Raw genomic sequence first — 144,179 nt, forward strand, 5'->3', positions numbered from 1 at the left:
GCCAGGTTTGGCTTTGTCTCTTCTAAATGTATTTCCCATAGAATGCACTGCAAGATGAATTTGTTTAATATGTTCCTAAAGCATTCCCATTTTTCCTCCGTGGTCAGTGTTCCCAGGGTTTGGTCCCAGTTTACCCTTTCCATCATTGGATCTCTAATCTCTAAATGTTCTAACTTGGAATTAAAGAACGTATTGCTTCTTTAAAGACAGCTACTATATTTTAAACCCTGTTACATTCCTTTCTGGATGTGGCAGCAAGTGTCACAAACATTTATTAAAGGTCAGACTTGCTACAACAGATGATGTGAATGGTGTGTGTTTCTGGTAATACATGTGGTAGTGACAACTGTTTGTGCGTGCAAAGGGTTAGCTGCAGAATTGACCTGCCCCAGTGACGTTCACTCTCAGTCTGCTGGTCCTAAGATTGTTGTCCCCCAAGAGTGTTTTGAAATCAATCTTTAATATATATATCTATATATATATATATACAGTAAAACCTTGGATTGCGAGCATAATTCGTTCCGGAAGCATGCTTGTAATCCAAAGCACTCTTATATCAAAGCAAATTTCCCCATAAGAAATAATGGAAACTCAGATGATTCGTTCCACAACCATAAGTCCTTCAGTTTATAGTCCATATAAAAAGATTATAGCATTGCGATAGGTTGTGTAACCATAAAATGTCCATCCACAAATAGCCGCTTCCACAAGGGGATTAGAAGCAAAATGCAGCAGGAGCTACAGAGTATCAAAGAGAAGAGAGGCGCCTCTAAATGTAGCAATATGGTTCCATTTAATGAAGGTTAAACATTTAGCAACTCACATGGTTGATCAATAAAACAGGCACATCTAAGTATGCAGGCATCCGGGGTAAAGCTATCCACATAGACTATCTTCTGCACCTCCGGCTGCCAGTCTGTAATCCTGACCGGGAAGATCACCCTGGAGTAAAGCGATCTGAAAGCGAGGGGCAGCATGGAAGGGATGACGTAGATAGCAGTGTGGAGGATGGTCTATGTGGACAGCTTTACCCCAGATGCCTGCATACTTAGATGTGCCTGTTCCAATCATCAACCATGTGAGTTGCTAAATGTTGAACCTTCCTTAAATTTAACCATATTGCTACACTTAGAGGCGCTTCTCTTCTCTTTTATACTCAGCTGTGACTTGAGGCTACTTGTATATCAAGACATCGCTTGTATATCAAGTCAAAATTTATTTGAAAATTTTGCTTGTCTTGCAAAGCGCTCTTAAACCAAGTTACTCTCAAACCAAGGTTTTACTGTATATATATATCTATATATATACATTATCTCACAAAAGTGAGTACACCCCTCACATTTTTGTAAATATTTTATTATATCTTTTCATTTGACAACATTGAAGAAATGACACTTTGCTACAATGTAAAGTAGTAAATGTACAGCTTGTATAACAGTGTAAATTTGCTGTTCCCCTCAAAATAACTCAACACACAGCCATTAATGTCTAAACCGCTCGCAACAAAAGTGAGTACACCCCTAAGTTAAAATGTCCAATATGGGCCCAAAGTGTCAATATTTTGTGTGGCCACCATTATTTTCCAGCATTGCCTTAACCCTCTTGGGCATGGAGTTCACCAAAGCTTCACAGGTTGCCACTTGAGTCCTCTTCCATGACGACATCACAGAGCTGGTGGATGTTATATACTTTGCACTCCTCCACCTTCCTTTTAAGGATGCCCCACAGAAGCACAATAGGGTTTAGGTCTGGAGACATGCTTGGCCAGTCCATCACCGTTACCCGCAGCTTCTTTAGCAAGGCAGTGGTCTTCTTGGAAGTGTGTTTGGGGTCATTATCATGTTGGAATACTCCCCTGCGGCCCAGTCTTTGAAGGGAGGGAATCATGCTCTGTTTTAGTATGTCACAGTACATGTTGGCATTCATGGTTCCCTCAATTAACTGTAGCTCCCCAGTGTCGGCAGCACTTATGCAGCCCACCACCATGCTTGACTGTAGGCAAGACACACTTGTCTTTGTACTCTTCACCTAGTTGCCACTACATATGCTTGACACCATTTGAACCAAATAAGTTTGGTCTCATCAGACCACAGGATATGGTTCCAGTAATCCATGGCCTTAGTCTGCCTGTTCTTAGCAAACTGTTTGTGGGCTTTCTTGTGCATGATCTTTAGAAGAAGCTTCTTTCTTGGATGACAGCCATGCAGACCAATGTCATGCAGTGTGTGGCGTATGGTCTGAGCACTGACAGGCTGACCCCCCACCCCTTCAACCTCTGCAGCAATGCTGGCAACACTCATACATCTATTTTCCAAAGACAACCTCTGGATATGACGCTGAGCACCTGCACTCAACTTCTTTGGTCAACCATGGCAAGGCCTATTCTGAATGAAACCTGTCCTGTTAAACCACTGTATGGTTTTGGACACCGTGCTGTAGCTCAGTTTCAGGGTCTTGGCAATCTTCTTATAGCCTAGGCCATCTTTATGTAGAGCAACATTTCTTTTTTTTTTTTCAGATCCTCAGAGAGTTCTTTGCCATGAGGTGCCATGTTGAACTTCCAGTGACCATTCTGAGAGAGTGAGAACGATAACACCAAATTTAACACACCTGCTCCGCATTCATACCGGAGACCTCCATGACACTTCCACTTCCATGCTTGACTGTAGGCAAGACACACTTGTCTTTGTGCTCCTCACCTGGTTGCCACCACATACGCTTGAGACCATTTGAACCAAATAAGTTTATCTTGGTCTCATTAGACCACAGGACATGGTTCCAGTAATCCATGTTCTTAGTCTGCTTGTCTTCAGTAAACTGTTTGCGGGCTTTCTTTGCATCATCTTTAGAAGAGGCTTCCTTCTGGGACGACAGCCAGGCAGACCAATTTGATGCAGTATGGGATGTATGATCTGAGCACTCCCAGGTTGACCCCCTCCCCTTCAACCTCTGCAGAAATGCTGGCAGCACTTATACGTCTGTTTCACAAAGACAGTCTATGGATATAACGCTGAGCACTGCAATCAACCTTTTTTGGTCGACCATGGCAAGGCCTGTTCTGAGTGGAACTTGTCCTGTTAAACCGCTGTATGGTCTTCTTGGCCACCATGCTGCAGCTAAGTTTCAGGGTCTTGGCAATCTTCTTATAGCCTAGGCCATCTTTATGTAGAGTAACAATTTTTTTCTTCAGATCCTCAGAGAGTTCTTTGCCACGAGGGGCCATGTTGAACTTCCAGTGACCAGTATGAGAGAGTGAAAGCGATAACACCAAATTTAACACACCTGCTCCCCATTCACACCTGAGACCTTGAAACACAGAGTCACATGACACCGGGGAGGAAAGAATGACTAATTGGGCCTAATTTGGACATTTTAACTTAGGGGTGTACTCACTTTTGTTGCCAGCGGTTTAGACATTAATGGCTGTATGTTGAGTTATTTTGAGGGGACAGCAAATTTATACTGTTATACAAGCTGTACATTTACTACTTTACATTGTAGCAAAGTGTCATTTCTTCAGTGTTGTCACATGAAAAGATATAATAAAATATTTATAAATGTGAGGGGTATACTCACTTTTGTGAGATACTGTATATATATATATATATATATATATATATATATATATATATATATATATATATACTCTATATTGTCAAAGTATTGGGACGCCTGCCTTTACACACACATGAACTTTAATGGGAAGGCACTGTCCACAAGGTTTAGGAGTGTGTCTATAGGAATGTTTAACCATTCTTCCAAAAGCGCATTTGTGAGGTCAAAGGAGAAGGCCTGGCTCGAAGAATCCGCTGTAATACATCCCAAAGGTGTTCTGTTGGGTTGAGGTCAGGACTCTGTGCAGGCCAGTCAAGTACCTCCACCTCAAACTCACCTCACTCATCCATGTCTTTATGGACATTGCTTTGTGGACTGGTGCGCAGTCATGTTGGAATAGGAAGGGGCCATCCCCAAACTGTTCCCACAAAGTTGGGAGCGTGAAATTGTCCAAAATGTCTAGTTCCCTTCACTGGAACTAAGGGGCCAAGGACAACCCCGGAAAAACAACCCCACACCATAATCCGCCCTCCCCCTTAGACCAGTGCAAAAAGCAAGGACCATAAAGACATGGATGAGCGAGTTTGGGGTGGAGGAACTTTACTGGCCTGCACAGAGTCCTGAACAGAAAAACAGAAAACCTTTGGGATGAATTAGAGCAGAGACTGTGAGCCGGGCCTTCTCATTCAACATGAGTGCCTGACCCCACAAATGCGCTTCTGGGAGAATGGTCAGACATTCCCATAGACACACTCCGAAACCTCGTGGACAGCCTTCACAGAAGAGTTGAAGCTGTAAGGGTGGGCCAACTCAATACTGAACCCTATAGACTAACACTGGGATACCATTAAAGTTCATGCGCATGCAAATACAGGCATCCCAATACTTTTTACTTTTGATAATATAGCATGGGTGTGTGTGGTGTGTGTGGTGTGTGTGTCTATATATATATATATATATACATATATATATATATATATATATATATATATGCATACATACACACACTGTATATATACCATACACTCCCAGAAGAGTTGAAGCTGTATATAAGGGTGGGCCAACTCAATACTGAACCCTATGGACTAACACTGGCAGTGTTGGGGTAGTTACTCAAAAAATGTAACTAGTTACTAGTTACTTCTGTAAATTGTAATGAGATTACTTTACTAGTTACTGCATTTGAAAAGTAACTTCACTACTTATTACTTTACCCTCCTCTTTCTTAATTGACCGTGTAGAAGAAGATACATGACACTCTTTCTGCATAGAGTTTATTGTATAAACACAGGCTTTGGGAAACATGAGAAGAAAACCTGAAAAAACAGAATAAAACATAAAGTGCAACAAAAAGTCATAAACTTCATCCCTCTCTATTCTTCGAAATAACGATTGTATCGCACGGCTTGGGTAACGCAGGAAAGCGCGTTCCTATAGTAAAGTAGTGTAGTTACCTCCTATAGCCTAGTAAAGTAGTGTAGTTACCAATATTAGTATTGTAACTAGTTACTTTACTTAGTTACCAAAAAAAGTAATGTAGTTACAGTAATCCGTTACTTTGTAACTAGTTACCCCCAACACTGAACACTGGGATACCATTAAAGTTCATGCGCATGCAAAGACAGGCATCCCAATACTTTTGAAAATATAGTGTGTATGTGTGTGTATATGTATACACACACATACATACATACACACACACACACACACATACTGTATACATACCATCAGTTATTAAACATCTAAAAAAAAGACCAAAAAGCATAATACAGTAGTTGTAAAAGCATTTTCCTTTATGCAAAACATTTAAAAGCACCATCCATATTTTACTAGTATTTTAGATATACAGTATGGTACAATTAATCACCATATAAATGCACTACAGTGTTTTCTAATGCCCTTCCATTTTTCTAGGACTTGAAAATAGTAATAAATAGTAAATAAAATAGTAATCATTTCCACAAAAAAAATTTCATAGTTACCATACTATACACTAGGTTAAAAAATGTTTAAAAAAAAAATCAATAGTTCTAGCAGGGATGCTTAAATCTGCTTTAGATTACTTTTGTCAGGGCTTTTATTAGTTATGTGTTGTTATTTACATTAGGTTAAGGACTCAAGCTGCAACCTTTGGCAGCCTCATACTGTGATAAAATGACATGTCTTATTCCTGGCTTGCCTTGTGCATGTATGTTATAACACAAAAACAGGTGGAATTCCAGTTAACATTTTTATTGTTACACAATTGTAATTGCCAGAATTTAAGTCTCTTCCAATCCATTTCTTTCTCATTGCTATTACTGGTTTGGGCCCATCACCTCTCTCCATCTGCAAGTACAACAAAGATGCTGTTGTGCAGGGTCCTCAGGAGGACAACCGGCATAATCTGTTTAGGCGTTGCATCTGCTGGTCCTCATGCTGTGACCATGGCCTGACATAACTATTTGGGGAGAGTAAGATTCTATTTAGAGTACGCTCATGGTTCACATGTCTTGAAGGCATCATTATATATTCTTGATTATCGTGAAGTTTGGGACAGTCACACTGGTTTGATACCCATATATATTCACGTCGTACAAGAGGAAACTTGTTTTTAAACACGTGCTTCACATGTATGTCATACCGTGTCTCCAGACCAATTTTTCTTCTCCCCAAAATCTTGCCACGGAGTACTGTACACAGGGTGAGTAGGAAATCAGTTAAAATAACCACAAATATAATGATTTTCTTTACAAAAGAATGCATTTCAACAAAGATGTTTTTTTTCCCAAAACACTGAAATTAATTAAATGCAAAATATTTGTATTTGCTATTCGTGTTGGTTGCATCAGGTATTTTCTCATGGAATTAAATATACCTGGTGATGCATCCCATTTTCCTTCTTCCTCCACTTTCCTGTCAATTGTATCCACAGGTTCAGATCCATGGGAGCATTGACAGACAGAAACTTTACCTGCAGCAATGTGAACAGCAGGCAGTCCTACGTGGAGATCCCAACATCACCAGTACTGGCGGGATACTGTGGGGAAAACCATGCCCCGTAGTCCCAGCACATTTACTCCATAGCTGTTTTGATTGCATGGCCAGTACAAAATATAGCCTACTTTAAAATGAGTTTACATATCCAGTAGGTCAGGGGAGTTTGCTGGCCAATCAAGAACAGTGACACCATATTTATTAAAACAGGTATTGGTACTTTTGGCAGCGTGGTCAGATGCCAAGTCCTGCTGGAAAATTAAATCAGCATCTCCATAAAGCTGGTCAGCAGAGGGAAGCGTGAAGTGCTGCAGAATTTCCTGGTAGAGGACAGTGTTGACTTTTGACTTTATAAAACACAGTGGACCAACACCAGTAGATGACATGGCTCTGTTTCTTTTGCATTTTATTTAGAAATCAAGGTACCAGAGTCTGGAGGAAGAGAATCCAAGTTGCATGAGGTCCAGTATGAAGTTTCCACAGTCAGTAATGATTTGGGGAGCCATGTCATATCCTGGTGTTGGTCCACTGTGTTTTATCAAGTTCAAAGTCAGCACAGCCCTCTACCTGAAAATTCTAGAGCACTTCATGCTTCCTTCTGCTGACCAGCTTCATGGAGATGCTGATTTCATTTTCCAGTCGGACTTGGCACCTGCCCACACTGCCAAAAGTACCAATACCTGGTTTAATGATCATGGTATCACTGTGCTTGGTTGGCCAGCAAACTCGCCTGACCTAAACCCCATAGAGAATCTGTGGGTTATTGTCAAGAGGAAGATGAGAGACACCAGACCCAACAATGCAGATGAGCTAAAAACCACAATCAAAGCAACCTGGGCTTCCATAACACCTCAGCAGTGTCACAGGCTGATCGCCTCCATGCCACTATGCATAGATGCAGTAATTCTTGCAAATGGAGCCATTATTAAGTATTGAGTGCATACTATACTGTCAATGGACATACTTTTTAGTAAGCCCATTTTTTTTTATTGGTCCTATTTAATATTTTAATGTTTTGAGATACTGAATGTTGGGGGTTCACTAGCTGTAAGCCATAATCATCAAAATTAAAAGAAAGAAATGCTTGAAATATATCACTCTGTGTGTAACTCGCCTATATAAAATATATGAGTTTCACTTTTTGAATTGAATTCCTACACTAAATTAACTTTTTGATGATATTCTAATTTTATAAGATGCACCTGTATTTATAATACATTTTCGGTGCTGTAACCCTCTAACCCTCTTTATCCACTTAGGCTCCATTCACACACTGAGTCTGTCGGACGGAGTCCATTTTTCTCAGCGGGGGATCGATCCGCCGATCCCCCCGCTGAGCAGGAGGATGACAGCTGTGTCTCCGTGCTGTGTGCGGAGACACAGCTGTCAGTTCCCCATGCATCTCTATGGGGGAAATCGGATGGGAACGGACCGTCGGTCCGTTTTCATCCGATCCCATCCGATCTGATCCGCTGGACGGATGGAAAATAGGGTTTCCATTCGTCCAGATTTGACGGATTGGATGTCAGCGGACATGTCTCCGCTGACATCCGATGCCCCATAGGAATGTATGGGGGGACCGTTCAGATCCGCCAAAAAAAAACGGACAGGCGGATCTGAACGGTCCGCCTGTGTGACAGGGGCCTTAAGGACCAAGCCTATTTCTGACAAATGTTGTTTACAAGTTAAAATCAGTATTTTTAGCTAGAAAATTACTTAGAACATAATATATATTTCTTCAGCAAAGACTCTGAAGAATAAAATGGCGGTTGTTGCAATATTTTTTGTTACACGGTATTTGCGCTGTGGTCTCTCAAATGCAATTTTTCTGGGGAAAAAATACACTTCACATAATTTAAAAAAAACGAAACAGTAAAGTTAGCCCAACAGTAAAGTTAGTGAAAGATGATGTCACGCTGAGTAAATAGATACCTAACATGTTACAGTTTAAAATTGCGCACACTTGTGGAATGGCGAAAAACTACGGTACTTAAAAATCTCCATAGGGGACGCTTTAAAAATGTTTAATGGTTACTAGTTTAGAGTTACAGAGGAGGTCTTTTGCTAGAATTATTGCTCTTGTTCTAACAACCGTGGCGATACCTCACATGTGTAATTTGAACACGTTTACATTTGCTGGTGTGACTTGCGTATGTATTTTCTTTGGTGCGCGAGCTCACGTTTTTCCTATTTATTTTATTTTTTCCTTTTTCACACTGTTTTTTAAAAATAAAGAAAAAATTTGATCACTTTTTTTGCTGTCACAAGGAATGTAAACCTCCCTTGTGACAGTAATAGGCAGAAAATACTTCAAACCCCTCCACTGCACTTTGAATGCTGCAATCTACATTTTTGAATACTGACAGTTTTTTTAAATCTGAGCCATTGGCAGCCAAGTAAACCGGAAGTAACGCTATGATGTCGCTTCCGGGTTACATAATTGGAGACCAGATCGAAGCCAAATCCGGCTTTGTTCGGGACTCTAACCAGTGGCGGCTGGTTGCTTGGGTCTCCTGGTGGGACGATAGTCCCGGGCAGAGCGGTGGAAGGTGGCAGGAGGGGGGGGGGGACATCCCCTCCTTCTCGCTGGGATAATGGCTGAGCAGCCGCTGAGACAAATCAGTTGTTATCACCATAAAGCCGACCCCTGGCTCACCCTAGTATGACCACTTCTTCAAGCCAATGTACAGGTACGTCAGTAGAGATGTCCCGAACTATACGCCGGCGAACATCGCTTGTTCGCGTCCGCCGCTGCGGGCGAACATATGCGATGTTCGGTCCGCCCCCTATTATTCATCATTGAGGCAAACTTTGACCCTGTACCTCACAGTCAGCAGACACATTCCAGCCAATCAGCATACCCTCCCTCCCACACCCTCCCACCTCCTATAAAAAAAGCAAGGGCAGCATCCATCTTAGATCATTCTGAAGCAGTGTGTAGTGAGAGCAGGGAGAGAGCTGCTGCTGCTGCTGCTGTTAATAGGGACAATTTTTAGATAGTGTTCTCAGTCCACTCCTGCTGTAAGGACAGCATCCTGACAGCACCCCAAAAAGCCCTTTTTAGGGCTGGTATTTCAGTCAATTTTATTTATATATATATATATATATATATATATATATATATATATATATATAAATATATATATATATATATATATTGTGCAGTTGCCTGCCCGCCGTGTGTGAGAGGCCACAGACCCACCACAGACTGTACTGTGTGCACACCACACTCATATCGGGTGGCACAGTACCTTGCAGTTTAAAAAATATTTTTTTTTTCCTCTGTCATAATTGCAGTTGCCTGCCAGCTGCCAGTGAGTGTCAGGTCCACAGAGTGTACTGTGCCCACTGCAGTGCCCACCACTCATATATACGGTGGCACAGCACCTTGCAAATTAAAAAAAATATATTTTTTATAATTGCAGTTGCCTGGCCTGCCAGTGAGTGTCAAGTCCACAGAGTGTACTGTGCCCACTGCAGTGCCCACCACTCATATATATACGGTGGCACAGCACCCAAATAATTAAAAATATATATTTTATAATTGCAGTTGCCTGGCCTGCCAGTGATTGTCAGGTCCACAGAGTGTACGGTGCCCACCGCAGTGCCCACCACTCATATATATGGTGACACAGCACCCTGCAAATTAAAAAAATATATATTTTTTATAGTTGCCTGCCAGTGAGTGTCAGGTCCACAGACTGTACTGTACCCACTGCAAATGGACTGTTTGCGGTTGTTTGCGGTGCGTTAAACGGGGAGTTTGGTCTGTCAGAGTTTGGTCTGTCACTGTGAAGCGGGCGTAACCCTTACACTACCCGATCGATACAACATCATACCTGATCGTATACACACACTGGATGTTATAAAGCACGTTATTCCAAACAATTTAGGAATGTTAGGTGATTTATGCCCTTTATGGATTAAAATCCGACTCTGCGTCAACTACGTAATTTTCCATTGGAGTTTTGCCATAGATCCCCCTCCGGCATGCCACAGTCCAGGTGTTAGTCCCCTTGAAACAACTTTTCCATCACTATTGTGGCCAGAAAGAGTCCCTGTGGGTTTTAAAATTCACCTGCCTATTGAAGTCTATGGCGGTTCGCCCAGTTCGCCCGTTCTCGAACATTCGCGAACGGCAAATTTTAGGTTTGCGACATCACTATACGTCAGTTTACGGGAAGAGGTTAAAGTTCAATATCCCAAGATGCACTAGATTACTAGTTAAAGATGTTATAGCTGCAAAGGGTGGGCCCACTCAATATTGAACTTTAACCATTTTACCACTAGAGCATTTTGCTGTCTTACGTCTGGGCCACTTTTTGCGATTCGGCGCTGTGCGAATTTAACTGACAATTGCGCGGTCATGCGACACCCTACCCAAATGAAATTTACGTCCTTTTTTTCCCACAAACAAAGCTTTCTTTTGGTGGTATTTGATCACCTGTGCGATTTTTACTTTTTGCTCTATAAACAAAAAAAGAGCGTTTATTTTGAAAAAATAACAATATTTTTAACATTTTTTTATATGAAATTCCCCCCAAAAAAGATGTAAAAACCAATTTTTTTTAAAATTTTTGGCCAATTTGTTTTCTGCTACCCATGTTTGGTAAAAAAAATCGCAATAAGCGTATTTTGATTGGTTTGCGCAAAAGTTATTGCGTTTACTAACAAAGGGAAAGATTTATGTCATTTTTGGTGTTTTTTTTTTAACGAGTAATGGCGGCGATCTGCGATTTTTTTTGCGGGACTGCGACATTGTGGCGGACAGATCGGACCCTTGACTGACATTTTTGACACTTTTGGGGGTACCAGTGACATTACTGCAGTAATCAGTGCTATAAATATGCACTGTTACTGTAAAAATGACACTGGCAGGGAAGGGGTTAACTTTATTGGAGAGGGAGGGGTTAATGTATGCCTGGTGCTTACTGACGTGTGGGGGGGAGGTGACTGTGTGAGACAGGGACAGATCGGATGTCCAGCTATGCTGAACACTCCGATCTGTCACTCCCTGTCACTGAGGAGATCCGCCCGCTCTGTTTACACAGGCGGGCGGATCTCCAAACTGGATTCCGCGACGATCGGGGCAGAGCAGCAGCAATCGCCGCTGCTCCTCCCCTGGCCCGACTCCCGCTGTGAATGAAAACAGTGGGAGCGCGCCTCCGGCGGCGCGAGCGCTGCCTACAGGGGGAGGAGTCTGGCGACGTAGGTCTACGTCGTCAGACCTACAAGAGCCACTTTGCCGCAGTAGTACTACGGTACTCAGCGGTAAAGTGGTTAAGGACTAAGACTGAGATGCCATTAAATTTCATGTGCGTGTAAAAGCAGGCATCCCATTGCTTTTAGTAATATAGTGTATATCAAACCCACAGAGTTTGATAAAGTAATGGCAGTATAATTAATAATTGTTGAATATAATTGTTGAATTTGGACTTGTTAGTGAACTTACTTCTAGAAAATGGCACCAGAATTAGTTTACACACATCTGTAAAAACGATTGCAATGTATAAATCATTTAAGATGCACAGGTCACAATATGGTGTCTGTTTATAAAGGCTGGACGAAACCAGGTAAATTTGCCTGCCTTGATTAACTAGCATTTGCCACACAATTTAAAGTGGAGTTCCACCCAAAAGTGGAACTTCCGCTCATTTGCTCCCCCCCCTCCGGTGCCACATTTGTCACCTTTCAGGGAGGAGGGGGGAACGGGTACCTGTTTTTGACAGGTACCCTTCCCCACTTCCGAGAGACACCCCCCTCCTCCTTCCCCCGCCACCGAGCCAATCCAAATGCGCAGTGCGCTTTGCGCATGCGCAGTAGGGACCCACCCCTGAAGCCGCAAGGCTTCACTGCCGGGTTCCCTTACCGGCAATGGCGGCAGCAGCACCCGACAACCGATGGAAACATCGGCTGCGGTGCTGACATCGCTGGACTCCAGGACAGGTAAGTGTCCTAATATTAATAGTCAGCAGCTACAGTATGTGTAGCTGCTGACTTTTAATGTTTGGAGGGGGAGACTGGAACACCGCTTTAAACAATTCACAAACATAGTCAATGTAAAGCTGGCCATGTTTGACAAATCTGTAATAAATGTTACATTCCTGTAGGTGAATCCTTGGCAAATCCTTAGTAAATGTCTTATGGTAGAGGGAATACAACTTTAAATATGAGTGTAATCTATAGGCTTCCCCCTCAGCTGGGATATTGGCTTGTACTTTTCCTTGTCCACAGCTCTAGGTTCTCCTATACAAGTACCACCTAGCAACCTCTTCATTAATCAGTGGCAAATTAAGGCCACCAATTACTGGTGTGGGACAACTTTCGGGCCCTGTTTAGATCGGTGCGGCTTTGAAATCTCACTACTTTTGTGCGAATTGAAAGCTGCACATAAATGCGATTTGTAGATCCGAATTCACTGTGACATGCGACTTCTTTTAACAGGAGTCAATGCAAGTCGCAGTGAAATCGGAAAAAAGTACTACAGGAACCTTTTCAAAGTTGATGCGACCTGAGTTGCGGCTATTAGAACAGTTCCATTGCCAGCAATGAGGTGCAACTTGTCATGCAAATTGGAAGTGTCAAACCGCATGACAAATCACACCAGTGTGAATGGGGGCTCAGCACTTTTTATCAGTATTTGCATATTGAATTTCTCCAGTATTCAAGGAACCCAAGGCATTCTTTTTTGTATGTGAAATATTTTGTCCAGGTACTATCTTAGTAAGATGAAAGTACCCATGCACTCTTAAAATTAAGTAAGGAACAGTTTACTTACTAAAGCATAATGTTTAACATATTTTAATTTCCATGCATCATTTACTAATTTTTACAGTTGAAAAGGGTCAATTCAGTTTATTAAAATGTTATTGCACAGACCAAACTAAATTACTGCATGTGAATATCATCGATTGCTGCTGTACTTTAAACATGGTTTCACCATGAAATTGCCCTTTAAGTTTGCAGCACTGGTGTAATTTTGGAGCTTATTTATTTTTATGTTACGTTTTTCCTTTGTTTAGGCCCCGTTCACATTGCCGCGATCCGACTTCCCGGGGCGACCTCCGAGGTTGCGGTGCGAGCAGCGTGCCGCGACCTCGGAGCGGCCGGCACGGACTTCATAACATTGAAGTCTATGACGGTCGCTCCGGGTCGCCCCAAAGAAGCTCCGGACCCTTTTTCTAAGTCGGAGCGACTTGTGTCGCTCCTATTAGAACGGGTCCGCAGCTTCCCTATGGAAGGCGACCTACGGCGACCTGTGAGGCGACCGGGTCGCCTCACAGGTCGCCCCAGTGTGAACGGGGACTTATCCCAGTATATTTGATTATGCATGCTGCAATGAAAAACAAATCCTCGAAATGAGCAAAAGGAAAGTACAACATGTTTTGGGGCTTTTTTTTTTTTTGCTCTTTTGTGTATTTTGTTTTTTGGATTTTTTTTTTTTAGAGGACAAAAAAAGTCCTCGGTTCTTGAAAAAATTAAAAAAAAACTTTATTTTTTACTTTATTTTGGTATAACTTTATAGTTATTTTAAATATTAAATAACAACAAAATACACAAAGAAAATAAAAAAGCAAAAAGTTACTAATTATTGGGAATCATTTTTGTTTTTTACCCAACGTCTAAAAAAATACATCACAAAAATGGGGATTTTTAGGTACCAATGTTTGTCGCCATTCCACGAGCGTGCGCAATTTTGAAGCATGACATGTTGGGAATCTATTTACTCGGCGTAACATGATCTTTCACATTATACAAAAAAATTGGGCTAAATTTATTTATATCAATATAATATATTTTATATCAATCTTTTAGAAATGGCAGTATAAAAAAGACTTGTGTATATATATATATATATATATATATATATATATACATACACACACACTGTATATATAATGTATATGTAAAGCGCTCCGTAAATTGACAGCGCTATATAAGAACCTGAAATAAATAAATATACAGTATAGTATATATACCACTGTAATGACATAAAAAATAAAGGCTTTTAGTGGAAAAAAGAGATCTCAAATCTGATAACGAATGAGTATTTAACATGGGGTTAAACTAGCTTATGCTGCTTAGAGCACTGACGTTATGATGATTATGATTTATGATTACATTACTCATAGAAAGGAAATGATTGTAAAACCAGTTTTTACAATGTTTGCACTTACCAAAATCACTCTGGCAATAATACTTTTTCCTTTGTGATTTTCTTTTGAATGGTGCACACTTTTCACATCCTTCTTAAATAAACAAAAAACAAACAAACAGAAAATGCTTAAATTCCCCGACATCATTAAGCTTTACCAAGGAAACATAACTATCAAACACAGGAAATAAACAACACTAGGGGCCCTGCAAACTACCAAGCATTTCAAGAATTTAAATAAACAGCACAAATATGAATTCTGAACAGATTTATTTTTTCTTTTCTAAGCAGGTCAAATTAAAATTCCCTAGTGTGCAATGGATTACAGTTCTTAGCTTGGCTGCCAGATATCATGCAATAATTAGACCAGTGCTGGCCAAATACACATATACTGTATTAGAGCTGCACAATTCATTGTTAAGTCCCGGTTCACACTTGTGCGATGCGGGAAGGCTGCGAATTCGCAGCCTGTTCCCGCATCGCAAACGCACATCTGGCAGTTCACACTGCCATATGGGATACGCTGGGGGTGTCAATGAAATGTTAACGACACCCCCAGTTTGATCGCATATCGCAGTGCGATCTGACAGTACGCACAGGATCGGATCGCACAAGTGTGAACCACTGTGTGATCCGATCCTGATGCGGCTGAAAAAAAGGGTCATGTGCAAGTTTGGTGCGGATACAGTGCGAATTCAGCCATACAAAGTGTATGGCTGAATTCACATCCGCACATCCGATCGCATGTAATGAAGGAGCAGTGCTCTCCGAATTACATTAGATCGCTGCACTCGCAATAATGTGAACCGGCCCTGAAAAATCACAATCTCGATTCACCCCCCTCACGATCTTAATTCGGCATTTCCTTAATTTTTACAGAGCAGTGCTGTTCTCTACTTACTCATAGCTGTCAAAAAAAAAAAAAAAAAGAGCCTCCGGAAATTGTTTATCAACATTGCTAAGGCTGGGAGATAACTATAAACATGTTTTACAATGTATCATTTTGTTCTTTTAGAGCCCATTCACATTAGCGCGACTTGTCAGGCGACTTGTCAGCGCTCTGTCTCGGTCCATTGATTAGCACAGGACCCGTTCTACTAGGAGCGACACAAGTCGCTCCGACTTAGAAAAAGGGTCCTGTGCTACTTTGGGGTGACCTGGAGGCGACTTGCATTGACTTCCATTATGTGAAGTCTCTGCAAGTCGCGCCAAAGTCGCGGTGCACAGCGGTGCACGCGACTTCACAGGTCGCCCCCCAAAATCGTGTCGCGCTAGTCTGAATGGGCTCTTAGATAAAAGGAATGAACTTCAGTCTGTAAATAAAGGCAGTTTACCCACTTAAAGACCAAGCCCTTTTCTAAGGCTCCTTTCACACGGTCCGCTCCGTCGGCGGACTCCGTGATGCTCAGCGGGGGATCGATACACTAATCCCCGCTGAGCAGGCAGGTGACAGCTCCCTCTCCGCACTGTGTGCGGAGAGGGAGGTGTCAGAGCTCCGCTGCTCTCTATGATGAATCAGATGAGAGCGGACCACCTCTCACTCCATAGGGCTGCATGGAGGATCCGATCAGATCCGCCTAAAAAACTGACAGGCGGATCTGATCGGACAGTTCGTGTGAAAGGTGACTAACACTTCTTGCTTACAAGTTAAAATCAGTATTTTTTGCTAGAAAATGACTTAGAACCCCCAAATATTATATATAATTTTTTAGCAAAGACCCTACAGAATAAAATGGCGGTTGTTGAAATATTTTATGTCACACTGTATTTGCGCAGCGGTCTTTCAAATGCAATTTTTGGGGAAAAAAAATACACTTTAATTAAAAAAATAAAAAAATAAATAAATAAACAGTAAAGTTAGCCCAATTTTTTGTATGATGTGAAAGATGATGTTACGCCAAGAATCGTGAGAAAATTGTGATCCTTATTTAAAGCAAAAAAAAAATGGCGATTCTCATTTTATCCAGAATCGTGAAGCTCTATACTGTGTTTTATATATATATATATATATATATATATATATATATATATACACACACACACACACACACACAAGTGGCCAAGACCATACAGTGGTTTAACAGGACAGGTTCCCCTCAGAACAGGCCCCACCATTGTCCACCAAAGAAGCTGAGTGCAAGTGCTCAGCGTCACATCCAGAGGTTGTCTTTGGGAAATAGACGTATGAGTGCTGCCAGCATTACTGCAGAGGTTGAAGGGGCGGGGTCAGCCTGTCAGTGCTCAGACCAACCCCTTCAAGCCCACAAACAGTTTGGTGAAGACAAGCAGACTAAGGACATGGATTACTGGAACCATATCCTGTGGTCTAATGAGACCAGGATAAACTTATTTGGTTCAGATGGTGTCAAGCCTGTGTGGCGGCAACCAGGTGAGGAGTACAAAGACAAGTGTATCTTGCCTACAGTCAAGCATGGTGGTGGGAGTGTCATGGTCTGGGGCTGCATAAATGCTACCGGAACTGGGGTGCTAAAGTTCATTGAGGGAACCATGGATGCCAACATGTACTGTGACATACTGAAGCAGAGCATGATCCCCTCCCTTCAGAGACTGGGCCGCAGGGCAGAATTCCAACATGATAACTACCCCAAACACCCCTCCAAGATGACCACTGTCCTGCTAAATGAGCTGAGGCTAAAGGTGATGGACTGGCCAAGCATGTCTCCAGACCTAAACTCTAGTGAGCATCTGTGGGGAATCCTCCAACGGAAGTTGGAGGAGCGCCAGGTCTCTAACATCCACCAGCTCTGTAATGTCATCATGGAGGAGTGGAAAAGGGCTTCAGTGGCAACCTGTGAAGCTCTGGTGAACTCCATGCCCAAGAGGGTTAAGGCAGTGCTGGAAAATAAGGGTGGCCACACAAAATATTGACACTTTGGGCCCAATTTGGACATTTTAACTTGCTTTTGTTGCCAGCGGTTTATACATTAATGGCTGTGTGTTGAGTTATTTTGAGGGGACAGCAAATGTACACTGTTATACAAGCTGTACACTCACTACTTTACATTGTAGCAAAGTGTAATTTCTTCAGTGTTATCACATGAAAAGATATAATAAAATATTTACAAAAATGTGAGGGGTGTACTCACTTCTGTGAGATACTGTATATACAGTATGTATATATATATATATATATATATGTATATATATATATATATTTTAGGTTTAATACTGACCACTTGCAGTTAGCAGTGTACTTACAGAAGTGTGGTCTGCTAAAGTAATTTAAGCTTCAAAGCAAATATACCAGTGCCCATTTCTGCCACAAATTCAAACTTCCAGGGTGTCAGATCCTCAAACTTTTGAGTGGCCTGCAGTGCCTTACCCCTTAGCCCCTACAAAAGTGTTCTGATGCAAGTTTAAAATTCTTGAAAGATTAGTACTGAACATTGCTGCAAAGTAAGCCTTCTGTCATTGTTTAATATGCAGAAGTATTCAGTGCCAATCTTTGAATATATCTTTGTACTTTCTGCAGAAACGGTGATGGTGTAGGGCAGGGGTCTTCAAACTTTGGCCCTCCAGTTGTTCAGGAACTACAATTCCCATCATGCCTAGTCATGTCTGTGAATGTCAGAGTTTTACAATGCCTCATGGGATGTGTAGTTCCGCAACAACTGGAGGGCTGTAGTTTGAGGATCCCTGGTGTAAGGTCTAGGGGGGAGGCATTTTAAGAGGCCCAGATTTGTGAGCATCTCACACTTCCAGAAGGGCTGATCTTCCAGCAAAATCACAGCACTGATATTTTTGCTTAAGAGTCTCAAATTGCCAGTCTGTGTTGTAGTTATCAAGGTATACGGTAGGGACAGATTCAACAATATTCTCACTCAGCATCGCAATTGATTTGGGCAGGGTTTTAGGGGTGTATGTCAGCCTGTTAGAGAGCTGGGCTGATACTTTGTGTGAAAGAGCTGCTGTCTGATTCTACATGCTGCCAACACATCTGCTGATCCTAGCTGCAGCACCTAGCAGTTAGTAAAAGAGAGCCCATATGTATTAGTGCATATGTAGCCTGATTCCATTACGGTAATAAATAGTGAGGGTTCCATTAGGCTTTAATACATCATAATATATATATTTCTAAATTCAAGCAGTGTAAGTAGCTGAATTTGCCTTGGTATCTGCCTCTTGTGGTCCACGTACAAACAGCAAAAAGGGCAATCATGTGCTGACAAGGAACATGTTGATAAAAAGCAGAGAGATGAGCTTTTCAGCGTTCTGTTTCCCCTTTAGGCTGGCCATAGATGGATTGAAATTTGTCTGGATCAGCAGGAACAGGATGAATTTTGATCCATTTATGGCCACTACTGCTTGACATTTAACAATCTACTTCTGTCAAACTAGCTTGTTGGAAAAATGTTCTCGATCACTGGCTGAAGTCAATAGGCTGCAGCTGCTGATCAGTATATTCTGACAGTGGAAAGTCTCTGCTGTCAGAATACAAAGTCTCAGTGGGAAGGATTCCTCTATCCAACTCAATTGTGTGGATGGAAGAATGCATCCATCTATGGTCAGCCTTACTTTCCAGTGCCAGGCTGGGGCCAGGGACTCAGGGAGGAGACTTACAGGAATTACTATCAGTAGAGAAAAAAATCAGATCTCTTGCCCCGCCAGACATCACTTTCTTGGTGGCAGAACAGTTTTCATTTCAGAACCGAATGAGCAGAAAGACAAGTCCTTTGGTGGGTAAAACATCTTCCTTACAGTATATAGAATTTATCCTTATATTTATCTGTTCACCTGGTGTTCAGCTTTAAAAAAAAAAAGCGCATGTTCTATAGTATTGGTATACATTCAATATCCTGTTATGTATACATTAATTATATAAAAAATATAGAGTTCTGTATAAATTAAAGTGTTATTGAAATACCTGTTTTTTCATTAGAAGGATCATCTAGTTTTTTTTCTTTCCTCACTGCGTTTCCATCACTGCCAGATGAAGGTGTGCGTACCCAGGCATCCAAAGCTGCATCCCTGGGGTGCTGTGGAACTTGTCTTTGTGAATCCCTCTGGATGATAAAGTACTTGTCCTTTGGCAGCCAGTACTCATATTCAATGCCTGGGTTCTGCACTTGAAAAAGTACCTGTAAATAGATAATAAAGAATTGTAGGTCAAAAGCTACTATGCATATTGCAACTACTATGTTATTACGGTTCGGTAGAAATAAATAGTGAAGAAGGCTTCTCACCAGAATATATAAGTCCTCATTTGTAGGTCCTGTTGCTTCTAGGAACTCATGACTGCCATTATGACCATAACGGACCTCTGTACCTGCTACCCTGTAAACTCCTGGCCTGGACATGGCCCAGTTTCCATTGATCTCATAACCCTTGCTCAGGCTCATCAGGGCTAAGGCAAATATGGAAGTGGCAGCTCAATATACAGAACTGTACAATACACGAACAATAGACAGAAAGGGTTCCTAATTTTTAAAGAACATTTAACAGACTAGGTTTGACATAAAATTTGTACAGAGAAGAAAGGTAGATGTGCTTCATTTTTGTTTTAGTGATTGCCAAGATTAAAGAAAAAACAGTTTTTTACAAATTTGCTTTTAGGTAAATATGAATTATTGAATATTAATACTGAGCATTTTCTTTTAGAGCCATTATTCCAAACTTCATGATCTTTTTCGTTTTTAACAAGCTCTCGGTGTTCTTCCATGATTAAAGAAGCCTGTTGTTTACAGAATTCAAAAGCACAAGCTAAAATGTACACACACAAATGGATAAGACATCAGGGCAGTGTCTCTTCCCTTACTGGATAGCTTAAGTGGGGTACACACTAGTTGAAAATCTGCCGAAAATTCCCGTCCGAGGTAAACTCGTACGATTTTCGGCTAGTGTGTACACAACTTTCAGCAGCCGATGCCGACATTTTCAACTAAAAAAAACGGAGAGACAAACACCAACATTTTTATCGTCCGTCCCCAGACAACCAATTTTCGCTTAATGTGTATGCAGTACGTCTGCGAAAAATCGGATACGAAAGACCACGCATTATCTGAAGTTGCTGACGACCTGGAAGTCTAGGAACAAAAGTCCCAAAAAAAAAAAAAAATTGGACGAGAAATTTCGTGACCATTATGCACTGTCAACTAAAAACGGTTATGACTGCTGAGCATGAGAGAGAAAAATCGGAAGATATTTCATCCGATTTTCGTCAAATGTGTACGGGCCTTAAGTTTCAGTCACAGTGTGCTGTGCCACAGGCAGCAACTGATAGTGACATGGTGCTCTGTGAATCCTCTGTCATGTATTAAATGGTTATTTATTAAACCAAGATTGTATACAAATAACAAAAAAAATATATAAAACAACAGCTTAAAACTTTAAAATAAAACAAGTTGAAGCGGTTTTAAACCCAAAGCCAAACAGCTTACCAATTAGTAGATGTGGTAGCTGCATCAGATTTCTTTTATTTGGCTTTTTTCCCTCTGGTTTCACCAGGTGATCTGGCCAGTAACACACCTTCTGTATTAGTAAGACCCAACTCTGGAGGAACGAGAACAGGAGGCACAGCAGACAGCAGCATTTTTATCGTGGGTGGGAGGGTAGTGGTAAATGTATTGGTAGATTTAATTACACTAACAAATTGAAGCCAAACTCCAGCTCAGACTAAATATTTAGTTACAGCACGCAGTCTTTTTCCTTTTAGGGTTAAGGTTTTGTATGAATGAATAAAAGCTGATCATTTAAATCACCCCTGCCAGTGTTAGGTGGTTTGTCTCATCCATGTAAACTGATACATTCTGTTGGAGAGCTTGAGCTTGTGAAAAACAACAGATTTGTTGACTGGATAATCAGGTGAAAATAGAAGAAAGAAAGGCTAAAAGGAAACGAATACAGCCATCACATCTAAGAATTGGTAAACTGCAATATAATACATTGACCAAAACCATAACACTTTTCCTTTAAAGACAGAATGTCAGACTAAAGCCCCGTACACACGTACCGATGGTCGGCTTACAAATGTTCCTCTTTTCTCCCCGGGATGTCGGTGTCTGCTGAAAAGTGCAAAGACAGCACAAGGACAGCACAAGAATTTTGTCCGCCGATTGCAGAAGTGATGTCATGTAATGGTTAACTTTCCCTGTGTTTTCTATTTTCTGAGCATGCCCAGCCTTGCAAATCTGCGGTCTGTCGGCCGAATTGTGTACTGACAGGCGAACAATCGTCCGTTCTGGTGTCGGCATACAAATATTTTCATGTTTGCACGAAAGACTTTTGTCCGCGGATTGTGCGCAGACATCTGTCGGAGGCACCATACTAACACGCGTACAATCGGCAGATCCTTCGTCCACCGACGTTTGTATGCCGACGATCGGTACGTGTGTACGGGCCTTAAGAATTGTGATGTTCTCTAATAATTCAGTAAGACAAAACTGAAATGAGTAGGGAAAAAGACAAAAATTGGAATTTTGTACTAACTGAAGAATAATTTTCCTTTTTTTTTTGAGGGACACAGTCTTAGAGTTATTCTGACACCTAAAAGGGTATTGGACAATGGCAAACACTAAAAAAGCTGTAGGCCATCCAAGGATAACCCCTCTCACTACTAGCAGTAAAGCACTACTGATAGCATGATTATTAACACAGAGGGGTGAAACATGCATAACGTAAACACAAAAAAAGTTCAAGCGCTAGTCCTTAATGCAGATTCCTGCTAAATGATAAACCCAGATGTTGTCATGCTATGGTAAATATTCATCAATTGCACCTAGGCTGCCCAATCCTTAACACGGGATGGTGTTCAGAAACAGTTAAAAACAAAAAAGAAGGATGGCGCTCTATTGTGCACATAAAGTTAATCACTGTATGAGTAATGGACAAAAAATTGTCTCAGGATTAACCATAAAAGTTTAATAGACATAAATTAAAATAAGTAATCTTCCAAACCAGTCCTGGAGCCTCCGGATCTCCTTGGGGTGCTGTGGGGATCCCTGATGATAAAATAGGTGAATCCAATAGCATCAGGTGTTACAAGATGAAGGAAGGTAATCCCGGATAGAGTACCCTAGCACCGCGGTGGTAAAGGCTAACTAGGTCCTGTGTGCGGCCACTGCACAGACCCAGAGCCGATACGTCCTCCGTATTGACCGGAAGTGGCGCGTGAGTGACGTCACCGGAAGTGACGACGAGGAGCTCAACAGGATGCCCGGCTAGTTAGGTCCTAGTTAGCCTTTACCACCGCGGTGCTGGGGTACTCTATCCGGGATTACCTTCCTTCATCTTGTAACACCTGATGCTATTGAATTCCCCTATTTTATCATCAGGGATCCCCACAGCACCCCAAGGAGATCCGGAGGCTCCAGGACTGGTTTGGAAGATTACTTATTTTAATTTATGTCTATTAAACTTTTATGGTTTCCCCTGAGACAATTTTTTGTCCATTACTCATACAGTGATTAACTTTATGTGCACAATAGAGGGCCATCCTTCTTTTTTGTTTTTAAATGACTAATCTAAAGGAGAGGATTTAATGGTAAACACAAAATTCTTCTTGTCCTTTGAGGGATACAAGAAATCTTTAACCCTCAGGACACCGAAAAGCATTCCAACTGAGGGGAAAGGGAGCACTACAACAAACAAACTCTAACAGGCACATGTAAAAATGACAGAAAAACTGGGGACTACTTGCAGAACCACCTGACCTTACACCTAAATCTGGAAGAGGCTTCCCACCTGCAACACAGGCCCTGGAACTATTCTGGATGTAGAATTCACTCTCCTGGGTGCAGATGCTGCATCTGAGGAATTTTGAATGCCAATTGTCCATACCTGAGGTCACTGACAGACAAGGCTGGAACTCTTCCCACAAAATAGTACTCTTTACCTCTCTTGCCACGGTAAAACTTCTGGTCATAACTGATGGTTGATGTATGCCACTGCTGTTGTGTTGTCCAACTGAATTCAGATTTGATAACCTTCTAGCAGCATGGTCCTGCAACCCATAGCTTAAGGATGATGATCAGGAGACAAGATTCCTTGAAGGACCAAGGTTCTGCACCAACATGGTGCTCAGGGTTCCTCCCAAGCCTAACAGGCTGGCTTCCATCATAAGGATCTTCCAGAAGACAGCATGAAGGGTCTTCTCTTATTCCAAAACCAGATTCCTGAACCACCAAGCCAGGTCTTTGGTGCAAAACGAATTGGTCTGTGCAGAGACTGGACTGACTTGTCCCACTATAACAGAATGTTGGGTTGTAGAGGTTTGGAGTAAAACTGGGAGCACATTAAAGGAGGCTACCATCAGACCCCATACTCTCATGCAAAAGTGGAGAGATGGAAGACTCTTGGACTAAAGAGTATGAGCCTGAACTAGTGAGTGAGGATTCACCTGAGAAACACACTGGCCTCAGGTGTGTCAAGGACTAGACAGAGATACTTCAAACAAAGAACAAAGCAAACATTTTATGGAGGTTCAGGATCTTTCTAAGCTGTTGTAATGTCTAGGCAATCATGCCCACATTGTCTGACAAAACCCGCACTGACTGTTCCCACTATTGAGATGCCACAAGAAATGTAGCAGTGCTAGTACTTGGACCAGGACGAGGTGCAGACAATAGGCCAAATAGCAGAGCCATGTGCAGAGAACCTACAGCAAAGTGCAGGAAATACTAATGCACTGGGAAGATAGGGATATGCAGGTAGACATCCTTGATATCCACAGAAGCCAGAAAGTCTCCCTGTTGAAGGAAGGCAGTGACCAACATAGTAAATTCCATCCAGAATTTTGAATCCCAAAATTAGGACGTTCAGTGCTTTGAGATCTAAGATGAAGCAGATGCCCCCTTTGAGTTTAGGAACTGTGAACAGGTTGGAGTAAATTCCCTTGAACTGTTCAGCAACAGGAAGTGGAACAGTGATACTTTAATTCAGAAGTCTCAAGAGGAATCAATGCAGATTTGATGATCTGTGCAGTGATACAGAAAGATTGGAGGTAAGAAAGCGAGGATGAAGCAGGAAGCAAAACTCTAGCTTGTAGCTCTTAGAAGCCACCTCCTATAACCAAGCATCTGAGATGCAAGCCATTCAAATCTCTGCAAAAGAAAGTGGGGGCACATCTTCAGGAAGGTTTGCCTGAGGGTTTAGCAGACTTTGAGCACCAGGAATCGGTCTTGATGTGATGGTTGTGAGAGTGGCATAACAAAGAGAACTTTTCTTTGTCACCAACACCAGGGATTAACTTTTCAAGTCTGTGCCTTAGGCTTCTTCCGCTGGGGAAGATGGTTTCTTTTGTCACCAGTAGTATCTTTGGCAATGGCATCAAGTGTTGGTCCAAAGAGACATTTGGGTTGATTTAATAAAGTCAAATATATTGTGCACTGCAAGTTAAGTTGCTCCAGAGCTTAGTAAATGAGGTAAAGCTTCACTTTCCAAACAATACCCAATCACATGCAAGGAACATTAAAAAAAACAGCATTTTTGCTTGCATATGATTGGATGATAGAAATCAGCAGAGCTTTCCACTGATTTACTAAGATCTAGAGCATCTTGAGCAACTGCAATTGCAGTGTGCAGTATATTTGCCTTTAGTAAATCAATCCTATTGCCCCTTAAGACCATGTGGCTCAAACGCTTCTGACATACAGGTTGTTAATATATTGTTTAAAGTCTGGTACTGGGTTAAACGAAAAAAAAAAAAATAAACTGTCAACCACAGTCGGAGCCGCTGTACTAATGAGCCGACGTTAGTACACCGATCTCCCCCCGCTGAGCTGTTGTGTTCTGACAGGGGGACGGCCCCCCACCAGAACACTCCGATCAGCACTCCCAGCCATTGGCTAAGAGTGCTGATTGGTAGGAGGTCAGGTGCTGGTTTTCCAGCATGCTCGTCCGACAGAATCCGGACAAACAACCAGCTTCTGTGGGACCGGCTGCCATACACAGGGGTCAGCCATTTTTTTAAACATTTTTTGAACTGGCTGATGTCGTCGATGGGCCAATGTGTGTACGGGGCTTTAGCCTTGTATAATAGTAATTAAATAAATAAAGCTGGCAACTGATGAGCAAAAGCCAATTTATAATGCAATTCTAATTTATTTAAATATTATACAATATTATACAATGTGACGAGACCCTTGCTCGCTCTGTCCACTCTCCCGACACTCCTCTGTTTCTAGTCAGTAAGCTTGCAGATCGCAACGTCTGAAGGTTCGGTCAACCAAGGATCCGGGATCCGAACTACAGCTATGTGCCGTTCGGAATCCATTAGAACAAACACCAGGCAAGGCTGTATGTAAGTTCAAACAGGAAGAACATTTATTGGAAGAACACAGCACACTTTTATACAGAATTTGGAACATCCTGCCTCCAACAACCGCTTTCCTATTGGTCAATTGTAAAGTACCTGCAGTTCCCATTCAGGTCCTCTCCAGACATGCAAATGAGGGCTCGAAAATGAGTCAGTAGTGATTTGTCAGATAGCTTGACCAGGAAATGCAAATGAGAAAAGATAAATTCGGAGTCTGTGTTTTAAACCTGGAATCTTGCCAACATCCCTGGTAAATATGGAACAATAGAGAACCCCTGAGGATTGGGACTTTCAACGGCAAGAACCGGGACTTGAGTATGAAAATATATAAATTTTATTACAAGTATTACAAAAATGGAACATACAAAAACACAAATAAAATATATGATAAAAACATGGTCATAGATACGTCTTGGAACCAAGAGGGTCTGAGGTGTCTGGATCGGACTAGACGCGTTTCGGTCCAATTGCCTTTCTCGATAGTCCAGAAAACACCAGAGCTCAGACAGATATGTAAGACCTCTGTGGAATCCAGGACGAAAGACCAAATGGATGGGCCTTGGTGGATGAAAAAAAGCCTTCCAATGTCTATGGCCGCAAGTAGTATATGCCAACTTGGCTGGGTCTGTGTGGGATAGGCCCAAAACAATTTAAACGGGCTTCCAGAGGGAATTTGAATGGTTATAAGCCAAAAAATAAACAGTGGCTTTGCAAGTAACAATGAAAGAGAGCCCCCCGATCAAAAATTCCCACGAGGATCTCCAAAGTGGGGTCAAAAACACACAGGTCATCTGTAGATTTGTAATAGAGTAGAGGTGTCTCCCGATAAATATATAGTGCTGGGACGTATCCAGCACTGGATCCCTGTACAGCCCTGTGTATTTGAATAATGGCGGCGCGGAAATGCAAATGAGGACTTGAAAATGAGTCAACAGGGATTGGTCAGATAGCTTTGACCAATGCAAGGAGACAGAAGCCCCAGGGGGCAATCAATGTACACAATAGTCAGACACAGAACAATGGTTCCCTAACGAGCCCTCAATACACATTACTCTGAGTGTCAATACCTCCCTTAGCAGACAACAGGTGCGGTCATTAGCACACCTGACAATAGGTGAATGGGGAGCCACCTTAGACAGTCCGCCTCCTCAGAACTTCCTGGGATGACCATATTAGGAGTGGACTTCCTGCTCAGAAACCTCATGGCAAAGGGAACAATTGACCTTGCTGACAAATATGAAGCAATTCAACCCCTCACCCATCTGTCCTTAAATTCCAGTGATGGTGAACACCGTCACATACAATATACTTATAATATACATAAACATGTTCTGTGTTTACCTAAAATATTGCGGCTTTGGTCTTTCACCTTAATCTGTAATGCACCAGCAGGAATCCGTGTTACATTTTTGTATTGAAAGAACCCTAAAAGTAAAATTAAAATAAAGTTAAAGTAATTTAGAAAAAGAAAAAAAGCAGCAAAAAAAAACTTTAACATAATTTATCATTTAATATGAACACAGTTTCTGGGCAAGTGTTAAAAAGCGGAAGCAGGGTTCAGTATCTGCCCAAATGTGGGTCTCTTCTGATCAGTAGCACCAAGACGTCACCTAGCCCACACACATTCCTATTGGTCCATTACTATGATAGGTCATTTTGCTCACCAATAGTAATGTGTGAAAGGCTGAATGACTATGGAAAAGTGTTAAACTTTTCCTTTCAGAATGGCCTGATATTCAGGCAAAGCAGAGGATATTAAAACATGACAGCACATAGTATCTGTCAGCAGTGTTCTTACTTATTAAAGCCTAACTACAGGGAAATGTTTAATTTATCTCTTGCTGAGGGTAATTGCTTGTTTTCCCTTTAGGGGATAGTAGAAAATCTTTTACTCACATAATACTCTGCTCCCCTGGCAGAAGGGTCTTTCCTGCGCTCCGGCATTAGACTGTCCCTTAACCGCAACATGCTGACTATGGACTATGAGCTACAGTGCCTTGAAATACCCCTTGAACATACCCCTTTAAATTTTCCACATTTTGTCATGTTACAACCAAAAACGTAAATTTATTTTATTGGGATTTTATGTGATATACCAACACAAAAGTGGCACATAATTGTGAAGTGGAAGGAAAATGATGAATGGTTTTCCAAATTTTTTACAAATAACTATCTGAAAAGTGTGGCATGCATTTGTATTCGGCCCCCTTTACTTAAGATATTCTAAATAAAATCTAGTGGAACCCATTGCCTTCAAAAGTCACCTAATTAGTAAATAGCATCCACCTGTGTGTAATTTATTTCTCAGTATAAATACAGCTGTTCTGTGAAGCCCTCAGAGTTTTTTTTAGAGAACCTTAGTAAACAAACACCATCATGAAGGTCAAGGAACACACCAGACAGGTCAGGAATAAAGTTGTGGAGAAGTTTAAAGCAAAGTTAGGTTATAAAAAAAAAAAAATATCCCAAGCTTTGAACATCTTATGGCGCACTGTTCAATCCATCATCTAAAAATGGAAGGAGTATGGCACAACTGCAAACCTACCAAGACATGGCTGTCCACTTAAACTGACCGGCCGGGCAAGGAGAGCATTAATCCGAGAAGCAGCCAAGAGGCCCATGGTAACTCTGGAGGAGCTGCAGAGATCTACTGCTCAGGTGAGAGAATCTGTCCTACAAACAAAAGAAAACAAAGAAGGGCGCACCGACCTAGCACATTATCCTCAATAGTATGGCTTTATTAATAGATCATAAAAATGGCTACTCACAAACAGAAGTTAAAAATGATCATATCAGACTCAATCGCTTGAGCGTCAGGGATAGTCCATGTCCATAGTCCTGTTGAGATGACAGCTGACGCATTTCGAGGCCCAGCCTCTTCCTCAGAGCCACCTCCACAGGACAACTATTAGTCGTGCACTCCACAAATCTGGCTGAATACAAATGCATGCCACACTTTTCATATATTTATTTGTTAAACATTTTAAAAACCATTTATCATGTTCCTTCCACTTCACAATTATGTGCCACTTTGTGTTCATCTATCACATAATTTTGGTTGTAGCTTGTCAAAATGTGGAGAAATTCAGGGGTATGAATAATTTTTCAAGGCACTGTATGTACCCTGCTTTGGTTTTGATGATGTCAGGATCCTAGACCACTAGAGTGTGGAAGAGAAGGGGCTGCGGGTACTTGTCTAGCTGTATGGAGGAGTGGAGGATCAGGTAAATAAATCTTCTTTTCTTTGTTCCCGTAGTCCTAAACAAGCAACTAAAACTTGCAGTGCAGGCGCAGCACCACTGCAAGAGATTTTTTTTTTTAGTTGCCTGGAGTTTGGCTTTAAACATTTTTTCAAGTTATCATTTCTACGTGTCTAGCTAAGGGATATTGCTGACCATACTTAAGAACATAGGTCATCCACAATGAAAAATGCCTTAAAAATTAACTGTTATCGAATTGCCAAGTTTCACATAGCAGCTGTGATTTCCTCTCTCTGTTTTTAATGGTTTCTTTTTTAAAGTCTGCAGACATTGAAAAAATTGTTCCTTGACCCAGTGAGTTATAACAATTATGTTTCAGAACAATTTAAGATTCCTTTTTATTTCTTTTTAGCGCTGTAATACTATATAGTGCATCTTAGAGTTTTGTGATGCTTATTGACAGTCATTCTCCAATTATAACCTCCCAAGTTTTGGTACATAAGTGTTAAAAAAAAATGAAAAAAAAAAAAACAGAAACACAACCACCAAGTACATTGAAGTTCTGATCCAATATGATCTGTCTAAATGATCTGATGTATTTTGCAGGAATGGGGTCTGGAGAAATAGCCCCGAGTTCACAGAAATACAACATAACCTGTAGAGGGATAGGGGTCCCGGAAAACATTCCAGATAAAAATGCAGGAGTCTTTCTTGCCACTGCAAATTCCACATGAGTCAACAGTCTCTCCAGATCCCAGAACACCATCACAACCTGCTGTCTGCAAAATAAGAGCACATGCAGAAGTGACTCAAATCCCTTTTCTTAAGTAATTTATTGTTCATATAGTGATCCTTGTTTTTACTGCCAATACGTTTAAAAAAAAGGAACAGTAAGTAACATGCAATCATGATAGCAGTGTACTGTAGGCAATAATATATTGAGACCATACGTGGTTCCTCTTGTGTTCTAAAGTAAGAGAAGTTATAATGCCTGTGAAGAAGAGGACTTTGGTATGAGGAGGCCAGGCTAAAGTGTCACTTAGCATAGTATTGTAAGCAGTGCTGTATCTTGGCCTAGGCCAACAAGGCCCAGGCCTAGGGCGGCACTTTGCAGGGGGCAGCAAAAAAAAGCTGAAACCTGCATGGAAAAAAAACCGCCTCCTCCTGGCTCCCGCACTAAAAGGGTCCCTGCTGGCTTGCGCTACACTTTTAGTATAGTGCCAGTCTTATGGGGCGAATTAGGCTGGAGGGCAGGGTCCAGAAGGCAAGTCAGCCTGGCACCCCCATAAAGCAGTCACACTGCTACCTGCCGGTATGATAATACCGGCTGGTGAGGACATTCGGACAGACCGCAGGCCTTTGACCACACTTAATACAACTGGCCCGATGGCTACCAATGCTAATAAGTGTGGCACTGCAGCCCAATGCTCCACCTACCTTCCTCTGCCCCCAGTATGGCAGGCATCATGTCAATAATATCATTTCATTTCTTTAAACATCCTTGTCTTTGAGCGAGCATACTGAATTGCATCATATACAATTAAGACTTTTAATTGTAAATGATGGCAATAATATTTTGGAGCTGCTCACCTCATATGTGCTATCTCAATATGTCATGGGATTAGTAAGATTACTCCTTTCTTTTAGGATATTTGGACTTGTGTTTGCTGCCACTGATTATTTCACTTATTTATATACTGACTCTGGACTTCCTAGTCATGATACAAATAAGTGAAATAATCCTATGGATTACAATCAGTGGCAGCAAACACAAGTCCAAATTTCTTAAAAGAAAGGAGTAATCTTACTAATCCTGTGACATGAGGCTGTACTAATGGGCACTGATAAGGCTGCACTGATGGCCACTGATGAGGTGGCACTAATTAGCTGCACTAATGGGCACCGATTTGCTGCACTGATGGGCCTTAATATGCTGCTCTCATGGCCACCGATGAGGCGGCAGTGGTGCGTAATGATAAACTGCACTGCTGGGCACTAATGAGGCAGCACCGATATGCTGCACTGATGGGCACTGATGAGGCTGCACTGATGGGCACTGATGAGGCTGCACTGATGGGCACGAGGCGGCACTGATAAGCTGCCCTGATGGGCACTGATATGCTGCCCTGATGGGCACACTGATGGCCACTGATGAGGCTGCGCTGATGGCCTCTGATGAGATGGCACTGATAAGCTGCACTGATAAGGCAGCACTGATGGGCACTGATAAATCTGTACTGATGGCCTCTGATGAGGCCACACTGATATGCTGCAGTGATGAGGCTGCACTGATGGGCGGTAATGAGGCTACACTGATGAGGCTAAACTTTTGGGCATTGATAGACTGTGGTTGTGTTCTGTTGTTTACAGATGACAGGGCGGTCAGAAACAGGAAGGGGTGTGGCCTTTACAAGAAGGGGTGGGTCATAGTTAAATTAGGGGGTGCCCAAGCTTAGTCAGGCCTAGGGCAGCACAAAACCTAAATACACCACTGATTGTAAGTCCTAAGTTTGTCCAGTAGGTAATGGTGTGTGTGGTCAACATAGAGAAAACCAACTGCAAAATAAAGGGAGACCTAGAAGTAGGTGGGGGAGAGGAGATCGTGTGATTGGAGAGTTGAAATAGGGGGCAGAAGGTGTGGGGGGAGTTGGATTATTTCAAATAACACTGAATGCTCCCTTCCAAATACAAAAAAACAATTATTAGTCCCATGGGACTTTCATGATAAATGCCAACAAACATAAAAAAAGTAAAAGTTGTATTTTTTTTGTAACGTCAGGTTACATTTAGAGGTGGATAAATGTAATTCTATGCAAATTACCATATACATTATATTAGAAAAAGTATTGGGACACATGCCTTTGCACCCACATGAACTTTAATGGCATCCTAGTCTTAGTCCGTAGGGTTCAATATTGGGTTGGCCCACCTTTTGCATCTATACCAGCCTCAACTCTTCTGGGAAGGCTGTCCACAAAGTTTAGGAGTGTGTCTATGAGAATATTTGACCATTCTTCCAGAAGTGCATTTGTGACGTTAGGCACTGATAATGGAGAGAAGGTCTGGCTCGCAGTCTGCTCTCTAATTCATCCCAAAGGTGTTCTTTTGGGTTGAGGTCAGGATATGATATCAGCCACGTAGAGATTATTAAGTTGTTTCAGCGGGGTGGCACAGACATTGTGAGAAGGAGCAGCAAAGTACAGCCATTGTGCAGCACTGCGAAGCAGTAAATAAAAGACTGTGTAGATAATAAACAAGTATGGCACCCCCATTTACTAAACGTACATCACTAAATCTATACATAAAAAAGTTTTTTTTATATATACTGTGTATTATATTGTGTATATATATATATATATATATATATATATATATATATATATATATATTATATAAACAAGATTATTGGCATCAAGCTGATCTCTTTTACACGTAGATCTATAAATGACTGAAAGGACTACATTGTTTTTTTTTTTTTAAAGACCTATTCTTTCCAAAACCTTTTTAGATTTTGGTGAACATTGATAGGTTGATTCACCCACTCTTCTCAAAACTCCTTGGGACTTTAGAGTTCCTATGAGATATAAAGTGCTTATGGACAGGGAAGGGATAGAGGGGGGTATTATTAATTTTATTATACAGGATTTATATAGCGCCAACAGTTTGCGCAGCGCTTTTTTGTGAGGGAAGACAATACAGTTACAATACAATTCAATACAGGAGGAACTAGAGGGCCCTGCTCGTTGGAGCTAGATACTTATTTTTGCTTCCATAAGCATTGGTCTCTCTGGATCTGTTAGGCCCCTTTCACACATGCTGTCCGTTTGTCCGTTTTTCATCCATCCGTTGACGGATGAAAAACGGACATCAATGTATCTCTATGTAAAAACGGATGACAACAGATGATCATCAGTTAACATCCATTTTCATCCGCTTCCGTCAATGTCCGTTTTTTTGAACGGATGAATGCCCTATTTTTCATCCGTCAAAAAAACGGATCGGATGAAAAATGGATGAAAAAACGGATGAAAAACTGATACATTTTGACGTAACTGAACTGATGAACTGAACGGACCGTATGTATGAAAGGGGCCTAAATGTTTTTTTTTCTTGTGAATAACATACAAAGGAAAGCAGTGTGAGGTGTAAGCCCAAACAAAAATTGTTTTTTAGAAAATTACCAGTAAAAAAAATTGCATAAATCATGGCATTACCAGCTGAGATCATCCACCTAGAATGTAAGGGGACTTACAAATATATTGTGTTTAATAACTATATTTTGCCTTGAAGACATATTTTTTAGAATGAACTACAGTATAGTGATTGAACTAAAAATGAATAATTTTGTATTTAAATGTCTCTATTATTAACATTTTTAAGGACCTTTAGTAAACCCAATTCACGAAAAAGTGTAGAATGTTTGGAAACCAAAAAAGGTAGCTCAGCCAGCTCCCCAACCCACATAAAAAAAGAACCCCTGTCCTCAAAGTAAAAAATAAATGCAAAGCCCCAAGAAGGTAACCATTTCTATAAAAAAAAAAAATTCTTATCTATTTATATCTACTCATAAAACAAATTTAAAGTTTATTACCAGGCAATTGCCGCTGATGCAGGTACCGGCAGAGTCTGCTCCACAGCTGGTTCCATCAAGTACTCGCCCAAAGGTATAATAAAAGTTATATCCAACAGCCAAACAGTTTAAATCACAGGCATTGGAAGCTGAAATTAATTATATATTTGACATGACTATGATAGATAATTATTCATTATTATCACACACATTATTATTAAATCGTAAGTAAATTCTAACACTGATCTTTCCATGGTTCTTAGGGACAGGGGCAGGATTAAAAAATAAATAAAATGTTTACACTTTTAAAAAAATGATACTTAATTACACCCTCAGAAAAATTATTTTTTTTTTTACTCTAGTTCTAGGTAGAGTGTAAAAAGGTTAGAACTTGTCTTTTTTTATTTATTTTTTTATTTCTTCCTGTGTTCTTACAGAGATTTTTCTTTATTTCATTTGCTAATGGCGTGATAGGTGGTGAAAAGAAAACTACCCATACTAAGGGGACAATCCCAACTTAGATCCTTTTTGCCAGGTTTGCTTTTTTGGAGATTTCCCCTCCCATTTTTTCAGGGAAAACAGGGGTGAGATCTTTTGTTGTCACCAGGACAAAAAATTAGGGTAAATCGTACAGAGAATGTAATCTTCCTCACTTTATTTAAAAAAAAAAAAAAAATACATTGATTATCTGTTGTGATGGTGTGATAAAGAGACTTTGTCCTAAAGCAAACCATTGTGTAAGGTTCTTTATGCTGTGTATTAACATGCATGGCATTAAGGCAATCCATTTATTTGATTAGGCTGCCAATACATTGGAAAATGCTCTCTGATTCTTTTTCCTGACTTAGTACACCACAATGCAGGGGCAAGTGTTACTTTGTATTGTATTGCAATGCAGATGTTTTTCTTGTGTGCATTTTGGGTGCCATTATAAATTAATGGCATTGCAACGCTCTTAGTGAGTGCATTGTGCATTGCCTGCAATGTAAGAAACCCATAGGTGTGAAGCCAGCCTAAGGGCATTTTCACTCAGTGTTTTCACTGGCTTCAGGATTGCTAAGAGACTCCTTGCCATTCTCTATGGGTTTGCTCCCTCGCTAAGAGCGCCAGTGAGATGTTGCTCCATCACTGGCACATAACTAGTGAGGGAAATTCAACAGGGTTCAGGACCAGCAAGGAAACAATTCAACAGAGGGGAGTGAAAGCAGCATGAGTCTGTCACTGGCAATGTGTTGTTAGCGGCACAGCAACTGTTTGACATTATCCCAAGATTGTTGTGATATAGGTAGCTGTTTAAGAAAAAAAAAAAAATATATATATATATATATATATATATATATATATATATATATATATATTTATATATTTATATATATATATATATATATATTTATATGTGTACTATATTGTCAAAAATATTGCGACGCCTGCCTTTACACCCAAAATAACTTTAGTGGCATCCCAGTCTTAGTCCATAGGGTTCAATATTGAGTTGGCCCACCCTTTGCAGCTATAACAGCTTCAACTCTTCTGGGAAGGCTGTCCACAAGGTTTAGGAGCGTGTGTATGGGAATATTTGACCATTCTTGCAGAAGCGCATTTGTGAGGTCAGGCACCCATGTTGGAAGAGAAGGCCTGGCTCACAGTCTCTGCTCTAATTCACCCCAAAGGTGTTCTATCAGGTTGAGGTTAGGTTTCCTCCACCCCAAACTCACTCATCCATGTCTTTATGGACCTTGCTTTTTGCACTGGTCCAAGTCATTTGGTGGAGGGGGGATTATGGTGTGGGGTTGTTTTTCAGAGGTTGAGCTTGGCCCTTTAGTTCCAGTGAGGGGAACTCTTAAGGCATCAGCATACCAAGACAATTTGGACAATTTCATGCTCCCAACTTAGAGAGGACAGTTTGGAGATGCCCCTTCCTGTTCCAACATGACTGCACACCAGTGCACAAATCAAGGTCCACAAGGCCATGGATGAGGGAGTCTGGGGTGGAGGAACTTGACTGGCCTGCACAGAGTCCTGACCTCAACCCGATAGAACACCTTTGGGATGAATTAGAGTGAAGACTTCTCTTGCAAAATCAGTGCCTGACCTCGCAAATGCACTTCTGGAGGATTGGTCAAACATTCCCATAGACACACTACTAAACCTTGTGGACAGCCTTCCCAGAAGAGTTGAAGCTGTTGTAGCTGAACCCTATGGACTAAGACTGGGATGCCACTAAAGTTCATGTGGATTTAAAGGCAGGCGTCCCAATACTTTTTACTTTTGGTAAAATAGTGTGTGTGTGTGTGTGTGTGTGTGTGTGTGTATATATATATATATATATATATATATATATATATATATTAGAGCTGCACGATTCTGGCCAAAATGAGAATCACGATTTTTTTGCTTGGAATAAAGATCACGATTCTCTCACGATTCTCTGTGTAACATCTTTTACATTATAAAAAAAATTGGGATAACTTTACGGTTTTGTTTTATTTTTTTTATTTTTTTATTCATTAAAGTGTATTAATTGCGTTTGAAAGACTGCTGCGCAAATACAGTGTGACATAAAAATTTACAACAATCACCATTTTATTCTGCAGGGTCTCTGCTAAAAAAAAAAAAATATAAATGTTTGGGGGTTCTAACTACTTTTCTAGGAAAAATAAACTGATTTAACTTGCAAGCAACAAGTGTAGGAAAAAGGTTTAGTCTTTAAGAGGTTAAACTTCCTTCCTCCGGCAGAGGGAAAGAAAAGATACAATGTAATCATTTGTGTTTACAGTTCAGTGGGAGACTAATGCTGATAGGCTTTTACGGGAGGCTCTTTTTTTTTTTTTTTTGACAGCTGCTCCCTCACAGAGATGTAAAGAATCGAGCAAGTGTCATGTTAAGATTGTCAGGGGGAGTGAATCGCGATCTCGATTCTGTTACGATTAATCGTGCAGCTCTAATATATATATATATATATATATATATATATATATATATATATATATTACTCTTCAAAAGTCTTAGGCAGGTGTGAAAATATACTGAAAATTAAGAATGCTTTCAGAAATAGAAGTGTTAATAATTTGTTTTTATCAGTTAACAAAAAAAGAGACAGAAGGATTTGAGGCAGCCTACATCCCCAGAAGATCTGTGGTTAGTTCTCCAAGATGTTTGGAACAACCTACCTGTTGAGCTCCTTCAAAAACTGTGTGCACAAGCACTGTGTGTACCTAGAAGAATTGATGCTGGTTTGAAGCTAAAGAGTGGTCATACAACATATTGATTTGATTTGGACTTCTCTTCTGTTCATTCACTTTTCATCTAGTTAATACACACACCAATTGTAGGTCATTGGCTTAGTAAGACAGATTACTTTTGTTCAGAACAAGATCAGAGAAAGATTGTGTTAAATTTTTTTTTAAATATACATCTACTATTTTTGCTTATGCCTTGCTCAAGATTTTCACGGCGCTCCAAGTTACAGAAGCAGTAAATGCGTGAAAACAGTAGAGCAGATGAAAATTGTTATGTAATGTAAGGTAATTAAAAAAGTTATTCATCTATTCAATTTAACAAAAGAACCACACTATCATAAAAAGTATGAATTCTGATCTGTACTTATCCGAGTACATTTTACAACCATGGTGTTACTGTTGTAATGAGGCATTTTAAACAATGGAAAAAGCATCAGAGATGACCTAATCAGAAACTGTTAGTAGATTGTATGCTTTATTAAAGGCAATAATGTTGTAACATTACCTTCATAAAATGGTACCCAGTTGTATGTTTGCTCAGATGAACCTGGTATTGGTCTGTTATTGTAGACAGCACATTGCACATTTCTGAAAGGCACAGAATCTGCAGGGCACTTCTGTGAAATCATACAGCAAGCAAAGAAAAAAATACACAGTTAGCAATAAGGACACACACACATGCAATACTACATTAGCTATACAGATGATAATCAATGAGTGAAAATCTCCACTCATCCCTGAAACTGGGGTCAGGTCAAGAGTTACACAAACTTTGCCCCATGAAATATTTGAGGCAAGGCTATCAGACATAATGGAAAAATACACATCAATTTGGTACCCTTGACTCTCCAATTGCCTTCCTATGGGTACTGATGGCAGCCCTTTAGGTCTTTAGACGGATGAACGGGCATAGTCCAGGCTGCCCTTGCCCTCTCCATGCCCCTTCCCCTTTCTCCCAGCTCTCCTGACTTCTCTTATCACACTACTCCCTCTGGCTGTTATCTTCCCCTCTTTTTCCTTCCAACCATGGAAGCCATGTTACAATGGGACATGTTCACTATTCTGTATAATACTCCGGAACCTTGTTTACTTGATATCCAGTTATGATACGCCAGTGCTTTAAGAGGTATTCCACGTTGTACAATATGCTTTATTACATTATCTCTCTGAATTTACCTGCATATTTGGAATGTCTATGTCACTCTGTTTCATTTTTCAATAAAAATCATTGAACTAAAAAATGTATGCAATAATTCAGCATTAACATTTGACTTTGTGGAGGGGACTCCTATAATAAAGACCAGGCACTGCTGCTCTCTTTCCTTATTCAGTTTGACTGTTCCTGTATCATTTCCCTCCTGTAGTTTTCTGCAAGCAGCCTGGAGTGGCAAGTGTGATGAACGTCAGATTCCAGCAGCTACCACCAATATGAATTAAGCGCCAGGTCACTATCCTGCAGAAATCACCAGTAAGTGACCAGTACAGGCTTTCTCTGGATTAGGTCAATCGCTATACAAAACAGGTTCCAATAATGAGGGAACAGTAATGTTTTTACCAGGTTGGGGACCTTTAGGAGAACTCAGGCTGGTAACCTTAGGTGTGGCCTATGAAAGCTATTTCAGGTCTAGACACATGTGCACTACGTCAATAAGGACCAAAACAGTATTCTTAAGTTTTGTAGCAATGTCAGGAGACTGAGACATCTAATGTACCAGAGGTGGACTCTGGAGGAGAGGAAATGGATTCATGCTTCTGGCCCCTGAGTTCTGAGTCAGATAACATGGGTGAAATTTTTCTCATAACTTCAGACCTAATAATGGAAAATTCCTCCCTGGACAAAAGAAGAGTCAATCCCAAAGGGTTTAAAGGGGACCCTGAGGAGTGCAGCGACCCAGACTAGGGACAGTTATCCAGGTGATCAGTATCAGGTCCTTTAGAAGGAACTCTGAAATCCCCCCTGAAACTATTAGTGGGTTGTAAGCTGAAAGGCCCATGGGGCAGCTGCCCTTAAGCTAATGATCAGCCATACTGATATATGTAAGTGAAGGATTCCCACAAGGGGTACTCCCATGCACACGTGGAGCAAGAAGGATTGTCACTAGAGGTAGCAGGAAGCCAAATACATGTCCTGAGGATCCTAGGGTAAAGCAAAGGAGAATGTAGGATGTGATGTCCGGAGACTATCTGAGCAGCCTACTGACCTCCAGAAAAATGGTGCATGTGTGTGTGTGCACAGTGTTTCAAATGAAAAAGAGGCTGTGCAGACTAAGTGGGGGCACACAGCCTCTTGTTATGTGTCATATTCAAAATGGCCTCCTTCTGCTGCAGGCATGCTACCAATGTGTCATGGTCAATGCACCTGAGTTAACCCCTTAGGGACTCAAAGAGCAGTTAAAGTACAACCAGGCTCCCATATAGACAAAGTCCTGGAATTTCCCACCAAGCAACTGGAGAAACTATGTAGAACCCAGGGGACAAGCCACATCCAAAAGCTTTTGCCTAGTAAGCATACTCCCTAAGGGTCTTCAGGGACAGGATTCCACAAGTGCACTGTGGCTGGCCAACCAGTAAAACACTGTACTGACTAACAAGTTGCACCGAGGTCTGGAGGAGTGCCTAATGCAGAGTCCAGTGCTTAGAAGATGCATTAGCGGCCGACCCATTTCTACCTCATAGTGGGGAATAGGTCAGCTCCCCTGGCTATGCGAAGGATCAGCTGGTCCAGAAGCTTCAAAATAATCTCTGGTGACTTTGCAGCAACTGCAGAATCTTGCTAGGAGAAAAAAAGTCTTAATAAAAAGCAAAAAAAAGTATAGACACCAGCAAAAAGGTACTGAAGTAGGATGGGTTATACTGGGTTTCTCTTTATAGCTTTTTTGCCAGTGTCCAATCTCCTGAAAGGCAGCTGCATAACCCTATGTACCTAAATACTTTCAGTGCCCCATAGAGCAGTGGTCCTCAACCCTGGCCTACAGGGCCCACTAACAGGCCAGATTTTCAAGATAATTGAATACATCACAGGTGATATAATTTGCTGCTCAGTGATTGCAGTACTCTAGTCTGCATCTCCCCAAGGTAATACTTATAATCTGGCCTGTTAGTGGGCCCTGAGGACCGGAGTTGAGGACCACTGCCTTAGAGTACAATGAAGAAATAAATGTTGATATATTAGCAGGCATTATGTGCAGGAGGGAGTGGGGACAGTAGACCAAAGTTCTTTTTACATTATTGCTTTGGGTCAATTGATGTTTATCTTTTTGCCCACAGACTCATACTTCAAGTATTACATACTAGAAAAATGTAAGGAGCCCTTGGGTGATGCCCACAAGGATTGGCAAGATTTGAACCAATGAGAATATCAGACATTCTGGGACCTAGTTGATCTCTGGGAAAAAGGATATATAGAAAACTCAGAAGATGATTTTTTGAATCTAGTATTTGGTCTTAAAAGCCAAAAGAGAACCAGGGACCTTGACTGAACAATTGACACACATCACTAGTCTAAATATGGTAAAGGTCCAACAAATGTGCCCCTTATTTGGAGTACAAGGTATGTTTAATAATAGGGTGTTTTGTTAGGTGCAGTTACACAGGAAATTAAAAAGCTCTATCCAAATTTTATTTTAAGGGATAATCTGAGTACGACTGAAAGGATAGCATTACATTACTTACAGAGGAATCCAGAGACATAAATAAAGACTGAAGACAAGGGGGGAAATACTGTGATCATGAACAAAACAAAGTATGTTACTTTGTTTATTTTTTTCATCAATTCTAAAAAACAATGCCTGGTATCGCTGGAATCCATGTGTAAACGTAGAATCAGATAAAAAAGGTTGTGTTTGGGATAAAAGATTTACAAGGAAAGTGTAATTGACAAAAAAGATAGTTGAATTCTGCAAAGTAAACCACCCAAGGGTGCCAGTGTTTTACAGGCTTCCTAAAGTGCATGAATCTGTAAGAGATCCACCTGAGAGGCCTATCATCTTGGGTTGGGGTTTCCTTACAGAGAGGACTAGTGAATATATAGATTGTACTCTCTGGACATGTGTCTTAAACCTTCCCTCTTATATGAGGGATATCTCACATTTACTTATTCTTCCATATGATATCTCCGTCCCTGAGCATACTCTTTAATTAACTTTGTACGTAGAGACTCTATATTTGTTCAATTAAACACCAACAGGGATTGCAGGTTGTAGAAAATACATTACAGGTAAGAGCCACAAAAAAAAAAAACATAGCAAATGTATTTTGGATCTTCTTGCCCACATGGAAGAAAAATATATTTAAAATATATTTGAAATTCTACAATTTTGGCCATATTCAATATATTTCTAAAAAAAAATTCCCTAATTATATTGGAAATATATTTGAAATGCTACAATTTTGGCCATATTCAATATATTTCTAAAAAAATTTCCCTAAATATATTGGAAATATATTTTTCTTCCATATGGGTGGGTTTCGTTTACCAATAACAAATTTGGTTTCAATGGACAATATTTAACTCTGACTAAGTGCGCCCCAGCATGTGCCAACTTCTGTCTTGGTGAATGGGAAAATTGGCTTTTTGATGGTGGGGTCTCTCTGGTGTACCTATCCTGGATTTTAATCTGGATCAGTTACATTGATTTTGTGGACAGGCTCCCTGCAGGAGGCTAGGGATTTTGTGGCGAGTTTGGAACCAAAGGACTACAAGTTGTGGGGTTCTGTTAAGGACACTTTTTTTCTAGATTTGATTGTTGAAGTTTTAATAGGAGGAGAAATTACCAAACTCTTTAGGAAACCTACTGCCATCCACCGTTACTTCTTTGCAGACAGTTTCCACACCCTTACTTTCATAAGGAATATTTTGATAGGACAATATTTGAATGCCTGAGCAACTGCTAGAGCTTGCAGGAAGAAGAAGCAGTAGGGATGTTGAGAACAAGATTTACAAAATGTGGGTACAAGAAAAAGTGGCTTTGTGTAGCATACTATTAAGCCAAAGAGAGTAATAGGGAAGAACGTTTATATAAACACTGGAATACTGATTTGAAAGGAACTACTAGACTCAGCCTTCAACATATAAATCTCTGTTTTAGGATTAAGGTCCCTGTGCCAAACATTGGCACTTTTTGACAATTGATGGCATGGTTAGAAAATATGTCCTTACATACCCACAATGTTTACTATTTGATACATTTTATTTAACATTTTATTTACTGTTTTAGAGTACATTTGAGTGTGCTTTTTTAGGGTATAGTTTATGTACCCTGTGACAATTTTTTGATTCTTTGTGCGCTGGGTGAGCAGAATTTTTTATTCTTCTCCTAGTATTATACCCACAATGTTTGTTTAGAATGGCACAGTCTTTGGGTGATTTACTCAGGGTAAATCTTTATGTGTACATAGACTCTGTCCCTCTTTAGAGAATGGAACAATGTATTTCTCTATACTGAAATGTAGATGATTAGTTCACTTTTGTGTGTACAGCACTTTAAAGAGACAGGTGCTATGCATGACCTATACTGCTCTTTTTTTGTATTTGTTTCCTTCAACACAATTTTTTTACGTGGCCATCTCTCGTTCCTGACCAGTGTACAGTGTTATATTTCTCTTAGGTTTTCTTCATTTTTTTTAGTTCTTTGTAAAAACTCCATAAACAGATTGTGGGGTTGTGGGCCCTAGGAACTCACCTAGATCAGCTTGTGGGTAATCTAGCTCTGACTCTTATGTCTCCAGCACAGGAAGTTGAGGGAAATATGTCCAGCTCTTTCTAAAGACTCCATAAACCGATTGTGGGGTTGTGGGCCCTAGAAACCCACCTAGATAAGCTTGTGGGTAATCCAGCTCTGACTGTTATGTCTCCAGGACAGTAAGTTGAAGGAAATATGTCCAGCTGGACACAGAGAGCAAAATGTAACCTGATAGGGATTTGAAATTCTTCCTTACTATATCTAACAATACAAAAAAAAAGTTTTGCTATACATACAATATTACCAAAAGGTAATATTTCAAATCGGGGTCAACAAGATAAAAAATATATTCTACGACACGTAAAATAAAGTATATGCTATCAGAGTGCTTGTTGGACTGAAATTCACATTTTTGGGGCTTTTCAACATTAAAGAATGGCTTATGCTTTATTTTCTATTTCTTACCCTGAAAATGTTATTTCCTCATGCAAATAGCCATGTCTCTTACTACATTTTTATAGCTATATTTTATAGAGGTTTGATATAGGTTAAAAACTTTAGCTCAGTGTGACAAACATTCAGTTGCTTCCACGATTGTGCCCATTGTCCTATTTAGCTTACTTACTATTGGAACAAGATACACTCCTAGTCAGATTTTCAACCTATATATGAATAAAGGAAGTATATAGAGATTTGACATGCTGGAAATAGACATAAACCAATAGGGGAAGACAATAAAATCAGTAATGGTGGCACAACCTAAGCAGAACCTAATGTTTTAGTATGTCGTATGACACCACATATTAGCTTCTATGTATGTTGGAGATTTTATTGTTCATTGACATAGTTCTTCCACCCTAGACCTGCAGACTCACCTGGGACTGACAGGATTTGAACTGTCGTGGCTCTCCGATACACGTATCCTTTGCAGAAATCCTTTGAAAGGCAAAATCAGCATGATATATATGTTATGATATCTGATAAAATGTTTATTACAATGTATTCGGCCATAATGTGACAACTAGTTTATACAAACTGTATTTGAATAAATTTTACATCATATTCTTTGTATTTCCATAACATATGCAAATGTAACCAAATTAACTCTCACACAAGGCTTTCTTTTGATAATATAATGTATATAAGAAATAGAACAAACCTGCGTTTTGACACAATCTAATATATTGAAAAGCTGCTAACACAATTTGCTGGCTGCAAACATATAGAGCATGGGTGTCCAACCTTTTGGCTTCTCTGGGCCACATTGAGTGTAGAGAAATTTTCTCGGGCCGCATATAAAATATATACTATAGTTAAGGGATATAAGTAATAAAATGCTGCTGCACCCTTCCCGCGCCACCACGCCCCCCACACTAATTTAACACAACTAGAGGTTGATAAAATGAAATGGAAGCAGTATACAGAGGGTTACTTCTTCTGGGCGATAATAAAGGAACACTCTAACCACCATGACCACTTCAGTGATTTAAAGTGGTCATGGTGGTAGGAGTCAGAAACACTGCTCATTCTCCCCTCCCCCCCCCTCCCCTCTGAGGCAGCCTCTGCCTACCGTTAGTTGGCAGCTGCTGTGGCCGTTCCCCCGACCTGACTTCCTTCCTCCCCAGCAAAAAAAAAAAATGTCAGGGGGCAGTGGGCCACATTGCCTGAGGTTCCGGGCCACATGCGGCCCTCGGGCCGCAGGTTGGACATGCCTGATATAGAGAAATAAACAGAGAAGTGTAGCATTCCTTGATAAAATGACACCAAAGTAAATATAAAGTCCATTCTTTGTCCATAAGTGATAATTGTTAAGGCAAATAAAGATGGGACCCAGAGAGAAATTTGCCACCTCCTAAAAGAAGCACACACAGCCTCTTAACAGATGGAGTTGACCACCTAATTACAAGTGGTCAAAGCACGCAGGTATGCTCCAGGAATGGTTCACAGAGGATCCGACCCACCAGCTAACAGACTCGGCTTCAAAACCCCTCCATACTGAGATGGTTTGAAGGCACAAAGCAGTGAATCCCCAAAGGATATATCTCAAAGGAAGAAATAGAGCCCTCCCATATTAAACTCCTAATCTTTTTTATTAAAGATTAAAATAACACTCACATGGATCCAGGTATAAAAAAGCGTAATGTCGGGGGCATGGTTTGCACGAGCTCAGAGATGGCCGCTTAATCCTGAGCTCTGAGCCAAGGACCGGGGTAACGGAGCAACATACTGGGACATCACCGCCAACAGATCCCCTGATCACCTCCGGAGCTGCCGTACTACGACACCATGCACTCCTGGAAGCGCAAAGAAGAATATCAGCCGAAAAAGCTGACAGCTTTCTTCCTCCGGCCTCCCAAGATGGCGCAGATGAGAGAGGTAATGGCCTGCCTTCTGCTCCATACACTGACCTCCCAGACTCAGACCCGCAAGTAAATGAGAGAGGGACACCCCCACCGACCCGTGTGAATTCCCCATCCACTTCCCAGAACAGCGGCAGCCCAGCCAAAGCCAGGATGAGAATGGATTCTCCCCTCCATGAGTGAGTGGTGACATCAGGCCCCTGCACACTGACTCCCAGATTCAGTCACCGATCGCAGCTTTCCCCACATCAGGGCAACCTGTCCTGGATTCAATCCTAAAAGAAATGCTGTTATGCCTGCAATCCTCCCTTATGGTAAATCTCTCCTCCCTTGTCCACAAGTGCACTCAGGATATTCAACGTATTGGGGGCCTGACCGGAAGGGGACCGAGGCGGAAGTGTGTAACCAGAGCTCCGCCGGTCCCACAACTTAATCCGTATCAATCCTCAGATTTGGCTGCTTTTTTGGGGACATCGCTAGCTACTGAGTATCCCCAACTACTAAAGAACATACCTGGCCAAAAATTTTGAGTATCGGACCTCCTGGAGCGGATCGGCGACTGCGGCCTAGTCGGGACCAGAAGCCGCGGACTCGCCTAAAGCGGCATCCGGCTGCGGACTTCCATGGAGCGGCCGATCGGAATGTGTCTTGCGGACCATCACTGCTCTCCTAGCATCCCCAGGCCCTATAGGTCCTAACTTGCCATATATAGTACAAAACAGTCCACCAGGAACAGATCGATAATAGCGGCCTAGTCAGGCCCAGAAGAAGGCCTCCATCTAGGGTGACCACATGTCCCGGATCGCCCGGGACAGTCCCGCATTTGGAGAGTCTGTCCCGGGTCCCGGTCACCCTCATTCCGGGACAATGCAGTGTCCCGGAATGATCTGAGCCCGTGAGCCGCCGTCCGCTGACCGCTGCTGTGCTGTGACAGATAGTCACTTCCTTATACTATGCAATCGCCGAATCAGATCGGCATCGCATAGTACTGTCCAGTGTGTGTGGCTCCTCCCCTGCCTTGCTGCACGCAGTGCGCGGCCGAGTCACGTGACGACGGTGAGGTCAGCCGGAGCCGAGATCTCTACTGTGCGGCTCCTCAGCCTGCTGTAACTGACTGTCTGTAATCCAACGGCCGTTATTATCAGCATTTAAGAGGACAAAATGTAAGTTTAACTTTTTAATGGATGTCTGCCTATTCTTTCCTTTGTGTTCAGGGAAGCAAATATTTATTGCTTAGAAACGTAGAAAGTTGGACTTGTAAAACGTGTAGTAAGTTAGTTACTACATGGAATTAGAGGCAGGAAATGGAAATGTAAGATAAAAAAAAAAGATAAATGGAGAGAGGCTCAGGCAACATATAAGCAATGTATATGTAGATGTTAGGGCAAGTCTGGAATATTGTTTTTGGCATTAGGAAAAAATAAATAAAGGTGCTTTGAACTGGACTTCTCCAGTGAAAATTTGTTTATCTAATGATTAAAATAAAATGTAGAAATTAATAACACTTTCACAAACTGCCCAGATTTTCTGATGATAAGAGGCATTTGGGTTCAGTCAGTGCACCTCCAGGGCCAGATTTTAGGCTTGAATGAATCATAATAGAGTTCTCTACATAAAAATACCACAGATTGGACATTTGCCACACTGCCGCCCCACTAGTATTTGTCAGATAATAATTCATTGATAACTGTGATTTTCCACTCCCTAGAGCAGGTAAGCTCATTGAGCAAGGCCCTCCATTTGTCTGGTTACAATTACATGTCTGTTAGTCGACCCATTGTACAGCGCTACGGAATTTGCTTGTGCTATATAAATAATAAAATAATAATAATTTTGCTGGCAGGGTACATGGATGTAGTGTGTGTGTGTGGCTACAGTTTTTGGGGACAGTTCCTTGGTTCCAAAATCAGGACACCAGGGAACAAGTTCGGGATGGAAGGACACAGGTACCTAAAATCTGGACTGGAGGCATGATGTTAGAGAGCCGGAAGTTCCTAAAGTATCTTTTCTGTTGTCTTTGTCTTCTGATCAGAACCAACTGCTACGTGAATCACGCAATTGGTGCTAAACCATTCCAATATGGGTAGCAGCAGTGATGAACAGGGGCCTTCGACTTCTTCAGAAGCAGCAAAATCAAAAAAGATAAAGCGAATGTGCCGATTCCGAGACTCATGGAAAACAACTTACACTTGCATAACCGTAGTGACTGGTAACAATCATAGAGCATATTATACTCTGTGTAGGCGAGAGTTTGGAATCGGTCATGGTGGTGAAGGTGACATCAAAATTCACATGTCTAGTGAGAGTCACAAAAATGCTGATCGGCTGCAAAACAAAGTGACATGCTTTTCAAATTTATGATTCCCTCTAAGGATATGGCACCGCAAGAGGAAATAATAGCGGCTGAAATATCAATGGTTTACCATTCCGTGCGCCACAGTCACTCGTATAGATCTTTGGACTGCACCATGAAACTTCTCCCTGTTCTCTTTAAGGATTCTGCAAAAGCCACAAAGATGTCATGTGGTCGTACTAAAGCTAAAGCCATTGTAAAAAATGTGCTGGCTCCTTACAGTGTAGAAATGATAGTTAATGACTTGAAAAACAGCTATGCTTATTTTAGTGTTGGATCAGATGCATCTAACCATGGGAACACCAAACTTTTCCCCTTAGTTCTGCGTTACTTTAAGCCCTCCAAAGGTGTGGTAACAAGTTTGTTGGATTTTTATGAAGGTGATGAAAGTGCTGCTGCAATTTCAGAGCAAATTTTACATGTGATAAGATCAAATGGCCTATCTGTGGATATGATGTCTGCATATTCTGCTGACAATGCGAGTGTGAACTTTGGTAAGCATAATGGTGTGTACCAGAAGCTTCATGCTATCAATGGTCTGATATTGCCAGCTGGCTGTCCAGCTCATATACTTCACAATACAGCTAAAAAGGCTTCAGATCATGTCTTAAACTGTGATGTGGAAAGTCTAATTTTGAAGTTATATAATTACTTCTCAATATCAGCCAAGAGAGTTGCCACACTTAAAGAAATGTTTGACTTTGTTGACCTCGAATGGTCAGAACTTCTTCGACATGTACCAACAAGATGGTTGTCTCTTTATCAAGCAATCGAGAGAGTTTTAAAAAATTGGCCAGCTGTAAAAGCTTACTTTCAAAGCATTGGTAAGTACGAAACACCAAAGGTGATATGGCAATTTATTGTGGACGAAGATGGCGAGACCACAGAACTGGACCTGCCATCAGTACCTGAGGTATATCTTCAGTTTTTACACAACTGCTTGCCTATTTTTCAGACAGCCATACTAAAACTGGAGAAAAATAATCTGATTGCAGTTGATGTCTATGAGATCATGACGTCAGTAAGAGGCAAACTAATCCAAAGACAGACAGACCATTTCTTTGGATACCTTGTTGGGAAAGCTTTGAAGAAACTACCTCGTCTGCAAGCAATGCAAATTGAATCCGAATTCCTAGCATTTTATGAAAAAGCTGTTCATTATTTAGAACAGTGGTTTGATTTTTCAGACAAAAACTATTTGTCGAAAATTCAGTGTTTAAATTTAAAGGAGAACCTTACGTTTGATAACCTGGTGGCAGCAGTTAAAAGTCTGAATTTAGAAGACTCTTTTTCAATGGATGACCTTTATGAAGAATATACTTGTGTTTGTCCACACCTTCAAACAAATTCCACCGGTTCTGAAGCAGATGATGACCTCAATACCGATGTTATATGGTCAACAATATTCATGAAAGCTGGACCTGAAAAACTGCCAAACCTCTTGAAAGTGGTTGCTTTTGTCATCAGCATTCCATGCTCAAATGCAGCAGTTGAAAGAGTCTTCAGCATGATGGGATCATGCTGGTCTGATACAAGGAACAGATGCAGCATAGAGCTAATAAAATCTGAACTCCAGGTGAAAATCAATTTTGACATGGACTGTCACTCTTTTTACAGCTTTGTAAAACAAAATAAAAAACTCTTGCAATGTGCAAGAAGTGACAAGAAATACACATTTAGGCATTAGTGTTAAAACAAAAGATACTGAGCTTGTGCCATATAGTCTAAAATGGAAAAGTTTGATATTTTCAGATAATTTACTGTATTGTTAGTATTATATTTATTTTCAAGAATACATTGTAGAGTAATATATTGGTTATTTATACATTAAAAAATATGTGGAATTGTTTTGCAGTCTGTTATTTATGGTTGGTAAAGTATTCATATTTTGTAAAAGTTCCTGCTCATTAAGAAAAAAAAATAAATAAAAAAACTGTTCTTTAAGCGCCGGTTCACACTGCAGCGACGCTACTTCGCACCGCGACCTCCGAGGTCGCGCAGCAAACAGAGGGCGCCGCGACCTCGGAGCGGCCGCCACGGACTTCATAACATTGAAGTCTATGGCGATCGCCTCCGGGTCGCCCCAAAGAAGCTCCGGACCCTTTTTTTAGGTCGGAGCGACTTGTGTCGCTCCTATTAGAACGGGTCCGCAGCTTCCCTATGGGAGGCGACCTGCGGCGACCTGTGAGGCGACCAGGTCGCCTCACAGGTCGCCCTAGTGTGAACCGGCACTAATGCAACTTGTTTTGTTTTCTATTTCTTCAGAGATATCTAAGTAGCCAGTTAAAGTGTGCAGAAATACTGAAAAATGCACAGACAGATATGTTTTTGCCAGTCTCACGTATAAGTTTGACGAAATGCACTTGGGAAAGTAAGTGTCCCTGAATGGCAGTTAGGAAATGTGGTCACCCTACCTCCATCTTCACTCTCTCCCTCAACCTGAGGTAAAATCATTCCCTCTGACAGAAATCTCTCCCTCACCTGAGGTAACATCACTCCCTCTGACAGGAATCTCTCCCTCACCTGAGGTAACATCACTCCCTCTGACAGGAATCTCTCCCTCACCTGAGGTAACATCACTCCCTCTGACAGGAATCTCTCCCTCACCTGAGGTAACATAACCCCCTCTGACAGGAATCTCTCCCTCACCTGAGGTAACATCAATCCCTCTGACAGGAATCTCTCCCTCACCTGAGGTAACATCACTCCCTTTGACAGGAATCTCTCCCTCACCTGAGGTAACATAACTCCCTTTGACAGGAATCTCTCCCTCACCTGAGGTAACATCACTCCCTCTGACAGGAATACCTTTTTGCAGCACCCGATCTCCCTCCTTCCTATCACAAACCTTCCGCTCGGCCCAAGCACAAATATTAAACCTGATATAATAAACAAATGACTGCCTAACCTAATTACACTATGTGGTCAATGTGAACTGGGACCCATCCATCCATCCCTGCAGCACTGATAAAACACTTCTGATTCATAACTATCACACGTAATTCAGTGGTAATGACCCGCAAACGTAAAGAGTTACCAAAATTAATTAAAATTGATCACATCCACAACTCTCATCCAGCTATGCTACAACAAAAAGAACACTGCAGCAATAGTGGAGACCTCCAAATTAACATGCAAGCAGCAAGCGGACATAACAAAAAAGGCAAATCGCAATCATTATACCAAGTGGGTAATCCTGACAGCGAATATTCATGGGGTTCATCCTCCCCTGAGTCCCCCTCCTTAAGGAGCCCGGCCAAAAATAAACCCCCTATCACATCCCCAGCCAAACAAGTGCAGGGGTACATTCAGGGGATGGATGTGCCCCAAAGTTATGCCTCAGGCTCTATACCACGCCAACAGGATCAGTTCACTTCTTTACCCACAGAAGGTCGCCTTATCACTGATATTATGTTGAAAGAAATGCTACATTCCTTTAGGTCAACGCTTCAAGCAGACATAATGGGTTGGATGCAGCAATATAGACGAGAAGTTCATGACTTGGGAGATAGGGTGGATACGGTTGAATCCTCTCTTAACAAACAGACCTTGTCCTTTAACACGATGGTTGAAGCCCATAATTAGCATTCCGAAGAAATATTGTGGCTTAGGGACAAGGTTGCAGATCTAGAAGATAGATCAAGAAGGAACAACCTAAAGCTGAGAGGAATTCCGGAATCTGTGCAGTCGCAACAATTGGAACAGTATGCTAACCTGCTATTTTCCACTCTTGTTCCTACACTATCTGAAACTGACCGGATAATAGACAGAATTCATAGGCTGCCTAAACCGGCCTTCTTGGCGCCAGAAGTCCCGAGAGACGTACTCCTGCGAGTACATTTTTTCCATTCCAAGGAGAAAATCATGTCCTCGTTTCGCCAATCCTCTGAGATACCAGCAGAATTCTCAATGATCCAAATATTGCCTGACTTATCTAGGCACACCCTTCAGAGAAGGAGAAACTTGGCGACGATCACAAAGGCGCTGAGAAATCACAAAATCCTACATAAATGGAAACATCCGGCAACCCTCACAATCACTCACAATGGTACTACTACCTCTATCTCAACCTTGGAAGAAGGGATATCACTGCTGCAGAGATGGGGCATTGTTCCTCCGACAGATGACTCCCAGTACAGAGCTCCTGCCCCTCTACCTACTAACGCAGATTGGAACGTAGTTATTAGAAAGAAATCTCAAAAAAAGAAAGATAAGCTGCATGCCGTTTCCTCATGGCCCCTTATCCGTACAGGATATCGACTACCTTTGTCGATCTCAGACCATTTTTATGGTCCTTTTTTTACCATGTTCTTTTTTTGTATTTTTTCTTTTTCCTCTTCAGTTTTGTATTACTTTTTTTGCAACAAGGAATCTCCATCATCTTTAAAACGATCCTCTCGAGACCGAAAATATGGATACAGTTCAGTTCCATTGACTGTTGACTCCATTCCGAAGTTCGATCAGCAAGCTCCTTTTACATCCATGAATGCCATTTAAAATCATCTCAATAAATGCAAATGGATTAAATCATCCAGCCAAGAGATACGCTCTTTGGAAAGAAGCTAAATATTCCAATGCGGACATCATTTCGGTACAAGAAACACATTTCCAGACATCCAATCATCCCAAATGCTCTAACAAAGATTTTCCCAACATCTATTTAGCTACATCTCCATCGAAGAAAAAAGGAATTCTCCTAGCAATTAAACACACAATTAACTGGCAACAAAAGGACTTGGTGACTGACCCGGATGGCCGCTATATTATCCTCACAGGATCATTTAACGGATTACCCATGACCCTAGCATCAATCTATGCTCCTAACACGCATCAACTTCGATTCCTCAAGAGAACACTAAAAGTCATCTCCAAGGTCAAATATGGCAATCTTATAATCTGTGGGGACTTCAACCTGACATCTAATCCAGAGATGGACACTTCATCCTCTTCAATCAACAGGAGAACCTCTTTACAGGGTTTATTACATAAGGAAAACTTGTACGATGTTTGGAGGTGTCTCCACGTATCAGAGAGAGATTACACTTTTTACTCCTCCAGACATCGTACATACTTAAGGTTGGATATGTTTGTGTCTGATAGGCAACTTCTGGGGATGATCTCATCCTCGGTCATTAAGGATATCACATGGTCTGACCATGCTGTGGTGGAGGTGACCGTGGATGAGGGAATCCCCAGGGGGGCTAATTCTGTATGGAGTTGCAACATTAGAAATCTGCAGTCCGATATGGGGTAAAAAACATATCTCCCAACATCTTACTGAATTTTTCCAACTAAACGTAATTTCGGTATCAGATCCCTGGAGCCTCTGGGAAGCACATAAGGCCTACATGAGGGGAATCTGCATACAGCAGAGCTCTAAACTTAAGAAGAAATATAATCAAAAGCTCTCACGAGTCCTATCTCAAATTCATGACCTAGAATCCAAGAACAAAATTCTCCCAGACACCAAAACCACGAAAACCTTGGCTGACCTAAGGATAGAACTTCGTTCTATTCTATTGGAAAAAAGCGATATCCAATTCAGAAAACTTAAATTAACATGTTACGCACAGTCCAATAAAATTAGTAAAACATTAGCAAATAGGCTTAAATCCAGACAAACTAAATCTAGGATCTCTTACCTCATTCAATCTAAGACAAATCACAAATTAACCCATCCTCAAGACATAGCAGACGAATTTGCTGACTATTACTACTCACTTTATAATTTGGAATCAGATCCCGTAATCCACAAACCTGTAAGTAAAGATATTTCAACGTTTCTAGAGAACCTAAATTTACCTCGTCTCTCTGAAACACAACTCCAAACGCTTAACGCACCCATAACTATTGACGAAGTAAGAAAAACAATATTATCCCTACCTCAAGGCAAATCGCCAAGCCCAGACGGCTTCCCGAGTGAGTACTACAAGCTATTTCAACACACCCTCACACCGTTTTTACTTGATGTATTCCAAAAAGCGGTTGACACGTCATCATTCCCAAAAGATATGCTAGGAGCCTATGTAACCACGATCCCTAAACAGGGGAAAGACCTCTCTAAACCCGAAAACTATAGGCCGATCTCTTTATTAAATACTGACCTCAAAATATTTGCTAAATTATTAGCAAAACGCCTACAGGGAGTGGTGCCTTTTCTGATCCAAAAAGACCAATTGGGATTCATCCCCGGGCGTCAAACATCAGATGGGACTAGAAGAATTGTTAATATCCTTGATGTAGCAGAAAAACGTCTGACGCCTTCTCTGCTGCTCACATTGGACGCAGAAAAGGCGTTTGACAGAATCAATTGGATGTATATGTCATCCGCCCTACGTGAATTTGACCTGGAGGGTAACATCTATTCAGCAATTATGGCTCTCTACTCCCAACCTACAGCCAAAGTCTTCACGTCCGGAACGCTTTCCAAACCCTTTAAAATTTAGAATGGTACAAGACAAGGATGCCCCCTTTCCCCAACAATTTTCAATTTATCCATTGAACCCCTAGCCGAAGCTATAAGAAATTCTCTCGAAATACGAGGTTTCACTATTGGCGATACAGTACACAAAATAACTTTGTTCGCAGATGACATTATCTTGATGTTGTCATCTCAAGAAACATCCCTACCTGCAGCCCACATTATCCTTACCAATTTCAGTAAAATCTCTTACTATAAAGTAAATAATTCCAAATCGCTTGTCCTAAATCTGAATGTTAGTCCTGATACAAAAAACCGTCTGATGGGAAACTGCCCCTTCACATTGACAGATGAGAAAATATCCTATTTAGGTATTACCATTACACCTCAAATCTCTGGCCTTATTCACTTGAATTTTAAATCCCTAAAACAAAAAATCTGTGAGGACTTTAATAACTCTCTAAAATTGACTTAACATGGGGAGCGAGAATGGCGGTAATAAAAATGACCATCCTTCCTCAAATCTTATACTTGTTTAGAGCACTGCCTATCCCCATACCAAAAGCACAGTTGAATGCCCTTACAAGTATTATTAGGAAATTTATTTGGTCAGGAAAAAAAGCCTGCATAGCTTTCAATATACTAACTGCACACAAATCCATGGGGGGAGCTGGGCTACCGAACTTACAAGCCTATTGTTGGGCCTCAAGGCTAGACCAAATAAAACATTGGTAGCCAGTAGTGAAACCCCGCTACGGGCATTAATTCAAACCGACTTGGTGCCAACTAAAAACCTAACACTCATGCTTCAGTGTGATTTATGGATACCCTGGAATTGGCACAACATTCCTATAACAGTCAAGGCTTCTCTCCAAGCTTGGAGAGCTATTTCCAAACTAACTCCTGCAGTAAACCTTTTCCACGCATGTGATATCCCTATCAAGATAGTAGAATTTAAATTTAAAAAACTTAATGTTTCTAGACTAGAGGATTACGGCCTGTCATTAAACAACTATACATTAACTATAAGCTTAAAGACAAAGAAGAAATTATGCAGGAGTTCTCCCTCCCTCATGACCTGTCCTTTACCATTTCCAAGTTAATTTTCACTCTAGCCAAACATCCACTATCAGAACTACTAACTAATTCCCAAACATGGAATTTCATCTCCACAGTTCCACCCCTAACTAAAGGAATATCTCTCTTTTACTCCTGCCTTACATCTGATTCCCTCAAAACCAAATTACAACACATGCTGAAGTGGGAGAAAACGCTTAACCAATCTTTCACTCTAAAACAATGGCAAATAGCAATCAATTCTACCCACAAATTATCACATTGCACAAATCATTGGGAAATGATAACTAAGATTGTGAATAGGTGGTATTTCACTCCCTATAGGTTATCCAAAATGAATGCTTCCCTCTCTCCACTATGCTGGAGAGAATGTGGTAAAATTGGTACCCTATAACACATCCTCTGGGAGTGCCCCTCCCTTACAAGTTTTTGGAAAGCAATTTTCCAATGTATGGCATCCATCACTGGAATCTTAACGCCTCCCAAACCTGAATTAGCTTTACTTAATCTAAACATTGAATTATATCCACTCACATATAGACAAATGATTGTACATCTCCTTTCAGCAGCTAGGACTTTAATATTACGAAAATGGAAAACCACCGACACTCCGAATCTCTCTGAGGCAATCACCTTGGTCAATGAGAACTATAAACTGGAAAAAGCCTTATCCTTCAATACTTTAACGCATCACAAATTTCAAAAAGCTTGGTCGGAGTGGCCCTATTTGGCACCTGAAACTAGAAGTTTATAATCTAACCCTTTACTTAGCTTAGTTCCACTTGTTTTGAGCTCATCTTTATTTGTGTTGATCTTGGGGAGGTCGGGAGGTGGGGACGATCCATGACTTGGTGACATTGTTCCCCTAGGGGTTCTGAGTCAGGGTGGTTCAACGCCTCTCATCTTCTCTCTGCATCAATGCAAACTGTATTGACATTTATATGCATAATGTATATGCACTTGTACGAAGTTTATATTGATTCTTGAACACTGTACCATCTACTTTTGGATAATATTCTACCTTGTTGTAGTCATTTTCTTTACTTATTTCACATTCTATTAATGTGTTTTTTTTTTGTTTCTCATCTATATTTGAATCTTAATAAAAACTATTGATTGGAAAAAAGGATATTCATTGTATTAACAAAAGAGTATACTATGTGGAAGAGAAGATGGAGGAATGCACTAGTACAGTTAATGACCTAATAGATGCTTACGGAGATCAAAAAGATGACATGTTATGGGTCGAATTCAAATTGGCGGAATCTAGAAGATCGTTCACGCCGTAACAACGTGAAGATCAGGAGGGTGCCTGAATCTGTGCTCCCGCACAACCTGCAGGACTATGTCCATGCCATGATATCTTCTATATTACCTGGTCTCTCTACTATGGAGCTATCCATAGATCGCATTCATAGAATTTCCGAAACCCAAACATCTCTGAGACTCGGTCCCCAGGGATGTACTTATGAAAATTCATTTTTTTCAAGTTAAGGAGCAACTCCTCACCAAAACGAGACTACTGCCCTCTCTCCCGTCCCCCTACGAGGGTCTGCAATTGTATGCTGATCTATCTCAATTCACGCTTCAACAAAGAAGGCAGCTAAAAACCATTACCAAGGCCATGACCAACCACAAGATTACCTACAAGTGGCGATACCCGGCTACTCTGCTGGTCCACCATAATGGAGTGCAACATACTATCTCCACGGTGGCTAAAGGGATGCACCTCCTTCATTCCTGGGGGATCATCCCTGACCCACCCCCTGACCGGCAAGCCCAACCTTTCGGCACCGCATATCCACAACATGAACACCGGCACCCAAGAAGACAAGGTCCTAGACCTCAGTGATGTCCCACCACAACTACTTCTTTATGCCCCTATGTCCACTTGCTGGCTCATGCAAATGACTCTGCCCCACACGTTCAACAGTTTACACGAAATTGACTGTTGAGTTCCTTTGTTTTTTTTTTTCCCTCTGTCTGTGTCTCTCCTAAACCTTACCTACCCAGTGCACTGCTCATTGGCCTCGAAAGTATCTCCATCTTAATGTTCTTTTGTTTTGATTTAACTTTTACTGCTAAAACACCAGGCACCAACGGTCGGCTGACCTCCACCCCTGTCCACTCTGACCTCCAGCGCAACCAATCCACAGGGACTCTCCTATTCCGCCAGACCACCAACCGTGAGTTATATAATCTTCCTTGTACACCTTGCACTTCCTTATGCCGTTCAAAGTCCTTTCTCTTAACACCAGAGGCCTCAACCACTCGGCCAAGAGACACACTTCTCCACCGCCAAGCCTCCTAAATGCAGCCATGTTCGTTTTCCTCATATATTCACAGCCAATTTATCATACTACTTTGCTCCATAGACGATGTCCAACTCACACTGGTGAACTTATATGCCCCTAACCAGCGAAAACTCACCTTCCTCAACAAGGTTTTAAAAAAAGTGACATCTGTCCAAAAGGGCCACCTGCTGATGTGTGGTGACGTCAACACAGTTCCAGATCCAGTTCTAGACTCCACTTCAGCATGCAGAAGAGGATCCCAGACCCTTCAATCCTTCCTGCATGAACATGACCTTTATGATGCTTGGCGCTGCTTCCATGCCGCTGAGAAAGATTATACATATCTCTCGCCTTGTCACAACACGTATTCCCGAATCGACCTATTCCTGGTCGATAAACGGCTATTGCAGATTGTTTCTGATTCATGTATCCACACCTCCACCTGGTCAGACCACGCGCCGATTAGTATCAATGTCACAGGGAACAGCTTCCCCCCAAACTCTTACATTTGGCGCACAAACAATTCCCTTCTGCAAAATCCTGATTACGCACGACACCTTTCTGAAAAATTGTCAGAATTTTTTGAGTTAAGCCAGGGCTCCGTGGGAGACCCGGTGGTGGTGTGGAATGCCCACAAGGCTTTTATATGAGGGTTACTTATACAAATAGGCTCCAGAGTGAAAAAAGAAAGCGCAAAAAGGTTAGATGGTTTAACAGCAGAAATTAAATCCATTGACACACAAAACAAATCTAATCCATCTCCACACCTAGCCTCCAAACTTTATAACCTCTGTTTAGAACTCCATTAACTTCTCCTTGCATCCTTTGAGAAATTCCAGCATAAACTCAAAGCCAACACATACACAGTAGGTGACAAAGCAGGCAAAGCCATGGCCAACAAAATAAAAGGTCAAAGACTCAAAGCCAAAATCTCTTTCCTCCACCACCCTACTACCAATGACAGGTTGACCAGCCCGCAATCCATAGCCAATCATATACTGACATTCAATGGACCCGTGCTTGCAGAGCACCATACCAGGCAACACGCTGCACCAAACTATGGGAGCTTTCACAAAAATGACTTCAAAGATGGTATTTAACACCAGATAAGCTTTCTCACTTTAAAGATAATCCTTCCAACAGATGCTGGAGGAACTGTGGTCATAGAGGAGATATATACCACATATTCTGAGCATGCCCCTTCCTCTCCTAATTCTGGAAGGACATTTTTGACCTAATCTCACACATTGTTCACATCCCCACACCTCCTAATCCTGGACTGGCCCTACTGAATTTGGATCTAGACCCCCCCCCCCCCCCCCCCACACACACACACAAAATACTACTGTACACATATTTCTTGCAGCTAAATTAATTATAACAAGGCGCTGGAATCCCCCTAATCCCCCAACACTCTGGGATACGACGGAACTCGTTCATACTCACTGCACTTACAAAACTCTGATGGCGGCAGCCGGTGTCACTCTGGCGCAATCGCAGCGCAAATGGCAACCTTGGATTGACAGTTGGTCTCTCCCCCAGAGAGAGAGCCACAATCCTTAAACTGTTTTAAGGATTGAGAGAGCCACAATCCTTAAACTGTTTTGGTAGAAGAGTGCCTTCATCCCCCCTGTAGGAACAATTCAGCCTATCTATGATTGTTTTACTGTGACCTGATGCATTCTCTAGTTCTATGACTGTTCTACTATACCTTGGTTGTTATTTCTAGTTCAAATGTACGTTGTATTACTTCATACTCTGGTAGTCTTGCACAACGTCAATGTTTTATACGCAACTAATTAATGTCTGTTTATTTGTTAAAACCAATAAAAACTATTGAACGATAAAAAAGCGTAATGTCAAAATTACAAAGATTCCAACCGATAAAATGGCCGCACTCTGCTCCATTCCGGTACATAATGACATCACATGCCAAAGCTCCAAAAGCTAATAAAAAAAGAGATTACGAGTTTACCACACTATGAGAGGGCTCTATTTCTTCCTTTGAGATATATTCTTTGAGGATTCACTGCTTTGTGCCATACCAATCTAAAAAAGTCAGGTAAATCATTAACTGCTTATCTTTATACTTGCTCTTAAGGCAGCCTTACAGGGATCAAAAATGTAGCTGATTTAACTGTTACCAGCAACGTTTCGAGCTCTGTATGGGCACCAAGGTTGTACATGTTGTACAGAAGTTGTTCTTCATGAACGATCAGCGCCGCCGCCGGCTATAGTGTGTTCTGACAGCAAGGAAGTCTCTCTGCTGTCAGAATACATCAGCACAGCGGGAGTGATTCCGCCATCCACATTGAGTGTGTGGATAAGGTAATTGGGCCTTTTTTTTCCAATGTGCATATTTTATTTGTAGTGCACAAAAAAACAGGAAAAACAATACAATATTTATTGTTTTATTGATATATATATATGACCACAGCGTGCCCCCTTTCAATGCAGAGTGACCACAGCGTGCCCCCATCAATGCAGAGTGACCACAGCGTGCCCCCTTTCAATGCAGAGTGACCACAGCGTGCCCCCTTTCAATGCAGAGTGACCACAGCGTGCCCCCATCAATGCAGGGTGACCACAGCGTGCCCCCTTTCAATGCAAAGTGACCACAGCGTGCCCCCTTTCAATGCAGAGTTACCACAGCATGCCATGCCCCCTTCAATGCAGAGTGACCACAGCGTGCCCCCTTTCACTGCAGAGTGACCACAGCGTGCCCCCTTTCAATGCAGAGTGACCACAGCGTGCCGTGCCCCCTTCAATTCAGAGTGACCACAGCGTGCCCCCTTCAATTCAGAGTGACCACAGCATGCCCCCTTTCAATGCAGAGTGACCACAGCGTGCCATGCCCCCTTCAATGTAGAGTGACCACAGCGTGCCCCCTTTCAATGCAGAGTGACCACAGCGTGCCCCCATTCAATGCAGAGTGACCACAGCATGCCGTGCCCCCTTCAATGCAGAGTGACCACAACGTGCCCTCTTTCAATGCAGAGTGACCACAGCGTGCCATGCCCCCTTCAATGCAGAGAGACCAGTGCACTTACCTGCAGCGGCAGCTTCTCCTCAGTCCCCTGCATTTCCTTGAGTCCTCCCGCCTCCTCCTAGGCCAATGGCATGGGTTTGCCTTTCGGCCCGCTTCCTGATTGGCCAGGAGGAGGATCCGTGTGACAATAGCGAATTTTCATTCATTATTGTCACACAAATGGGTGGGCTAGGGCGCAGTGCTCTGTGCCCTGGGTCCACCCTTTTCTGAAGCCTATTAGAGCTTCAGTGAGTGACAGGCAGTCAGCCCTATGCCGATCCCGGCCGGAGGGCCGGGTTCAGGAACCTGGCGGGCCGCATGCGGCCCGCGGGCCGTAGTTTGAGGACCCCTGGTTTAGACAGTAGGAAGAGCTGCATTCTTCAAAAACATACTGTTGTATTTATTAGACATTTACAAAAACAATTTGTTTATGCACCTTAGACACTTGCGGCTTCGAAGTACTACTCCATCCCCGCAGGAACTGGAGCAAATAGTCCATGATCCCCATGTTGTCCATAATCCAGAAGAAGAGTGCAGCATTCTCTCACTTTGAAGACTCCACCTGTCTCTTACCTACTTTTTAAAAGAACCAGAAATTTTGTTAGACATATGCATAATTGTACTATAAAGCTGATGGTAAAATATTTGTAGGGCCTAATTCTAATACCCAAAACAATCCTGGAATTCTTGGACAGGTGATATCTATAGTAGCAATAAACTGAAAATACAATGCCACTAGCATGACAAACAGTGCTACAGCATATGGTATAGCCATCATATAAAAAAAACGCCGGAAAATAGAGATGACTTTTAAATAAATAGGTTTGACATCTAAGAATCGTTGTCATGTGCAATACAGACAACTTCCTTCTGTTTGTTCATGAAAAAAAAAAAACTTTTGAAATAACACATAATCCTCAGTATACATAAACCAAGCTGCATCATGTACAGTTACTGAAACTTAATTTGAAATTTCAAAGTTTGTAGAAAGCACATTGTTTTCATAATTCAAATGCCTGTGAGTACATGTTCCCCCATGTATTGCAGTGGAGAGAGTGGGGAGTTTACCAATACTGATAGCCTCCCTGACAGCTCAGTGTACGGCAGCTGGGGATGAAAGGAAATGGCAGAACAAAAGGAATTTCAGAGAATTCCTCTAAGACCAAGAAAACAATTGCAATAATGTTGTTTACATAATGAAATAACGCAGTAAAACAACATATATATATATTTTTTACATCCATCTTTTATATATATTCTCTTCTGTATTATTTATAGAGACAGAGGGCTGCCATAAGCCCAGAGTCAGCAACAGAGAGAGAGCGAAAAAGAAGGAAATAGACTAAAGAGGAGAGGAATGGGAAGAAAAAAAAGAAAAAAGGGGGGGGAGAAGTCCTGCAGAGTAGGAGAGTTACAAGGTGGTTATTAGGAGAGACTCAGGCTGTTTGGATGCAAGGTGGGGAAAGCGTAATGAAATGGATGAAAAACAGACATCAATACATCTCTATGTAAAAACAGATGACAACGCATGATCATCCGTTAACATCCGTTTTTATCCACTTCCGTCAATGTCTGTTTTTTGGAACGGATGAATGCCCTATTTTTTATCCGTCAAAAAACCGGATCAGACGAAGAACGGATGTAAACGGACAAATGATCCGTTTTTCATCAGTTTTTGCATTGGTAGTGGATGTAAAAAAACGGATGAAAAATGGATGAAAAACTGATGAAAAATGGATGAAAAACTGATGAAAAACTGATACATTTTGACATGACTGAACTGGTGAACTGAACGGACTGTATGTCTGAAAGGGGCCTTACTGTCTAAAGCCCCGTACACACGATCAGATTATCGAACGATCTATCGTCCGTTTTTTGTGGCATGCTAGTCTGATGTGGAAAGTGAAGAGGTTATTTTCATACGAATTTTCCCGTACGACAGAATTCTACTTCAGAAGTGATGTCATGTGTTGGATTGCTTTGTATGTGTTCTTTTGTCTCTGAGCATGCCTAGTCTTGCACCATACTAACAATCCGAAAATCGTCAGATCGGTCATTGGAGGAATTTCCCCTTAAAGGCCCGTACACACGATAAGAAAATCTGTAGGGAAAATTCGTCCGACGACCGATCTGCCGATTTTTGGCTTGTTAGTATGGTGCTTTCGACAGCTAACTCAGACTTTTCGGCTGACAAAATCCTGATGTGCAGGCTATAAAATTTATGTTGTCCGTAATACAACATCCGATTTTCGTCTCATTAGTACAGATTTCGATGGAAAAAAATCTTAAGAGCAAAACTAGGCATGCTCAGAGATGAAAGAACACATACAAAGCAATCCAACACATGACATCCCTTCTGAAGTAGAATTCTGTCGTACGGGAAAATTCGTATGAAAAAAACCTCTTCACTTTGCACATCAGACTAGCATGCCGCAAAAAACGGACGACAGATCGTTCGATAATCTGATCGTGTGTACGGGGCTTAACTCTGTTGCTGTCGGGAGGGATACTTGTTCTCTGAATTTAACCACTTGCCGACTACCGCACGACTATTTACGTCGGCAGTCAGCCCCTCACAGGCAAAGCGAAGTAGCCCTACGTCGCTAGCCTGTAAGGGTTTTGGGAGCGAGCGTGCGCCGCTGGATGCGCGCTCCCGCTCCCATGTGGTCACGGACCCCCCCGCGCGTGTGCCCGGCGGACCCGATGTGACAGCGGGAGAAAGGCAGGCGGCTAGTGTAAACAAAGCCGCCTGTCAGTCTCCCCTGTGTATGAATGGTGATCAAACGGTTCTACTATGTAGGACCGTTGATCACTGTTCTTACACATCAAGCCACAGCCAATCACAGTTAGAATCACGCCCCTAGGACACACTTAACCCCTCCCTCTCCAATACAGTTAACTCCTTCACTGCCAGCGTAATTTTTACAGTAACAGTGCATATGTATAGCACTGATTACTGCAGTAATGTCACTGGTAACCCCAAAAGTGTAAAAAATGTCAGTCAAGGGTCCGATCTGTCCACCCCAATGTCGCAGTCCCTCAAAAAAAAATCGCAGATTGCCGCCATTACGCGTTAAAAAAAAAACAACAAAAATGACAAAAATCTTTCCCTTTGTTAGTAAACGCAATAATTTTTGCGCAAACCAATCAAAATACGCTTTTTGCGATTTTTTTTACCAAACATATGGTAAAAAAAAAATTGGCCTAAAATGTTAAAAAATTTTGATTTTACATTTTTGGGGGAATTTCATATAAAAAAAGTGAAAAATATTGTTATTTTTGCAAAATTGACGCTCTTTTTTTGTTTATAGCGCATGATCAAAAAATCGCACAGGTGATCAAATACCACCAAAAGAAAGCTCTGTTTGTGGGAAAAAGAGGACGCCAAATTCGTTTAGGTACAGCGTCGCACGACCGTGCAATTGTCCGTTAAAGTCACGCAGTGCCGAATCGCAAAATAGGCCCTGGTCAGGAAGGGGGTAAAATCTTCCGGGGCTTAAGTGGTTAAAGGCTAGTATATTGCAATTTTCTAACTTCATCTCAAATGCCTGTGTTTCATCTCAAATGCCAGTGTATCTGCTGACAAATGCAGGTGTCATTAGTTCAGTATCATTTGGTGCCAGCCATACTTTTTTGCACTTTCCTGTCAATTCTGCAGCTCACTGAAATCAATAGGTTGTCATAATAACCCCCCCACATGCAAATGCACAAAAATATGCATGTGCAAACATACCCTACATGGTGTGAACCATCCCTGAATATTCATGTCATGACATTTTTATTTCATCTTAAATATATATATATACGTATATATATATATATGTAACTTTTGGCCAATGGAAAAGCATGCATAAGGTACATACATGATCGGGTATCATACTTATTACATCTGGAAGTATATTTAGGAACATCTCACCTGAACTTGGCTGGTAATAGGAATCATAAATAAAGACAAGAGCAGTCTTACACCTGGAAGCCTGATCCTGCTAAACACACAGAAATTTTACAGTAAGTAGCAATTATCTTACATGCAATAGCAGAGTTATGCAAAATAAAAACTGAAAACTCACCAGTTTTCCTGCCACATCTCGAGTGTTTTAAGAAAAAAGAAGAGAAGAAAAAAAATGTCTATTTTTCAAAATACATAGCTACATTTCTCCACAAAAGATGCTAAAATAGCAGTTTCAATTATTACTGCTCGTTGTGATGAGTTTCCTAGATTCCTTATTGCTTACAACAAAGCGTGCCCAAAAAAACTGATCCAAGATCTTGAACGTGTGCTTTTTCCTCCCTAAGAAACACGCCTCTTAGATAATTCATTTCTTAACAGTCTCCTTCCCAAGGCAATCTGTTCATATCAGCTGTGACAACAAAATATTTAGCATTCATATGATGCAACCACTTGAGCAAATACTGCAGCTGGATACTTAAAAATCATTTTTAAAGTTGCTCACAGTACTATAGTGTAAATCTATGTACTGCGCTGAATGCAGAGTTTTACTAACTATTTTATGCTCAGTGATAAATCAGTGCCACCTTATGGAATACCAAATAAAATACAACTGGCATTATAATTTATACACTATTTGGAAATTCACTGGGGAAAAAGTCACTGCTAGTAAAAACCCCTGTTTTTTCTAGAAAAAAAAAATGTCTCTATGTCTGATTTTTGAAATTTATTTCAGTTCTTTCGCTACTATATTTTTGCATGCACTGATACAAAATGGTTTTTGTATTCAGCACACCCATCCCTATCACAAAGCAAAGAAACTGCTGATGCCAATGGCTTTTCTACCTGGTCTTGAGGGGCCATCACTGGTCTGGTGAACTCCATCCAAAGCCCCTTGAGACAGATGAGACACTCCCGCAGGGGTGTCCAAACTATGGCCCTCCAGCTGTTCAGGAACTACACATCCCATTATGCCTAGGTATGTCTGTGAATGTCAGAGATTTACAATGTCTCATGGGATGTGTAGTGCCGCAACAGCTGGAGGGCCGTAGTTTGGACACCCCTGGATGAGAGCATTGAGAGCCTTGTCATCCAGGATAGGGAAGTCAGCCCTATTTTGTTTGGGTACTGTAAATAGGCTTGAATAAAAGACTTGGAAATACTCCTGATGTACTCCAGGGACCACCAATCCTTGAGAAATGAGACTCTGTAAACCCTTGGGAAGAGCTGGTATCCCTTAAGAGGAGTGAGGGAGACATGAAGTGAAAATATCTGTTGTGGGGGAAGATAGCAACTGAGATGTTAAGCAGGAAAACATCTGTATCCACAAGTGAAGGTGGACCTCCATGCTTCTGTGGACTTAAAGTATGTAAACCCTCACCTTGTAAAACAACCCGTTCAGTTTTAAAATAGAAATGAAAGGTAAAACATTTGTGTAAAGATATAAAAAAAAAAAACATTATAAATACCTTTTTTCCCTTTTGTATAAGTGATAACATTTCATCTGTTCTCAGCTGCATAAGAGCTGGGGGAGGAGAAACAGCATGACACTAATCTTCCTAGTGAAAGTCTGATCATTGGAGAGCAGGCTGAGTTCCCAGCATAGCTAGAGAACAAACCACTGTGTGTTCTCATGCTTAGTGTGGTCAGTTTTGAATAGGAAAGCAGAGGGACTAGCAGGAATTCCAGGGATTTCACACAATACAAAGCAATACAAAGAGAACAGGATACTTTTTCATACAAGTACATGGTACAGCAGACAAGTATCAGGAATATGAAATGTTGGGTTTACATACTCTTTAAAAGTCTTAGCAGGCCTAGAGGACTTTTGCCTCTGTAAAGCTTAAGGGCTCTTTCACACGGGCGATCCGATCAGATCCGCCTGTCAGTTTTTTAGGCGGATCTGATCGGATCCTCCATGCAGCTCTATGGGGCAGCGGGTGTCAGCGGAGGTCACCTCCGCTGACACCCGCTGCCATCCGCATCCGATCCTGTGCTGAAATCTGGACGGATGGATACCCTATTTTTCCATCCGTTCAGTAATCGGAGCGGATCTGATGAGAGCGGACAAGCGGTCCGCTCTCCTCCGATCCCCCATAGAGGGCAGCGGGTGCTGAGACACCTCCCTCTCCGCTCTGCAAGCGGAGACGGAGCTGTCATCCGCCCGGCTCAGCGGGGATCGCGGATCGATCCCCGCTGAGCAACACGGATCCGCCTGCGGAGGCGGACCGTGTGAAAGAAGCCTTAGTCTTGAGGGGAGAACTGAAGAGATTGAGCTTTTTTTCAAAAACTTTGCACTCTTCCTAACGCACTTGTTGATGTAAAAGTGTCTGTATGTCTAAGTGGGTGCTGAAGCGACCACCAGCTGGAACCATGAGCAATCATAACGAGCAATGTCACCAGCACACCACTGGTCTCCAAAAAAAAATGGGTCCAAAGCTTTATTTAGCGATCACATCGTTACAGCATCAGGCATGTGACAAAGTGTGATGCAAAACAGAAAATATTTAAAGAACCATCCACCAATCAGAGAGCAAAGAATGACCTCAGTCCCACCCTCTGATGTCATAATGACATAATATTCCTGCCATATACATATGCTTGTAAAAAAGCAACATAGGAGCCAATCAGAACAATGTATACATACTGTATTTTAAAACAGCAATCAAGTAGGCTTAAGACAAAATACTAGGTAATTGTGTGTAATTTGTGTGCCGAACAATTTACTATCATTGCTAAGCAACAGGGGTGGGGGGGGGGGCATTACTCTTCAATAATGTGTCCTGCTGCGCACATGTGCCCTGGGACATCCATATTCTGGCAAGCTGGCCGCCGGCATCATGACAACACACTCACCGGTTGAACCACTGGGTGGGCTTAAGAGGCAACACTGTGTACCAAGTGCATAGTGAACTGCAGGACAGCTACAACAGAGAAGAGAGCGAGAGAGACATAATTATTACAGACTGTAAGGGTTCATTTCATTCAGGTTCAACTCTACCATCCAACCTGGGTGCTTACATGGATATCCGGGAACAGTTCTGAACATACATCGTTTGTATTCCAAATCTATTCAAAGCTTTTTTCCAGTATACAAACTTATATGTGAAAACAAGTGGGCAGGTATAATATGGCTCTTTAACCAATAGAAATAATACACTTTGACAATAGGGATGGGCCGAACATCCCCCCCCCCCCTGTTCAGTTCGCACCAGAAAATCTCCAACAGAGATAAAGTTCTAGCGAACATGCGAACTGTATTAAAGTCTATGGGACACGAACATGAAAAATCAAAAGTCCTAAATTTTAAAGGCTTATATGCAAGTTATTGCCATAATAAGTGTATGGGGACCCGGGTACTGCCCTGGGGGACATGTATCAATGCAAAATTTTTTTCTAAAATGATCGTTTTTAAAGGAGCAGTGATTTTGAATATGCTTAAAGTGAAACAATAAAAATGAAAAATTCCCTTTAATATTGTGCCTGGGGGGTCCCCTTAATGTGCCTGTAAAGTGGCGCATCTGTACAATGTCTGGAGCCTGCTGCAGCAATACTGACAATTCTAAAGGAAAAAAAGTGAGGGCGAATACAAATGCGCAAAATGTAAGCACGTTGCTTCCCTGGAAGCTCAGGTCCTGAATCTAGGGAAGCAGCTGGCAACACTGAGACGAATGTCCATACCGGAGGAGAGCCAGGATCGTACCAGTCAGGTGCAGGCAGGGGTCTGCACAGAGGTGGGCGGAGTATTGGAGGTGCAGGCATCAGAGCAGAGTAGAGGGGTGACAGTTAGGAGGGGTAGAAGGGGACAAGGCAAGGAGGCTGATCCTGGGCTGGAGCCCCCCAATAGATACGCCCCGTTGTGTGATGTTGGGGAAACCAGTCAGGGACCAGCATTGCTGGAGCAGAGCGACGCTCCTAGCTGCCAGGGGAAGAACTCCTCCAGTGAGGCCGGGAGAAAGGGAAAGGAAAGACAGGTTGCTGGTGGTAGGGGACTCAATTATCAGAAGGACAGATAGTGTAATCTGTGACAAAGACCGTGTGCGTCGAACAGTCTGTTGTTTGCCGGGCGCTCGGGTTCGGCACATCGCGGATCGGGTGAACAGATTATTGGGTGGGGCTGGGGAAGACCCAGCTGTCATGGTACACGTGGGTACCAATGACATAGGCAGAGGAAGACGGAGAGTCCTAAACGATTTCAGGGACTTAGGCGCTAAGTTGAGGACTAGGACCTCCAAGGTAGTATTTTCCGAAATACTACCTGTACCTCGAGCCACACCAGAGAGGCAGCGGGAGATTAGGGAAGTTAACGAGTGGCTGAGGAGCTGGTGTAGTAAGGAGGGTTTCGGGTTCCTGGAGAACTGGGCCGACTTCTCAGTCGGTCACCGGCTGTTTGGTAGGGACGGATTGCACCTAAATGGGGTGGGTGCAGCCGTACTGGGTGCGAGGATGGCCAAAAAGTTAGAAGGTCTTTTAAACTAGGTAATGGGGGGGAGGGTACAGATGTAGAATTAGCCAGTGGAAAGCAAGTTTCAGAGGGCAGAAATGGGGGCATTAGCGGTAGGGTGTTCGGAGCTCCTATACCCAGGGTGGGTACGGGGAAAAATCAAGAGAGCAGCCTAAAAACATCAAATGAGGATAAATGTAACCGATCAAAATTACGAGGCTTGTATACCAATGCCAGAAGCCTGGCCAACAAGATGGGAGAGCTGGAGCTGCTGATGTTTGAGGAGGACTTAGACTTTGTGGGGATAACTGAGACTTGGTTTGACAGCTCTCATGACTGGATGGCGACCATTCAGGGGTATTCCCTTTATCGCAGAGATAGAGAGGGTAAAAAAGGGGGAGGGGTATGTTTGTATATTAAGCACAGTATACAGGTAAATATTAGAATAGGTGATTAATGGGGAGTACTCGGATTGGGCGGGTGTGGAAAGTGGGGTCCCCCAGGGTTCTGTCCTGGGACCAATCCTGTTTAATTTATTCATAAATGATCTAGAGGAGGGGATATCTAGTACAATCTCAGTATTTGCAGATGATACTAAATTAGGCATGCCAATATCTTCTATGCAGGATGTGGAAATCTTGCAAGCAGACCTGAACAAAATAACGGGGTGGGCAACTACATGGCAGATGAGATTTAATGTAGAAAAATGTAAAGTAATGCACTTGGGGGCCAGAAACCAGAAAGCAAGCTACTCACTAGGGGGGGAACCTCTGGGTGAGTCTAGGATGGAAAGGGACCTGGGGGTACTGGTAGACAACAGGCTTGGCAGTGGCATGCAATGCCAAGCCGCCGCAAGCAAAGCCAACAGAATACTGGGTTGTATAAAAAAGGGGATTCACTCCAGAAATAAAGAGATTATTCTTCCACTCTACAAGACTCTGGTCCGGCCACATCTGGAGTATGCTGTCCAGTTCTGGGCACCGGTCCTCAGGAAGGATGTGCTGGAACTGGAGAAAGTCCAGAGAAGGGCAACAAAAATAATTAGGGGAATGGAGGACATCAGCTATGAGGAAAGACTACAAGCACTGAACCTATTCTCTCTGGAGAAGAGACGATTGAGGGGGGATATGATATCAATGTACAAATACTGTACTGGCGACCCTAGCATAAGGAACAAACTATTCAGAGAAAGGAGATACAATAAGACACGTGGCCACTCACTAAAACTTGAGGAAAGGCGGTTTAACCTTAAAGTGCGTAAGGGGTTCTTCACTGTAAGAGCGGTAAGGATGTGGAATTCTCTTCCACAAGCAGTCGTATCAGCGGGGAGCATTGATAGTTTCAAAAAACTATTGGATGGACACCTTAAAGACCACAACATACAGGGGTATACAATGTACGGTTAAAAGCAAACACACACACACATCATAGGTTGAACTGGATGGACTGATGTCTTTTTTCAACCTCACTAACTATGTAACTATGTAAAGTAATTTAAATTTGCTTGCGGCTGTAATGTATTGTCGGCTCCCAGCAATACAGATAAAAAAAAGGAAAAAAACAGCATCACACCAAAATTTAAAAAAAATATGTCGTGGGGTCCCCCCCAAAATTCATATCAGACCCTTATCGGAGCACCCCCACCTCCTGAACCATACCAGGCCACATGCCCTCAACATGGGGGTGGATGCTTTTGGGCAAGGGGGGCTCTGCTGTCATCCAGTAGCACCGCCCCCTATCTGACGTCATATTTGGAACCCCAAAACACCTTCCCCATGTTGAGGGCAAGCGGCCTGGTATGGTTCAGGAGGGGGGGGGCGCTTGCTTGCCCCCCCCTCCCTTTCCTGGCCTTCCAGACTGCATGCTCGAATAAGAACCTGGTATGGATTTTGGAGGAGATGCCACAGCGTTGTTTTTTTTTAGTTCTGGCGTGGAGTTCTCCTTAAAATTTATACCAGACCCAAAGGGCCTGTGATAGGGTTCCCCTTAACCACCTTCTTGCCTAGACCAATTTTTAGCTTTCAGTGCTCATTGGCATCTATGGGAAATATTGGACAGCTTGACATGGTACTGCTCCCCGTCTTTAACATTGGCATCTATGGGGAATCTTGGTAAGCTTGACATGGCACTGCTCCCCGTCTTTAACATTGGCGTCTATGGGAAATATGGGTCATCTTGACATGGCACTGCTCCCTGTCTTTAACATTGGCACCTATAGGAAATATTGGTCAGCTTGGTATGGCACAGCTCATGGACTATAAATGACAGGGACACCAAACTTGGGGATCAAGTGTCTCATTAAGCGGTACATGACCTGGACAGAAAGAGAGTTCCTGTGGGTGGTACCAGCATATGAGCTAATCCATACTATAGAGAAAACTGTCTCTGAGATTACTCTAATCAGTCCAAAGTTTTTGTAGGCATAGTCCGGATCAAGCAACATCTTCTTGGCCCAATGGGTGGGGCCCATCCGGAGATTTCTTGACTCATGATGCGGGTATCCAGGAATGTGAATCCGCTATTAACACTGCCATTCTGGTCACTGCATTCACCATTGTTGGTTCTCCATAAAGGGGGGGGGGGGGTCTGTCAACTTTTGCTTGTGCAGGGCTTTCACTACCACTCTGTCTCCTGGTTGGACCAAGTGTGTCGGGTCCTGTGTAGGTAAAGGAAAGGAGACAGATACCACACCGTAGATGCTGTTCAACACACGTAATAAATTTACTACATATTCTTCTTGTATCAATTCCAGATCACAAGACCATAGGTTGTCTGGTCCAAGGGCTGGGGGAATGGTTCCCATCAAAATTTTAAAGGATGACAATTTAGTAGTTTTGTTTGAAGTCATCCTAATTTCAGCAAGAACCCCAGGGAGGTATCTTTCCCATTTTACATACGTACCTCTCGTGGTCTTTCTCAGTTTGTCCTTAATGGTTCTCCATTCAACGACTCCTGAACTTAGGGGGTGGTATGGGATATGAAACCTCCATTCTATGGCCATCAGTTTTACTATCTATTAAGTAAATAAATTAAAATTGCCGCACATTCAAAGTGCTATAAATCAATATAACATATGCATAAATAAATTAACTAATTAATTAAATAAAGTGCTAACGTATCAGTTCAACCATGCAAGAACATGATTGGAAACATAGTGTGATTCCTAGATAAAACATAACATAAGTATCAAAAGAAGGCATATAAATAATACAATGAATCATATAAAGTCCATGTAAAAAGTGCTCAATTCAAACAAATGTAAACAGTACACTCATGAAAGTGTTAATAGTGCTGTGAACATCCAAAAGGCCAGTCTATTAATGATCCGCTCCAAAAGTGACAGTGTGCTTCAAATCAATTCCTCCCTGATAAGTGACACCTTCAACCATGCATCCCCCAGTGGGTGGGTTCTCACCTCAACTCCAGTGACCTCGCATTTAAGCTCGGACAAATGCGCTTTGTGCCTCTCCTAGGCTAAAGGTGGTTAAACCATCCCCCCAGGTGGGGATCCTGCTATGGATTACTTCTCCTTGTGCAGTCAGTAGATATGTCATGTAGAAAAAAGGAATCTCCAATAGCGCTTATATCCTTTTAAAAAAAATTAAATTTATTAAGCATTAAAAAACTACTCACACATTGACGGTGCTAAAGTGCACCAGACTTTACAAAGTGTTCCGATATCTAGGAAATTCAGTGGCAGTGGGTGCATGAATTATCAGCCTCTCCGCTCACAACCTCTCCGTAAAGTGTCTGCAGCTTCCATACGAACCCCTCCCCTACGCGTGATGACACAGGGACCTTTTTACATGAACTATATATGATTCATGTATTACGTATGTATATGCCTACTTTTGATACTTATGTTATGTTTTATCTTGGAATCACACTGTTATATTGATTTAAAGCACTTTGATTGTGTGGCATTTTAAATTTATTTATTTTTGCACTTATGAGATAGTGAAGTGCTGGCTGCAGTATTTTAATTAGTGTTTACCTGGATTGCTCACAGGGATATAATAATATAAATATCTACGAAGTACCTACTGAGACAAAGGCTGGTCCTTTGTCTGAGTCAATACTGCCTGGGCACCCCCGTCTTGGGATGATTTCCTTGCACAGAATCTTTGCAACCATTTCGGCGTTTTCCTTGTTTGTTTCAAATGTCTCTGGCCATTGCTAAACTTATCCGCTATTACTAATGGATACTTACTTTTACTCCTTTGTCCTTTAGACATGTGAGTAAAATGAATCTGGAGTTCCAGAAATGGACCGCTTGGGGGTGGTAAGTGTTTATGTCTTGGTCCTTGTACTTTGTTCCTAACACGGATCATGCACCTGCTCAGATGTCCTTCTATCCTACTTTTCAGATTTTGTGTGTAATACAAAACCTTTTCTTGATCTCCTGCAAGGTAATTGCTTTGCCTAACTAAGTTTTTATGGGGGCACTATGTTCCTTAATGTGGAAATATGTTCCGGTAAACCTACTACCTTTTACATTTTGGTCTAGTGACAACCCTTTCTCCTTCTAGAATTCTACATCCTCCTGTGAGGCTGTCATTTGTAATTCTCTCAAGAGGGTGTCCTCAGGAAGGGACATTGGTACCATGAGTGTCAATGAATCAAGCGGAGCAGTATCAGCCAAGGGCAGTTGGGTGGCTTCTTTAGCTACCTGATCTGCCAATGAATTGCCTTATGCAACATGATCATCAGAGTTCATGTGACCTTTGCCTTCAATCACTGCCACTTGAGCAGGCAAATGGATAACTTCCAGTACATCAGTGATCAAATCTCCATGAGATATTTTTTTTTAACATATATGTAATACATGATATGCAGTGTATAAGACTGTGTCATGTCCTAGGGTTATTGTTATTGCTGCCTCTACAGCCATTGCACACATGGCCAGTGCCCTTAAACAAGCTGGCATGCCCGGTAGCGAGAGAGGAACTACTCTGGAAAAGAAAGCAGTTGGGTCTCATGTTTTCTCTGTGTCCCTGGGCCACGATTACCACCATGGTTTTACAATTGTCTCTTACATACACATAAAAACATTTTGCATAATCAGGTGAGCCCAGACTGGGAACCAAATCTAAGTTTCCCTTAAAGGTCTTGTAAGCATGTATCAGCTCTGGGTTCCATTGTATCAGGTTGGGTGCGGTGCCTCGACCTTTGTACGTTGACGTAAGATGTTGTCATATTACGAGCAGTTAGGTATCCATTGCCTACAGTAACTGACCATGGCAAGAAAGGACAACATATCCTTTTTGGTGTAGTGCCAGGGCAACCCCAGGATGGCTTGGAGAAACCCAGATACTGTACAGTTTCATGACAATATTGCATTTTCTTTCTTAACACCTTGTGACCCTCTGTCCCAAAGTAGGTTCCCAAAGACACAGTATATTGTCTACAGACATCCGAAATTGGGCTTCACAACAATAACTATTGAAGCAACACTGAACCAGACAGGGGTAACCAGCCTTTAAGGGAAGCCCGGAGTGCCATTGAGTACACCGCAGGTGAATCAATGTAGTCTCGTGGCATTGATTCCCATCAAACATTAAGTCCAGTAGTAGTTGTCTCCACATCTACCGGCACAGAAAAAATATGCATTTGTTAAATCAATCACCATATAGTACGGTGTGTTGAGTGAGTGTAGCTATCATTGGGTGAATAGCATTAGTTTTCTCCCTACTCAGGGGATATGAGTAGGGAGAAAAAACAGGGGTTGCATGTAACTTCAGTGTGGCTGTGTATGGTGTACAGGGTATGTATCCAGCATCTAATTTGTCTTCTGCCCATACAACCTTTGGGACTCCTGCTAACTCCTCCATTATGGTGTCATAATAAAAACGGTGAGGCTAGGGACATTCCTTGCTCATCCCGCCTCTACAGATGTTCCCTGTGGACTAGGTCCAAGAGCAGAGACTTGTACAGAGGCTGCTGCATGGGCTCTCTGTCCCCTGGCTTAAACCTGTGCTATTGTAGTCAAATCCTCCTCAGCTAATTTACTAAGCTTTGGTATGGAGGGATATAATTGCATATAATCGGGCAGGAAAGGTGGAGCAATGGGCAAAGAACATTTATCTTGCTTATCAGCTGCTGGTTTATAATAAGGTGCCCAATTTTCCCCACACTCTCTCATATATGACATATCCCATCCAGGCTCTGGTCCATACCATAGAAAACGCTTCCTTATCTCCCAAACATAATCCCTTTATCATAGCCAAATGTATTGGGTAGACCAAGCCTTCTCAGGGAAATGGATGGAATGAATTTGAGGACCCCATTCCTTGGGTCAATTCTGGCAAATTTCTGACCCAAGGGTCAAACCAGTAATCATCTGACATACGCCACACAAATTCTTTGGGGGTCTCATTTGCAGGACCATTGCTGGGATCTGGTTTTTTATTTTTGAGGTCTTTGAGGTCTCTTAAAACGTTTTTTTTTTTTTTTTTACTCATCTTCAGTTGCTTAGCTTGCGGGTTTTTTTCCCCTTACCCTGTGAATTCTCCATCCTACAGAAGCAATATTGCAGTTAGATGTTAACTTTAAGAATTGCAATTGAAGTGACACAATCACCACGAGGAAGAACTTCCGAAAAATCCTCTTACGGGACTTGTTACTTAAGTAGTCACGTCCCTTATTATTCACTTATTACCACAATATCCTTCACACTGTCACTTGCGTCCGACAGTCTCAGGTCATTAGCTCTCTGAGATATCTTGCTGAAATATCGGGGCATATAACAGTGCTTTAGAACTGCAGCAATACACAAACACAAATAAAACATACAAAAATCAACAAATCTTAAAGTGTTACTAAACTCACAACAGTAAGATCAGTCTGTACAGTATATGCAGTAAAGCATGCTTGTTATACTTACTGTGGAACCTAAGGAGTTAATCCTTTGCATTGTGTATAAAGGCTGTTTGATCCTGTCTCTCTGATCCTCCTTTTCTTCCACTGTCCAAAAAATAACCTTATATTTATAGAGCCAGGATACAGACTCCACAAGCTCAGTTTGGTGTGTATAGCTAGAGAGTTTTTTATTTTCTTGGGAGGGTGCATGCATGCATCATCACAGGGCCAATCAGCACTGTCCAGACAGAGGATCAGGGGAGAATGAAAGCTTTACTAGGAACTGATGCAAGTCACAAGGCTGCTATATACTGCTGATTAGAAGGTATTTATCAGTTTATATTTACTAAAATACTTGCATTTCCATGTTCTGTGTACTGTAGGAGACCAGATATAGTGAATGCAGGTTCGGGGTTTAGTAACACTTTAGGATCTATATTGGCAAGACCCCAGTTGGAGAGGATTACACTTATAACAATTTGTAGCCTAGGCAATTTGTTTCCCTTATCTGGGCAGCTCCCTATGACCCTTGCTACCACAGCACGAGTTTGTGTCTTACCCTTGCTCCCAAAGCATGGGTTCATTACAGGATGTGTCCCATAACAGGCGGCAAGAAACAAAAAATAACTTACTGCTGCGGTATACCGATCACATCCCAACTTCTGACACCAAGGGTTAATTTCATTCAGGATCCATTCGCTCTCCTGTCCAACCTGGGTGCTTACACGAATATCCAGGAACAAATCTGAACATGCACCATTTGTATTCCAAATCAATTCAAAGCTTTATTTCTGGCATACAAACTTATATGTGAAAGCAAGTGGGCAGGTATAACATGGCCCTTTAACCAATACACGTTATATATACACGTTGCCAAAAGGAGTATACATTTTAGCATATTTGTAAGTCATAAGAAATCTTCTAAAACACTAATCATTGTTCTAACTTTCCTGTGAAAAATGATCTTAAGATAGTTAAAGGACACAAGCACAAGTAGAACACGAAGAGATGCTTGAGAAACAGAGAGACTGAGAACGTACTGAGCAAAACTGAGAAACTTAACTCTATCAAGGACTAAAGAACAAACATAGAAGTATAAAGGGTAAATCTATCACAGACTGTGAAAAAAGGAAGAGCAGAGGGGAGAGAAGAGAGGGGCAAGATGTCGGGAAAAAGTAAAGATTGGAAGAATGGTAGAAGAAAGAATAAAAATGAAAAGAAGATTGTAAACAACAGATGAAATGAGAAAAAAAATAAAAAATAAATAACAAAAGGTAACTGAAAAGGATGAAAAAAAATAAGAAAATTAAAAGATGAAAAAAGAAATGAATAGAAAATAAAAATAATAAAGAATAGATAATAAAAAAAATGTTGACATTTATTTTTTTCACTTCTCAATTTTTATTATTTTTTATATTTTTCATTTTGTTCATTTTTCATTTTAATTTGTTTTTCATTTTTTAGTTTTATTTTTGTTTTTTTTTTTCTTTTTATTATCTATACTTTATTAATTTTATTTTATTTTCTATTCATTTCTTTTTCATCTTTTCATGTTTTTATTTTTTTCATACTTTTCAGTTACCTTTGTTATTTTTATTTTTATCATTTCAATTTTACATTCTTCCTTTAATTTTCATTCTTTATTTTACCATTGTTCTTTTTCCGGACATCTTTCCCCCCTCTTCTCTCCCCTCTGCTTTTCCTTTTTTCAGTGTGTACTAATCCTGTCTCGCTTTCTTCTCTGTTGCAGCTTTCCGGCGGTTCACTATGCACTTGGTGCACAATACTGCCTCTTAAGCCACTCAGTAGCTCGACTGGTGCCTGCGTCATGCGTTGCTTTGACGCCGGCGGCTGGCTCTCTGGAATCTGGATGTCCCAGGGTGCATGGATGCATGCGTGCAGCGGGATGCGTTATTGGAAAATAATACATGCCCCCTTGTTGCTTAGTGACAATAGTAAAGTGGCAAAGTGTTTTCTTTAGCCTCCCTGCTGCATAATACTCTCAGTTTACCGTAAGTATCTGGTCATTACACACATTTACCTAGTATTTTGTCTTAAGCCTACTTGATTGCTGTTTTACAATATGTATACATTGTTGGGATTGGCTCTTATGTCATTATTTACAAGCATACATATATGATGGGAATATGAGGTCATTATGACGTCAGGGGGCGGGACTAAGGTCATTATTTGCTCACCGATTGGTGGATGGTTCTTTAAAAACGTTTCTGTTCTATACCACACTTTGTCACATGCCTGATGAAATCCCAAGCCTGAGACCCACAAGCAGAAGTTGGCCTAAGACCTGGGCCAAGAGCTGAAAAAAGAGCTAAGTAAAGCTCCATAAGATCCACCAGATCCTTAAAGGGGTTGTAAAGGCAGAAGGTTTTCTTATCTTAATGCATTCTATCATGCATTAAAATAAAAAGCCTTCTGTATGCAGCAGCCACCCCGTCCCCAGCACCCCCTAATACAGGGGTATTTAATTAAAATTAATGAAGGTCCAGTCACTAAAGTTTTCTTCCAGCAGGGGTCTGAATCGTATGTTTGATTCTTAATTGCACCTTGAAGCATTGGAAAACGATGCACGTTTTTGTGAGTGCCAAACCAGCTTGGTGCAGCGCAATTTAAAGGTTCAGGGAATACTTTTTGTGTGTTTCTGCATGTAAGACAGCCCATTGAAATGAATAGGCTGCCTACATGCAGAACACAGGTAGCAATGTTATAAACCTAGCCTCAGACCCTTTACATCACAATCCTGTCATTACAACAGTGTTCTCAGTCCCCCCTGAAAATCACAACTCCCTCTTCACATTACTGTCCTCGACCCCCCTTCATATCACCCCCCTCCCCTCACATCCCTGTTGTTAACCCCCCCCTTTACATTCCTATCCATATGCTCCTCCTTAACATTCCTGTCCTCACCCCCCACCCCTTTACATTCCTGTCCTCAGCCCCCCTTTACATCCCTGTCCTCACCCCCAGTACCCCTTTACATCATAGAAACATACATAGAATGTGTCGGCAGATAAGAACCATTTGGCCCATCTAGTCTGCCCAATATATCTGAATCCTATGAATAGTCCCTGGCCCTATCTTATATGAAGGATAGCCTTATGCCTATCCCATGCATGCTTAAACTCCTTCACTGTATTTGCAGCTACCACTGTCCTCATCCCTGTCCTCATCCCCAGTACCCCTTTACAATCCTGTCCCCACCCCAGTACCCCTTTACATTCCTATCCCCACCCCCAGTACCCCTTTACATTCCTGTCCCCCAGTACCCCTTTACATTCCTGTCCTCACCCCCCCACCACTTTACATTCCTGTCCTCACCCCCAGTACCCTTTTCCATTCATGTACCCCTTTTACATTTGTGTCCTCACCCACAGTACCCCACTACCCCTTTACATTCCTGTCCTCACCCCCACTACCCCTTTACATTCATGTAACCCTTTTACATTCCTGTACTAACCCCTAGTAACCCTTTACATTCCTGTCCCCCACTACCCCTTTACATTCCTGTCCTCACCCCCACTACCCCTTTACATTCATGTACCCCTTTTACATTCTTGTACTCACCCATAGTACCCCTTTACATTCCTGTCCTTACCCCCAGTACCCCTTTACAATCCTGTCCCCCACTACCCCTTTACATTTCAGTCCTCACCCCCAGTACCCCTTTACATTCCTTTCCCCCACTACCCCTTTACATTCCTGTCCTCACCCCCAGTACCCCTTTACATTCCTGTCCTCACCCCCACTACCCCTTTACATTCCTGTCCTCACCCCCACTACCCCTTTACATTCCTGTCCTCACCCCTAGTACGCCTTTACATTCCTGTCCTCCACTACCCCTTTACATTCCTGTCCTCACCCCTAGTATCCCTTTACATTCCTGTCCTCAGCTCCCCCCCCCATCTTCAGATTCCTGTCCTCGGCCCCCTTCACAGCACCCTCGGCTTCCTCCACATAACTCACAGCAGTCTAGAGCGGAGATTGGCAGCAGGACAGCTCCGCATGGATAGTGGGAGGCAGGAGGCTGACATCGGAAGCAGGACAGCTCTGGAAGGAGGGTGGGATCTGCATGACTTTTCCTGGTAACCTGCTAGTTAACTTGAAGTCCCACCCTCCATCTGGAGCTGTACTGTCTCCGATATCAGCCTCATGCCTCCCGCTGTCCATGCGGAGCTTGATGAGGTTGACAGCAGTGAGTGAGCTCCCGAATGGAACAGTGACTCAAGCCGGACGCGAACCACAGGCCACCATTTAGTGATGCCTGCCCTGATACTTACCTGAGCCACATCTCTATCCAGTGATGTCTTAGGAGCGCCTCGGCCGTCTGGGTCTCCTGATTGGCTGAGACACAGCAGCGGTGCTATTGGCTCCTGCTGCTGTCAAAGTCAGTTAATACCCCTTTACATTCCTGTCCCCCACTACCCCTTTATATTTCGAATAGATTACACACTGTAAAGAGGTTTTCACTGTTTAGAAAAGGATATTTATCAAACTCATGATGATTTGGAAAAAAATAACACTTAGAAGAATACTTGTGCCGCAAAAATCTCTCTTTTATTTTCATTTTTTCACTCTGCTTAGCTGATGGGTTTACAGCATATGCAAATACTTTACGAGGTTCCAAGGAAACAAAGGGAATTTACAGTCAAACTCAAGACATTTTGTTTGGTTTTGGGAAGCGAGGGGAAGTGTAAAATCCCCTTAATTGGAAAACGGACATTAATAAAAACCTGGCAGAGGTCCTTTCCTTACCCTTCCCAACTCAATTTAGAGTACATTTATGCAGGTACTGGTGCGAATGACAGTGACAGAACTCTGCTGATTTATTTAGTTTTCTTATGCACTGCTTCATACAGTTTAGGTGTATATTGATAGGACTGTTAGGTGTATATTGATAGGACAGTTTGATTGATTTTAAAATGTATTTTGTCATTCATTTTTAACTATTTTTTTGTAAAAAAAAAATAATTTTTATTATATTGTGTTTTGTGTGTATGGGGTACCTTGAAAGTCCAATATGCATTTTTTTTTCTTCCATTAGTTTGCTATATCTAGGATGTTCATGTCCCTCCTCCTTTCTTAGTGTCAGGAAAATAGAACTGGTATCAGGAATCAGCAGCAGAGATGGCCAGATCTGAGTGACTACACTCAGGAAACTGGGACCAGACTGTGTACGCTTTAAGGGAAATTTATTTACAGTGAAACAAAATCCTTCTAAAAATTAGCACACAGCAAACATGAAAATATACAGTAAGTAACCAAAAAAAAACCCAGTGACAGAATACCTGACTAATAACCTAACAAACAGAAGCCTAACCAACAACTAACTATATACAATATATACAAAATGGGAAACACCGAAAAGCAGGGGAAAACTGGAGGTGCAGGGAGCAGATGGGAAGGGGAAGACAAAACTGGGATCAGAAACAAGGCGGCAGGTAACAGGGTATAGGGCAAGAGCATGATCTGGGCAAACAGAATCTGACAACAGCTAAATAGTGAAGCAAGGGGCACTTAGTAGGGGAGGACCTAAATACCATCCCAGCAGCCAGCATCAGGTGGAAACTGATTACTGGGGAACACTGGTAGACACTCTTTGGTGGATACTGGAATTACAAGCCTCTGCAATTACAAGCCTCTGCCCATAGAACCACAGTGACACCAGCTGACAGCTGGTTTTGTTCTTTGCCTTGTGTAGAGGGATACAAGAAGTCTTAGAGCTTTGAAACCTAAAATGCAGTGCATATAAGGGAAAACAACACAGTTAACAAATGCTAACAGTTCTAAGAAAACAACAGAAGCTTGGAACTGCCTGCAGCTCAAGAACTGCCTGAACGACTTTACATCAGATGCCTGGTATCAGATGAGGTCTGAACATCCATCTGGTAGAAGCCAAGGTGATAGCCTTGCAAATCTGGGAAATGTTGCTAGATGCTGAAAAGACCAAAAAAGCACTTGCAGACTATTAGAGTGCACCATGATGGGAAAGAGTGGAACCCAATCCTAGATGCCTTTTGGCATAACAAAATGGAATCAGCCTTTATAAAAGAAGTAGTGATTGAGAGATGGACTGACACAAAGTAGATATCCTAGCATTTAACATCATGGAAATCATTGATTCAAAGATGACCCTGTCTCTTAGAACCTGGGCTTCAATAGCCATACTGTTATAGCCAGTGAATGTGGAGCAGGATGGTGAATCAGTCCTCCAGGCAGAAGATTCAGATAATCTTGAGGAGCCTGCTGAGTATTCACTTGGAATCCTACCAGGTCAGAGTAACACATCCAGCTGGCTAATCCTAATCAATGAGGATCACCTAGAACGTCTTAAGCATTTTAAGCAGATGAAAAAGGCATTCCATAGAAGGAAAGGCATGAAGTGATCCCACAGAGCCACCAAAGTCCACAGTTTATAGCAAAGAATATCTCTTAGGCTGAGTTCACACATGCTACGGCCGTGGCTCACAGCAGGCTGTCCGATGCGTCCCTGTTCACGGATTCAGGAGCGAATCTGGTTCGAATTTTTGCCTGAATTCGCACTTGAATTGGGACCAAAGATGTGTGAATCGGCTCTATTGTGAGCCGGGCACACTCTCCTGTCATGTGAATTGGATGTGGGGAAACTGGCATCCAATTCGCATAAGTGTGAACCCAGCCTTAGAGTATGGGCTCACCAAACCACCTAAAAAAGGAAAAAAAAATTGAAAAAGAGAAAGTAAAACTGCTACAAGCAAAAGTATATTTATTTGCACACATAACTAAAAGACCATGGTACAAGTTAAAATTCCTCAGAAAACCCACTCTTTCATACTAACATATGAACAATTAGCACATATTAAGACTACAAAAAAAAATGCTTTGTATAAACTAGTTGCTGAGATTTAAAAAAATCACATACACATCAGATGTGTTTACAAGAGTCCTGTGAAATAAACAGAAAGAATAACCTTCTTAATAAATGAAACAAGGGCAAATTGAGATTTCTGCAACAATTTACATGGAGGTAAATGCAAATACACAGCAGGTTTGAAAAAAAGGCATAAGAGCAAATGTTCAGTTTTCTGAATAAGCCTTTTTCAGCTAGGGTGCCTTCAGGTGTCTTTATGAGTGCCTAAAAATTGCCCAAAAATGATATACAAGCCAGTGGGAACATCAAGCCTGCTTATTAGTTACATAAAGCCACAGTCTTTCATTGTGCACCATTACAACCTTCTAGCCGCCAGTGTCCTAATAACAACCAATGACCTCATCGGTTGATAAGGAAGGAGGGATGGTGGGCACTTGCACAGCATCCTTGTTTGCCCCTTCCCTGCCCCTCCCCATCAGCTCTGGGGGTCACATAAGCTAAATGAGGGAGAAAACTTAAGCCTCGTACACACGCAACGATTATCGGCTGACCGTTCGGCCGTCTTTTGTCCAGTGTTGTTGTGTTGGTTGAAATGTGCTCTAGACTGCACACGAATTTTCTCGGCCAACAACAACCAACTTTAGAAGTGATGTCATGTGCTGGTTTACTTTCCGTGTGTTTTTTCTTCTCTGAGCATGCCCAGTCTTGCTCATCTGATTTTTGTCTGCCGAAATCTGTACTGACTGACGGAAAATCGGCCGTTCCGTTGACGGCCAACAAAAATTTTATAGTATGCACACCAGATTTTGTTCGGCCGAAAAGTCGCAGTCGGTTGTCGGAAGCATCATACTAACAAGCCGAAAATCGGTCGATCGGACGTTGGCCGAAAATTCACGGCCAACAATCGTTGCGTGTGTACGAGGCATTAGAGAGAAACCTTGGAATACTAATCAGTACCTGTGTGCAAAGGTATGGATGTTGCTGGGTTATGTAAAACTATTAGTTTAGTTTTTGAACTTTAGAATGGGGTGCCCAGAGATTGTATGGAATTTGAAAGGGTGCTTTGAGTGAAAAAAGGTTGAAAAACACTGTTCTGGGTAGAATATACAGTATATGTTTAGGCCATCAAACAGACATTAGGCAAATAGACGTGCAAGTATTGGAGTTGCAAGTACTGGATAAAAGGCGGACTGGCAGACTGGAAAGAAAAGAATAAAATACCCAAGCATGTTACGCCGGGTTCAGCTGGCTGCGTCAGAGGGAACCCACTCTCTATCTGAATCTTATACAATACTTGCAAGTGCATACGGTTATTCATGACATCTTTCTTTATGATAAGTATACTGGTACTGTGGTAATGGACAGTACAGTTTGAGTGCCTGTGATTGTTGTCAGCGTTATGCCTGCACCTCTCAATATGAGAAACACTCTTATCTGTATAAACATGATGTAGATGGACTTTTTCAATACTGGTCTGCGATGCTAGACAACTTCTTACCTGCCATTTGAATTTCTATTGGTATGTTCAAATATTAAACAGAGAGACATTTCAAAGCTTCCAACTGTGAGAGCAGATTGTGATACCACTTGCTTACTAGATGTGAATATGATTTTCATTAAAGTCAATCCTTTCTTCACTTCTGCCCAAGTTTAGCCAACAGTGGTATGATGTATACAGTGCTTTGCGAAAGTATTCGGCCCCCTTGAACTTTTCGACCTTTTGCCACAATTCAGGCTTCAAACATAAAGATATAAAACTGTAATTTTTTGTGAAGAATCAACAACAAGCGGGACACAATCATGAAGTGGAACAAAATTTATTGGATATTTCAAACTTTTTTAACAAATAAAAAATGGAAAAATTGGGCGTGCAAAATTATTCAGCCCCCTTAAGTTAATACTTTGTAGCGCCACCTTTTGCTGCGATTACAGCTGTAAGTCGCTTGGTGTATGTCTCTATCAGTTTTGCACATCGAGAGACTGAAATTTTTGCCCATTCCTCCTTGCAAAACAGCTCGAGCTCAGTGAGGTTGGATGGAGAGCGTTTGTGAACAGCAGTTTTCAGTTCTTTCCACAGATTCTCGATTGGATTCAGGTCTGGACTTTGACTTGGCCATTCTAACACCTGGATATGTTTTTTTGTGAAACATTCCATTGTAGATTTTGCTTTATGTTTTGGATCATTGTCTTGTTGGAAGACAAATCTCCGTCCCAGTCTCAGGTCTTTTGCAGACTCCATCAGGTTTTCTTCCAGAATGGTCCTGTATTTGGCTCCATCCATCTTCCCATCAATTTTTACCATCTTCCCTGTCCCTGCTGAAGAAAAGCAGGCCCAAACCATGATGCTAAAGAAGTAAAACGAGGTAAAATGGCGCTGCCTATTAAAAGGTAAGTATATAATATATAATAATTGTGGAAGGGGTTAAAATATCGTGCAATAAAATACTAGTGTGCAATTAAATGTAAAAAGCTGTGAATGAACCTATGTAAAAACGTTGTATGAAAAATTATAAAGAATTATCCAAACATTAGTATATAAAATAAATAGAGATAAAAATAGACACATAAGTTGTGAGCATAAAGTGATGTGTGCAATCAATAAAAATGACAATAACAAAGTGCCAGTGTAAAATATCCAGTGAAAACACCAAAAGTATTAAAATATATAAATATTAACTCAAAAAAGTCCAAAATCAGTCCATAAAGTGCTTGCAAAAAAGTGCTTCATAAACCAATAGTGCTTCAATATTATTCGGGGGGGGGAGGGATCCGGGTGATAAGTGTAGGGTGAAGGAAAACATGCACCCCTCCAGTATATCCCGCACTCACCAGAGATATATACCCCTACAGCGGTAATAAGCTTTGGGATAATAGCCTCTTTCCTACGGATCCTAGTAGTGGGCTCTTAGGTGGAAATATCCCTGGGTGTCTCCTCAGCGCGGTCAGATGTTGCCAATGCACAAGATCACCATAATAATCCTCTCTCAAATGTAGGGAGATATCCCGAGGTAGTATATAAAAAGGAAGACCTCATATAGTGATGTACCATTTAATTTATTTATTAGGCATAAAATCAAGAATCGTACTCACATTTGAACGAGGTAAAACAAGCATAGGAAGCAGTAGGGGCCGCCACTCTTCCATAAAGGCCAGATTTGTGCAGTATACGACTGATTGTTGTCCTATGGACAGAGTCTCCCACCTCAGCTGTAGATCTCTGCAGTTTATGCAGAGTGATCATGGGCCTCTTGGCTGCATCTCTGATCAGTCTTCTTGTATGAGCTGAAAGTTTAGAGGGACGGCCAGGTCTTCATAGATTTGCAGTGGTCTGATACTCCTTCCATTTCAATATTATCGCTTGCACAGTGCCCCTTGGGATGTTGAAAGCTTGGGAAATTTTTTTGTATCCAAATCTGGTTTTAAACTTCTCTACAACAGTATCTCGGACCTGCCTGGTGTGTTCCTTGTTCTTCAGGATGCTCTCTGCGCTTTGAACTGACCTCTGAGACTATCACAGTGCAGGTGCATTTATACGGAGACTTGATTACACACAGGTGGATTCTATTTATCATCATTAGTCATTTAGGTCAACATTGGATCATTCAGAGATCCTCACTGAACTTCTGGAGAGAGTTTGCTGCACTGAAAGTAAAGGGGCTGAATAATTTTACACGCCCAATTTTTCAGTTTTTTATTTGTTAACAAAGTTTGAAATATCCCAAAAAATTTGTTCCACTTCATGATTGTGTCCCACTTGTTGTTGATTCTTCACAAAAAATTACAGCTTTATATCTTTATGTTTGAAGCCTGAAATGTGGCAAAAGGTTGCAAGGTTCAAGGGGGCCGAATACTTTCGCAAGGCACTCTATATTGCCCCAATTTGTGGGCTAACTCTGGACCAGCACTAGATTACTTTCCTGTGTATTGCGCAGACGCATTTAAAGTATAACTAATGGCAAAACTTTTTTTTTCTTGTTTCGGAAAGAATGGAGAAGGATTAGAACACCTGTCAGGTTTTTAACTTGTACCATGGTCTTTATGATGTTATGCTGTATACTTCTGTATGCTAATTAATGTAGTAGTTACATTTTCTGTTTTGTGATATAGGTTTCCCTTTTTTTCTGTGGTTTGTTGAGCCCATACTCCGGGTGTTGTTTTTTTGCTATACTACCCTGTAAATTGGGGGTTTCATAGTACCATAATACACACAATAGGACCTTGAGACAACCCTTGCTTTATGAAGGTTTATAGAATACACTGTATCTGCCATAGGATTCCTGTTCAGTTTGTTGTTGAACCCGGAGGGCAACATCCCACACAGGTCCTAAAACATATCTTGTTAAGGTACCATTCCCCAGGTCCATGTGGAACTGGCTAAAGAAGTCTGCTCGCTAATTTTCCACATATAGGGTGTACAAGTGGGCAAGGCTGGAACGTGAAGTTTTTCACAGGGCAAGATTTAATCTACCTCTCCTACTGCGGCGAGACTTCTAGTTCTTCCTTAATGGTCGAAGCATGCCACTGTTATAGTGTTGTCTGATGGAATTTGAAGCGCATGACCTTCCAGCAAAATGGTCCAATGCTGCAGAGACAGCCAAATCTGCTCAAGTTCCAGGATGCTGGGGTGCCCATTTATCCTCCCTAGCCCAAAAAGCTTGCATCCTTCCCTAATTCCAGTGTAGCACCCTCCCAGGTAGGTGCTAGGCAAAGCATACGTGTGGCCCTGTTCTGCTTATCAGGAGGGCCTGATCTGTTAGTTAGCCTATCACATGCTTCCAGGTGTGACCTGTTGAGTCTGGGGAGTCTCCCCACTGTATCCAATAAGGTATCTTGTTGGACAGTGGAGGAAACCTAGCCAATAGCACACCAGGGTTTATGACTGTCCCAGTGGGTGGGCATTGCTGCAATGCATCCTGGGATTGGCAATAAATCCGGAGGGGGCATGTGACAGGGGGTCATTTTGCGGGAGCAAAGTCCCAGGAGGAGGTGGACAGCTGCCTCTCCTCCTGCTGAAGTGAGGAAGGTGGTCCAGGCAGTCGGCTTAGGTACCAGGGGTTGAGCTGTGCTGAAAGGATCCAGTGTGCTGACCGAGTGGAGCTGCTGGGCAGAAGACTTCTGGAAAAACAGTATTGTGAGTACTTACGGATCTGCCCAGGGGTCTGCCTGAGAGACGGGACCACTCTAGAGAGGTCAAGGGGATCAAGGAGTCAGCTAACCCAGGGTGTTACAGTAAAGGGGGTGCCAAGTTGTTAAGCCCTGAAGATCAGGGAGTAAAGGGGATGCCCGGAAGGGCCCTGAAGTTGTTCAGCAGTACAGTCTTTTTGAAGAAATAGCTTGCCTTAGAAAAGTATTACCTCAGGAAGCTCAAGTGACTCTTTTCACAGCAAGTGCCAATGAAATAGTGGCCTAGCCGTGACTAGCTCAACTCAGCGTTAACCAGCATTACTCAGCGTTAACCAGAGTTAATCAGCATTAACCAGCGCCAATCAGCATTTTTCAGACCGTCCCAGCCTATTGTGCATAGTTCAGTTCAGTTGGAGTATCCCACTCATCCCTTCTACTATCTGAGTTCCTAATAAAACCTAAAAACCAAAGAAACTGGACTGGTCCTTGTCTAAGGTAAACACACTTGGAAATATGTCAGAATGTTCTACTGTTGCTAATGGTAACCCATGGGGACCCGTAACCAGCAGCTCCCTTGGGAGTAGTGCTACACCAGCTTGCTAAACCACCAGACAAAGGAGAACCTGGTCTTCTTTGCCACAAGAATTGGTCTGCCAAAAGACTTGACTGATTTATCCACAACAGCAGAATGTTGCATTGCAAATGCCTGGATTAAAAACTCATTAAAAAAGCATATGAAAATGCCTCAAAAAAGACTATTATGAGGCTAAAGCTACTTATTTAACCACTTGCTGACCAGCCGCCGCAGTTAGGCGCAGAGCGGCCTATCCTGCTGAACGTCATATGACGCCCAGTCAGGAGAGAGCAACAACTTTGCGGCCGTCATTTTGTTATATGACGGGCAGGAAGTGGTTGAATACAAAAAGAAAATACCCCAATAACACAGTGTACATATAGGAGTAAGTTCAGGGCATTTATATTGATCTGATGCACAAAATGCCCACCAAACCTGCAACCACAGGCACTTCCAACAATAAAATTATTTATTAGGGGCTTAAATGTAAATCAGACTCAGATAATTAAAGTATGACTGTAAATCCCAGCTATTATTAGTTCACTACATTATATTCAAAACCCCCTTTGTTTCCTTAAGCAATATTTTGCAAAAAATGTGATTTTTGTACTCATTGTAAAATCCATTTCTGTGAGTTCATTGATGGACACAGCGCTCCATAAATCATAACTAGGGGGTTATATTGCCTCCTCCAGGAGTAGGACTAGGCAAAACAAAAAACACCTGCCTACGCCCATGGGCCGTCCTCAGCTGGTATATAACCCCCCTCTCAGCTCTAGGTAATCAGTTTAGTAGCAAGCAGTATTAGAAGTATCAGAACTCCATAGAGGGGTGGGTGCTGTGTCCATCGATGAACTCAGAAAATGGATTTTACGGTAAGTACAAAAATCCTATGTTCTCTTTCATTTATCAACAGACACAGCGCTTCATAAACCATTACTAGTGGGACATCCAAAAGCAGTGCCAAAAGGCAAATGAGGGGTGGGGAAAATAACCCAAGGCTAAACATAAGAGCCCTTAACCAGGATACTGGAGCCTTAACCGGGTCACAGGAGCCCCATCTGAAAAATAAAGGTTTAAAGAAAAACACCCCTCAAGGGGAAACAGCCCTTCTTAAACAGCAGCCTGCAAAACTTTGCAGCCAAAAGAAGCATTTGCAGATGCCAAAGTATCTACCTTATAGAATTTTGTGAAGGTATGCACAGAGGATCAAGTGGCTGCCTTGCAAACTTGCGATATTTATGCCTGATGATGGAAGGCCAAAGAAGCACTCAGTAGAATGCACCGTGACAGGGAAAGGTGGAATTTGACCTTTAATGCAATAGGTCTGAGTCACCGTCTGTCTGATTGATCTGGAGATGGTAGCTGAAGAAGCGGCCGGCCCTTTTGTTGGTCTGTCCAAGACCACAAAAAGTGAGTCTGACCTCCGAAAAGACTCAGTAGCTGCCAGATACACCGGAATCGCACAAACCACATCCAAGGTATGCAAAGCAAATTCCTTGGGATGAGCCGGCTTGGGACACAAGGAAGGCAACACAATGTCCTAATTCAAATGGAAGTCAGAGACACCTTTGGGCAGGAATGACTGACAGAGACAAAGAACGTAAGTGTGATTGTGAACGTGAGAAAGAGTAGTGAACAAGCACGCTGTGAGTAGTGTGAAACGTGTCTACCATCCATTTTTCTGTACCTTGCATCCTTGTTCAATAAAGCCTTTCATCGTGAGCCATGGCTTGGTGTGAGGCCATTTCTCTTGTATCCTATTTGCAGTGGCGATCCAAGGTCCTGCACCCATGGCTGGCTGTGAAGTTCCAACTGCCTGAGCAGTGTACATCTCTTTCTCTGTGTCAGGGACAAAGAACAACTTTATCCCTATGGACCACTAAATAGGGACTGTGACAGGATAATGCCGCCAATTACGATACCCTGCAGGCCAAGGTAATAGCCACCAAGAATTTCACCTTCTGGGATAATGTAGGCAATGGAATATTCTCAAATGGAGGCTTCTGGAGAACCGAAAGTACTAAATTTAAATCCCATGGCTGCAAAAGAGGCCGTACAGGTAGAGCCACATGTTGAACCCCCTGAATGAGGGTACGAACTAAAGAGTGCGTGGCTAGGGGTCGCTGAAAGAAGATCGCCAGGGCAGACGCAAGGCCAACTTCTGATCAACGCCCTGTTGAAGAAAGGGTAAGATCCGAGCCACAGAAAAGGATCGAGGATGAGCGCCAATCGACTCACACCATGAAATGTACGCTTTCCACATATGATGGTATATCTTGCTGGAAGTCGACTTCTTTGCCTTCACCATAGTAGGGATCACTGATCCAGACAGACCTTTATCCCTCAGTACCTGACTTTCAATAGTTAAGCCATTAAAACCGGCTACTCTAAACAGGGCAGGTACAAGGGGGGAGGGGGGGGGCGGATGCCCTGGGTGGAGCAATTTATTGCAGGAAGGGGGGTCCAGGTTCTGGCACTGGCAGTGTGCTGCCAAAAGTTTTCTGGGCAACGAGTTTTTGGCTTCCCCTGGCTGCTCTACAATGCTGCAGAGCTGCCTGCAATGATATGCCGAGTGTGCTCCTGCACCCGGCACAAGCCTAGGACCTGGTTTTTACTTCTCTGTCAGGCAAAGCCATCTCCGCCTGACAGGCGCTTCTGAGTCCCGACGAGGCGTGACGTCAACGAGAGGCTAACCGGGAGGGAGGCTGGGAGAGGATCATGGAGAGCAGCCAGGCAGCGAGTGAGTGTGACTTAGAGGAGGATCCAACCAGGCAGCGAATCCAAAAGTAAGAAGATCTGCATCTATTGATTAATCAGCCAACAGGGGGGGGGGAGGGGTGTTGAGGCGAGGTGAGGTTAAGTACCACGATGGTATTTAAAATATGCAGCATGAAGGGTTTAATGTATTGCCACTGGTCAATAGTGCATTAGTGACCATTGTCCGTTTATTGACCGCTTTATGCTGCAGCATGTTGGGGTTTATCAACACTGACACCACTGCCACTAATGTAGCACAATGGGATTATTTAACTGACAATGGTTACTAATGCATTAATCCCCTTCATGCTGCATATTTCAAATACCATTGGTAATTACCCTCTCCATGCCCACGCTATAGCCGAAAGATGACTACAGCGTGGGCCTAAATTGCCGGGAAGGCGTCCATTTCCGACGTCCCGTGCATGAGCTGCTTGCACGCTCCCTACAGGGCTTGTGCAGCTTGCTCTGTGATCAGCGAGTCCATGAGACTCGGCTCCTTCCCCTTATCACATTATCAGCTGTCAGCCAATGACAGCTGATCACGTGATGTAAACAGAGACGGTAATCAGCTTTTTTTAGTTTGAGATGAAAAAAAAAAGCAGATTACCAGCTGTTGTCAGAGGGACATTGGTCCCGAAGAGGGAGAGCAACTGCTGCCTCATCTGTGCCCACCAGTGCAGGTCAGTGCGACCTATCAGTGCCCACCAGTGCCACCTATCAATGCCTACAAGTGCCACCTATCAGTGCCTATCATTGCCTCATAATCAGTGCTGCCTATCAATGCCACCTACCAGTGCCTATCAGTGCCACCTATTAGTGCCCTTCAGTGCCACCTATCAGTGCTGTCCATTAGTACCACCTAACAGTGCCCACCAGTGCCGCCTTATTAGTGCCTACTAGTGCCGCCTTCACATTGCAGCCTATCAGTGCCGCGTCATCACCGCACATCAATGAAGGTGAAAAATTACCTGTTTGCAAAGTTTTATAACAAACTATAAAAACTGTTTTTTTATTTTTGGGTCTTTTTTTGCAGCAAAAAATAAAAACCCCAATAGTGCTTAACCACTTGCCGACCGCCCTCATATTTACTGCGGCGGTCAGTCCCTCCTGGGCAAAGTGACGTAGGGGTACGTCACTCGCCCACGAGCCTCTAGGGGGCGAGCGCATGCTGCCGGAGGCGCGCTCCCGCCCCCGCTCCGATGTCCACCGGTCACTCGCGATCTCCAGCTGGAGAGGGAGAAAGGCGCTCGGCTAATGTAAACAAAGCCGTCTGTCATTCTCCCTGGTGTAACTGCAGAGACTATACGATCCTGCTATGTAGGATCATATGTCTCTGTGGTTACATCACAAGCCACGCCCCCCCACAGTTAGAATCACGCCCCTAGGGATACATTTAACCCACTGTTTACCAATAAAGTTAACCCCTTCCATGCCAGTATCATTTTTACAGTAACAGTGCATATGTATAGCACTGATTACTGTAGTAATGTCACTGGTACCCCCAAAAGTGTCAAAAATGTCAGTCAAGGGTCCGATCTGTCTGCCCCAATGTCGCAATCCCGCAAAAAAAAAATCGCAGATCGCCACCATTACTGGTAAAAAAAAAAAACAATAAAAATGACATAAATCTTTCCCATAGTTAGTAAACGCAATAACTTTTGCGCAAACCAATCAAAATATGCGTATTGCGATTTTTTTCACCAAAAATATGTAGCAGAAACAAATTGGCCTAAAATGTTAAAAAATTTAGATTTTTACATTTTTTTGGGGGGAATTTCATATAAAAAAATGTGAAAAATATTGTTATTTTTTCAAAATTGTCGCTCTTTTTTTGTATATAGCGCAAAAAGTAAAAATCCCACAGGTGATCAAATACCACCAAAAGAAAGCTCTGTTTGTGGGAAAAAAAGGACGTCAATTTCATTTGGGTACAGCGTCGCATGACCGCGTAATTGTCCGTTAAAGTCACGCAGTGCCGAATCGCAAAATAGGCCCTGGTCTTTGAGCAGCCAAATCCTCCGGGGCTTAAGTGGTTAAAAACCACCAAAAGAAAGCCCTATCTGTTTAAAAAAAATGATCAAAATTTCATTTGAGTACAGTGTTACATGATCGCGCAATTGTCTTTCAAAGTGTGACAGCGCTGAAAGCTGAAGATTGGTCTAGGCAGGAAAGGAGTTTAGGTGCCCAGTAGGCAAGTGGTTAACCACTTGCCGACCCGCCACAGTAGATGTACTGCGACATGTGCAGCTACAGGCACCGCAGCGTACCCATACATCGCTGCCTGTTTTGGGCACATGCTCTCACCCGTAAAGTCCCCTGTGAGGGCTCTGTACAGAGGGAATGATTGCTTTGTTTCGTCTCCTTACAAAACAGGGAAAATAAACAAATCAATCTGTGTTAAAAGCCAGCCCCCAATACATACATTGCTTATTGTTGGGCACACAATAAACCCCTTGATTGCCCCTATATGTTAACCCCTTCTCAGCCAGTGTCATTATTACAGTGATATATTATTAGCACTGATCACTGTATTAGTGTCACTGGTGATGTCCGTGGAAGTCAGTTCCCACAATGTGTCAGGAAGGCTTCTTTCACACGGTCCACCTCTGTAGGCGGATCTGTGCTGCTCAGCAGGGGATCGATACATAGATCCCCCGCTGAGCAGGAGGTGTCAGAGCCCCATGCATCTCTATGGGGGAATCGGATGAGAGCGAAATGCCTGTCCGCTCTCATCCGATCCGATCCAATCCCCTGGACAGATGGAAAATAGGGTTCCATCCGTCTGGATTTCACGGACAGGATCGGATGCTGATGGCAGCGGGTGTGAGCAGACATGTCACTGCTGACATCTGACAGGCGGATTTGATTGGATCGCTCGTGTGAAAGGACCCTTAAGGCCCGTACACACGTGCTGATTGTCGGCCGAAAAGCTTCGGCCGACGACCGATCTGCCGATTGTAGGCTTGTTAGTATGATGCCGCCGACAGCCGACAGCGCACATTCGGCCGAAAAGAATCTGTCATGCAAGCATTAAAATTTTTGTATGCCGACACCAGAATGGCCGATTGTTCGCCAGTCAGTACAGAATTCGGCCGACAGACCGCAGATTTGCAAGACTGGGCATGCTCAGAAAAGGAAAAACACAGGGAAAGTTAACCATTACATGACATCATTTCTGCAGTCGGCTGTAGTCGGCGGACAAAATTCATGTGCTGTCTTTGCACTTTTCAACAGACACCGACAGCCCGGGGACAAAAGACGGCCGATCGTTCGCCGACGATCAGTACGTGTGTACGGGGCTTTAGTGTCACTATCACAGTCCCACTATGAGTCGTTGATCGCTCCTCCCCCCAGTATATAAAAAAAAATACAGTATAAATTCCATTGTTTAGTAGACACTATAGCTTTCACACAACACTACTTAATATAATTTTTTTTAACAAAGACATGTAGCAGAATACATTTTGGCCTAAATTTATGAAGACTTTTTTTATTGCATATGTTTTATAGCAGAATGGAAAAAATATTGTTTTTTTTTTAAATTTTTAGTCTTTTTTTATTTATATAATAAACAATAAAAATGCAGTTTTGTGCACCAACCATTAAAAAAAAAAGTATATTTGTGTGAAAAAAAATGAATCTAAATTTCATTTGTGTACAACATTGCATGACCGTGCAATTACCAGTTAAAATAGAGCAGTTCTAAAATGGACTGGTCATGAAGGGGGTAAAATCTTCCAGAGCTCAAGTAGTTATTCAACCCCCCCCCACACCCTAAACAGTTAACCACTCCAGCCAGTTCACATGGGGATCACAGACACTGCCATCAATTCTGGGGGTTATTTCACAAGATAGCACTATTGCTGGGGATTATTGTTGCAGAAACTGACACGAATGCCGTGGGTTATCATTGCGTAAACTGGCTGCTATTTCTTAAACTGGCACCAATGCCGGGGATCGAATAAACCAATGCTGGGGATCGAACAGTAGAAACTGGCACTGATGCTGGGGGTTATGATTGCTGCTGTTGCTGTGGATAGTTATTTTGTAAATTGGCACTGATGTTGGCGGTTATTATAATGGAGACTGCCATTTCTGCTGAGAGTTGATATTTTCTAAACTGGCATTGATGCTGGGGGATATAATTGCAGAAACTGGGATTGATGCTGGTGGTCATTATTATCTGCATGCTGACCGTATTACATGTACGGTGGCTCTGCTGATCACATACTAGGTATGTAATTCGGCACTCCCAAATAGGGGGCAAACACGTGTGCCACGGGTGACCTGGCTGTGCTGTGTTAATACACAGCAAATGCTGATCAGCGTGTGCTGGCCAATGGATGACCACCAGCATCCATTGATCGTTGGGAAGACACACAGGGCAGACCTCTGCCTATGTAAACAAGGCTGTTTGCCATCTTCGCCCTGGGCACTAGATGACCTTGTCCCGGCACTGACTGTAAAGCAGGATTGTAGATTAGCCCTTGGGACAACTACTCCTCTCTGAGAGGAAGCACCCAAGGGACATTTACAGCCACCAGGATGATTGGAAGATCCTTGCTCTTGATTCCTCGCAGGAACTGCGGAAGAAGCCTTAGCCGAGGATGATACTGGCACTTCCATGGCGATTGGATGCCTGCGGCATCTGTCAGAGGACCCTGTCACAAACTTTGGTATCCTCCTGTGGAGCCGAACCTGCTAAAGGAGCTGCATGTAAGACTGTGCAAACAGAACTGTCTTGAAGGTAGATACCACCAGACTCAGAACCTGTATGCAAAATGGGAGAGAGAACTATATGTGTGACAGCAGCAGGTGAATAGCAGCGTGTTGTCCCTGAAGTTTGTGCAGAGGAAGGACCACCCTGGTCAGAAATAGAATCAGATCTAGGTAAATCAATTCCCTGAATTGGGCGGGACCAGACGCTACTACCACGCCCCCAAGCCAGCTCAAGCGAACGAACGCTGTGGCGTTTGCTTTCCTACTGCTATTTGTAAAGACTGTTTTTATGCCTGATGTTCTCACGTTACATGTAAGTGCACTACCTTTTAAATGAATGCATCTTTTTTAAACAATATTACGCTATGTGCTATTGTTACTTCCTCATGTATATGGACCCTATGTGCCCTATATGCCCTCCTGTGAGTTGACCTGAGCAGCCGTGTCAGATGATCTATATCCGGTGATCTACAACTGTTTACAAGCGCTTTTTGGCTTTTCCATTCATTTGGATAGCCAACAGCCTCTGGTAAGCGGCCATTCCCCTTTTTGTATTATCCCACTGATGGCTTCTTCTCGTCTGTCGTGGAGGAACTGAGACTCTCATCTGCATGCTGGGACTTGTGGTTCTCCTTTACGCACACGTTTTTTTTCTACAATTTTTGATATATGAACTTTTTTTGGATTTATTTAGAATTATCGTTTCACTGATTTAAGTTTCACTTTGGTAAATTATTGTAAGTGCTACACGTCTATTTATATAAATCAATTCACTGGACAGGGATGGGGGACCTTGGGTAGTTCAGACATCACCTGAACCTTTGCAGGAATTAAATCCACACAAGGAGACTCAGGACCTAAAAAACCTGAAAAGGACAAGTTTTGTCCCCCTTTCTGGGTACCCACAAAAGAAACATTTAGCGGATCTCCTTGACGCTCACTAAAGAAGTCCACAGGGCCGGAAACCAGCGAAGATGTCTCCCCACCCCAATAATGGGTGCGGGCAGACCTTCATGCTGAGGAGTCTTGTCTGCTGGTCCGGGGAAGCTAGCTCTAGGCTAACCAGACCAAGGTTACATAGTTACATAGTAGGTGAGGTTGAATAAAGACAATAGTCCATCCAGTTCAACCTGTGTAGGTGTGTGTGGCTGTAATCATCTCACATAGCCCCGAATGTTCTGATCCTTGAGATGCACGTCTAAGACTCTTTTGAAAGCCACCATACTTCCCGCAGAAACCACATCTTGTGGTAGAGAATTCCACAATCTTGTAGCCCTAACAGTAAAGAACCCCCCACGTTGTCTGAGGTTAAAACGCTTTTCCTCTAATCGCATTGTATGCCCTCGAGTCCTCATGCAATCCCTTCGACTGAATAGCTTTTTTTCTAAGCTGAGATCCCCTTCGAGATATTTATAAATTGCTATCATGTCCCCCCTCAGGCGTCTCTTCTCCAGGGAGAATAAATGAAGCGATTGCAGACGCTCTTCATAATTAAGGTCCTCCAATCCCCTAATCAGTTTAGCTGCCCTTCTCTGGACTCTCTCCAGCTCCAACACATCCCTCCTGAGGACTAGTGATGTCGCGAACCTAAAATTCGCCGTTCGCGAACGGCGAACGCGAACATCGGCAAATGTTCGCGAACCGGCGAACCGGGCGAACCGCCATAGACTTCAATAGGCAGGCGAATTTTAAAACACACAGGGACTCTTTCTGGCCACAATAGTGATGGAAAAGTTGTTTCAAGGGGACTAACACCTGGACTGTGGCATGCCGGAGAGGGATCACGCAAAAAAAAGTTCTTAAAAATTATAATTTTTTGATAGAGAGCCAATTATTGGAAAAATTAAAAAAAAATAAAAATAAAAAATTTCTTTGGATTTAGCATCTGGGGGGTCTAAAAAGTGTACCTGTGAAGTTTCAGCTCTGTAGCATGTCCAGAACCCCTAAAAAACAGCATTTGTCTTATATTTTCAGGAATATGGCTTCTCTGCGGCTGGCTTTTTCTCTTGCAGGCATTTATCGGGCATTTTTTTAGGCAGGCATGTCATTTTTTGTATTTAGTGTCTGGGGGGTCTAAAAAGTGTACCTGTCAAGTTTCAGCTCTGTAGCATGTCCAGAACCCCTAAAAAACAGCATTTTTCTTATATTTTCAGGAATATGGCTTCTCTGCGGCTGGCTTTTTCTCTTGCAGGCATTTAGCGGGCATTTTTTTAGGCAGGCATGTAATTTTTTGTATTTAGTGTCTGGGGGGTCTAAAAAGTGTACCTGTCAAGTTTCAGCTCTGTAGCATGTCCAGAACCCCTAAAAAACAGCATTTTTCTTATATTTTCAGGAATACGGCTTCTCTGCGGCTGGCTTTTTTTCTTGCAGGCATTTAGCGGGCATTTTTTTAGGCAGGCATGTCATTTTTTGTATTCAGTGTCTGGGGGGTCTAAAAAGTATACCTGTCAAGTTTCAGCTCTGTAGCATGTCCAGAACCCCTAAAAAACAGCATTTTTCTTATATTTTCAGGAATACGGCTTCTCTGCGGCTGGCTTTTTCTCTTGCAGGCATTTAGCGGGCATTTTTTTAGGCAGGCATGTCATTTTTTGTATTTAGTGTCTGGGGGGTCTAAAAAGTGTACCTGTCAAGTTTCAGCTCTGTAGCATGTCCAGAACCCCTAAAAAACAGCATTTTTCTTATATTTTCAGGAATACGGCTTCTCTGCGGCTGGCTTTTTTTCTTGCAGGCATTTAGCGGGCATTTTTTTAGGCAAGCATGTCATTTTTTGTATTTAGTGTCTGGGGGGTCTAAAAAGTGTACCTGTCAAGTTTCAGCTCTGTAGCATGTCCAGAACCCCTAAAAAACAGCATTTTTCTTATATTTTCAGGAATACGGCTTCTCTGCGGCTGGCTTTTTTTCTTGCAGGCATTTAGCGGGCATTTTTTTAGGCAGGCATGTCATTTTTTGTATTTAGTGTCTGGGGGGTCTAAAAAGTGTACCTGTCAAGTTTCAGCTCTGTAGCATGTCCAGAACCCCTAAAAAACAGCATTTTTCTTATATTTTCAGGAATACGGCTTCTCTGCGGCTGGCTTTTTCTCTTGCAGGCATATATATCAGTGGTGGGTGGGCAGTGGCACAGTACACTCTCTGTGGACCTGACAGCAGTCACTGGCACCCAGGCAACTGCAATTTAAAAAATATATATATTTTTTTTTTACTTTGCAAGCTGCTGTGCCACTTTATATATCAGTGGTGGGTGGGCAGTGGCACAGTACACTCTCTGTGGACCTGACAGCAGTCACTGGCACCCAGGCAACTGCAATTTAAAAAATATATATATATTTTTTTACTTTGCAAGCTGCTGTGCCACTTTATATATCAGTGGTGGGTGGGCAGTGGCACAGTACACTCTCTGTGGACCTGACAGCAGTCACTGGCACCCAGGCAACTGCAATTTAAAAAAATATATATTTTTTTTTACTTTGCAAGCTGCTGTGCCACCTTATATATCAGTGGTGGGTGGGCAGTGGCACAGTACACTCTCTGTGGACCTGACAGCAGTCACTGGCACTCAGGCAACTGCAATTTTAAAAAATATATATTTTATTTTACTTTGCAAGCTGCTGTGCCACCTTATATATCAGTGGTGGGTGGGCAGTGGCACAGTACACTCTCTGTGGACCTGACAGCAGTCACTGGCACCCAGGCAACTGCAATTAAAAAATATATATATTTTTTTTTACTTTGCAAGCTGCTGTGCCACCTTATATATCAGTGGTGGGTGGGCACACAGTGGCACTGCAGTGGGCACAGTACACTCTGTGGACCTGACAGTAACTGGCAGCCCAGGCAACTGCAATAATAAAAAATATTTTTTTTTTCAATTTATTGCAACAAGATGCTGTGCCACCGTATATATATCAGTGGTGGACAGTGCACTGCAGTGGGTACAGTGCACTCTGTGGACCTGACACAGCACTCACTGCAATTATGACAGAGGAAAAAAAAAATATTTTTTAAAATGCAAGGTACTGTGCCTGTGCCACCCGAAATGAGTGTGGTGTGCACACAGTACAGTCTGTGGTAGGTCTGTGGCCTCTCACACACAGCGGGCAGGCAACTGCAGTGTACAATAGATATATATAGATATATATATAAAGAAAAAACTCTATTACCTTACCAGCCCTTAAAAGGGCTTTTGGGGACACTATATATATATATATATATATATGTATATATATAAATAAAAAAAATCCTCAATTACCAGCCCTTAAAAGGGCTTTTGGGGACACTAGATAGATATAGATATATATATATATATAAGAAGAAACAACTCAATTACCAGCCCTTAAAAGGGCTTTTGGGGACGCTAGGTATATATATATATATATATATATATAAAAAAAAAAAACACAAATACCAGCCCTTAGAAGGGCTTTTTGGGGTGCTGATATTACAGCAGTAGTGGACCAAGAACACTGCAAGACCAGGAACACTGACTAACTGTCCCTAGCTTAACAGCAGCAGCAGCAGCAGCAGCAGCTCTCTCCCTACTCTCACTACACACACTGCTTCAGAATGATCTAAGATGGATGCTGCCCTTGCTTATTTATAGGAGGTGGGAGGGTGTGGGAGGGAGGTATGCTGATTGGCTGGAAATGTGTCTGCTGACTGTAAAGTTCAGGGTCAAAGTTTGCCTCAATGATGTCTTATGGGGGGCGGACCGAACATCGCATATGTTCGCCGGCAGCGGCGAACGCGAACATGCTAAGTTCGCCGGGAACTGTTCGCCGGCGAACAGTTCTATACATCTCTACTGAGGACTGGCGACCAGAACTGGACAGAATACTCCAGATGCGATTGGACCAGAGTTTTATAAAGTGGAAAGATTATAGTCTTATCTCTGGAATACATCCCTTTCTTTATGCATGCTAATATTCTGCTGTCTTTGGCAGCTGCCGCTTGACATTGCATGCTATTGCCTAATCTATCATCAACCAAGACTCCCAGATCTTTCTCCATTTTTGATTCCCCCAAGGGTTCCCCTCCTAACGTGTATTGTGCTTTTATGTTTTTAGTCCCCAAGTGCAACACCTTACACTTCTCCACTTAAACCTCATTTGCCATGTGATTAGCGGTGTGCAGTGTCCAGCTTCCAGGCGGGATAGTCGTTTTTTAACAGGAACACCAATCACAGTGTATACCCAAAGGGAAGTGTGATCGGACTCGGGCAGGCTATAGGACAGCATTCAATACTAACTGGATCATCCAGGGAGACCCGGAGATTACCAGAGGCAATAGTATACCCAAGGCTTGTTACCCCTGCAGGGATGATTATTTCTGGTGAGTGCGGTCCTGGGGGTGCGGGGAGCACGGAGTGATCACCTGTGTTTGGCACCCTTAAAGAGATATATTGAAGCACCTGCACTGAAGTCACTTTTTTGGGAAATATCTCGTTTTGCACAGAAGTTATTTATGGATTATTTATTAACATAAGATTTTTAAGAAAAACTGTGGAAAATACTGATTGTGATACATCTGACAGAAATCAATTGGACTGTTTATTTATGGACTACAATTTTATTATATTTATTTGAGATTCTTGTGGGCAAATAATCTCTGCTACTCTTTTATGTGGTTTTCTGCTGCTTGTACACTTTTATATTCCTGTATCTCTTAGATTATTTATAGGTTGTTTTTTTTATATATAGTGCTCTGCTGGTTTTATATTGCATATTTGATATCATCTTTATTCAGCTATATCTAGAGACTGGTATAGCTGTCTACATATCTTTTATATCACGCATTCTTTACCTTCACATCACTTATTTTTCAGATTTTATATCACCTATTGTTTATCCCCGAGGACATTTACTGATAGCTATATATAAGGCCCTGCTGATCTTACACCATACACTCCGGGATTGCCTTTATTCAGCTATACCAAGGAACAGGACCCTTAGGGAATTTTTTCATCTTCCTTCACCCTATTTTTTGTATTATCACCATATATATTTTGCAACACCCTTCACTTATCACTTTAACAAGCCACGATTTGTTTATTTGTGTTTCTTTCACTATTAATTTTCACGTTAAGAGGTCCTATTTAGTACCTTAGAGCACTCTAAGAAATACCATTCACATATTTTTTCCATTATTTAATTTAAATCACCATCACCAGTTTTTTACATCACCTCATTCATTTTATTATTAATAACAAGGAGTTACATTTATATATTTATTGCACTGTGACACTTTTGAGGAATTTTTATTAATTAACAAGAGCACACAGGCAGCGCCATACACCTTTTGTAATTTTTCATTTGCCATGTCGTTGCCCACTCCGTTATTTTGTCCAGGTCATTCTGTAGGATATCTGCTTCATGCTGTGCAGTTATTGCCCTGCCCAATTTTGTGTCATCTGCAAAAACTGATATCGAACTATTGATCCCAACCTCAATGCTGTTTATGAATAAATTGAACAAGGTTGGTCCCAGGACTGAGCCTTGGGGGACCCCGCTTACCACCTCAGACCAGTCTGAGTATGCGCTGTTTATTACCACCCTTTGGACACGCCCTTTTAGCCAGTTCCGTATCCAAGAGCAAACCCTGCTGTCGATACCAGCAGACCTTATTTTATAAATTAAGCGCTTGTGGGGAACAGTATCAAACGCCTTAGCAAAATCCAAGTACACCACATCCACTGGTCTGCCCCCTATCTAGCTCACAGCTCACCTCCTCGTAGAATGTTAAGAGATTGGTTTGACAAGAACGCCCATTTGTAAACCCATGCTGATTACTGCTGATGATGTTGTTGTCTTTAGCAAACACTACGATATAGTCCCTTATCATCCCCTCCAGAAGTTTACATACTATCGATGTCAGACTGACAGGCCTATAATTTCCCGGGATATGCCTCTGCCCCTTTTTGAATATCGGAATCACGTTGGCTTTCCTGCAATCCCCTGGTACATCTCCTGTCCTAATACTGTCAGCAAAGATCAGGAACAGTGGTCTAGATATAACCTTACTGAGTTCCTTGAGTACTCTCGGATGTACGCCATCCGGGCCTGGTGATTTGTTTGTGTTAAGTTTACCAGCCTTTCCCTGATTCCAACCTCTGTTAGCCATATTGGCAAGTCCTGTGTATTAGTACTAACCATACAGCAATAGTCTGCCCTAGTTTTTTTGCTGTTGATATATTTAAAGAATTTTTTTTTTTTTTTTTACTATCCTCCACTATTTGTCTCTCAAAGTTGATTTTAGCCATCTTGATTTCGTGTTTACTTTTCTTATTTGTCTCCTTGTATTGTGCAAAAGCCGATACTGTTCCCTCTGATTTATATTTCTTGAAGGCCAATTTTTTTCCCCTAATAAGTTTTTTAACGCTATAGTTTAGCCAGCCAGGCTTTGTCTCTGTCAGGGCACAAACACCAGGGGAAGGGCTCTAGGACCCAGCAGCGCTATCAGCACTTTGGCAGGAGAAGGACTTTAGGACCCAGCAGCACTACCAGCAATTTACCTGGGCCTATTTAAGGAAACCTGCCAGTGATTTTAGTTGCTGGTTGATCTTCAGCTCCTCCAGTGTGTTATCCCTGTGATATTCCAGTTCCTGTCTCCTGTTACCAACCCGGCTTGTCCTTGACCTGTCTCCTGATTGCTTCCTGTGTTTGACCTCGGCTATCCACCTGACCACGCTTGCTCTGATATCCACCTGGCTCCTGATTTCGGCTATCCACCTGACCACGCTTGCTCTGATATCCACCTGGCTCCTGATCTTGGCTATCCACCCGACCACGTTCCAGTCTCAGCATTATCCAAGTCCTGCAAACACCTCACGGGCGCCACCTGTCTGCTGATTCCACTCCAGCACTCCAGCTGTACTCTGGATCCTCCTGCACACAATCCAGCAGGCGACCCGTGCTACTTTGGGCCTGACCTCTCCTGTTCTCATCCTCAGGGGGGTCTGGAACTTAGCCGCAAGGGAAGCCCTCTCTCTCCATTGGCCTCTAGCACCAGGTACGTGATAGTATCAACCAGCCAAGATGTCTGAGGCCAAGAGAGGTGCTTCCGCATTAGAGGCCCTATGTCAGCAGATTACAGTTCTTACACAAGCAGTCCAGAGCTTACAAGATGGCTACTTTCAGCTGGAAGGACGCCTTCACCCTCTCAGTTGTTCTGCTACAGCCGCACCTGCTATGGGTTTACCCCCTCCGGAGCCCAGAGTTCCCACTCCCGATCGCTTTTCAGGTGACCGACGGAAATTCAGAGCTTTCAAAAATGCTTGTGACTAGGGTTGAGCGGACACCTAGATGTCCGTGTTCGACGGGTTCGGCCGAACTTTAAAAAAAAGTCCGGGTCCGTGTCCCGGACTTTTACCGAACTTTTCCCGGACACCGAACCCCATTGAAGTCAATGGGGACCCGAACTTTAAGGCACTAAAATGGCTCTAAAACACCAAAGGAAAGGGCTAGAGTGCTGCAAATGGCAGCAAAACGTAATTAAGAGCATGGCAAGTGCTCTGCAAACAAATGTGGATAGGGAAATAACTTAAAACAACAAAAAAAAACAGAAAAATAAAACAATGTTCTTCTTCATCTCTGAAGGACGAGGCCCATATGGAGTAGGAGGGAGGTTGAGGTGGTGGTGGATGTGGCGGTGACATAGGCGTGTGCACAGGGTGTGCTGGGTGTGCCTGGGCACACCCTAATCACCTAGGGCACATAGCATTGCCAGTGAGGAGATGGGAAAGATCTCCCTGGGACCTGCTCTGCTCTATTTCTCCTTGCCTACAGGTACATGGCCCCGATACATTACTCTCCCTGCTGGCAAACACATGCATGTGTATTTCAACTTTGGGGTGCACACCTTAATGCAATAGGCTGCGCACACCTATGGGCGGTGTAGGTGGAAGCGGCGGTGGAGGAGGACCAGGGCCGGATTAACAGCATCATGGGCTTGGTGCTGAGGATTTTGAAGGGCCTTAGGGCCGTGCCTTGCCATGCACCCAGAGGAGGAAGGGTGCAGCCATGCATGCCTAATTCAACATGGGATGCTGTCTCTGAAGCCCATAAACACATCCATGCATCGCCAACTGTCCCTCCTTGTCCGGCCTTCACGCTGTGTGGGGAGGTTCTGAGGGTGCTGCCTGGGGAAGCGAGCATAGAAGCCAGACTTCTGTGTTTACAAGTGACAGAAGAGCGGTAACAGTGAATATGGCCAACCCGGGGCCTATATAAAAGGTAGGGGCCTGGAGCTGCAGCTCCAATAGCCCCTACATTAATCTGGCCCTGAGGAGGAGGACGAGGTAGCCAACACTGCTTCTTTTCACAAATTTTAAATGAGGGTACACCCCAAAAGAGTGAGAAAGAGCAAAAATGGAACAATGGGTGGGTAAGGTCGGTATCCATTGCTATTCTGCATAAGGTACGGAAAAGTCCCGTGGGATCCATGCCTGGTTCATTTTAATGAACGTGAGCTTGTCCACATTGTCTCTGGACAGGCGGCTGCGCTTGTCTGTTATAACGCCCCCAGCCGTGCTAAATACCCGTTCAGATAATACACTGGCTGCAGGGCACGCCAGCACCTCCAAGGCGTAAAGGGCAAGCTCAGGCCATGTGCCCAATTTGGAGACCCAGAAGTTGAAGGGGGCAGACCCGTCATTCACTACATGTAGGCGTGTGCACACATACTGCTCCACCATGTTGGTAAAATGCTGCCTCCTGCTAAGACGTTCCATCTGAGCTGCTGGTGCTGCTGTTTGTTGTGGCGTGCTGACAAAGCTTTTCCACATTTCGGCCATGCTAACCCTGCCTTCTGAGGTGCTGGCGGTGCCCTGGTTGCGTTGGCGACCTCCTCCTCCTCCTCCTCTGCCTTGTGCTTCCACTGTGGCCCCGCTGTCAGATGGGAATGCCAGCAGCATGGCGTCTACCAGCGTGCGCTTGTACTCGCGCATCTTGCGATCGCGCTCCAGTGAGTGAATTAAGGACGGTACGTTGTCCTTGTAACGGGGATCCAGCAGCGTGGCCACCCAGTAATCAGCACAAGTTAGAATGTGGGCAACTCGGCGGTCGTTGTGGAGACACTGCAGCATGTAATCGCTCATGTGTGCCAGGCTGCCCAGAGGCAACGAAAGGCTGTCCTCTGTGGGAGGTGTATGGTCCGTGTCCTCTGTATCCCCCCAGCCACGCACCAGTGATGGCCATGAGCTGGCCTGGGTGCCACCCTGCTGTGAACATGGTTCCATCTCCTCCTCCAGCTCCTCCTCCTCCTCATCCTCCTCATCCTCCAGAACTGTGCCCCTGCTGGACAATTGCGTCCCTGGCGTTTGCGTGTGCAGGAACCCACCCTCGGAGCCCCTTGCGAATGACTGCCCTGAAAGCCTTGGAAATGTTACCTCTTCATCCTCCTCCTCCTCCTCATCCTGTGCCACATCCTCTTCCATCATCGCCCGAATTGTTTTTTCAAGGAGGCATAGAAGTGGGATAGTTAAGCTGAGAACGGCGTCATTGCCACTGGCCATGTTGGTGGAGTACTCAAAACAGCGCAACAAGGCACACAGGTCTCGCATGGAGGCCCAGTTATTGGTGGTGAAGTGGTGCTGTTCCGCAGAGCGACTCACGCGTGCGTGCTGCAGCTGAAACTCCACTATGGCCTGCTGCTGCTCGCACAGTCTTTCCAGCATGTGCAAGGTGGAGTTCCACCTTGTGGGCACGTCACATATGAGGCGGTGAGCGGGAAGGCCGAAGTTACGCTGCAGCGCTGCCAGGCGAGCAGCAGCAGGGTGAGAACGCCGAAAGTGCGCACAAACGGCCCGCACTTTCTGCAGCAGCTCTGACATATCGGGGTAGTTTTTAAGGAACCTCTGCACCACCAAATTCAGCACATGCGCCAGGCAAGGGATGTGCGTCAAACCGGCTAGGCCCAGAGCTGCTATGAGATTTCGCCCGTTATCGCACACCACCAGGCCGGGCTTGAGGCTCGCTGGCAGCAACCACTCATTTGTCTGCTGTTCCATGCTCCTCCACAACTCCTGCGCGGTGTGTGGTTTGTCCCCCAAACAGGCAAGTTGTAAAACTGCCTGCTGTCGTTTACCCCTGGCCGTTCTGAAGTTGGTGGTGAAGGTGTTACGCTGTCCGGATGAGGAGGCGGTAGAGGATGAGGAAGCGGAGTAGGAGGAGTTAGGAACAGGAGGCAAACTGAAGCGCCCTGCAATCCTCGGTGGTGGAAGGACATGCGCCAAATTGCTATCCGCCTCAGGCCCATCCGCCACTGCATTTACCCAGTGTGCCGTTAGGGAGATATAACGCCCCTGACCGTGCTTACTGGTCCACGTATCCGTAGTTAGGTGGACCTTGGCACAGATGGCGTTGCGCAGTGCACACCTGATTTTTTCCCCCACTTGGTTGTGCAGGGAAGGGATGGCTTGCCTGGAAAAGTAGTGGCGGCTGGGCACGACGTACTGTGGGACAGCCACCGACATAAGGTTTTTAAAACTGTGCGTCTCCACCAGACGGAATGACAGCATTTCAAAGGCCAATAATTTTGAAATGCTGGCATTCAGGGCCAGGGATCGCGGGTGGGTAGGGGGGTACTTCCTCTTCCTCTCAAGTGTTTGGGAGATGGAAAGCTGAACGCTTCCACGGGACATTGTGGAGATGGTTGTTGGTGACCCAGGTGGTGGTGTTGCTGACAGATCGTCTGTTTGCGGGGTGGCAGGTGCCGGTATCACTACAGATGTGGCTGGAGCGGCCGAGACTGCAGCAGAAGAGGAAGCAGGATGAGCCAGAGACGTTTCTTGGTTTTGAAGGTGTGTACTCCACTGCAGCTCGTGCTTTGCACTTAGATGCCTGATCATGCAGGTTGTGCTCAGGTTGAGAAGGTTCATGCCTCGCTTCAAGCTCTGATTGCACAGGGTGCAAACCACTCGTGTCCTGTCATCAGCACATTTTCTAAAGAACTTCCACGCTAGAGAACTCCTTTGAGCTGACTTTGGTGCGCTCGTTCCCTTGCTGCGTTGGGCAGTAGCGGGCGTAGTGTCTAGGGCACGGCCGCTCCGCTTCTGCACCCTGCTCCCTCTTCTGCTGTGCTGGTGGCTCTGTGCGACCACCGCCTCTTCCTCCAAACTACTCAGTTCACCTGCATGACGTTCATTCCATGTGGGGTCGAGGACCTCATCGTCCTCCACATCATCTTCCACCCAGTCTTCACCCCTGCCCTCCTTGTCGGTCTCCACAATGCTGAACGCCGCAGCAGTTGGCACCTGCGTTTCGTCATCATCGGAGACGTGCTGCGATGATCCTTGCATGTACTCATCTTGAGAAATAAGTGGTTGGGCATCGCTGCACTCAATCTCTTCCACTTCTGGGGCAGGGCTAGGTGGATGGCCCTGGGAAACCCTGCTGACAGAGTCCTCAAAAAGAATAAGAGACTGCTGTATGGCTTGGGGCTCAGACTGCTGGCCTGATTTGCAAGGGGGTGAGGTGAAAGACGGTTGGACATTGGCTGCAGGTGCCAACTCTGACCTTTCTGCAGTAGACTGGGTGGGAGACAATGTGAAGGAACTGGAGGCACTGTCAGCAGCAAACCAATCTACTATCGCCTCAACTTGTTCTGGCCTCATCACTTCTAGGGGCGTTTGATGCCCTACCAAATACTGATGCAGGTTCTGTCGCCTACTCACACTTGAGGAAGGTGTTTCACTTGTGCGTGTAGCTGGCACAGATCGACCATGTCCTCTCCTTGCAACAGGAGCTCTACCAGCAGCACCACGACCCAGGCCACGGCCCTTATTTGACGGTCTCCTCATATTTCTGTAATTTAAGATCTTGCCCTAGAAAGGTTTTTATTGAATAGCGGAATAGAAAATATGATCCAAAAAAAGTGTATGTATATCACACGTACACAACCACACTAGGCCCCAATTACTATTGTTTGTACCCCTAAAAGGCTAGATGAGGAGTAGGGGGAGTATGGAACAGGCAGCACCCTCAAACCTTCAGAAGTATGAGATGAACCCCAACAACTTGGAAAGGTGGATCTCTCTCACACGTACCGACACAGACTATCCCGCAATTCAATTGATCCTCAAAGGTTTTTATTGAATAGCGGAATAGGAAATATGATCAAAAAAAGTGTATGTATCTCGCACGTACACAACCACACTAGGCCCCAATTACTATTGTTTGTACCCCTAAAAGGCTAGATGAGGAGTAGGGGGGGTATGGAACAGGCAGCACCCTCAAACCTTCAGAAGTATGAGATGAACCCCAACAACTTGGAAAGGTGGATCTCTCTCACACGTACCGACACAGACTATCCCGCAATTCAATTGATCCTCAAAGGTTTTTATTGAATAGCGGAATAGGAAATATGATCAAAAAAAGTGTATGTATCTCGCACGTACACAACCACACTAGGCCCCAATTACTATTGTTTGTACCCCTAAAAGGCTAGATGAGGAGTAGGGGGGGTATGGAACAGGCAGCACCCTCAAACCTTCAGAAGTATGAGATGAACCCCAACAACTTGGAAAGGTGGATCTCTCTCACACGTACCGACACAGACTATCCCGCAATTCAATTGATCCTCAAAGGTTTTTATTGAATAGCGGAATAGGAAATATGATCAAAAAAAGTGTATGTATCTCGCACGTACACAACCACACTAGGCCCCAATTACTATTGTTTGTACCCCTAAAAGGCTAGATGAGGAGTAGGGGGGGTATGGAACAGGCAGCACCCTCAAACCTTCAGAAGTATGAGATGAACCCCAACAACTTGGAAAGGTGGATCTCTCTCACACGTACCGACACAGACTATCCCGCAATTCAATTGATCCTCAAAGGTTTTTATTGAATAGCGGAATAGGAAATATGATCAAAAAAAGTGTATGTATCTCGCACGTACACAACCACACTAGGCCCCAATTACTATTGTTTGTACCCCTAAAAGGCTAGATGAGGAGTAGGGGGAGTATGGAACAGGCAGCACCCTCAAACCTTCAGTATGAGATTGTGTTCACTGTACCCCACAAAGATTGAGTTCACTGCACCCCACAATGATTGTGTTCACTGCACCCCACAAAGATTGTGTTCACTGCACCTCACAAAGATTGTGTTCACTGTACCCCCCAAAGATTGTGTTCACTGCACCCCACAAAGATTCTGTTCACTGTACCCCACAAAGATTGTGTTCACTGCACCCCAAAAAGATTGTGTTCACTGCACCCCAAAAAGGATGTTGTTCACTGCACCCCAAAAAGGATGTTGTTCACTCCACCCCAAAAAGATTGTGTTCACTGCACCCCACAAAGATTGTGTTCACTGCACCCCAAAAAGATTGTGTTCACTGCACCCCAAAAATGATTTTGTTCACTGCACCCCAAAAAGGATTTTGTTCACTGCACCCCAAAAAGGATGTTGTTCACTCCACCCCAAAAAGATTGTGTTCACTGCACCCCAAAAAGATTGTGTTCACTGCACCCCACAAAGGATTTTGTTCACTGCACCCCAAAAAGATTGTGTTCACTGCACCCCAAAAAGGATGTTGTTCACTGCACCCCAAAAAGGATTTTGTTCACTGCACCCCAAAAAGATTGTGTTCACTGCACCCCACAAAGGATTTTGTTCACTGCACCCCACAAAGATTGTGTTCACTGCACACCAAAAAGGATTGTGTTCACTGCACCCCAAAAAGATTTTGTTCACTGCACCCCAAAAAGATTGTGTTCACTGCAGCCCAAAAAGATTGTGTTCACTGCAGCCCAAAAAGATTGTGTTCACTGCAGCCCAAAAAGATTGTGTTCACTGCAGCCCAAAAAGATTGTGTTCACTGCAGCCCAAAAAGATTGTGTTCACTGCAGCTCACACACAGAAAAATGGATGTGGATCACTGACACCTGCCTATCTCCAATCCCACACCACACAGCAATATCGATTGTAGTTTGTAGAACACAGTTTCCCTAAAATTCAGCAGACTCTGTCCCTAACAGGATTGAGAAGAGATCGTAGATCAGGATTGAGTGCAGACCCCACCCCCCACACAGCAATATCGATTGTAGTTTGTAGAAGACACTGACCCTATATAATTCAGCAGACTCTATCCCTAAAATGCCTACAACTCGCCCTGCCTAAACACTCCGACCTGTCCCTCAATTCTATCCGGACACAAATGGTTTTTTCCTGCCTATCTTTCCCTAATCAGCAGCCAGCACGTTGATGTGTGCTCTGTCCCTGAATCTAAGCAGCATAATGACGCCGCTGCGGCTGCCTCGAACTTATAAAGACTTGGTCACATGCTTCAGACGGCCAATCACAGCTACTGAGACATTTGCAGGCATGGCTGGGATGGCTTAAGGCACACCAGTTAAACGATTGTTGATTGGCTGTTGAAAGCCCGCCATGAAAAGAGCGCCAAAGCATGCAAAACCCGGAAATAAAACGACCGAACACGGATTTTTACCCGAACATACAGTAAAGTGTCCGTGTCCGTGTTCGGGTACAAAAAATCCAATTATTCGGTACGAACACGAATAATACAGTCCGTGTTCGCTCAACACTACTTGTGACCTTTACTTTGCCCTGCAACCAAGGACTTTTTCTCTTGAGACTGTCAAGGTGGGTTTCATCATTTCACTCTTATCTGATGAGCCACAGTCCTGGGCTCATAATCTCATTGAGCAAAAGAACTCAGTCCTGGATTCAGTTTTCACCTTCTTTGAAGCTATGGCTACCTTATATGATGATCCACAACGGACGGCCACCGCAGAGTCGGCCCTTCATGCTCTTGTACAAGGCAGACGACCTGTGGAGGATTACATTGTGAAATTTCGCAAGTGGTCAGCTGATACTGGGTGGAATGATGCCGCCCTAAAATACCAGTTCCGGCAAGGCTTATCTGAGTCTCTCAAGGACGAGTTGGCTAGGATTGAGGCTCCCGCCTCACTAGAAAGTCTCATCCAAGTCTCTATCCAACTAGACCGATGGCTGCGGGAGCGAAGGTCCGAACGCACTCAGACCCTTCGACCCACATGGATAATGCCAAAGGTCCCAGGACCAACACTCCCAGCCTCTATTCCCCAGTCCATGAATATGTCCGATGGGGAACCCATGCAAACTGGCCTACTCCGCCCTGCTTTAACCCCTGAAGAGAGAGCACGCAGACGACAGGATAACTTGTGTCTCTACTGTGGGACTTCAGGCCACTTCCTTCGCAGTTGTCCTGTTCGCCCAAGGAAGTCCAGCCTTCCACGCCCCTCTTACCTTCAGTTGTCTGGGACTATATCCACTCATTTAATTCTCCCCATCTCTCTGCAGGTGGATGGAAAGGAAGTAAAGCTGCAGGCGATCATTGACTCTGGAGCCTGTAGTTGCTTCCTGGATATCAACCTAGCCAAGAACTTGCGCATACCCCTGAAACTGAAGGAACAAAGACTTGATGTACATTTAGCAGATGGCACTGCTCCTAGCTCTGGACCAGTCACTCAGGAGACTATCCCTGTCCTTGCCACAACAGAAGCAGGCCATCGGGAATTCCTCCGCTTTGATGTCATCAGGTCTCCTATTTTCCCAGCCATCCTAGGGATACCCTGGCTACGGGCCCACAACCCGCAAATTGACTGGCCCAAGGGAGAAATCATCTTCTCATCTTCCTATTGTCAGCAACACTGTGGCGTCCCCACGCCTGTCAACTCTTCAGTGTGTCTCTCCGTTCAACCTACACCGGATCCCTGTCATGCTGTTCCTTCAGCCTACCTTGACTTCCTTGATGTGTTTGACAAAAAAGGTGCCGATGCCTTGCCCCCACATCGGTCCTACGACTGCCCAATTGAGTTGCTACCTGGAGCAGAAGTCCCCTTTGGGCGCATCTTTCCGTTATCCGAAGTGGAGCTGGAGGCCCTCCGACAATATATAGATGAAAACCTTGCCAAAGGATTCATCCGCCCTTCATCGTCACCTGCTGGAGCTGGCATTTTCTTCGTCGAGAAGAAGGATCGTTCTCTCAGACCATGCATTGACTATAGGGACCTTAATAAAATTACTGTCAAGAACAGATACCCACTCCCTCTCGTCCCTGAGTTATTCCAAAGATTCCGAACAGCCCAGGTTTTCACGAAGTTGGACTTGCGGGGGGCCTATAACCTGGTTCGTATTAGGGAAGGTGATGAGTGGAAGACTGCCTTCCGAACACGCTTTGGTCACTTTGAGTACCTTGTGATGCCCTTCGGGCTATGTAATGCCCCCGCCACATTCCAACATTTTGTGAATGATATTTTCAGAGAATACCTTGACCTGTTCTTAATCGTCTATCTGGACGACATACTAATTTTCTCAGCCTCGCTTGAACTCCATCGAGAGCACGTCAGAAAAGTGTTAAAGACCTTAAGAACCCATGGCTTATATGCTAAAGCAGAAAAGTGTGAGTTCGAGAAACAATCTATCCAGTTCTTAGGACTCATAATCTCCACGAAAGGGATTTCCATGGATCCTCAGAAGGTATCAGCAATCTTGGAGTGGCCTGCACCTTCTGACAAGAAAGGGGTCCAGAGGTTTGTGGGCTTCGCTAATTTTTATAGGAAATTTATTCGGAATTTCTCAACTATTATTGCCCCGATCACCCAGCTCACTCGCCTGCACTCACGCTTCTCCTGGAACCAAGATTCTCGAGCAGCTTTCGAAAAACTGAAGGCTCTCTTCACCTCTGCTCCAGTGTTGCAACACCCTGACCCAGCTCTTCCCTTTGTCCTTGAGGTGGACGCATCCGAAGTAGCTACGGGAGCCGTGCTCTCGCAGCGTCAGGGCCCAAAGGCCATGCTCCACCCAGTAGCCTATTGCTCCAGGAAGCTGAATCAGGCCGAAAGAAACTATGACGTGGGTGACAGAGAACTCCTGGCAATTAAAGTTGCTCTCGAAGAATGGAGGTACCTCCTGGAGGGCGCTAACCATCCAATTATGATCTTCACAGATCACAAAAATTTGGAATATTTAAGATCTGCAAAACCCCTAAGACCTCGACAAGCCAGGTGGGCCTTATTCTTTTCGAGATTTAATTTCCACTTGACATACCGCCCAGGTTCCAAAAATGGGAAAGCCGATGCCCTGTCCAGGATGTTCCCCGAATCTGCTGAATGTGCTCCTCCAAGCACTATCTTATCTGCCCAAAATTTTTTGCTGATTCAACCTAACCTAAAGGCATCCATTGAACAAGCTTCTGTATCGTGCCCCGAATCCGAACATGACTCGTTAAGGAGGCAGGGTGGATTACTTTGGCACCAGGACAAAATCTTTGTACCTCAAGAAGCTAGGTCTCTGGTTCTCAGGGCATTCCACGACCACCGACTTGCAGGGCACTTTGGGGCCCGTAAAACTAACGAGCTCATTCAGCGGTCCTTTTGGTGGCCTAACCTCAGTCGGGACTGTAGATCCTACGTCAAGTCATGCACCATATGTCTACGTAGCAAAAGTGACAAAGTCAAAGCCTGGGGGTTATTAAGACCCTTGCCTATCCCTAATCGCCCCTGGGAAATGATTTCTATGGATTTTATTGTTGATCTTCCTCCCTCTGAAAGATTCACGACCATCCTTGTTGTGGTAGACCGATTATCAAAAATGGCCCACTTCATACCAATGATTGGTACTCCCTCTGCAGCGGAAACCGCTCACATGTTTATCAAGGAGATCATAAGACTTCATGGACTACCAAAGAACATTGTTTCGGATCGGGGGGTGCAATTCACCTCTAGGTTTTGGAGAGCCCTTTGTAAAGCCTTGGAAGTGGAACTCTGCTTATCATCTGCCTACCATCCCCAAAGTAATGGGCAAACGGAGCGTACTAACCAAACCCTCGAGCAATACCTCCGCTGCTTTTCAGCTTTTTCCCAAGATGACTGGGCATCCCTGCTTCCGCTGGCGGAATTTGCCTATAATAACTCTGTCCATTCAGCTACAAATCAGTCCCCATTCTGGGCTAATTATGGATTCCACCCTGCTGCCCTGCCTGAAATTATGCCTGAAACTTCTGTACCCACCTTGCAGGACAGACTTGTTTTCATTCAAAACAATTATCAGGTCCTCCGGGAGTCCATACAGAAAGCCCAAGTGGATTACAAAAAACACTTTGATCGGAAACGGAGGGGAAATCCTTCCTTCAAGGTTGGGGACAAAGTGTGGCTGTCTACTGCCAACCTGAAATTGGCCTGCCCTTCACGGAAGCTAGGGCCAAGGTATATTGGGCCTTTTCAGATCAAACGGGAAATTAACCCAGTGGCTTACGAACTATCTTTGCCTGACTCATATAGGATCCATCCGGTTTTTCACACCTCCTTGCTTAAACCAACTGTTCCAGATCCATTTCCAGGGAGAGTGGAGCCACCTCCACCGCCAGTGACGATTGGTGAGGACACAGAATTCGAGGTGGAAGCAATCCTGGACTGCAGGAAGAGGGGGAGACAAACCCAATTCTTAATTAAATGGAAAGGGTATCCACCCGAAGAAAGCTCATGGGAACCCGAAGCCAATGTACATGCCCCCAGACTCCTCCAAGAGTTTAAGGACAAATACCCAGAGAAAATTTCTCAAATAGGCATCCGGAGGCTGCCCGTCAGGGGGGGGCACTGTCAGGGCACAAACACCAGGGGAAGGGCTCTAGGACCCAGCAGCGCTATCAGCACTTTGGCAGGAGAAGGACTTTAGGACCCAGCAGCACTACCAGCAATTTACCTGGGCCTATTTAAGGAAACCTGCCAGTGATTTTAGTTGCTGGTTGATCTTCAGCTCCTCCAGTGTGTTATCCCTGTGATATTCCAGTTCCTGTCTCCTGTTACCAACCCGGCTTGTCCTTGACCTGTCTCCTGATTGCTTCCTGTGTTTGACCTCGGCTATCCACCTGACCACGCTTGCTCTGATATCCACCTGGCTCCTGATCTCGGCTATCCACCTGACCACGCTTGCTCTGATATCCACCTGGCTCCTGATCTTGGCTATCCACCCGACCACGTTCCAGTCTCAGCATTATCCAAGTCCTGCAAACACCTCACGGGCGCCACCTGTCTGCTGATTCCACTCCAGCACTCCAGCTGTACTCTGGATCCTCCTGCACACAATCCAGCAGGCGACCCGTGCTACTTTGGGCCTGACCTCTCCTGTTCTCATCCTCAGGGGGGTCTGGAACTTAGCCGCAAGGGAAGCCCTCTCTCTCCATTGGCCTCTAGCACCAGGTACGTGATAGTCTCTTCTAAATTTATTTCCCATAGGAATGCACTGCAAGATGCATTTGCTTAATATGTTCCTAAAGCATTCTCATTTTTCCTCCGTGGTCAGTGATCCCAGGGTTTGGTCCCAGTTTACCCTTTCCATCAATGAGTACAATTTTGGAAAGTTTGCCCTTCTGAAGTTTAGGGTTCTTATGTTCCCCACTTGTCTTGTTATATTGTTATTTACACTAAATGTGATCATCCTGTGATCGCTAGAGCCCAGGTAGTCCTGGACTCCTACCTCCGAGATTAGGTCTGGGTCATTAGTGATCAATAGATCCAGGACTGCATTTTCTCTAGTCGGAGAATCCACCAACTGTGACATGTAATTATCCTGTAAGGTTTCCGTGAATAGACGGGCCTTCTGTGAGTGTGCAGTCCCCTCTTCCCAGTCAATGTCGGGATAATTGAAGTCCCCCAATATGATGACTGATCCCAGTTTTGGCACTTTACCCAATAGTGCTAAAAATTCCAGCTCTACCTCCTCCCCTTGGTTAGGTGGCCTATAGCAAACCCCCACAATTACTTTTCCCTTTTCTCCTTCCCTATGGAGTTCTACGCACACAGATTCTAAATCCATACTCATCCCTTCCGTAATGTCACTCCTCTCTATCACCCTTACATTGTTCTTGACATAGAGACATACCCCTCCCCCTCTTTTTCCTACCCTGTCCTTCCGGTACACCGAATACCCTTGGATATTGGCCAGCCAGTCATGTGAGGGGTCGAACCAAGTCTCCGTTATTCCCACAAGGTCTATGTCATCCTCATGTACTAACATTTCCAACTCATCCATTTTATTAGCTAGGCTCCTTGCATTAGCATAAACCCCTCTTAGTTTTACGGATGTTAAGCGTGATTGGTGATTATGTTTATTCCTGTTTGGTCTGAGGTTTTCCCGCACAGACCTACCAATTGACGTTATGGAACTACTGTTGCTGCTGACTCTACAACTGCCTTCAGTCCTTTGCTCCCTCCCTCCTGACTCTACTTCTGAGCCCTCCCCACCCCACCGTTTCCTAGGTTGCTTGAAGCCTCCCGGAGAAAAAAAAAAAAAAATTTCCCTTATTCTCTGTCCCAAAATAATTTTCTACGGGCTGAGAAGGAGGGCCCCTGTCTGGGGCGAGGCTCCTTCCCTTTCCTTGACTGTGGCGGGAAGGTACTCCCCCCCCTCCCCCCCACCATTATACCCTTAATATCATCCAGGGTAGCCCCAAACAAGCGATCGCCTTGAAAGGGCAGATCAATGAGAGCATTCTTTAGAGGTCTGCGGACCAATTCTTAAGCCACAGCACGCGCCTAATCACCACTGCTGAAACGGAAAGTTTGGACAGCACAGGAGCTGTATCCAAAGCTGCATCACAAATAAACTGCAGCCCAAAGACCAACTGGTCTGCTAAATCAACATAAGCAGCGGGGACCTGCTCACCCCCCAGACCCTGGCGCAAAAGCTTGGCCCATTAACCTCCCTGGCGGTATGATTCTTTTGGATTTTAGGTGCTGAAAGCGGTACCATTATTTTGCATGTAATTCTTGTGAATGAGCAGCCCAAACCAACTGTATACATTTATTATATATATATATATATATATATATATATATATATATATATATATATATACACATACATACATATACGTATGTATACATATATTATATATATATATATATATATATAATATGTATACAGTTGGTTTGGGCTGCTCATTCACAAGAATTATGTATATACACACGGTATCAGTGTGTTTGGTGTGTTTTACATTCGAATTTGCCGCCGGTTCCACCCCCCGGCGGACGTCACGTCGCCGGAGACGGAAGCCGGGGCTCGCAGACGATCGGGAGAGAGCTCCGCCGCCGCATACCGCTCGCAGTCTTCGCTGGATCCCGGAGAAAAGGTAAGTTAAACCTCTTCCAGCATCCAGCGATCTTCCTAGCGCTGCCCCGAGTGTGACTCGGGGTTACCGCTTTTGACTCTAAAATCTTACCCCGAGTCACACTCGGGAATACCGCTAGGAAGGTTAAGTTAGGGTCTGAGACACCAGGGCTGAGGCAAAGACTGGCTGCAATGCCGAACCAGCCATAGTAAACATGCTGCAGGCCACAGCCTCCGCTTTCTTTTCAGTCGGGTCCTTAAAAGGACGGGGATTCCTCTACTGGGATCATGGTTGCTTTATTCAACCTGAAAACAGAAGAGGCAACCACTGGTGGATTTGCCCACTTTTTTAAAAGTGACTCCTCAAAAGGGTAACGTACAGCAAAACGTTTGGGGACCACAAAGGGTAATTTTGATTGTTCCCATTCCTTACAGGAAAACCTGTCAAAATAAGGCACATAAGGAAACACCTTTGGAGTACGATGCGATTTGTGCGTACCAAACAACACAGCCACGTCCGTGGTTGCATCAACTGCATCCTCAATTTTTAAAGTCTCACGCACTGCAGTGATAAGTGTGTCTACAAGCACTTTTTCATTCGCTGCTGTGACCATGGAGGAATCAATCTCACTATCGGATGGATCAGAGGATGTGATATTAAGTCCCCCTGGATGGGCCGCTTCCAGAGCCTACTAGGCTCTGAGGAAGAGGCACTGCCTCGAAACGCGTCAGCCGTTCATCTTGACAAGATATTGGACTCCAACATCATGGACGTTGTTAGTCGGAGTTGATATGCTGGTTTACATAACCAGACATTTTTTAACATTTTATTAATAAAAGCCTACTGAGGATAATGCGCTAGGCTGGTGCACCCTTCTTTTGTGCATATGTTTACAGTGTTTTGTCGACCACCCCGGTCATAGAGGGCAGCAAGGTTTAGCCATTTGTGGATGCCAAGTGCGAATCCCGGAACAGAGGCAGTCTGAGAACCAGGTTCTGAGCGCAGGAGCAAGGTGCTAAGCATCACATTTTTCTTTTTCAGAATCAGATGAAACAGCCTGAGCAGGTGAAGGCAGGGGATGCTTCCTCCGGGGCCTTTGACGACACGCCACTTCTACCCAGGACACTAAAGACTGCAGGACCACCATCAGTGCCAACCATGGGAAGCTGGGGTTCCGAGGTACCTGCCCCCTCCATGAGGGGGTCAGTGGGGGAGATGTGACCCTGAGGCTCCATAAGGTAAGACCTTGCAGTACAAAAACGATCTTTAGGCACCACTAAAGGGTCCCCCCCCCCCCCCAAGGCTCAGGGTACTTAGCAGAGGCGGCGATAACAGGGGCCCCCAAAGACTCACCCTAGCGGCCGAAGGAATGCCAGGAATTCCAACCCAGCATCATCATGGACACTATTCCTGTTCATATGTCCCAGACACTGTAAAAGGAAACTAAGGAGGAAGAGGAGGCGCTTTGGCATCCCCACGAGGCTTCAGTTGTCTCCAACATCTCCCAGACTAAGGGAAAATGGCCCCCATGACATCATCCAGCAACACAAACATGGCCACCAACCGGAGACCAACCAGACTAAGGGAAAATGGCCCGAGTGACATCATCCAACTACACAATCATGGCCGCCAACCTGAGACCAGCCAGACTAAGGGAAAATGGCCAGCATCAGCTACAAACACTGAAGCATGCTGCCAGGATTTTTCCTGCATCCTTTGCAAGGGGACCCCCCTGGAGTCAGGACACATGTTTAGGGGAGACTCTGCTGTGCACCCTTCACCGGTCTCTGCACTGGGACCCCCCTGCCCTATACCCACACTTCAAACAGCAGGGCATGCACCTAGGGGTCTCCTGCACTGGGACCCCATCCAGACTTGCAGGGCAGGACACACAGTATCCCAGGACCCTTACAGAATTGGGATACCAGAGGAGACCCCCAGGGGTCTCTGCTGCATTTTATGCCCTGGGACCCCCACCAGACTCTAGGTCCAGATAGGGGGGGAAGTAAGTGGGGGAAGCCCAGCTTAGTGAGGGGTTTAGGGATGGGAGGAGGGAACCTGCAGGCAGGTCCAACCATCTCTGGAGGCTACCCGCATCCACCTCAAAGAAAACCACCAAAAGGGGAGAGGGGGGACTGTACTTACCCTTCCATGGTGCGGGTAACGCTCCAGACAGAACTCCTCGCCACTGAAGTAGGGGAGCTGTTGGCCAAGGGACTGCTGCGACTCAGACCCAAGCCCAGTCGTATGTGACCCTGCAAAACGTTTAACTCGCGGGCCAGCCTGTCCATAAGGCTATGTCACGGCTGACCTAGTGCGTAGCTGCGGTCTGCATGCACTCGCTGGCTGGGCTTGGGGGACCACTGGATCTAGAATATCCAGCACGTCGCCCAGCCCGGCAGTTGATTGTAGATCTCCCGAGAGAAAAAACAAAAAAGATGTAAGGAAGGAGGAAATTGCTAGAACCAGAAATCCCAGCCGGGAGCCTAGGTCCTTACTCCTGACTAGACAGATTAAAGCAAATTACCTAGAGAGGAGAGAGGGGTTATATGCCAGCTGAGGATGGCCCATGGGTGTAGCCAGGTGTTTTTTGTTCTGTCTAGTCCTACTCCTGGATGAGGCAATGTAACCCACTAGTTATGATTTATGGAGCGCTGTGTCCGTCGAACGAAAGAGAAAAGTACAGTATATCACAAAAATGAGTACACCCCTCACATTTTTGTAAATATTTTATTATATCTTTTCATGTGACAACACTGAAGAAATGACACTTTGCTACAATGTAAAGTAGTGAGTGTACGGCTTGTATAACAGTGTAAATTTGCTGTCCCCTCAAAATAACTCAACACACAACCATTAATGTCTAAACCACTGGCAACAAAAGTGAGTACACCCCCAAGTGAAAATGTCCAAATTGGGCCCATTTGGTCAATATTTTGTGTGGCCACCATTATGTTCCAGCACTGCCTTAACTCTCTTGGGAATGGAGTTCATCAGAGCTTCACAGGTTGCCACTGGAGTCCTCTTCCACTCATCCATGATGACATCACGGAGCTGGTGGATGTTAGAGACCTTGCCCTTCTCCACCTTCTGTTTAGAGATGCCCCACAGAAGCTCAATAGGGTTTAGGTCTGGAGACATGCTTGGCCAGTCCATCACCTTTACCCTCAGTTTCTTTAGCAAGGCAGTGGTCATCTTGAAAGTGTGTTTGGGGCCATTATGTTCGAATACTTCCCTGCGGCCCAGTCTGTGAAGGGGGGGGGGGATCATGCTCTACTTCAGTTATCATGCTCTACTTCAGTATGTTACAGTAGATGTTGGCATACATGGTTCCCTCAATGAACTGTAGCTCCTCAGTGCCGCCAGCACTCATGCAGCCCCAAACCATGACGCCTCCATCACCATACTTGACTGTAGGCAAGACACACTTGTCTTTCTTTCAACTCCTGACCTGGTTGCCCCCACACACGCTTGACACCATCTGAACCAAAAAAGTTTATCTTGGTCTCATCAGACCACAGGACATGGTTCCAGTAATCCATGTCCTTAGTCTGCTTGTATTCAGCAAACTGCATGCTTTCTTGTGCATCATCTTTACAAGAGGCTTCTTTCTGGGATGACAGCCATGCAGACCAATTGATGCAGTGTATGGCGTATGGTCTAAGCACTGACAGGCTGACCCCTTACCCCTTCAACCTCTGCACCAATGCTGGGACCACTCATATGTCTATTTCCCAAAGACAACCTCTGGATATGACGCTGAGCACGTGCACTCAACTTCTTTGGTCGACCATGGCGAGGCTTGTTCTGAGTGGAACCTGTCCTGTTAAACCGTTGTATGGTCTACAGCTCAGTTTCAGGGTCTTGGCAATCTTCTTATAGCCTATGCAATCTTTATGTAGAGCAACAATTCTTTTTTTCAGATCCTCAGAGTTTTATTTGCCACGAGGTGCCATGTTGAACTTCCAGTGACCAATATGAAAGAGTGAGAGCAATAACACCAAATTTAACACACCTGCTCCCCATTCACACCTAAGACCTTGTAACACTAACGAGTCACATGACACCGGGGAGGGAAAATGGCTAATTGGGCCCAATTTTGACATTTTCACTTAGGGGTACTCACTTTTGTTGCCAGCGGTTTAGATATTAATGGCTGTGTGTTGAGTTATTTTGAGGGGACAGCAAATTTACACTGTTATACAAGCTGTGCATTCACTACTTTACGTTGTAGAAAATGGAAGGGAGTATATCATGGGACTTCAAAGGTGCTTTAATATACAGCCATATTTATGACAAAAAGGTGTAAAAAAAAAAAAAAAAAGAGTATACATTTTATTGATACAAGCATAAAAGCATCAGCATAAAGAAGGAAACTTTATCATATAGAAATAAGCATTAGACGTGCTTCTGTCTGCGCTTTGAGCTGACCGGTTTCGCAGGGAATGGCTTCTCCAGAGACAGCGCCAGACTGTGATACTATTAACCTCTTACTGCCCACCCGCCGTCAATTTGCGTCGGTCTTTTGACGCTAAATACCGGGGTTATGGCAGCAGATACCTGCCATAATCGCAGTATTTTTTTAAACGGCGGGGAGATGGCTTTCAGCAGGTAAGGATGGTCCCAGTTGCGGATTCGCTACGGGATCACCCTTACGGTGCAGCGGAAGAGGTGACACCCCCCCCCTCCCGCCACGTCCCAGCCGTTTTCCCCGCTTACCGGACCCGCCGGCTGCGGGGAAAACAATCAAGTCCCGGATCCTCCGAGACAGGAAGTCGAGTGAGGGCAAGATGGCCCTCTCTCCACTCTATGGTCTTGGAGGACCGCAGCGACGGCAAGCATCGTTGCCTAGCAACCGGTTTAAAGGGCAGATTTTTTTTCAAAGTTTTTTTTTTTTTTCTTTTTCAGTGTAGTTGTGAGGTTTGAGGTCTTTTTGACACCAGATCTCACAATAAAGAGGACCTGTCATGCCTATTTCTATTACAAGGGATGTTTACATTCCTTGTAATAGGAATAAAAATGATCAACTTTTTTTTTTTTTTTTTTTTAAAACGGTGTAAAAATAGACAAATAATAAATAAAATAAATAGGAAAAAAAATCCCGCCCACATATGTAAATGGTGTTCAAACCACACGTGTGAGGTATCGCCATGATCGTTAAGAGCGAGAGCAATAATTTGAGCCCTAGCCCTGCTCTGTAACTCTAAGCTGGTAACCTGTAGAAATTTTTAAAATGTCGCCTATGGGATTTTAACCACTTGCCCCTCCTGGGCAAAGTGACGTATATATACGTCACTCGCCCGCGAGCCAATAGCGGGCGCGCTCCCACCCCCGCTCGTTCCTGCACATCCCCGTGCGTGTGACCGGCGGACCCGATGTCCGCAGGTCACTCGCAATCGTCCGCTGCAGAGGGAGAAGGGCAGGCAGCTGATGTAAACAAAGCCGCCTGTCATTCTCCCTTGTGTAACTGCAGAGACTACACGATCCTGCTATGTAGGATCGTATGTCTCTGTGTTTACATCAAAAGCCACACCCCTTTACAGTTAGAAGCACGCCCCTAGGGACACATTTAACCCCTGCATCTCCAATAAAGTTAACCCCTTCCCTGCCAGTGTAACTTTTACAGTAACAGTGCATATGTATAGCACTGATTAGTGTAGTAATGTGAATGGTACCCTCAAAAGTGTCAAAAATGTCAGTCAAGGGCCCGATCTGTCCGCCGCAATGTCGCAGTCCCGCAAAAAAAAATTGCAGATCGCCGCCATTACTCGTTAAAGAAAAAAAACAATAAAAATGATAAAAATCTTTCCCTTAGTAAAGGCAAAAACTTTTGCGCAAACCAATCAAAATACGCTTATTGTGATTTTTTTTTACCAAACATATGTAGCAGAAAACAAATTGGCCGAATGAAACAATGAAGTACCTTCTCAATCCTAACCCTAGAACACCTACCTTTTATGCCCTCCCTAAAATTCATAAAAGTCTGACCTCCCCTCCTGGGTGTCCCATAATTTCAGGATATGGATCACTTTAAGCGGAGTTCCGCCTCCCCCTCCAAAAATTAAAAGTCAGCAGCTACACATACTGTATTGCTGACTTTTAATATTAGGACACTTACCTGTCCTGGAGTCCAGCGATGTTGGCACCGCAGCCGATGTTTCCATCGGTTGTCAGGTGCTGCCGCCGCCATTTCTGGTGAGGGAACCCAGTAATGAAGCCTTGCAGCTTCACGGATGGGTCCCTACTGTGCATGCGCGAAGCACGCTGCGCATTCCTATTGGCTCAGATGCGGAGGAGGGAGACAAACTTCTGAGGGATGGCGCCGTATCCCGGAAGTGGGGAACGGGTACCTGTCAAAAACAGGTACCCGTTCCCCCCCTCCCCCCTGAAAGGTGCAAATGTGGCACCGGAGGGACAGAGGAAACAAAAAGGGTGGAACTTAAATTGTCTTCTGTCTCATTGATGAGTACCTCTATCCCCCATTTGAAAGCCTTGTTTTCTTAGGTTAAGGATACCATTGAATGGTTAAAAATAATTGATGGGATGCAGGTCCCGGACAATGCTTGGCTAGTAGCCATTGATATAGAAGCTATTTACAAATCCGTCCCCCATGATCGAGGCATAGGGGTAGTTGAGGAAATTCTGAAGGAATGAGGTCATGAAGCTTGGGCCCATTACATTTATTATCCAAGCTCTGGAATTTGTATTGTCCCATAATGTATTTATGTACAAACAGTCCCGCTACCTCCAGGTACAGGGAGTCACTATGGGAGCCAAGTATGCTCCCTCATATGCGAACCTGTCCCTGGGGGGGGGGGGGGGGAGCGAGATCTTTTTGCTGGTGATGGACATGAGGATTTTTCAGATAATATAATTTCCTGGAACCATTATATTGATGACGTGTTCATGATTTGGGCAGGATCTAGCCAAGACTTGGAAATCTTTTTGATAGGTTTAAACAGTAACACATACATACTGAAGTTTACCCATAGCTGTGAACAGCAACACATTACCTTTTTAGATGTCGAAATTTTCATTGATGACACAGGGCAATTAGGTTCTACACTATATGGGAAACCCTCAGCTGGTAACACGGTGTTACATGCAACTAGTTCTCATCCTCTCCCTCTTATTCTTAGTATTCCCTATAGTCAGTTTTTGAGGCTTAGAAGAAATTGCACTATGGACACAGACTTTTTTCGCGAGGCTGATGCCCTTCGTGACCGCCCCTTGGATATAGGCTACAGTGGGTACGGAAAGTATTCAGACCCCCTTAAATTTTTCACTCTTTGTTATATTGCAGCCATTTGCTAAAATCATTTAAGTTCATTCTTCTTCCTCATGAATGTACACATAGCACCCCATACTGACAGAAAAACACAGAATTGTTGACATTGTTGCAGATTTATTAAAAAAGAAAAACTGAAATATCACATGGTCCTAAGTATTCAGACCCTTTGCTCAGTATTTAGTAGAAGCCCCCTTTTGATCTAATACAGCCAGGAGTCTTTTTGTGAAAGATGCAACAAGTCTTTCACACCTGGATTTGGGGATCCTCTGCCATTCGTCCTTGCAGATCCTCTCCAGTTCTGTCAGGTTGGATGGTAAACGTTGGTGGACAGCCATTTTTAGGTCTCTCTCCAGAGATTCTCAATTGGGTTTAAGTCAGGGCTCTGGCTGGGCCATTCAAGAACAGTCACGGAGTTGTTGTGAAGCCACTCCTTTGTTATTTTAGCTGTGTGCTTAGGGTCATTGTCTTGTTGGAAGGTAAACCTTCGGCCCAGTCTGAGGTCCAGAGCACTCTGGAGAAGGTTTTTGTCCAGGATATCCCTGTACTTGGCCGCATTCATCTTTCCCTCGATTGCAACCAGTCGTCCTGTTCCTGCAGCTGAAAAACACCCCCACAGCATGATGCTGCCATCACCATGCTTCACTGTTGGGACTGTATTGGACAGGTGATGAGCAGTGCCTGGTTTTCCCCGCACATACCGCTTAGAATTAAGGCCAAAAAGTTCTATTTTGGTCTCATCAGACCAGAGAATCTTATTTCTCACCATCTTGGAGTCCTTCAGGTGTTTTTTAGCAAACTCCATGCAGGCTTTCATGTGTCTTACACTGAGGAGAGGCTTCCGTCGGGCCACTCTGCCATAAAGCCCCGACTGGTGGAGGGCTGCAGTGATGGTTGACTTTCTACAACTTTCTCCCATCTCCTGACTGCATCTCTGGAGCTCAGCCACAGTGATCTTTGGGTTCTTCTTTACCTCTCTCACCAAGGCTCTTCTCCCCCGCTAGCTCAGTTTGGCCGGACGGCCAGCTCTAGGAAGGGTTCTGGTCATCCCAAACGTCTTCCATTTGAGGATTATGGAGGCCACTGTGCTCTTAGGAACCTTAAGTGCAGCAGAAATCTTTTTGTAACCTTGGCCAGATCGGTGCCTTGCCACAATTCTGTCTCTGAGCTCTTCAGGCAGTTCCTTTGACCTCATGATTCTCATTTGCTCTGACATGTATTGTGATCTGGAAGGTCTTATTATAGACAGGTGTGTGGCTTTCCTAATCAAGTCCAATCAGTATAATCAAACACAGCTGGACTCAAATGAAGGTGTAGAACCATCTCAAGGATGATCAGAAGAAATGGAAAGCACCTGAGTTAAATATATGAGTGTCACAGCAAAGGGTCTGAATACTTAGGACCATGTGATATTTCAGTTTTTCTTTTTTAATAAATCTGCAACAATGTCAACAATTCTGTGTTTTTCTGTCAGTATGGGATGCGATGTGTACATTCATGAGGAAGAAGAATGAACCTAAATGATTTTAGCAAATGGCTGCAATATAACAAAGAGTGAAAAATTTAAGGGGGTCTGAATACTTTCCGTACCCACTGTATATCAAAACCACCTTGAAAAAAGCCTATACTTAGAGCAAAATTGTAGGACAGAGCCTCACTTATTTACAAACCGAAACAGAATAATGAATCTCAAAACTACTAGGATAATCACTACTTCCAATAGACAACATAACAAGATCAAGGCTATCTATCAAAAATATTGGTACTTGTTGACATCTGATTCCAAAATCAATAAATAACATACAAACGGTCAAAGCCACTCAAGGATTGTTTGGCAAGGAGTCACCACTCTATTAAAACATCAGATAAGCTCCAACAAGTGGGGTCCTTTCCTTGTGGGTGTTGTAATTACTGTCCCTATATTATTAGAGATAAGGATATCAATCTCCCAAATAACTCAATATGGACATCAAAATATAAAACTACATGCCAGACAATGGGCGTTGTGTACATTTTTAAGTGTAAATGTGGGGCCTTCCATATAGGCAAGACAAAGTGTCCCTTCTTCAAACGAATAAGGGACCATGTCTCGCTTATTAGAAGTAAAAAAATGGAAACTTTGATTAGCCGGCATGTCGGCCTATACCATCAGTTTGACTTAGGATCTTTTGGCTTTATTGCACTGGAACATATACCAGCTCATAAAAGAGGTGGAGATATTGATAAAATGTTGCTACAGATTGAAACAAGATGGATTTATTCCTTGGGTGCCACAAGATACCCTGGCCTCGATGAGGGCATAAGCTACAAACCTTTTCTTTAAATATTTTCTGTTTTCCCTTCTTTTGAGGGATTGTGCCCCTTATGAGGAGTTGATGTCTCAGCGGTATGCCCGATGCTGCTACATACTATGCATATGCATGTTGAATATTCCTATATATTCCTTTGGTATTCCTTTTGTATACTCTATATTGTTATGTTTCTCATAATAATTTTCTGTATTTTGTGGATTTATAATTATAATTAATTTGTTTTATGTGATAATGTAATTTGTTCATATATGTCCCTTTTGTGTGCTAATTTTTATTTTTTTCCCCCTTTTTTGCTGCTTTCTATATTTAAATTTTTGGTGAGCCTGATCTAGCAAGCCAGTTACTCTCCAGGTAGTGCTTTCAATCCAAGTGCCACCCCTTGGGTCCCCGTATGGAGACCGAGGCGTTCAGGTCTCCATGACTCCCATTGTGGCTTCTTTGATGCCACCCCACTGGGGGCAGTGCGATTCCTGACTTAGGCTCTGGTGCGTGTTCGGGACATTTCATGGCAGCATTACCATCCTCCCTGCACAGGTACGCCCCTTGTGGGTGTTGCCTGTGTAATGGTGAGACGCAGCATTATTTGCCCTGAGCCGCACTTTGGTTCCTGGTCGGCGTCACTTCCGGTTCCAGTTTTTGACGTCTGCATCCGGCCGACGCGCCCCCACACCGGCAGGGTGGAGGGGGGTATATAAGGAGCCTCACACTTGCAGATAACTTGTGTGCGGTATTCACTCTGAGACTTGGTCTTCTGGTGAAAAGGTAGATATATGGATCATAGAGCTTATGGAGTGACTTGGCCCGTTTATTTATCTTTTGACCATTTAATCCTTTGGATGACTTTGTGCCCTAACAAAGCACTATTTATCCTTGTCTTTCTAGGTTTTCTATTTGACAGTTGATTTGTCTGCAGATGACCCCCCGGCTTATTGGAGGGCGATTATTTTATCTTATGCAGCAAGTTTTTGTAACTCTTGTCTCTGTCTCCTTGTAAGCACCTTCAGCGCCCAACCCCTTTTTTCACACCCAACTGGATATATCATCCCTTTTCATCAAGTGATACCGCCTTGTTAAACAGCATCAATAATGATTGTAAGTGAAGACCTTTTGATGTGCCTTCTTTCTTGAAGCTATATATATGTGTATACATATTGAGGAATTTGTCTCCTTCTCTGTAGAGTAATTGTTAATACAGCTATACTGTATATTTATTAATATTCCAGCTCCTGTTATTCCTCTCTGCGGGCGACTATTAGGCTTTGGAGTTTGCATCCCTGATGTATGTTCCTGGCTCCTTGATTCAGGCTCACACAGCTACAACCTACAGCATCAGGCTTCATGCCACAGGTATGATTCACCCCTTTTTCTTGGTGCACACTTTTGGACATATATTAGGATTTATTTGTAAATAGTTATATTCGTTAATTTGATGTACTGATCTTTATTTGTATATTAATAGTATGACAGTCTGGCGCTGTCTCTGGAGAAGCCACTCCCGGCGAAACCGGTCAGCTTAAAGCGCAGACAGAAGCATGGCTAATGCATATTTCTATGTGATAAAGTGTCCTTCTCTATACTGATGTTTTTATGCTTGCGTCAATAAAATTTATACCTTTTGTTACATCTTTTTTGTTAGAATTATGGCTGTATTTTAAAGCACCTTTAATATACTCCCTTCCATGTTCTACTTATAGGGCTGTTGGTGCTATAATTAACTGATTCCCTTCACATTCTTTACGTTGTAGCAAAGTGTCATTTCTTCAGTGTTGTCACATGAAAAGATATAATAAAATGTTTACAAAAATGTGAGGGGTGTACTCACTTTTGTGAGATACCGTATATGTTTCTTTTCGTACATCAAGGGACACAGAGCCATAAATCGTAACATATGGGTTATATAGCCACCTTTAGGTGAAGGACACCAACCAATCAGAAAGGATGCCCCCTATATAACAACTCCCACACAGGAAGCACCTCAGTTTTTTTGCCTGTGTCTAACGGTGATGGTTACTGTGGAGAATCTCTCCACATTTCTCTTCAAGGAAGAAAGAAGATATGCTACATTCCCAGATCAAAGATCTCTGAATCTAAGAGGTTTGCCATCAGATCCATCTAAAACAGTCAATGGACTAAAAAGATGGTACCTGAGCCTCAGGAAGCAGATACAAGGTTTTGCCTGTAATGCTGTCCTTTTTAGGCGCTGGACCCTGGGATCCAGACCCTTGGAATACCAAACCCCAAAGGCGCTCCATGCAGGGTGCTCTACAGGTCCAAGGCCGTGGCTCCTCTAAAACAAGGGGACCCGGTCCTTGAAGGTCTCCAGGACAAAAGCTTGCTGTGATGGGTGAAGATTGGATTCCGTTTCAAAACCTGCAGCAGGACTGGTGAGTCCAATTTAAAATATTTACACATACAGCAAACCTTGAAAGTAAAAATTGCTGGCATAATTCCAGATTGTAAATATTTTATGCACTGTTCCCTGTTTTGCTCGTTTTTCTGACACACTGTTTTCACCATGTGCTGATTACCTGAAAGGTATCAGCTGTGACAAACCAATGTCTGCGTGAGACTGTGGATGTTAAGCTATGCAAAATACATCTTGTTGAAAGCTCTGGCTTTTCCTTAGGGATTAAATCTGCCATTTTTATCAATTGTGATTGCATTATCCCCAGTGATGGTAGTAACTGCGTTTAAGTAAACGGCGTTACTTAAAAGTAACTGCGTTGAGGGTAACTAGTAATCTGATTACCGTCCCCTCCCTGTAGCGCTGTTGTCGCTACTTTCGGCTGCGTTACCGCGATTACATCTACCGCCACTAGATGGCAGTAGATGTAATTGTAATTCCCCCTTCTCCTCTATGACCGCTGTCCGCAGTACTGGAGAGAGAAGAGGCGGAGACTCAGACGAGACACGAGAGACTGTGAGAGAGGTAAAGAGCACAGCGCACCAGGCCCAGAAGGAGGGCATAGAGCATGCGGCGGCGAGTCCGGCGACCCATTGCCACTTCTGCTAGCCTGGTGGCAAATCTGGTGATATAATAGATATTAAAAACAATCAATATCAAATAATATAGTCCAGGAGTCGGACCAGGACTCCACCAGAGCAGCAGGAAGTCCACCACCAGTCCACCAACGCACACCAGCCCAGAAGAGAGAGAGAGGCACAGACAGACAGGCCTGAGGCCTGGAGGACGGAGCAAGACGGACCCGGACAGTGTGCCAGTGCCTTCCAGGCCATACCACCACCAGCAGCCAGCCCAGCACAGCAGGTACCAAAAAAAAAAAAAAAAACCTCACAGTCAGTCACAGTCAGGACTCAGAACCCCCACCACCACCAGTGTGCCACACCGCCACCACCAGTGTGCCACACCGCCACCACCAGTGTTCCACACCGCCACCACCAACAGCCAGCCACTCCAGGCAGCAGGTACCAAAAAAACAAAACAAAATACAATTACTCACACAGTCAGGACGACTCAGGACCCAGTCAGGACGACTCAGGACCCCCACAGTGTGCCACACCGCCACCACTATTAAAAATCTTATAGAACGTAATTGCATTATAGAATAGTAAAAAAAAGTCGCAGTTATTTTGCTGAGTAACTAATTACTTTTTCAATGTGGTAACCGAGTCACTAACTCATTTACTTTTTGGGAGAAGTAATTTGTAACTGTAACTAATTACTTTTTTAAACCAAGATGACCAACACTGATTATCCCACAACTGCACAAGCTCATATAAAGTTTGATTAAACATTATTTCTTTGCCTATTGTGATCACACTGTTTTCTTGCCCTGGGCTGAAAACCTGAAAGGTATCAGCTGTGACAAACAAAATTCAGCCTACGCTGCTCTTACCCTATGTGGTTGCTGTTTTTTGCTTTGGCACATAAACGCCCGCATGTTCATCTCCTCCCTTGATAGCGTCTGTGGCAAAGGCCTATTTGCACGCACGCGAAAATCTTTGCCTTTAAGTACAGGTATACGCCGCATGGAGGGCATGTTGAACGCAATTGGCGTGCAGGTGGACACCACATAGCACGCCACGCATGCGTAGTACAGCATAAATAGGCGAGATTTAGAAGTAACTGTTTCCAACACGCTAGCCTCTGCTGAGGCTGAAGGGGACACAGAGCAGCAACAGCTGGGTTGCGCGAGTCATGTGGGTGTATGTTTACTGGCACAAACAGGTCTTGTATCTTGGGATAATCAGTGCTGTGTGCGATAAGCTGTATAAGCTTGGCACAAGCCTTGGGTACACTGAAGTTAGTACCTCAAGTCTGCTATAAAGCAATGTCTGCCAAAAGGAGGGCTGGGGGGGGGGGGGGCACATCTGAGCCATTACTGTTGTCAGGCATAGTAGCTACCCCAGGTGCTTCTGCAGCAACCTACGTCACTAAGGACAATTTGGCATTGGCATTAGCCAGCCTTGAAGGTAAGATTACTGACATGATTGCAGCATCACTAAGAGGGAAGAAAGGTGATAGATTCCCCTCACCTGAACCACCCCCTGAATTCAGTTCAGGATTGGGCAGAGGATGTGGTAGAAGTAGTTGATTATGACCCTATATAGTAGGTCAAGCTGGGGTTTCCACTTCTGGGAAGTCAGGGTCAGAGGACTCTGTCAGCCTCTCAAACCCAGAGATTGTTGGTTCAGTCTCTCACTGAAATGGTACAGTCTGGACACAAATTTCCTCCCTTAGAGATAGCTGAAGTCTCCTTTTTCCTCTCTAGGCTCATTGCGCCCTCCTCATAGTCCTCGGACGTTTCCCATAAATACGCTCGTGGAGCAAGAAATTAATAATGATTGGGACCATCCTAATTGGATTTTTGGTTCCTTCTAAAAGATTTTCACTATTGTATCCTATGGAGGAAAAAGTTTACTAAGAAATGGTATATACCCAACTGTGGATGCTGCCATTTCTTTGGTTAACAAGAGTTTAACCTGCCCTGTGGATAATGCCTAGGTTTTTAAAGATCCAGCAGATAAGAAGTTGGAATCTTTATAAGTGGCGTACCAACAGGGGGGGGGGGGGGGGGGCGGTGCGCCCCAGGTGCCGCACATAAGGGGGTATCAAGGAGCACCAGGGTGACAACCGGGGAAGACCACTGGACTTCCTCCGCCATTCACTGACACAGGAGAGCGGAGCAGGAGGAACTGTTTCAAGCAGAACGGAAGAGAGAGACTCATGAGCCCTGAATAAACAACAGGTGCTGCCGGAGTTCACTTTGCTAGGTTAAGAGCAGGCAGTTGGTTGCTAGGACCTCCTAGCAACCAATCACCTGCTCATTAACTAGCAAAGTTAACTCCGGCAGTTCCTGCTGTCTATTCAGGGCTCGTGAGTCTCTCTCTCCCATTCTGCTTGAAACAGTTCCTCCTGCTCCGCTCTCCTCCTAATAAGGTAGGAAGGAGGGAGGGGGGCTGTATAAAGTATGGGGGTTCTATTGGGGGGGGGGCTGTGTAATTACCGGCTGGCTTCCCTTTTCAGGGAGCACGCCTTTTTGGTGATGATCTGGATAAGTATATCCAAAATCCAGACGGGGGCGATGGCCTCAACCATCTGGGTCCGGAACCAAGCCTTCAGAGCAGGGTCAGTAAAAGCCCTGGGGCCAGAGATCAGCTAAGTATTCCTCTAAGCCTACTCTGTGGTGAAGGGGCGCCCCCACTCATTTGGGTGGGGGGGGGGCTGCTGCAGTTCTCAAAGGTTTGGGTGGAATCGATCCAAGACAGCTGGGTTATCTCCACTATTTTGCCAGAATACAAACTGAAATTTTGGGTGTTCCTGTATCCTCAGTTTATAGGTCAAGTATACCGACAGATCCCTAAAAAAGTTCTCCCTTTCTGGCATTGGACCAGCTGAGGGCTCAAAGAGTGATAATGGAGGTTCCGGAGAACGAAAGGTTCAGGGTTTTTTACTCAAACCTATTCATAATCCCCAAACCAGACGGGGATGTGAGACTTATTCTGGATCTCAAAACTCTAAAACCAGTTTCTGAATGTTAGTACTTTCCAAATAGAGTCAATTCGTTCAGTCAGCCTCCTTGCAGGGAGAGAAATTTCTAGCATCCATAGACATCAAGGGGACATATCTGCACGTGCTTATATTGCAGGCTCGGCAAAGGTTTCTACGCTTTGCAATAGAAAACCATCACTTTCAGTCTGTGGCCCTGCCCTTCGGGTTAGCCACAGCTCCAAGAGTGTTCACAAAGATCCTAGATCCAGTATTGGCTGTTCTAAGGTCTCGAGGGATATCTATAATAGGATATACCTGGACAATTACTAATTGATTGATCGGCTTCGGCTTTAAGCCGAAATGTCCTCCAGACAGTACAGTTCCTAGAACGTCTGGGTTGGATACTGAACTTAGCAAAGTCAGCATTACAGCCGCTCCAGCATCTGGAATATCTGGGTCTTCTTGTGGACACTGTACAGGCAAAGATATTCTTGCCAAATAGAAGGATCTGGTTCAGTCCGTAGTAAGGCTGAGATATCCTTCTATACATCTTTGCATGATGTTACTAGGGAATTCCCTATGCTCAATTCCATCCCAGACCCTTACAGAACAAAATTGTCTACATGGACCAGAAGGGTTCAGTCTCTGGACTGGTCCATGTCTCTGGTACCAAGAGTACGTCAGAGTCTGAATTGGTGGTTGTTGACCAGATATCTAGAGAAGAGAAAATCCTTTCTTCCAGTGACCTGGAAAATAGTGACTGTAGATGCCAGTCTCTCCGGCTAGGGAGCGGTTCTGGAGGAGGCCACTGTCCAGGGGAAATGGTCTTGGGTAGAGAAAGGTCTCCCCATCAACGTTTTGGAAATCCGAGCAGTCAGTCGGGCTTTGAAATTCTGGACGTCCAGGCTTTGGGGTCACCCTGTCAGGGTACAATCCGACAATGCCACGGCTGTGGCTTACATCAACCATGAAGGAGGCACAAGGTCAGCCCAGAAAGAGGTGAATTTCATCCTGTCTTGGGCAGAGAAGTTTGTGCCAGGTCTGACAGCAGTTTTTATTCTGGGAATCGAAAAATGGCAGGCAGACTTTTTGAGTCATCAACAGATGTTTCCAGGGAAGTGGTCCTTACACCCCGAGATTTTTCAATCAATCTGCCTACACTGGGGGGGTCCCAGATGTAGATCTGTTGGCATCCAGGTTCAACAACAAGTTGAAGAGATTTGTGTTCAGGACCAGGGATCCACTCGCAGTCAGAGTGGATGCTTTGGTGACTCCTTGGGAGGAGTACTCCCTCTATGTGTGCCTTTCCTCCGGTGCAGCTGATACCGCGTCTGTTGCACAGAATACAGCTAGAAGGGAAACCAGTAATTCTGGTAGCTCCAGAATGGCCGAGGAGAGTTTGGTTTGCACAAATCCAGAGGTTGGCAGCGACGAGGCCTTGGGCCCTTCCACTACGTCCGGACCTACTCTTTAAAGGTCCGATATTCCACCCTGCTGGACAGTGTCTAAATTTGAGGGCTTGGCTATTGAAGCCTTCATTTTGAAGGAGCGGGGTGTATCTGGCCCTGCAGTTCATACACTGATAAACGCTAGGAAACCAGTCTCTAGAAACATTTCTTACAGGGTCTGGAAATCCTTTTATTGCCTTGTGTGAAGCCAGGAAATGGCATCCCTGCAAATATATAATCGGGAGAATTATAGCTTCCCTTCAAGCAGGAGTAGATATGAAGTTAGCCTTGAGCACTATCAAGGGGCAGATTTCAGCCTTATCAGTTTTCTTCCAGGAACTGCTCGCTTTCCATTCGTTGGTTCAGACCTTCGTCTGGGGAATGTTATGTTTTCTTCCACTTGTGAAGCCACCATTGTGTCCTTGGGAATTGAATTTGGTCTTGGCAGTTTTGCAAAAACAGCCTTTTGAGCCTCTGGGGCAAGTTCCCCTGGTTCTTTTGACCAGAAAACTGGTCTTTTTGATTGCGATAACTTCGGCTAGAAGGGTATGGGAACTAGCAGCCCTTTCTTGTAAAGAGACATTCTTAATATTTCACCAAGATAGGGTGATTCTACGTCCACACCCAGGTTTTTTGCCCGAGGTGGTTTCCGCCTTTCATTTGAATCAGGACCTTAAGGGCTCTTTCACACAGGCGGACCGTTCAGATCCGCCGGTCTGTTTTTTTGGCGGATCTGAACGGTTCCCCCATGCATCCCTATGGGGCATCGGATGTCAGCTGAGACATGTCCGCTGGCATCCGATCTGTCAAATCTGGACGGATGGAAACCCTATTTTCCATCCGTTCCCCCATCCCGTTCCCATCCGATTCCCCCATAGAGATGTACGGGGAACTGACAACATCGGACTCATCAGAACAAAAGATGAGGCCCACCTGAAACAAACAGTAAACACCCTCAAGGAAGGCCAAAAGCCCTCCAGACAGAGGCCAGCAAAACTTTGCGGCCAAAAGAGGCATCTGCAGACGGCAGCACATCCACCTTATAACATTTGGTAAAGGTGAGAACAGACGACCAGGTAGCCGCCTTGCAACCTGAAGCACAGATGTCTGTATAGCGAAAAGCCCAGGAAGCACTAAGCGCCCGAGTAGAATGAGCCGAAACAGGGAAAGGTAGAACCTGACCCTTAATCAAATAAGCCTGCACCACCGTCTGTCTGATCCATCAGGAAATAGTCAAGCAGACGAAGGCAGTCCTTTTCTTGGGCCATCCGTGAGTACAGAGAGCGAATCTAACTTACGAAAAGAATCCGTAGTCGCCAAGTACACCTTGATTGTCCGAACTATATCCAGAGTATGCACATTCCTTAGGATGATTGGGCTTAGGGCACAAAGATGGTAATACAATGTCCTCGTTCAAGTGAACACTAGAAACCACCTTCGGAAGGAAGGACGGACGGATCCAGGCGAAGAACCACTTGTCTCCATGAACCAACATATAGGGAGAATGACAGTCGCCAGTGCCGACACCCTGCACGCAGAGTGATAGCAACCAAGAAGGCCACCTGCTGTGATAAGGTAGGCACCCCCTGGAAGAAGTTACCCACCAGGGAACGGGCGGCCAACGGCCTTTTGGAAGAAAATTGCCAAAGCCGAAACCTGACCCTTGATAGTACCCAAGGCCAACTTTTGATCAAGTCCCCGTTGAAGGAAAGCCAAGATCCGGGTCACCGAGTAAGAGCGAGGGGGGGCCCAAAGAGACTCGCACCACGCAATATACGTCTTTCTCGTACGATGATAAATCATCCTAGAAGTCGCTTTCCATGCTTTAAGCAGAGTGGGAATCACTGAAGCAGAAAATCCCCTGCCCTTTAGCACCTGGCTTTCAACAGCCAAGCCGACAAAGCCAGCGACCGTAAAGCAGGATGGAAGATTGGCCCTGGAGACAATAGATCCTCCCTGAGAGGAAGTCTCCAAGGAGCGTTAGCGGTCGGCGTACCAAGCCCGGCGAAGCCAGTCCGGAGCCACGAGAATGACAACTGCTGGAACACCTCCAGATGTAGGGACCATTCCCCTGCATCCAAGTCCTGTCAACTGAGGTAATCCGCCTGCCAATTTTCCACACCTGGAATGTGAACAGCGGAGAGAGCTGGAACAAGGTGCTCTGCCCAACGAAGAATGCCTGTCACTTCCAAGGCCGCAAGGACAACCTTGGTGCCCCCTTGGCGAATGACATAAGCCACGGTCATGGCATAGTCTGATTGAATACGCACTAGACAGCTGTAGGTGCCCGGTTCAGTGAACTAGGCAAAGCTGGATCGCTCTCAGCTTCAAGGCATTGATCAGTAACCTGGATTACTCCAGGGACCATACTCCCTGAGCAGAGAACCTGCCGAGGACTCCTCCCCACCCTGAAAGGCTTGCATCCGTGGTACAATTGTCCAGTATAAGGTGAGGAAGGATTTCCTGCTTGAGCATCAGGGACCAAAGCCACCAGATCAGGGACTCCCCTGGTCACCTGGCTCAGCTGGTTCTGAATGTCCAGAGAGATTGGATTCTAGTTCCATTTGAGAAGGATTGCCTTCTGGAGGATCCTCGAGAGGGATTGAGTGAAAGTGACTGCCTCGAAAGACGACACCATCAGTCCCAGAACTTGTATGCAGGTTCGAAGGGACGACCATGTGAAGGACAGCAAACGCTGAACCGCAGTCTGAAGTTTCAAGAGTTTTTCCGGAGGGAGAAACACCCTGGCTGAGGACGAGTCCAAATTCAGGCCCAGATAGTCCAGTCTCTTGGTAGGGACCAGGGACGACTTCTGAAGGTTCAGAACCCACCCAAACTAATCCAGAGTTCTCATGGTGACTTCCAAATTAGTCATCAATACCGTAGGGGACTCCACACAGAGAAGCAGATCAGCAAGGAACCCAGGACCGATATACCCCGCCGTCACAACAGTGTGGCGCCAAAGGGTGGAAATAAACCACTCTGTAGCTAGACAGCTACAGGTTTGAAGCCTGCACCCCAGATGACCACTGAGGATCATCCAGGCCCGGGACTGGAGCCACCACCTAAGTGAAGGCCCGAGGAGCAAAGGCAAGACCAAAGGGTAACGCCACAAACCGATAGTGATCCTCTCCCACAGCAAAAATGGAGAACCCATTGGTGTCCTGCACATAACGGGATGTGAAGGTAAGTATCTCTGATGTCTATGGAGGCCAGGAATCCCCCTGATGTAGGGAAGCCACCCTGGTGCGAACCGATACCATCTTGAATTTTTAATTTGCACGGAACCATCCAGGACCATTAGGTCCAGCCTTGTTGACTGTACTGCCCCACAGAGCACCAGCAAGCGATCTATGGACAGACGTACAGTGGAGGAAAACCTTACTGGAGAAACTCGATCTTTCAACTGGACCGCATGACCTCCTGAAACCAGCTGTCTGGGATCTGGGCCAGCTGCAGGTCCGAGAACCGGCAAAGACGTCCCCACACCTCATATAAGGGTGAGGACGGACCTTCAGGCTCAGTAGGTCCTGTCCGCAGATCTGGAAAAAAAACTATCTTTGTTTGCCAGACCAGGGTCGCTTGGAGCCACCCGCAGAAGTCTTGAAGGACTTCGTTTTCTTTGGCCCTCTGGGACAGTCGAAAAGGAGGGACCCTGTCTGCGACGAGGGTCCTTACCCTTGTTAGCCTGTGGAAGAAAAGTACTCTTCCCCCTGTGAGACCTTATACAATGTCATACAGGGACAGCGCCAGACAGGCGATCCCCCTGAAAAGGGAGATCCATTAAGGCCCTCTTAGAAGGATGATCCGCAGACCAACATTTCAGCCAAGTATACGCTAGATAACCACTGCGAAAACCGACAGGAGACCCAATAAGAAGCAGTGTCCAGCGCGGCATCACAAAAATAGTGCAGCCCTGCACCAGCTGGTCCAACAGCTCCCCCCAAGGCAGGAGGGACTTGCTCCTCACCAAGTCACGGCATTGGAACTCCGCCCATCAGGCAGAGTCTGCATGGCAAGGGCAAACCTAACACTGTTCTCAGTGCAGACCCCTCCAGGGAGTACAGATCGTGGGCCACAGCCTCCGCCATCCTATCCCCCAGGTCCTTAACCACTTGCCGACCGCTCACTGAGCGGTTACTGTGGCAAAGTGGCTCGTTATCGTCTGGCGACGTAGGCCTACATCACCAGACTTTCCCCTCTCTCGGCGGTGCGCACGCGCCGCCGGAGGCTCGCTCCCGCTGTATTCAGACACAGCGGGAGTTGGGCCAGGGGAGGAGAGGCGGTGATCACCGCCGCTCTTCCCTGATCGCCAAGGATCGAGTGAGGAAATCCGCCCACTTGTGTAAACAAAGTGGGCGGATCTCTTATGTGACAGTGACAGATTACAGGATTCAGCATAGCTGAACCTGCGATCTGTGTCTGTCACACAATCCCCTCCCCCCCACACACGTCAGGAAGCATGAGGCATACATTTAACCCCTTGATCACCAATAAAGTTAACCCCTTCCCTGCCAGTGTCATTATTACAGTAACAGTGCATATTTTTAGCACTGATTACTGTAGTAATGTCACTGGTACCCCCAAAAGTGTCAAAAATGTCAGTTATAGGTCCGATCTACCTGCTGCAATGTCGCAGTCCCGCAAAAAAAAAAAAGAAAAAAAATCGCAGATCGCCGCCATGATTAGTAAAAAAAACAAACAAACAATAAAAATGACAAATCTTTGTGATTTTTTTTACCAAGGAATATGTAGCAGAAAACAAATTGGCTTAAAATGTTAAAAAATTTTGATTTTTACATTTTTTTTGGGAATGTTATATATCGGAATGTAAAAAATATTGTTTTTTTTTTCAAAATTGTCGCTCTTTTTTTCAAAAATGAAAAAATCGCACAGGTGATCAAATACCACCAAAAGAAAGCTCTATTTGTGGGGAAAAAAAGGACAAAAATTTTATTTGGGTACAGCGTCGCACGACCGCGCAATTTTTCCGTTAAAGTAACCCAGTACCGAATCGCAAAATATAGCCTGGTCAGGTATGGGGTAAAATCTTCCGGTATTAAAGCGGTTAAAAATAAGCTCATTGAGAATTTTTTTGTCAAAAGACATGTAGCTAAATACATTTTGGCCCAAATATATGACAAAAATTGAATATATTAGATATTTTTTAACTGTCAAAGTAGAAAATGTAAATTTTTTCGCAAAATTTTCGCTCTTTTTTTATTAATATCGCAATAAATGAAAAGCGCAGAGGTGATCAAATACCACCAAAAGGAAGCTCTGTTTGTGGGAAAAAAAAGGACGTAAATTTAGTTTGGGTACAGCTTTGCATGACTGCGCAATTGTCAGTTAAAGTCGTGCAGTGGCAAGTTACAAAAAGTGGCCTGGACGTAAAGCAGGAAAATCCTTTGGTGGTAAAGTGGTTAAAGGACGGGGATTCCTCCACTGGAATAACGGTAGTCTTATTCAGCCTGGAGACTGGTGGGTCCACCTTAGGTGGCACAGCCCACTTCATTACCAGAGACTCCTCAAAGGTTAACGTCTAGCAACCGCTTAGACACCCCAGGGGAACGTCTCGGACGGTCCCATTCTTTACAAGCATGCTAGCAAATTAAGCTGCTCCAGATGGCATGTGAGTGCCAAACGCAACCTGCGCCCCAGGTGCATCTGCCGCTGCTGCGTCCTCCAAATCGCAGGGTGTCACGCACCGAAACAACCAGAGCATCCACCAGCGTCTGTATCTTGCGCAGCAGGGGAGGTAGATATGTCATCATTATCCGAGGAGGCAGGGCGCAAGGTAACAGACCCGGCAGGGAAACCCACATCCGCAGCAGCTGAGTCAGAATCCGAGACATCAGATGAGGCATGGGTAGGTGGAGATCGTTTCTGCGCACCTTGCCCTCTCAAGGCCACCTCCACCCGGAACCCAAATGCTTCCAGAACAGCCGAAAATGCATTGGTGGAAAGTGGAGATGTGGAAGGCCCTGTTCCTCCGTGAGGGGGTCAGGAGGGGACACATGGTCTGCAGGGTCCATACTGAACCAGAAGAACCCGCCAGCAAAATATGCAAAAAATTACATTTTTGGTTTGCAAAAAAACGGTCCCACTGTGCCACAGTGCCCCCCGAAGGTCAGGCATGCCCTGAAGACTCCCAACAGAGAGAAAGAGACCCCCAGAATCCACTGTCCCAATATGTATTCTCAGGATGTCTGCATATGTAGCAGCAAGCTCTCCCAAGAAGGAGTGAGCATTGAAAACTGCCCAGGGTTGAGGGAGGGGCTCCACCCCCTGGAAAATGCCTCCAGGCACTCTCACCTAGATTCCCAGCAAGAACCCACCACAAAATAGCCGAAAACGGGTGTACCAAGATGGCCGCCGTCATGCCAGCAGACTAGGCTACAGGAAAATGCTGGCCCTGCGCGGCAAACGAGGACCCACAGGGGGACCCCCCCCAGCCCTCCCAACACCATCAATAGGCAGGTAGGCTCCAAAAGAACCGACCGAAGCCCCCCCCCCGCACGATCAGCCGAATGCCGCACCCCCAGACCCCCCCATGAGGTCTGAGAATGAGGTCCCAGCCTCAGGTAGGTCCAAACAGTCCTCGGCGTGGGGGGGGGGAGGGAGGGAGAAGGGGTTGCACAACAGGACAGAGGGGGACCCAGGAATGTGAGGGTCCGACCATCCCAGGGAGGGGCCCGCGTCCATCCCAAAATCTGCCAGGGAAGAGGGGGGGGGGGGCAAATTTACTCACCGTACCAGGAACACAGGTGGGCGCCATTTCCTGACAGGACCCCTCTCCGCCGAAGTGGGGGGCTGTCGGCCAAATAGGAATGCTGCGACACAGGCCTAGACCCTGTAGTGTGCGACCTTGCAAGACGTTTAACTTGTGGGGCCAATCCCCATCCAGTGGGACTATGTCGCGGCTGACCCAGCGCAGAGCTAAGGTATGCGCACGCTCGCTGGCCAGCTGGGGTGACCACTCGATCTAGATTATCCAGCCTGTCGCCCAGCCCAGCATAGTCCAGATAATTGCTTGTAGATCTCCCGGAAAAAAAATCCGGAGAACAAGCTAGCTAATAAAATCTACATAAAAAAAAAAATCGGATTTTTGTAAGATCTTACCGTAAAATCCTTTTCTCTTAGCTCATTGACAGACGTAGTCTTCTTGATTCACAAGAACTGGGTTATGTTGTCTCCGCAGGAGTAGGACTAGGCAGAAAGAAAAAACGTTCTGGTTCCACCCTAGGGGCAGTCCCAGAGGGTATATCCTCCCTCTCTCTGCTACAAGGCATCAGTTCTGTCACAAAGCAGCAACAGAGAATTTAACACAACCCAACTCAATGATAGAGGGGCGGGTACTACGTCTGTCAATGAGCTAAGAGAAAAGGATTTTACGGTAAGATCTTACAAAAATCCGATTTTCTCTGTCGCTCATTGACAGACGTAGCCTTCTTGATTCACAAGAACTGGGACATCCAGAAGCAGTGCCACAAATGAGGGGTGGGATTGACAGAAATCAAAATCCAATCTAGAAGGCCCAACCGGAGCCAACCAGAAGTATCAAAGGACTCATCGAGTAAACATATGAGACCTACCCCACAAATCCTCGAGGTAGACCAACAGTCTCCTCAAACAGTGGCCTGCAGGAACCTTGCGGCCAGAAGAGGCATCTGACGATGCCATCACATAAACCTTATACAATATTGTAAAGGTATGAACCGACGACTAAACAGTCGCCTTGAAAACCTGAACCACTGACGCCTGATGGCGGAAGGTCCAGGAAACTCTAAGCGCCCGAGTAGAATGCGCTTTAACAGGGAACGGGGGATCCCGACCCTTAGATAAAATAAGCCTATACCACCGTCTGTCTGATCCATCTAAAGATGGTCGCAGCAGAACAGGCAACCCCTTCTTAGGGCCATCCGTGATCACAAACAGTGAATCCGTCTTACAAATTGAATCCGTAGTATTCAAATATATCCTGATCGCCCGAACTACATCCAAGGAATGCCATGCAAATTCTCGAGGATGATTGGGCTAAGGACATAGGAAGGACAATACACTGTCCTCATTCAATGAAACTTTGAAACCACCTTAGGAAGGAAGGATGGATTCGGATGAAGAACAACCTTATCCCTATGAACCACCAGATCTGGGGAACAACAGGATAATGCAGCCAGTTCTGACACCCTGCGTGCAGAAGTGATAGCCACCAAGAAGGCCACCTTCTGGGATAAAGTAAGCAAGGGAATCTCCCTGATATTTTCAAAGGGAGGTGTCTGAAGAACCGACAGCACCAAATTAAGATCCCAGGATGGTAACGGCGCGTGCACTGGCGGAGCCAGGTGTCGCACCCCCTGTATGAAATTCCGCACCAAGGAATAAGTAGCCAAAGGCTTCTGAAAGAAGATAGCAAATGCTGAAACCAGACCCTTGATAACACTCAAGGCCAGCTTCTGCTCAACTCCCTGTTGCAGAAAAGCCAATATTCGGGCTACCGAATAAAGATGTAGATGGAACCCAAGGGATTCACACCACACAATATAAGACTTCCATGTACGATGTTAATCTTTCTGGAAGTCGCTTTCCTTGTTTTAACTAGAGTAGGAATAACTGAAGCTGACAATCCCTTGTCCTTCAGCACCCGGGTCTCAATAACCAAGCCGTTTAAAAAACCAGCGATCGTAAAGCAGGATGGAAGATCGGTCCCTGAGACAGTAGATCCTCCCTGAGAGGAAGTCTCCACGGGACGTCCGCCACAAGTCTGACCAAGTCGGCGTATCAAGCTCGACGAGGCCAGTCCAGAGCTACCAGGATTACTGGAATTCCTTCCTCCTCTATCCTGCGAAGAAGTCTTGGCAGTAACCCAAGAGGAGGGAAGGCATACATTAGCTGGTATTGCCCCCACGGGGTGACCAGTGCTTCTGCGGTCTCTGCTAGAGGATCGCGGGAGCGAGCCACGAATCTCTGTACTTTTTCTGTTGAATCGTGATGCCAACAGATCCACATCCGGGGTGCCCCAACGTAGGCACAACTGGTGGAAAACTTCTGGATGGAGGGACCATTCCCCCTGATCCGGAGTCTGACGGCTGAGATAATCTGCCTGCCAATTTTCCACCCCCGGAATGAACACCGCAGAGATAGCTGGAACAAATCGTTCCGCCCAGCGAAGAATGCAAGCCACTTCCTTGGCCGCTCGGACACTCTTGGTGCCCCCCTGGTGATTGACATAAGCCACGGCCGTGGCGTTGTTCAACTGGATCCGAACCGGGCTGCCCTGGAGCTGCTCGGTCCAGTGAATCAGACAAAGTCTGATCGCTCTCAGTTCCAACACATTTATCGGTAACCTGGATTCTTCCGGGGACCAAAGTCCCTGAACGGATAACAGACTGAGAATTCCTCCCCATCCGGATAGGCTGGCATCCGTGGTCACTATCGTCCAATATATTGGCCGAAATGACTTTCCCTGGCTGAGTACCAGACCAGAGACTCTCTGGTCTGTTTGCTCAATCGGATCCGATAGTCCAGAGATTCCGGATTCCGATTCCATCTGAGAAGAATCTCTTGCTGAAGAATTCGGGTATGGGACTGGGCA

General features: G+C 43.9%; 1 protein-coding gene across 5 annotated transcripts; it reads right to left on the reverse strand.

Annotated features, from left to right (window-relative positions):
- Window positions 1–5,654: 5,654 nt before the first annotated feature.
- Window positions 5,655–64,168, reverse strand: ADAMTSL5 (ADAMTS like 5). 5 transcript variants are annotated; one of them, XM_082243148.1, is made up of 11 exons: window positions 64,098–64,165; window positions 60,618–60,754; window positions 43,524–43,584; window positions 37,473–37,584; window positions 33,750–33,877; window positions 29,814–29,937; window positions 27,300–27,383; window positions 19,891–20,051; window positions 19,572–19,785; window positions 14,709–14,780; window positions 5,655–6,227 (listed from the first exon to the last, which is right to left on the reverse strand). In XM_082243148.1, the coding sequence occupies exons 1-11, from the start codon at window positions 64,122–64,124 to the stop codon at window positions 5,920–5,922; spliced, it is 1,428 nt and encodes a 475-aa protein (XP_082099274.1). In that variant the 5' UTR covers window positions 64,125–64,165; the 3' UTR covers window positions 5,655–5,919. The 5 variants fall into 5 exon arrangements, with proteins under 5 accessions (XP_082099274.1, XP_082099273.1, XP_082099272.1 ...); XM_082243147.1 differs by having other exon boundaries at window positions 19,572–20,051; window positions 60,618–60,757; window positions 64,098–64,168; XM_082243146.1 differs by having other exon boundaries at window positions 14,709–14,777; window positions 19,572–20,051.
- Between the last annotated feature and the right edge of the window lie 80,011 nt (window positions 64,169–144,179).

The sequence above is a fragment of the Pelophylax lessonae genome (assembly GCF_965119305.1).
Source record: "Pelophylax lessonae genome assembly, chromosome: 1".
Lineage (NCBI taxonomy): Eukaryota > Metazoa > Chordata > Amphibia > Anura > Ranidae > Pelophylax > Pelophylax lessonae.

Bases quoted from the DNA above. Each gene is read 5' to 3' on its own strand.
- ADAMTSL5 (XM_082243145.1), bottom strand. From the start codon at position 64,124: ATGATTCCTATTACCAGCCAAGTTCAG. The intron at 27,384-29,813 runs GTTATGTTGTAT...TTTTACTTTTAG, and splicing joins GGACCCCTATCCCTCTACAG to GGTTCTTTCAATACAAAAAT. The intron at 20,052-27,299 runs GTAAACACAGAA...TATTTGCCTTAG, and splicing joins CCAAAGCCGCAATATTTTAG to CCCTGATGAGCCTGAGCAAG.